We start from the raw sequence: 123,211 nt of genomic DNA on the forward strand, positions 1-123,211 counted from the left end.
GCCAATCAGAATGGTATAAATAAAGATATTGAATTTAAGATAGCACAAAGATTAAACTAAAATAGAAAAGTTTATTGCAGTCGCCAAGCTTGGGCTAAATATCTAAGAGTAAGCTGATACACCACAGCAGTAGAGGTCACAGAACCGTGACTACTGACAGTTGTTGAGGCGCTCTCTGACCCTGGAGGGGAGGGGTGGATAGGCGGGGGTATTTTCTTATACCACCAAGAATTAGAGATCAAATCTGAAGACTGTACTTTTCATGACCGACACACTATCCACAATTACTGTTTGGACCATAGCCACCATTGCCATGTCTATTGTTATGAGGGCTAGGTAGCTTGCGGAGTGCAGCTTTAGGAGCGTTCTGCAGTGAGGGGCTCTCTTTGTATTGGTAGCTGGACAGAAACAGCTCCAGGCTACAGGACCTGATGTGAGTGAGGGTGGGCCAATCTGACAGGCAACACTTTGAGCCTCTCTGTGAGGGAGGAAGGGGAGGAGGGGGACTGGGCCAGGGGGTTCCGTCAGGCGATCTTCAAGTGGCGAAGCTTTTCAAAGCTTTGTTATCCACTTTGGGATGCCCCTTGTGACCCCTGTGTGGACGTGCTTATATCTTTGCAAGGAAATGGAGAGGGGCCTCGGGTGGGCTGTATTGTGGAGGGAGGGAAGCAGAGTTCAAACGCACATGAGCGCCATTCCCCAAGGAGCTGTCGAGGGTGAGGGCGAGGTACAAAGGTGAACCAGGGAAGATGTTGTTGGACGCATGAGAGGGCTGGAGGAACCAGGAAGATTTGATGTCCACAGACGACCTCCTTGTTTTGCAAGTCTGTAATACACTGTTTCCATTCACCCCTTTGCCTCTTTGTGTGCTATGTATCCTTGAGGTAAAGAAACCGTTCTTGGAGCAGTAGTACTGTCGTAACAAAGATAATTTTATACCGATCAAGCTTTTTACTCCACAACAAACACTTCAAACCATTTCAATGAAAACTTCCTATTAAAAAACACTGTTTCTCACCAAAAGATCAGAAAATCCCTCTCTCTCTCTCTCTCTCTCTCTCATTGTTGAAATCCTATTGCATACTATAGAGGTTAATGAGATGGCCTGTGGATCATGTCTGTCTGTCTGTCTGCCTTCTGCTAACAATGTGATTGATGCAGCTCCAGTTGAGTGAGTCTCCCAGCCAGGGAGAAGCAGGTGCTACACATTATCCAATATGTGCCAATGCAAATAACTGTACAAATCCACAAATTCACCAAGCTCAATCCACTATGTTCAGTAAAGAGATCATGACAAATAAAGTTGGAAGAATTGGTCAGTTTACAACATCTTTGGCAGGTGTGAGGAGTATTACAGCCAAGACTGATGGCTATAGATTCCGAAATATCTTTGAAGATTATGACTCAATCAAAATGTCACCAAATGTGCACAGTGCTGACTGTATCATTTAATATAGAGACAGTGGAAGTGTGGGTCTCACCCCAACACCACTGTTGTCACTCGTCTCAGCCTGCAGCGCTGCACGGGACCCCTCACTCGTCTCAGCCTGCAGCGCTGCACGGGACCCCTCACTCGTCTCAGCCTGCAGCGCTGCACGGAACCCCTCACTCGTCTCAGCCTGCAGCGCTGCACGGGACCCCTCACTCGTCTCAGCCTGCAGCGCTGCACGGGATCCCTCACTCGTCTCAGCCTGCAGCGCTGCACGGGACCCCTCACTCGTCTCAGCCTGCAGCGCTGCACGGGACCCCTCACTCGTCTCAGCCTGCAGCGCTGCACGGGATCCCTCACTCGTCTCAGCCTGCAGCGCTGCACGGGACCCCTCACTCGTCTCGGCCTGCAACGCTGCACGGGATCCCTCACTCGTCTCGGCCTGCAACGCTGCACGGGACCCCTCACTCGTCTCGGACGAGTGACTGATCCGTTGTTGTCTCACGTGCCCGGTGGCGGTCTCAGCTATTGACACGAGATGTACTCAGATGGAGAATGGGGCTCCACGATGATTCAAGTTCATTAATTGCGCTGCCTCCAAGACCAACATGTGGGTCGATAGTTTGTTTGTTGTCAGTGGGGGGCGGTGTCATCACAATATCATTAAATAGTTCAACGGTTTGTTTTGCTTTGGTGGCTTCCTCGCTCAAAATCCCAAAATGAGTTAGTACTATCTATCAGCATCCGTTTACATGTATGATCAAAGATTAGCAATATGACAATATCTTTAGTAGCTGTATTTCAAGATTAAGCAACAACAAAAAAAGATATACCTTCACTGCTTCGTAACAGGTGTTTAAATGAATTACACCACAGTGAAATAGTTGAGCATTCCCCCTCCTCTAGCAGATCAAAATGAGGCTAAATAAATACTATTGTATTGACAATAGAATAGTATTCAATGACACATCTCCAAACGTGTTTTGTGTAAATTATTTTTCAGACACACACACACACACACACACATTCAGAAACGTATTCTCACATTTCTTTGAGTGTCAGATATTTCAACCAACCATTCACAGATCTAGTTTATACTTCTCCCTTTACATCATTTCTTTATTTTCTTAAAAGCACTTATTTTTTTGGAGTGTTGTTAACATGAATGGGCAACGACAACAGTATAGAAACAGTGAAAAAGCTATTAACAGAATATTTTTTTCTCTCTCTTTGTTATAATTTCTTTCTGTCTCTCTCCAAGTGCTCCTCAACATTCACCCGGGACACACAAACAAATGCAAATGACTGTGAAAAACTTTCCATAATGTAACTTGGAGCCGTGTTTGAGAGATGGTCTGAATAGACTCTAGAAGAAACCCTAATTAATCTAAGTACAGACCGAATGGGCCCACTTGGAAGTTTTTCACTCCTTTATCCGAAGGACAAGAAAGAAAAGGGATCAAGACTTCTTTTCTGCCCAGAGAGAGAGAGAGAGAAGAGGGCCGGATCCGCCTCCGTCTCATTCAGACCTCAGTGTTAACATTACCGACCACTATGTTAGCTCTGTCTACCCCATTGGTGAGGAGAAAGAAAATTGATCCATTTCTTTTTTTATATTCAGTTTTTTCATGCAAAAAATAAAAGATAAGAGAGAAGGTGAAAAAATATATATAGCAAAATTGTACAATTATTTTGGGCCTATACGTTTTAAGTAGCAGTTGAGAAGCCTGGTTCTAGAGTTGTCAGGTGCTGGGGTGGTGAGGGGAGAACAATGGGTCTGTGAGAAGCAGAAGGCCTGAGATGAATGCTCTGGGTAAATCAGTAATGGACCTAAAGGGCATACGCCTGTGGGGAATTTGCTGGCTTATAAAAGAGCTTTAAGAGGCCTTCATTCATATGGGTCCAAAGAGATTTGAATTGCCCCCTTCACAATCACTTGAAAGGCCGAGCTCAGGGTGTTCCGAAACAAAGTGGAAATCAGGCCGCCCTTCAATGGCTCTAATAAGCTTTTAACTATTTTACATTATGGCGTTAGCCTTCTTTTCCTCTTCTTCCAGCAGCATTGTTTGGCCCCACCGTGCAGTAGACCCAACTTACATGTCTGATTTATACTTGTCTTCATGGTGAATTTAAACTTTTTTTTAAAAACTAAAAGAAAGATCCAAATGAATGGAGGATTCAGCTGTATTGTATGAGCTGGAAAACGGGCCTCCTCATTCAACCAGCAACAGGGAGCCAGCGACTGTAGAAAGTGACAACTGTTACAAAAAATAGGAAACGTTTATTGTACTGCAATGCTGCTGAAATTATTTTTATGCAACATTGCACCTTTAAAAATTGTACTCTTCGAAGCGTACGAAAATATGATATACTTTTTTTTATTTCGTTTTTTTATTTAAATTTTCTCTCAAATAATTCCAGAAAGTCAACATGAGCTGTAGATGACCTCTCCTCTTCACTTAACTTGTTATTTTACGAACAGGATATTGACAAGCGCTACATCTAAAGACTAAATACATTTAAATATCCCACTGATTATGGATGGATAGTCAACGTCAACGCACAACACAGGAGACATAAAAGTAGCATTCTAGAAGGGTCGCTATTGCAGTAGCTGTTGCCATGGTACTGTTTATTGCCCTGGAAATTGCCTCTTCTCTTCAAACTACAGAGGTCAGGGGTTCAGCTGCAGCCCCACTGAACGCAGCACCCTAAATATCCCTACGCTGTAGTGGTGTCCAGGTTCATGCTGCAGCCCCACTGAACGCAGCACCCTAAATATCCCTACGCTGTAGTGGTGTCCTAGTTCAGCTCAGCCCCACTGAACGCAGCACCCTAAATATCCCTACGGCTGTAGTGGTGTCCTAGTTCAGCTCAGCCCCACTGAACGCAGCACCCTAAATATCCCTACGCTTTAGTGGTGTCCTAGTTCAGCTCAGCTCAGGAGGGTTGGTAGGAGAGAAATGTAAGGGGGAAGGAGGGGTGGGGGCACACACAGCCAGAGTCCTCGCCCTCTGCTTGACACTTGTGAAACGTGGGGTTTCTGTGGGCCGTGTGGACATTTAGAATTTCATGGTAATTGTTGAAGACAAGGAGGGGGGCCTGCCTTCCTCAGTCCTGATTAAGTTCTCATAAAAACCTCACAGCCTGACCTCAGTAATGGCCCCAGCCCAGACAGTAAAACACACAATAGAAATAGATGGATCTTCCTAGGGCTTCAGGAACTATATACCGCCACCTCAGGTCACAGTCCACCTCAGGTCACAGTTCACCTCAGGTCACAGTTCACCTCAGACCACAGTTCACCTCAGACCACAGGCCACCTCAGACCACAGGCCACCTCAGGTCACTGGTCACCCCAGGTCACTGCAAACCTTAGGTCACTCGCCACCTCAGACCACAGTCCACCTCAGGTCACTGGCCACCTCAGGTCACAGTCCACCTCAGGTCACTGGCCACCTCAGACCACAGTCCACCTCAGGTCACTGGCCACCTCAGACCACAGTCCACCTCAGACCACAGTCCACCTCAGACCACAGTCCACCTCAGGTCACTGGCCACCTCAGGTCACAGTCCACCTCAGGTCACTGGCCACCTCAGACCACAGTTCACCTCAGACCACAGGTCACCCCAGGTCACTGCAAACCTTAGGTCACTCGCCACCTCAGACCACAGTCCACCTCAGGTCACAGGCCGCCTCAGGTCACTGGCCACCTCGGATCTCAGGCCACCTCACGTCACTGGCCACCTCAGGTCACAGTCCACCTCAGGCCACTGGCCACCTCAGACCACAGTCCACCTCAGACCACAGTCCACCTCAGGTGACTCTCCACCTCAAGACCACAGTCCACCTCAGGTCACTGTCCACCTCGGGTCACAGGCCACCAGTGTTATTTTTCCCTCCTATTCTCACTTTGACTTGAAAGAAAGCCAATACATTTAGCATTTGTCAATACATTTCTACAAATGAATTGTATAGGTATGCATTATAAAATACAGTAAAGAATGAGGTTTGTACATTCAGAACACCTCTTTTCCCGGTGTATAATCAATTCTAGCATCCACAGTGGAATGAATAAATGATTAAACAAATATAGAGATTGGATCAGCGTAGTGCAACTATAATGACCTTCTACAATCTGGTGCTTGAGGCGTGGGTACAGGTGCAAGCGCCGGCAGTAAAAGATGGGAGGAGAGGGGAAGAGGTTATCTTCTCGTGATTTCAGAAGAAACATCCCATCTGTTTATCCTGAGTACTGGGATGGAGATCTGGTTTCTCTGATGTTTATCTCTCTGGTCTCTGAGGACCTCCTCTCTTCTCAGGGTGGGGAAGGGAAGGGCAGGGGGTTAGGTTAGACAGACCTCTATTTTGGAGAGGAATAAAACTGAATATGGGCAGCTAGCTGGATGGCTAACCTCTTGATTGACACTTTCCTGTGGCTCTGTTCTGCCTCTGTGGACACCTGGTCGCCCCCCCGTTTGCCTGCAGAGAAAAGCTGTGTTTAAGGGAGGTGGAGGCAGGGTGGGGTGGGGTTGCTCACTCGCTCTGCAGGCATAGGTGACAGTGCGTATCCATTCAGGTAGGTGTACCTCCACCCCTCTATCGTCTTGCCTCTCTCTCTCTCTCTCTCTCTCTCTCTCTCTCTCTCTCTCTCTCTCTCTCTCTCTCTCTCTCTCTCTCTCTCTCTCTCTCTCTCTCTCTCTCTCTCTCTCTCTCTCTCTCTCTCTCGACTAATTAGGCAGCACTTATCATGGTCAAGAGCACTTGTTACCTGGCCTGACACACACTTACCTTCAATGCTAACCACTTACCTTCAATGCTAACCACTTACCTTCAAGTGTGTGTGTGACATCCGTTCCCTAACAATTTGAATTCTGTATTATTCCTGAGCATAATAACAAATTAACAAGATCTTCATTGATTTCATTTCAATGACTTTGAAGCGTATTTTGTAACAATTATATGACAGTACTACATTATATGACAGTACTACATTACAGTTTTTCTCAGTCGCTTTGGTGCCTTTCTTAGATCAAAAGTGCAATTATTGATACTACTTGTACAAATTCCAAATCATCTAGTCACTTGTGCACATCATTAAAGCAATTTCTTATTCCTTTGAACAAATTGCAATTGATAATGTACAATTGTCAGCTTTTTTCCACATTATCAATTGCTCATGTCATGTTGATCAAAATATAGTAGATGGTTCTCTGTTGAATAGTCTTACCCCTCAAAACATCTAGGCATTAGTTCCTTGCATAAGCCATTACATGCAAAATTGTTGAACTATTTGTCATAAACTGTCAAGCATAGTTTTACACATTTCTATTAGACCTTTTGTACAAAAACGTGAATTGATGAATCGTGCAGGTGAAATTGACCCTCACTCATGAAGGAATGTAAAGTGTTAGTTCAACCAACAATCAACCAGTTGCTCAAAGGTGCATCTCATGAAGAATCAATTGGCAAGCATATATAGACAGACCACAACACAGAGTTGCAATTTTCCAATAATGGATGGACCAGGAAACGAACAGGGTCAACAGCCAAGAGGAGGAAGAAGAGGAGCAAGGATGCGTGGTGGAAGGCAAAACAGAGGAAGAGGCAGAAGAGGACATAGGCGCATATCTGATGACATAAGGGCCACTATTGTAGACCATGTTGTCAATCATGGCCTTACAATGGCTGAGACGGGTCGAAGGGTGCAGCCGAATATTGGGAGATCAACCGTGTCCTCAATAGTTCAAACGTTTCGAAGAGAGAACAGGTATGTCCACCAATGTACAGTGCACTGTTAATGTATATAAGCAGTATACTGTATACTTCCTACAATGCTTCATATTACAGTAGTCCACTTGTATTTGACAGCATACAGAAATATACTCTATACAGATACATACTGCACCTTACATGCACCCACCTGTATGTTTTACAGTAAAATGTGTGTTCGCATAGTTTTTGTCTATGTGAAAGTGTGCAATGCATCACTGCATTTTCCCCCACATAGGACTGCAAGATTACCTCAAACCGGTGGCAGAGGATGCCTTTTCACACCTCAACAGGAGGAGGCTATTTGCACCATGGTCCGAGCAAACAATGCCATGAGACTAAGGGAAATACAAAGGACCATTATAGAAGACAACGATGTCTTTGAAAACATCCATACGGTTAGCATCTCAACCATCGACAGGGTGCTGCATAGAAACCAGATGAGTATGAAACAGCTGTACCGTGTACCATTCCAAAGGAATGAGGACAGAGTTAAGGAGCTATGGTACCAGTATGTACAGGTAAAACATATATCTATGTAACTACTTTACAGCAACATTTTATAGTGATACATAGTACAGTAAGCATAAACTGCACACATTTCCATTGCTGTGGAAGGAACATGCAATATATGTACATTTTATGTCACTCTTCCTTACCAAAACAAATTCAACTGTGTGTTCTGGGATATAGCGTATAATGGAGTTGGAATCAAGTGAACCCTCTCACAACTTTGTATACGTGGATGAGGCTGGCTTCAACCTGACCAAATGCAGAAGGCGGGGTCGGAATATCATCGGTCACAGAGCTACTGTGGATTTGCCAGGCCAACGGGGAGGAAATATCACCATGTGTGCTGCTATTTCGAAGCATGGTGTCCTAACCCATATCCCCCTTATAGGGCCATACAACACCCAGCATCTACTCAACTTTTTAGAGACTCTCTACAGGGCTCTCATCCCTGATGATGAGAGGGGTCTGTTTAGAGAGGATTTGCCAAAGTATGTGGTCATTTGTGATAATGTGAGTTTCCATCGATCAAACATCATAAGGCAATGGTTTGTGACCCACCCGAGGATGCTCGTAGAATTCCTCCCACGTTATTCACCATTCCTTAACCCAATCGAGGAGTTCTTTTCAGCATGGAGGTGGAAGGTGTACGATCGTCAGCCACACACACAGAGGACCCTGCTGGCTGCAATGGATGCAGCATGTGAGGACATCACAGTAGACGCCTGCAGAGGATGGATAAGGCATTCCAAAAGATTCTTTCCACGTCGCATTGGAAGGGAAAATATCCGGTGTGATGTGGATGAGAATATGTGGGCCGACAGACATGAACGTCTGGATGTGTAGAGACAGCACAACAGTGCTGCGGGCAAAGTTGTGCCTTAGGGGTGGTTTCCTGTGTTTCTTTCTAATTTAGTTTTTTTCCCTTTGTGCCCCTTGGGTTGTCCAGTCTCTTTCAATCAATAACCCACAAATAGTACTGTTGAAATTGATATATGCCATAGAAGTGCAGCCTTGTGCATTTTCAATACAGTAACTGTCATCCAAACTGTAGCCTAAGTTTACATCAGGTAATACTGTCAAAGTACACAGTTACATTGACAACATGCCTAAACATTTTGACGACCTTGTTCGTAAACAATGACTCAATGACTTATCATTCTGATGACACTGACATGATCATTGGCATGAATATTTACTTTTGAGAGATGTACTAAGGATTTGTAGTGACTGACTAGCTTTAGAAACATATATATTGTATATTGCAGTTTGTACAAATAGTTCTGAGAAATGCACTTATTATTTTGCACATGTTAGGGATGATGTGAAAAATGCACCAAAGCGACTGAGAAAAACTGTATATTACAGTACTACATTACATGACAGTACTACATTATATGACAGTACTACATTTCTGTGACTGAAAAGGCAATTAATTTTCTCAGCTATTTTAAACGAAAAGTAAAAAGACTTATTAAAAACGCAGCTATGTGTGTATTCGTCTGTATGCATACACGTGTGTGAGTGCTGTGATTGTGTGTTTAGTGGGAGGGGCATATGGCTGTAGATGTGTGTTTAGTGGGCGGGGCATATTACTGTAGGTGTGTGTTTAGTGGGAGGGGCATATGGCTGTAGGTGTTTGTTTAGTGGGAGGGGCATACGGCTGTAGGTGTGTGTTTAGTGGGAGGGGCATATGGCTGTAGGTGTTTGTTTAGTGGGAGGGGCATATGGCTGTAGATGTATTTAGTGGGAGGGGCATATGGCTGTAGGTGTGTGTTTAGTGGGAGGGGCATATGGCTGTAGGTATGTGTTTAGTGGGAGGGGCATATGGCTGTAGGTGTGTGTTTAGTGGGAGGGGCATATGGCTGTAGGTGTGTGTTTAGTGGGAGGGGCATATGGCTGTAGGTGTGTGTTTAGTGGGAGGGGCACATGGCTGTAGGTGTGTGTTTAGTGGGAGGGGCACATTGTAGGTGTGTGTTTAGTGGGAGGGGCATATAGCTGTAGGTGTGTGTTTAGTGGGAGGGGCATATGGCTGTAGGTGTGTGTTTAGTGGGAGGGGCATATGGCTGTAGGTGTGTGTTTAGTGGGAGGGGCACATGGCTGTAGGTGTGTGTTTAGTGGGAGGGGCACATGGCTGTAGGTGTGTGTTTAGTGGGAGGGGCATATAGCTGTAGGTGTGTGTTTGGGAGCTTATGTTTCAAATGAAGACAAGACATGTTCCCATACTGAGAACAGTCAGTTGGAACAGCCAGTGCCTGGGGCTAGGACCCTCTTTGTCGTTGTTTCCTCCCCGTTCTAAAGTGAACATTCTCCCCCTAAATGAGGTTGGCCTGTCTCTACCTCAGGTTATGGGTGGCATATGCCTAATCTAGCCTGGTGAACATCTGCACTCACAGTGTGTCTTTCACTGCAGCTATATGTGTTCCATCTCAAATGACCAGGACATCAGGGACAAGCAATTAAGGTGTTTATGGCCTCCCACAAAAAGGCGAAATAGAGTAGCTGTCTTCTTAAAAAGGATTTTCTGAGGAATAGAGTTATTTTATTAGATCATACAGTTTCTGCATTATGAAGATACAACTGATCAATATTACACTTCACAAACCTGTCAAATAAAAGCCTATTGATATCTAGTCAGTGAGCTCAGTTATCCTGTCTGCTCATTTCACAAAGCAGCCTTATGAAGAGTTCATGTTATAACCGATGTTATGGCATTATAACGTCCTTATGAAGAGTTCATGTTATAACCGATGTTATGGCATTATAACCTCCTCATGAAGAGTTCATGTTATAACCGATGTTATGGCATTATAACGTCCTTATGAAGAGTTCATGTTATAACCAATGTTATGGCATTATAACGTCCTCATGAAGAGTTCATGTTATAACCAATGTTATGGCATTATAACCTCCTTATGAAGAGTTCATGTTATAACCAATGTTATGGCATTATAACTCCGTGTAACAGTGCCCTCCATCAACTTCACTCACTGCTAGTCTTTATCTCCACCTCAACTGGTATAAAACAGTCATTGACCTATATCCCCTGCCGTAAACAGTGAGAAGTCTAAGAACAGCTAGTCAGAGTGCTTGGAGGAACACAGTCAATAACAGTAGCTCAGAGCAGAGTCTGTGGCATAATGCTCATGTGATAGAAAGCTAGTTATCTTACCTTTTCACTCAGAGGCCAGAGGGAACTAACTTTAGGCTTCTGTTGACAAATTCCTCTCTCTCTCTCCCTCACACTGTGTGGTTGAAGAACTGATACAGGGAACTAACTTTAGGCTTCTGTTGATAAATGCCTCTCTCTCTCTCTCCCTCACACTGTGTGGTTGAAGAACTGATACAGGGAACTAACTTTAGGCTTCTGTTGATAAATGTCTCTCTCTCTCTCTCTCTCACACTGTGTGGTTGAAGAACTGATACAGGGAACTAACTTTAGGCTTCTGTTGATAAATGCCTCTCTCTCTCTCTCCCTCACACTGTGTGGTTGAAGAACTGATACAGGGAACTAACTTTAGGCTTCTGTTGATAAATGCCTCTCTCTCTCTCCCTCACACTGTGTGGTTGAAGAACTGATACAGGGAACTAACTTTAGGCTTCTGTTGATAAATGCCTCTCTCTCTCTCTCTCTCCCTCACACTGTGTGGTTGAAGAACTGATACAGGGAACTAACTTTAGGCTTCTGTTGATAAATGCCTCTCTCTCTCTCTCCCTCACACTGTGTGGTTGAAGAACTGATACAGGGAACTAACTTTAGGCTTCTGTTGATAAATGCCTCTCTCTCTCTCTCCCCCTCACACTGTGTGGTTGAAGAACTGATACAGGGAACTAACTTTAGGCTTCTGTTGATAAATGCCTCTCTCTCTCTCTCTCCCTCACACTGTGTGGTTGAAGAACTGATACAGGGAACTAACTTTAGGCTTCTGTTGATAAATGCCTCTCTCTCTCTCTCTCCCTCACACTGTGTGGTTGAAGAACTGATACAGGGAACTAACTTTAGGCTTCTGTTGATAAATGCCTCTCTCTCTCTCTCCCTCACACTGTGTGGTTGAAGAACTGATACAGGGAACTAACTTTAGGCTTCTGTTGATAAATGCCTCTCTCTCTCTCTCCCTCACACTGTGTGGTTGAAGAACTGATACAGGGAACTAACTTTAGGCTTCTGTTGATAAATGCCTCTCTCTCTCTCTCCCTCACACTGTGTGGTTGAAGAACTGATACAGGGAACTAACTTTAGGCTTCTGTTGATAAATGCCTCTCTCTCTCTCTCTCCCTCACACTGTGTGGTTGAAGAACTGATACAGGGAACTAACTTTAGGCTTCTGTTGATAAATGCCTCTCTCTCTCTCTCTCTCCCTCACACTGTGTGGTTGAAGAACTGATACAGGGAACTAACTTTAGGCTTCTGTTGATAAATGCCTCTCTCTCTCTCTCCCTCACACTGTGTGGTTGAAGAACTGATACAGTGAGAAGACAAAAAGATGCCCCCCCTTTGTAAAACTGGCAGTGAAATGTACACTGCAGAGCCTTTGGTTTCATCAGACAAAGCACATAAAATGGGCTTTAAGTTGAGAACAATGTTAAGGAATTTACAATTTAGATCAATACTATTCTGATGAAGACCGGCACTTTTTAAATCAGACTAATGTCTTGATAAGACTGTTCCTAGGCCGTCATTGTAGATAATAATTTGTTCTTAACTGACTTGCCTAGTTAAATAAAGGTTCAATTAAAAAAAAAAAAAAAAAAGTAAAATGCTACTCTGTTGAATACCGGCACTTTTTAATCAGACTAATGTCTTGATAGGAGCCGCTCTTCTGACTGTAGTCTTCATTAGAGTACTTCTCGACTCTGTAATAAGAGCATAGTATACTGTAAATCTGGAATACTTTAATGTGCGAGTACTAGTACTGTTATTTATCATTTGATTGGGACATACTGTATGTATTAGTTCTTATCTTAACGACTCCATAATGATTTATTTATACTGTCAACGTGTTGGCTAAGTATCGCATGCTGTCAAGACAACTAGGTGCTAAGAAGGAGTTTGTGATACTTAGACCTGGTGACAACACCAATTAGACAGAAAATAAGCCTCTATTTTACCAACAAGTCATTAACCCTCCTAATCATCCAGCCAAGCTGCCAGCTAACCTCAGGTCTTCAGGAACCATCCTGGTGATGACAGACTGACAAGGTGTGAGGGGTTAGAGTCTGTCTGATGGGTCCTGATGAGTCCTTAGGGGAGGCTTGCAACCTGGGGATCATTCCCCTCCCTGACCTTGAGGTGGTGTGGGTTGAGACAGACAGGGGTATCTGCATGAGTAGTAGAGGGCAGGTGGAGGGTGTTGTTGTTAGCTAGCTTTAGCTAATCCCTGTGTTTGGGATGAGACTACTGATAGACTTAAACTCACATGCTCTTCAAAGAGAGGTGACAACCCAAAACAACCAATCAGGGGAGGAGGGTTGGGCATATTATCTGGATAGGTGTATCCAAAGGTATATTTTAATTAAACCTGAGTGAATTTATGTATTTGATCAGACCTTTTCAACTGCTTCTGTGCTACCTGGATATATTGTATACAAAAAAGATGTGAGTACTCCATTGTAGTCCTGAGTACACAAGAATCACTGTTTATTCCTCTTATATTGGATTTAATTGCATAATTGTGAATGTAAATATCATGCTATCCTTCTCATCTGTTTATCAATACCTGGATGTTATTGTTCACAGCTACATTATGACTCACTAGGTGTCCAGTTGAAATGTTCCAGTTGACGCTCATTCATCTCTCCCTGTCTGCCCCAAGTCAGCCCATTTCTCCACTCCTCCCTGGCGTGACAGTCCTTAATGCTCTGAGCCAGAGGCCCTTTCCTGGGCAAATACGAGCCTTGGGGGTTGGCAACCTGCTGCTACTACCATCTTGACACAATCAATATGTAATGGCTGTTGTTTAATGATGTATGAAATAGAGGTACCACTAAGTAGACCTAAAACCATCCAGAAATGTCCCTCTGTTGTCTCCGAACATGTATTAAAGCTTCCTTTACAACATGGTCTGTTCAATAGTTCAAGACAAACCATCTATAACACAGTTTAAATATCAAATCATTTCAGAAAATAAGATTGCAGTTGTGTCTTAGAAGTTGAGTAAGCGAGACCAACGTAGCAGACAGAAAAAAGCATACATACTGTGAAAAGGTTTGGTGCTGAAGCACATATCTCTTATTTTCTATTCTACTAAGACAACCTGTATGGCTGAAGATCTAGAATGTTAAGATGTGCGATGGCTGAAGATCTATAATGTTAAGATGTGCGATGGCTGAAGAGCGAGAATGTTAAGATGTGTGATGGCTGAAGATCTAGAATGTTAAGATGTATGATGGCTGAAGAGCGAGAATGTTAAGATGTATGATGGCTGAAGAGATAGAATGTTAAGATGTATGATGGCTGAAGAGATAGAATGTTAAGATGTATGATGGCTGAAGAGATAGAATGTTAAGATGTATGATGGCTGAAGAGATAGAATGTTAAGATGTATGATGGCTGAAGAGATAGAATGTTAAGATGTGTGATGGCTGAAGAGATAGAATGTTAAGATGTATGATGGCTGAAGAGATAGAATGTTAAGATGTATGATGGCTGAAGAGATAGAATGTTAAGATGTGTGATGGCTGAAGAGCGAGAATGTTAAGATGTGTGATGGCTGAAGATCTAGAACGTTAAGATCTGTGATTCTGAAGATCTAGAATGTTAAGATGTATGATGGCTGAAGATCTAGAACGTTAAGATCTGTGATTCTGAAGATCTAGAATGTTAAGATGTGTGATGGAGCTTGTAGACTAGAGAGTTCTGTCTCGTTGGGAGGTTAGATTGTGGGTCTGGTTAGGGGTCTCCCTGCCTGACCCTGGTGAAATGTGGCCTTTTGTGCATCTGAAAGAAGAATCGTGGCGTTCATGAAGCCAGCCAAACAGGCAGGGAGGGAGGGAGGGAATAAGAAGAAGAAGAAGAATGTTCAAAGGTGGCCATTTTCTACTCAATCTATCTGGGATGAGCTGAAAACCAGAATGGAAATAATTCAGACATGAATCCCCCTTCTCTATCTTTCACATTATGTAACACCATATTCAGGTAAACAACTAATATTGTATAAGGAGAAATAGTAATACCAGTGCATACTAAGTTGTTGTTTGGTTTGATAATGATAATTACAATAGCCTACCAATCCAATTCAAATGTCTTTTGAACTGCATGGGGCTGACTGGTGGCAATTAGCTGGCAGGTGCACGAGCTCTGCATCGGTTAATCCCGCTCGTCCTATTGCTTATGGCCTCGTGCATATGAACAAAGCGCCATATTCATATAGAGTGTACACAATAACACGTCACCACTGATGCAACGCATTAACCCATTATTACAGAACACAACCGAGAAACAGGTGGCATTGCATTACATACAGTAGTCCAACTAACTAGACACGAATCTACAGAAAATAACTTGGTCACAAGATGTTTATTTAAAAACAATGTTTTTAAACGGTTGAATTAAATTCAAGTTAGACGTAGAAAGGTGACGCCTACAGTGTATTGGTGAAATAAGTAAATTGGATAACTACTCCATGAGAAGACCTGAAAAGCTAGATGATTGTATTTGGTCCTTGGCAGGTTTCTTTCTATTTTTCTTCATGTAAGTTGGCATGTGCTTGTCCCCCTGGGGATCGCAGCTCTCCTATTATCCTCGTCTATCCCCGACACGTGCAGATACAAGAGCCTTGGCAGGACCTCACGCCGCCGAACCCCCAACTGGAGAATTCAACCTGAATCCCTTTAGAAATAAAATCATCCCGGGCGGGATGGATGATCACAACAACAACAAAAAACTCGAAGGAAAATCTCTTTAAATGCATATCTGGGTTGAGAGAAGACAGTTCTATAGAAACTTTCAAAAGAAAATGTTATAAACTGGTCCCACTCATACAAAGGCTTCAATACATTTTCCTAACGGGATGAAATGTAATTTATCAGTGTAAATAGTGTAACAAGTTGAATATTTATTTGAATCTGCTTTCTACAATATATATACAGACAAAATAGGAAATTCTGAGATTGTTAATGTGGCCAAAAAAATCTGAAATATTTATCCGTTTTTTTTGGTCACATTAACAATCTCAGATTTTCCTATTTTGTCTGTTGAAAGTCCCCAAAGATGATGTATTCAACAGTGTTGATGGTCATGGGTGATGAGCTGCAATAAAACCTCAACTGATGGATGCACCTGCTGTGCTCTCTCTCTCTAAAACCGTTATCTTATTAATCACACCCTTTTGTTTGATGAACAGGCCACGCGAGGACACTAACTGCCCCTGTTATGATTTGTATTATTAACACAATGATTGTTGTGTTCATGGGGCTTGCAATGCGCTTTATCAGTGTGATAATCAGCACGCTTTGAGTGCTCAACTCTCAGCAACTAAAACATTCGAAGAGTCCAAAAACTGAGAAATATATATTTTTTTAAAGTTATATTTTTATTTGTAGAAAAATGATTCACACACTTTTCATGTAAATAGAATAGAAATCTATTTATATACAAAATACATTATGACAGGCGAAACTTGAATAAATAAAATAAAAAAACGTCGTAGAAGGGTCCTCTCTAGCCTCTTCTTGGGATTGAGTCATTCTATTGAACAGGATTGCCGTTTTCAGGGGGTCAATATCCATAATGTATGAAGCCAGCTCCTTGTCTTCTGACGGCCTTTCACTCTATTGTCAGAGCGGCGAAACTGAATTTCCACGCTCGTTTTTCTGCATTATCGCTCTACTAATTGTAAAATTGACTTTTCACCTTAGTCTACAAAAGCAAATCGGTCTTCTTTTTAATGATAATACTCTTGTAATAGAGGTTGAGGTTAAGATCTGTGAAGTGGACTTCTAGTAGGCGTCGTATGCGCTGGAAAAAGTGCAAATGTTTTGGAGGAATTACAAAACGTGTAGTAAAACAATCATACTCAACTTGGAAAAGTCGACCAAATTAAATTAATGTTCAATCCGAATGTAAAAATAGGAAAACAAACTAACTGTATAAAACACACCCACAGAGACATGGGTTAAGGCAAACAGTGAATAATATCATTCCTTTTTTTCCCTTTCAACAGACTAACTGAAGTAGGCATTCAGTCATTATTCTGCTATCGCTCTATTGTAACAATCTCGCAGTCTACAAAAGTTTGTGGTAAGGCTTGAGTTCAGTTAGTAGGACATGCCTGGTACAAAGTTGTGATAGCTGTACTGTAGAACATCAGTCTGGAAACATCCATAGTCATCATGGGTGGCTGGGCTGCTGGGGCTTGAAGTGCAATAAGACGGAGAGGAGGAAGAGGAGGACGCGCTGGAGCTCCAGGAGCACGCATCACTGCCCGGACTCGGGGCGTCAATCACGCACGGGCTGGGAAGCAAGAGAGACGCATCAGCCCGTGATTTGTTTTGGCGCTGTTCAATGTCCGCGATGCGTATGGTCTCGGAGAGCGCCCAGATGTAGTTGTGAGCGAAGCGCAGAGTCTCGATCTTGGTGAGTTTGCTGTCATCGGGGAACGCCGGTAGAACGGTCCGGAGGGTCTCCAAAGCGTCATTCAGGCTGTGCATTCTGTTTCTCTCGCGGTCGTTTGCCTTTACGCGCCGGTTCTTCTTGACCACGTGCACGGTGGCTTCATTCCTCGCTCTGCCTCTGCGTCTCTTCTTCTGTCCCATATCGGTAGCGCACGGGCCCTGACTGTCGCTGGCCGGGGAGGCGGGCTTGCCGATCGAGGATGACGGGGAGGAAGCGTGCATGCTGCTGCACGAGTCTTCGTCATCGTGCGTAAAGTAGTCGCAGCTCGAACTGTCCATGTCAGAGTAAACGGTCTCCATTGCGGTGCACATGATGTTTTTCCTGCAGAAATAAGAGGAGAGGGAATGGGTTAAACACTGAAAATGCAAGAGCGCATGGTCAAGTTTGGAAAGCAGGCCTAGTCAAGGCAATGGCGAAGGACTCTGGGAGCAGAACGAAACCCACCTTAGTAATCTGGTTGGAGAAGGTACAGTATCAGTTGTCTTTCAAGGAGCCAAAGTCCGAAAAGTAGTTTGTATGATGAGTACAAGGCACGCGTCTTTCTCTTGCGCTTGAATCAGCTCGTGTGAGCGAATGAGCCTGGCACACGACTGGCCTCAGATACCTTATATACCCTGGTCAGACAATGGTCGTACCCCTCTCGCGCTGGCATTTGTGTGAAGGATGGATGAATGGGGTGCATCAGGTCTGCCCCGTGCCGCACTGCCATCTCATTAGCATAATGTATGCCTGTTGTTTGTTCGAGCTCCGAAGCGTGCCTGTAATCACGACCGTCCAATGAGAGCAGGGGACCGCTGCCCAGCCACGCGAGCACTACTGTTGCTATCCATCCCTGGACCAAAGACCAAGCCCACTTTAAGTTAAACCTTTAAAGTTAAATGAAAGAAGAAAAGGAGCAAATGACAGAACGCTTAGCCCCGGAGGCAAGGTCACGCTCCAAAAATAAATTAGCCTATCTTCTGTCCAAGATTCGGTCTATATACCTATAAACCTGCATGAGTATCAGCTAAAATCGAACATATAAAAACAATAGGCATATCCACTACCATATTTGTCAAAAATTGACAATTTCTTATACATCGAAATTAAATGGAAAATTAGATTTAGTAAATGTTGGAAAATGGGACTGTTTTCCAAGTTATCGAACAAAACACAAAAGTTGCTGTAGAAAAATTAGATAGACATAACAAGGATACCAAACATTTAGACAGTGTATTCAAAAAGTTTATACACAGAAAAACTCTGATTAAAGATAAGGAAATCCACCACGCCAACATATTTGAACTAGTGTGCGTCATTACGCACAATGTGGCACGCATGCACAAGCATTCGCATTTTAGAGCTATAGGCTATCTAGCCTATCTAGCATCTAAAGCAGGACAGGTTACTTCATCTTCACAACTTTCTCCACAAATCCACAGTCAAACCCTGGCTAATTAACATTCAAAACATGAAGGGCACAGCAGTAAAAACGTCTAGCGCATGCAAAGGGCAATTTTTTAAAGGGTTTTTAAAGACATCTTTATGAGACAGGCATACCAATATCCATTAATTATTCTATTTATTCCATGTCCAGGATCTCGCCTCTCCTTTGAAAAAGTGGATGGGGGCACTATTTAGAAATAGTTTGGCCAGGGACCTGCAGTGCCTTTCTGCTGGCGGTATAATGAGGGTAGAGGGACAGTCATTTATAAATAATTACACAATGTTTAGAGTCTTCGGCCATGTATAATATATCAAAGCGATTATAAGGTGAATTGTTCCATTGTACGCGTCTCCCCTCACTTCTTTTCACTCCTTATACGCGTTGTCCCTCGTCCAAATTCGGGCTCCTCTGGGCTTTTGTCACACTTTTTTTCAGCCTGAGCCACTCTATTGGCGTTATTCTTATTCAAATAGTCTCAGCAGGAGCAAAAAAACAGCCCGTCTCTGAGGCATGTTCCTCGGTTCCATATCTCATCATTTCGTTGTATTTACCTGCCCATCTGCTTAATATCTGCAGGACTAAATTGGTGCACGTCAACGTCATATATTTGACTTATTTCGATAGGCCAGACTATATGATAATTATTTCGATTTAGTAGAAGGCTGAAGTTGTGACACACTGACTATTGATGATGTTGCCACACGCCGGAGGTTGGTTTATGAGGTAAATAAAATGTTAAACCCTTACAGACCAATCCTGTGCTCGGAAGTGCCAAACGACAGGGATTGGGATGGATTTTATTATTACAACACCAAACTGTCAGTAATAACATCAAAGAGGAGGAGCAGCTTGAAGGAGTATTCTGGTTTTAGTTAGGACATTAGTAGGTGGTCATACGTTATTGCTCTTATAACGTGATAAAAGATAACATTTTTACAATATGATTTAGTTGGTTTGCACTAGAAGCGTGAGCCTGCATGGAGACCAGGCTTGTATTGCGGTTAGGACAAATCGGCCGCGGGTGTAGAGAAAGCAGAGTTTTCTGCCCACACTTGAGAGAGGTTGCCTGGGTGATGCTGTGACAGGATTAGCCACAAGTGCACGAGATGTGATTACATTTCAATAGCAGAAACACGTGAGAAAATAAAACAACCGAATTAACCAAAGTAGGGTCTCAAGCCGAAACAAATGACAACGAAAAAGTTATTCAATTGAGAAAATAAAAACAATTCAATTGTATTATTAGACCACCGCTGTGATCAATTTGTTGTATTATTCGATTTAATTTGAAATATTATAGCATTAATTATGTTGAATCAGTGTTGATTTATTTAAAGAGTAGGCTGTAATATCACGTTTGCACGGTTGGTGCTAAACTCGTAGTTAGGAATAAATACATGCCTTGTGCAAGGTCTTATACTGGTGAGGTCATAATACCTCTATTGACACTAGAGCAAAGGAAGTGTGGGGGAATAGACTCTCTCTATTCTCTAGCGGAATATTCCTCCATTTATTTTATATCTATTTATACAACCTGAATTAAAATTAAATTTAGTATTTTTGCAAAAGCATTAATCCCCGGGTATTAACGCGATTACTGTCTGCAAAAGATCTTTGAGTCAGAAAGTCTGAACGGAGTTTTCAGATGTTAATCCGTTGTTTAAGCCCTTCCCTTGGCGTTCAGGCAGCAGTCCAGGCCAGCAGAGCTTTTTTTCTCCTTGTTAAAAACTCACGCAGGGCAGAATAGGGCCATTACTTTTTTCAATGGTAATTCATTCCTTACTCCAGTGCTTCAATTGTACCCAGACACTACTCTCCACATCTCAAAGATCCCCTTCATCTTTTTAAAGGCATTACCAGAAAGAGAGAAAAATAAAATAACGTTCCCTTTGCTTTTACAACCGTGATGGAAACAAATGTATTTGTTGTAAACTACGGATTCGCGGTTTCTTGGACAGTTCGGTTCCGTTTTATTCCCACTGTGTTCATTTCTAAAGAAACTAAATACGTTTAATATTCTCCTGGGAAAAACCACAGCTTCCATACCCTTCCTTCCAAAAAATCAGGCAGGATAATGCCCCTAACCTTAAAATGAATGACATCTTCCATGCAACATATCTGGAGAACAATTATGTTAAAATAAACTCTAGATCATGTTTTTTTTTTCAGGTCAAGTGTTGATTGGTGCACATCACAAATTAACACATCATTAGTTGTTTTTGATTGGCCAATTAGTCAGATTGCCTTATTTTATGATACAACAAGGTAGCGTGTCCTTCATCACTACTCTGTTATAAATAAATAGGTGTTTAATTCTGTTTTTGTTGATTCTCCTTCTCCCACATAATCTATTCTGTTGTAGGTTATGCTACTTCGCCAACACAATCATTCAAACGTTACATTTAATAGTTGTTTTTTTGTGTGTACATTTTCCATAATTAGAGTGAAAAACAATTTATGCAAATGAAATGTTTTTGTTTCAATAAATATTTATTTTGTATTAGTCTATATGAAAGCATATATAACTACTTCCAAAGCAAGTATGCTGAACACGTAAACTGGGCATGCTGTCTGTGGATGGATGTTATTGTTTGCCTACGGGTAGCCTATGTATATGCACCCACCGTCCTCTATTTAACCGTAAACCTGCTTGTTTGTGTTTTGCGAGAGAGTCAGCCATCCCTCAATTATGCTTCTATCTGTGATACCCGTCTGTTTTGATTTGGTAACATCTTAGCTCAATTAGATTTCCAAACAGGTGCTATTATTATAATGTAATGGAATCTCATTTAGGGTAGTCTGAATGCTAATGGCGTGTGGCCTCACTGTGAAGCGGTTTCTAGACTGCAGCAGTTCGTGAACCTGCTGCTATCAATCACATGTTCTGGTCTAAATACAAATCCTATTCACTTGTCTTCATGTATTTACACAAATGCATAATTTACCTCTAGTTTACCCTGAATTAGGGTCCACAGTGAGCATGGCGTCTCTAAACGCGTTCTAATTCTAAAGATCCATGGCAACGATTGAGCAGATTGAGGAAACGGTTTGCTGCAGGTTTAAACAGTGTTAAAAGAAGAACAAATATACAGCAATACTTTACTGTGATGTAGAACCTGACCTCATCAGCAGAGTAAACACCACCGTATGGCCATAGGCCCCTGGAAGGGATGTGGGTCCCTAGAGCTGTTGGCAACACCACGTCTATGTGCTGTACACCCAGGAGATGGCTTTCTGTTATTTAACACTAGTTTATTATGGTAGGATTCTAGTTGAATGGTGTGTTATCACCTTTTACATGACTTCATATGATTCATCTGAGTAATAATGCTGATCATGGTTATAATATAGTAATAACAGTATTAAAATACATTTTTGGAGTTTCAACCGTGATGTTACATTCAACCCTTCCCTGTATGTTGACAATGGTTGACTATATTCCTATATGTTTCTATACCACAACTCTTGGTGCTAGCCTGTCTAGTATCCTGAACTGGACTTCTCTGGTAGGGTTCTGATGCAGAGATGGCATCACTTGTGGCGCCTCGACTGAGCCATATGGTTTGGAGTGCAATAACTTGAAGCCGGTGCCAACAATGGAGTAATTGAGAAGGGGAAAGGGTCTGAGCTTGACTCGACAAAGCTGCAAAAACTCCCTCTTTCACTCTAATGAAGCTGTTGTCTGCTGAGTCTGTGTGGGGTTGGTGGGGGGGGGGGACGTGATTTGTCATACAATCTGAAACTTTAGGAGGGCCGGGAGAAAGCCCTCCTCTCCATATGTCTGCTTATTTTGCATCTGAAAGCTACTGGTTAAGAGAGAAGGGGGAGAGAAGAGGAAGGGAGAGGAGAGGAAAGGAAGGGAAGGGAGAGGAAAGGAAGGGAGAGAAGGGGAGAGGGAGAGAAGGGGAGAGGAAGGGAGAGAAGGGGAGAGGAAAGGAGAGAAGGGGAGAGGAAAGGAGAGGAAAGGAGAGAAGGGGAGAGAAGGGGAGAGGAAAGGAGAGGAAGGGAGAGAAGGGGAGAGGAGAGGAAAGGAGAGGAAGGGAGAGAAGGGGAGAGGAGAGGAAAGGAGAGGAAGGGAGAGAAGGGGAGAGGAAAGGAGAGAAGGGGGAGAGGAAAGGAGAGGAAGGGAGAGAAGGGGAGAGGAAAGGAGAGAAGGGAGAGGAGAGGAAGGGAGAGAAGGGGAGAGAAGGGGAGAGGAGAGGAGAGGAGGGGAGAGGAAAGGAGAGGAAGGGGAGAGAAAAGGAGAGGAAGGGAGAGAAGGGGAGAGGAGAGGAAGGGAGAGAAGGGGAGAGGAGAGGAAGGGAGAGAAGGGGAGAGGAGAGGAAGGGAGAGGAGAGGAAGGGAGAGAAGGGGAGAGGAGAGGAAGGGAGAAGAGAGGAGAGGAAGGGAGAGAAGGGGAGAAGAGAGGAGAGGAAGGGAGAGAAGGGGAGAGGAGAGGAAGGGAGAGAAGGGGAGAGGGAGAGAAGGGGAGAGGAAAGGAGAGGAAGGGAGAGAAGGGGAGAGGGAGAGAAGGGGAGAGGAAAGGAGAGGAAAGGAGAGAAGGGGAGAGGAAAGGAGAGAAGGGGAGAGGAAAGGAGAGGAAAGGAGAGAAGGGGAGAGAAGGGGAGAGGAAAGGAGAGGAAGGGAGAGAAGGGGAGAGGAGAGGAAAGGAGAGGAAGGGAGAGAAGGGGAGAGGAAAGGAGAGGAAGGGAGAGAAGGGGAGAGGAAAGGAGAGAAGGGGAGAGGAGAGGAAGGGAGAGAAGGGGAGAGAAGGGGAGAGGAGAGGAGGGGAGAGGAAAGGAGAGGAAGGGGAGAGAAAAGGAGAGGAAGGGAGAGAAGGGGAGAGGAGAGGAAGAAGGAGAAGGGGAGAGGAGAGGAAGGGAGAGAAGGGGAGAGGAGAGGAAGGAGAGAAGGGGAGAGGAGAGGAAGGGAGAGGAGAGGAAGGGAGAGAAGGGGAGAGGAGAGGAAGGGAGAGAAGGGGAGAAGAGAGGAGAGGAAGGGAGAGAAGGGGAGAGGAAGGGAGAGAAGGGGAGAGGAGAGGAAGGGAGAGAAGGGGAGAGGGAGAGAAGGGGAGAGGAAAGGAGAGGAAGGGAGAGAAGGGGAGAGGAAAGGAGAGGAAAGGAGAGAAGGGAGAGGAAAGGAGAGGAAGGGAGAGAAGGGGAGGGCGGACTTACTATTAGACAGGAGAGGCAACTGCCTCAGGCCTCACATCATCAAGGCCCCCCCCCATATGCTCCACTCGAGGCCCCCCCATGCTCCACTTGAGCCCCCCCCCACCCGCTCCACTCGAGGCCCCCATGCTCCACTCGAGGCCCCCATGCTCCACTCGAGGCCCCCATGCTCCACTCGAGCCCCCCACTCGAGGCTCCCCATGTTCCACCGAGGCCCCCATGCACCACTCGAGGCCCCCCATGTTCCACCGAGGCCCCCCATGCTCCACTTGAGCCCCCCACTGAGGCCCCCCATGCTCCACTCGAGGCCCCCCATGCTCCACTTCAGGCAGCAATGAGGTGCTTTTAGCGTGGGCAAAGAAAATAAAAAATAAAGCGGATTTAATTTGAACAGAAATATGACTTAAATTAAAGCATTTCTTTAGACAGGTGCTGCTGATAAAACTGCCATCGCCATGACGGCAGAGGACATGTCTGTCCTGATGCTTTCTGTCCAATAAGAGTATGGCGTGTCATCAGATACATAGGCTACAGATGATAGTAAGACACAAGGGCACTGTTTCACTCTCTCCAATGCTTTCTCTGGTGAGATACATTTGCAGGTGGCTGAAAGTAAGGCAAGTTGACGACGGGTTGCACAGTGCACTGTTCAGATGACAGAATTACTTTGGGTGAACGTGCAAAGATGACCTACTCTTTGAACTGTTATGTCTTGACAATCCGATGACAACATGACTGGTTGTGCGCATGGCACATTAAAAGGTAACACATTTTTACAGTTCAATTACGTGTCATTAATATAAAACGGATAACAAAATGTTGTGCACACACATAGGAAGGGTGAGGGGGGACTCAGACTGGCCTCTGCCCGGGGCCTCCAAATCACTGAGTCCGCCCCTGGAGAAGGGGAGAGTGGGGGAGAAGGGGAGAGTGGGGGAGAGTGGCAGATAGAAGGGGAGAGTGGGGGAGAGTGGCAGATAGAAGGGGAGAGTGGGGGAGAGTGGCATATAGAAGGGGAGAGTGGGGGAGTGGATAGATAGAAGGGGAGAGTGGCAGATAGAAGGGGAGAGTGGCAGATAGAAGGGGAGAGTGGGGGAGAGTGGCATATAGAAGGGGAGAGGGCAGATAGAAGGGGAGAGTGGGGGGAGAGTGGCAGATAGAAGGGGAGAGTGGGGGAGAGTGGCAGATAGAAGGGGAGAGTGGCATATAGAAGGGGAGAGGGGAGAGTGGCATATAGAAGGGGAGAGTGGGGGAGAGTGGCAGATAGAAGGGGAGAGTGGCATATAGAAGGGGAGAGGGGGAGAGTGGCATATAGAAGGGGAGAGTGGCAGATAGAAGGGGAGAGTGGCAGATAGAAGGGGAGAGTGGGGGAGTGGCATATAGAAGGGGAGAGTGGGGGAGAGTGGCAGATAGAAGGGGAGAGTGTGGGGGAGAGGGCAGATAGAAGGGGAGAGTGGGGGGAGTGGCATATAGAAGGGGAGAGTGGCATATAGAAGGGGAGAGTGGGGGAGAGTGGCAGATAGAAGGGGAGAGTGGGGGAGAGTGGCATATAGAAGGGGAGAGTGGGGGAGAGTGGCATATAGAAGGGGAGAGTGGCATATAGAAGGGGAGAGTGGCATATAGAAGGGGAGAGTGGCATATAGAAGGGGGGAGTGGGGGAGAGTGGCATATAGAAGGGGAGAGTGGCATATAGAAGGGGAGTGTGGCATATAGAAGGGGAGAGTGGCATATAGAAGGGGAGAGTGGCATATAGAAGGGGTGAGTGGCATATAGAATGGGAGAGTGGCAGATAGAAGGGGAGAGTGGGGGAGAATGGCAGATAGAAGGGGAGAGTGGCAGATAGAAGGGGAGAGTGGGGGAGAGTGGCATATAGAAGGGGAGAGTGGCAGATAGAAGGGGAGAGTGGCAGATAGAAGGGGAGAGTGGGGAGTGGCATATAGAAGGAGAGTGGGGAGAGTGGCATATAGAAGGGGAGAGTGGCAGATAGTGGCAGATAGAAGGGGAGAGTGGCATATAGAAGGAGAGTGGGGGAGAGTGGCATATAGAAGGGGAGAGTGGCAGATAGAACGGAGAGTGGCAGATAGAAGGGGAGAGTGGCATATAGGGAAGGGGAGAGTGGGGGAGTGGCATATAGAAGGGGAGAGTGGGGAGAGTGGCAGATAGAAGGAGAGGGCATATAGAAGGGGAGAGTGGGGAGAGTGGCATATAGAAGGGGAGAGTGGCAGATAGGGGAAGGGGGAGAGTGGGGGGAGTGGCATATAGAAGGGGAGAGTGGGGGAGGGCATATAGAAGGGGAGAGTGGGGAGAGTGGCAGATAGAAGGGGAGAGTGGGGGAGAGTGGCAGATAGAAGGGAGAGTGGCATATAGAAGGGGTGAGTGGCATATAGAAGGGGAGAGTGGGGGAGAGTGGGTATATAGAAGGGAGAGTGGCAGATAGAAGGGGAGAGTGGCAGATAGAAGGGGAGAGTGGGGGAGGGCATATAGAAGGGGAGAGTGGGGGGAGAGTGGCATATAGAAGGGGAGAGTGGGGAGAGTGGCATATAGAAGGGGGAGAGTGGCAGATAGAAGGGGAGAGTGGCAGATAGAAGGGGAGAGTGGGGGAGAGTGGCATATAGAAGGGGAGAGTGGCAGATAGAAGGGGAGAGTGGGGAGTGGCATATAGAAGGGGAGAGTGGGGAGAGGGCAGACAGAAGGGAGTGGCATATAGAAGGGGAGAGTGGGGGAGAGTGGCAGATAGAAGGGGAGAGTGGGGGAGAGTGGCAGATAGAAGGGGAGAGTGGCATATAGAAGGGGAGAGTGGGGGAGAGTGGCATATAGAAGGGGAGAGTGGGGGAGAGTGGCAGATAGAAGGGGAGAGTGGCAGATAGAAGGGGAGAGTGGGGGAGAGTGGCAGATAGAAGGGGAGAGTGGCAGATAGAAGGGAGAGTGGGGGGAGAGTGGCAGATAGAAGGGGAGAGTGGGGGAGAGGCATATAGAAGGGGAGAGTGGCATATAGAAGGGGAGAGTGGCATATAGAAGGGAGAGTGGCATATAGAAGGGGAGAGAGGCATATAGAAGGGGAGAGTGGCATATAGAAGGGGAGTGGGGGAGAGGGCATATAGAAGGAGAGAGTGGGGGAGAGTGGCATATAGAAGGAGAGAGTGGGGGGAGAGTGGCATATAGAAGGGGAGAGGGGGGAGAGTGGCATATAGAAGGGGAGAGTGGCATATAGAAGGGAGAGTGGCAGATAGTGGCAGATAGAAGGGAGAGTGGCATATAGAAGGGGAGAGTGGCAGATAGAAGGGAGAGTGGGGGAGAGTGGCATATAGAAGGGGAGAGTGGCAGATAGAACGGGAGAGTGGCAGATAGAAGGGGAGAGAGTGGCATATAGAAGGGAGAGTGGGGGAGGGCATATAGAAGGGGAGAGTGGGGGAGAGTGGCAGATAGAAGGGGAGAGTGGCATATAGAAGGGGAGAGTGGGGAGAGTGGCATATAGAAGGGGAGAGTGGCAGATAGAAGGGGAGAGTGGGGGAGTGGCATATAGAGAAGGGGAGAGTGGGGGAGAGTGGCAGATAGAAGGGGAGAGTGGGGGAGAGTGGCAGATAGAAGGGGAGAGTGGAAGGGGAGAGTGGCAGATAGAAGGGAGAGTGGCAGATAGAAGGGGAGAGTGGGGGAGAGTAGAAGGGGAGAGTGGCATATAGAAGGGGAGAGTGGTAGATAGAAGGGGAGAGTGGGGGAGAGGCATATAGAAGGGAGAGTGGCAGATAGAAGGGGAGAGTGGGGGAGAGTGGCAGATAGAAGGGGAGAGTGGGGGAGTGGCAGATAGAAGGGGAGAGTGGGGGAGAGTGGCATATAGAAGGGGAGAGTGGGGAGAGTGGCAGGATAGAAGGGGAGAGTGGCAGATAGGGGAGAGGGGAGAGTGGGATAGAAGGAGAGTGGCAGATAGAAGGGGAGAGTGGGGGAGAGTGGCATATAGAAGGGGGAGAGTGGCAGATAGAAGGAGAGTGGGGGAGAGTGGCATATAGAAGGGGGGAGTGGGGGAGAGTGGCAGATAGAAGGGGAGAGTGGCATATAGAAAGGGGAGAGTGGGGGAGAGGGCATATAGAAGGGGAGAGTGGCAGATAGAAGGGAGAGTGGCAGATAGAAGGGGAGAGTGGGGGGGAGAGTGGCATATAGAAGGGAGAGTGGGGGAGAGTGGAGATAGAAGGGGGGGCATATAGAAGGGGAGAGTGGCATATAGAAGGGGGAGTGGGGGAGAGGGCAGATAGAAGGGAGAGTGGGGGAGAGTGGCATTTAGAAGGAGAGAGTGGCATAGTAGAAGGGGAGAGGGGGAGAGTGGCAGATAGAAGGGAGAGTGGGGGAGAGTGGCATAGAAGGGAGAGTGGGGAGAGTGGCAGATAGAAGGGGAGAGTGGCATATAGAAGGGGAGAGTGGCATATAGAAGGGGGAGTGGGGGAGAGTGGCATATAGAAGGGGAGAGTGGCATATAGAAGGGAGTGGCAGATAGAAGGGGAGAGTGGCATATAGAAGGGGAGAGTGGGGGATATAGAAGGGGAGTGGCATATAGAATGGGAGAGTGGCAGATAGAAGGGGAGAGTGGGGGAGAGTGGCAGATAGAAGGGGAGAGTGGCAGATAGAAGGGGAGAGTGGGGAGAGTGGCATATAGAAGGGGAGAGTGGCAAGGAAGGAGAGTGGGGGAGGGTGGCAGATAGAAGGGGAGAGGGGGAGAGTGGCAGATAGAAGGGGAGAGTGGGGGAGAGTGGCAGATAGGGGGGAGTGGGGGGAGAGTGGCAGATAGAAGGGGAGAGAGTGGGGAGAGGGCAGATAGAAGGGAGAGAGGCAGATAGAAGGGGAGAGAGATAGAAGGGGGAGAGTGGGGGAGATAAGATAGAAGGGGAGAGGGGGAGAGTGGCATATAGAAGGGGAGAGTGGGGAGAGTGGCATATAGAAGGGGAGAGGGCAGATAGAAGGGAGAGGGCAGATAGAAGGGGAGAGGGTAGATAGAAGGGGAGAGTGGCATATAGAAGGGGAGAGTGGGGGAGAGTGGCATATAGAAGGGGAGAGTGGCATATAGAAGGGGAGAGTGGCATATAGAAGGGGAGAGTGGGGGAGAGTGGCAGATAGAAGGGGAGAGTGGCAGATAGAAGGGGAGAGATGGGGGGAGTGGGGATATAGAAGGGGAGAGTGGGGGAGAGTGGCAGAGTAGAAGGGGAGAAGGGGAGAGTGGCATATAGAAGGGAGAGTGGCATATAGAAGGGGAGCATATAGAAGGGGAGAGTGGCATATAGAAGGGGAGAGGGCATATAGAAGGGGAGAGGGCATATAGAAGGGGAGAGTGGCATATAGAAGGGAGTGGGGAGAGAGGCAGATAGAAGGGGAGAGGGGGAGAGTGGCATATAGAAGGGGAGAGTGGCATATAGAAGGGGAGAGTAGAAGGGGAGAGTGGCATATAGAAGGGGAGAGTGGCAGATAGAAGGGGAGTGGCATATAGAAGGGGAGAGGCATATAGAAGGGGAGAGTGGCAGATAGAAGGGGAGAGTGGCAGATAGAAGGGAGAGGGCAGATAGAAGGGGAGAGAGAATGGCAGATAGAAGGGGAGTATGGGAGAGTGGCAGATAGAAGGGGGAGGGGGAGAGTGGCAGATAGAAGGGAGAGAGTGGGGGAGAGTGGCAGATAGAAGGGGAGAGTGGGGGAGAGTGGCAGATAGAAGGGGAGAGTGGCAGATAGAAGGGGAGAGTGGGGGAGAGTGGCAGATAGAAGGGGAGAGTGGGGGAGAGTGGCAGATAGAAGGGAGAGAGGGGGAGAGTGGCAGATAGAAGGGAGAGTGGCAGATAGAAGGGGAGAGTGGCAGATAGAAGGGGAGAGTGGGGGAGAGTGGCATATAGAAGGGGAGAGTGGGGAGTGGCATATAGAAGGGGAGAGTGGCATATAGAAGGAGAGTGGCATATAGAAGGGGAGAGTGGCAGATAGAAGGAGAGTGGGGAGAGTGGCATATAGAAGGGGAGAGTGGCAGATAGAAGGGGGAGAGTGGGGGAGAGTGGCATATAGAAGTGGGGGGGAGAGTGGCAGATAGAAGGGGAGAGTGGGGAGAGTGGCAGATAGAAGGGGAGAGTGGCAGATAGAAGGGAGAGGGGGAGAGTGGCATATAGAAGGGGAGAGTGGCATAGAAGGGAGAGTGGCATAGAAGGGGAGAGTGGGCATATAGAAGGGGAGAGTGGCATATAGAAGGGGAGAGAGTGGCATATAGAAGGGGAGAGTGGGGGGAGAGTGGCATATAGAAGGGGGGGAGAGTGGCAGATAGAAGGAGAGTGGGGGAGAGTGGCATATAGAGAGAGGGAAGAGAGTGGCAGATAGAAGGGGAGAGGGCAGATAGAAGGGGGTGGGCATATAGGGAGAGTGGCATATAGAAGGGGGAGTGGGGGAGAGTGGCAGATAGAGAGTGGGGAAGGGAGAGGCAGATAGAAGGGGAGAGTGGCAGATAGAAGGGGAGTGGCAGATAGAAGGGGAGAGTGGGGGGAGATAGAAGGGGAGAGTGGCAGATAGAAGGGAGAGTGGCAGATAGAAGGGGGAGAGATGGGGAGAGGCAGATAGAAGAAGGGGAGAGTGGGGGAGAGTGGCAGATAGAAGGGAGAGTGGGGGAGAGTGGCAGATAGAAGGGGAGAGTGGCATATAGAAGGGGAGAGTGGCAGATAGAAGGGGAGAGTGGGGGAGTGGCAGATAGAAGGGGAGAGTGGGGGAGAGGGCATATAGAAGGGAGAGTGGCAGGGGGAGAGTGGCATATAGAAGGGGAGAGTGAGAGGGCATATGGGGGAGAGTGGCATATAGAAGGGGAGAGTGGCATATAGAAGGGGAGAGTGGGGGAGAGTGGCATATAGAAGGGAGAGTGGCAGATAGAAGGGGAGAGTGGGAGAGTGGCATATAGAAGGGGAGAGTGGGGGAGAGTGGCATATAGAAGGGGAGAGTGGGAAGGAGAGAGTGGCATATAGAAGGGGAGAGTGGCAGATAGAAGGGGAGAGTGGCAGATAGAAGGGGTGAGTGGCAGATAGAAGGAGAGAGTGGGGGAGATGGCAGATAGAAGGGAGAGTGGCAGATAGAAGGGAGAGGGCATAGAAGGGAGTGGGGAGTGGCATATAGAAGGGGAGAGTGGCAGATAGAAGGGGAGAGTGGGGGAGAGTGGCAGATAGAAGGGGAGAGTGGGGGAGAGTGGCAGATAGAAGGGGAGAGGGTATAGAAGGGGAGAGTGGCAGATAGAAGGGGAGAGTGGGGGAGAGTGGCAGAGAAGGGAGAGGGCAGATAGAAGGAGAGGCATATAGAAGGGGAGAGTGGCATATAGAAGGGAGAGTGGGGGAGAGTGGCATATAGAAGGAGAGAGTGGGGGAGAGTGGCATATAGAAGGGGAGAGTGGCAGATAGAAGGGGAGAGTGGCAGATAGAAGGGGAGAGTGGGGAGAGGGCAGAAGGGAGAGTGGAGAGGGCATATAGAAGGGGAGAGTGGCAGATAGAAGGGGAGAGTGGGGAGAGAGGCAGAAGAACAGAAGGAGAGTGGCAGATAGAAGGGAGAGTGGCATAGAAGGGGAGAGTGGGGGAGAGTGGCATATAGAAGGGGAGAGTGGGGGAGAGTGGCATATAGAAGGAGAGAGTGGGGGAGAGTGGCATATAGAAGGGGAGAGTGGCATAGAAGGGGAGAGTGGCAGATAGAAGGGGAGAGTGGCAGATAGAAGGGGAGAGTGGGGAGAGTGGCAGATAGAAGGGGAGAGTGGCAGATAGAAGGGGAGAGTGCATATAGAAGGGGAGGCATAAGGGAGTGGCATATAGAAGGGAGAGTGGCAGATAGAAGGGGAGAGTGGCATAGAAGGGAGAGTGGGAAGGAGAGTGGCATATATAGAAGGAGAGTGGCATATAGAAGGGGAGAGTGGGGGAGTGGCATATAGAAGGGGAGAGTGGGGGAGTGGCATATAGAAGGAGAGAGTGGGGATATAGAAGGAGAGTGGCATATAGAAGGGAGAGTGGGGGAGAGTGGCATATAGAAGGGGGAGTGGGGGAGAGTGGCATATAGAAGGGGAGAGTGGCATATAGAAGGGAGAGTGGCAGATAGAAGGGGAGAGTGGCATATAGAAGGGGAGAGGGGGGGAGAGTGGCATATAGAAGGGGAGAGTGGGGGAGAGTGGCAGATAGAACAGGAGAGTGGCAGATAGAAGGGGAGTGGCATATAGAAGGGGAGAGTGGGGGAGAGGGCATAGAAGGGGAGAGTGGGGGAGAGAGTGGCAGATAGAAGGGGGAGAGTGGCATATAGAAGGGAGAGTGGGGGAGAGTGGCATATAGAAGGGGAGAGTGGCAGATAGAAGGGGAGAGTGGGGAGAGTGGCAGATAGAAGGGAGAGTGGCATATAGAAGGGGAGAGTGGGGGAGAGTGGCAGATAGAAGGGGAGAGTGGGAAGGGGAGAGTGGCAGATAGAAGGGGAGAGTGGCATATAGAAGGAGAGAGTGGCATATAGAAGGGGAGAGTGGGGAGAGTGGCATATAGAAGGGGAGAGTGGCAGATAGAAGGGAGAGTGGCAGATAGAAGGGGGAGTGGGGGAGAGGCATATAGAAGGGGAGAGTGGGGGAGAGTGGCATATAGAAGGGGAGAGTGGGGGAGAGTGGCATATAGAAGGGGAGAGTGGCAGATAGAAGGGGAGAGTGGCATGGCATAGAAGGGAGAGGGCAGATAGAAGGGGAAGGGGAGAGTGGCATATAGAAGGGGAGAGTGGGAAGGGGAGAGTGGGGAAGGAGAGTGGCAGATAGAAGGGGAGAGGGGAGATATAGAAGGGGAGAGTGGCATATAGAAGGGGAGAGTGGGGGAGTAGGCAGAGTGGCAGAGAAGGGAGAGTGGGGGAGAGTGGCAGATAGAAGGGAGAGTGGCAGATAGAAGGGGAGAGTGGGGGAGAGTGGCATATAGAAGGGGAGAGTGGGATAGAAGGGGAGAGTGGGGGAGAGGCAGATAGAAGGGGAGAGTGGGGAGAGGGCAGATAGAAGGGGAGAGTGGGGGAGAGTGGCAGATAGAAGGGGAGAGTGGGGGAGAGTGGGGGAGGGCAGATAGAAGGGGAGAGTGGCAGATAGAAGGGGAGAGGGCATATAGGGGAGAGTGGGGGAGAGTGGCATATAGAAGGGGAGAGTGGCAGATAGAAGGGAGAGTGGGGAGAGTGGCAGATAGAAGGGGGAGAGTGGGGGAGAGTGGCATATAGAAGGGGAGGAGAGTGGCATATAGAAGGGGAGAGTGGGGGAGAGTGGCATATAGAAGGGGAGAGTGGCAGATAGAAGGAGAGTGGGGGAGAGTGGCATATAGAAGGGGGAGTGGCAGATAGAGGGAGAGTGGCATATAGAAGGGAGTGGGGGAGTGGCAGATAGAAGGGGAGAGTGGGGGAGAGAGTGGCATATAGAAGGTGGGGGAGAGTGGCATATAGAAGGGGGAGAGGCAGATAGAAGGGGAGAGTGGGCAGATAGAAGGGGAGAGGGGAGAGTGGCATATAGAAGGGGAGAGTGGGGGAGAGTGGCATATAGAAGGGGAGAGTGGCATATAGGGAGAGTGGCAGATAGAAGGGAGAGTGGCATATAGAAGGGGAGTGGGGAGAGTGGCAGATAGAAGGGGAGAGTGGGGAAGGGGAGAGTGGCATATAGAAGGGGAGAGTGGGGAGAGTGGCATATAGAAGGGGAGAGTGGCATATAGAAGGGGAGAGTGGGAGTGGCATATAGAAGGGAGAGTGGCAGATAGAAGAAGGGGAGTGGGGGAGAGTGGCATATAGAAGGGGGAGGAGGGCATAGATAGAAGGGGAGAGTGGGAAGGAGAGTGGCATATAGAAGGGGAGAGTGGGGGAGAGGGCAGATAGAAGGGGAGAGAGGGGGAGAGTGGCAGATAGAAGGGGAGTGGCGTATAGAAGGGGAGAGTGGCATATAGAAGGAGGGAGTGGCATATAGAAGGGAGAGTGGCATATAGAAGGGGGGAGCGGGGAGAGTGGCAGATAGAAGGAGAGAGTGGCATATAGAAGGAGAGTGGCAGGAGATTGGCAGAAGGGGTGAGTGGCATATAGAATGGAGAGTGGCAGATAGAAGGGAGAGTGGGGGAGAATGGCAGATAGAAGGGGAGAGGGCAGATAGAAGGGAGAGTGGCAGATAGAAGGGGAGAGTGGGGGAGAGGCAGATAGAAGGGGAGAGTGGCATATAGAAGGGGAGAGTGGGGAGAGTGGCAGATAGAAGGGGGAGAGAGCGGGGGAGAGTGGCAGATAGAAGGGGGAGTGGGGGAGAGTGGCAGATAGAAGGGGGAGTGGCATATAGAAGGAGAGTGGCATATAGAAGGGGAGAGTGGGGGAGAGTGGCAGATAGAAGGGAGAGTGGGGAGAGTGGCAGATAGAAGGGGAGTGGCAGATAGAAGGGGAGAGTGGCATATAGAAGGGGAGTGGGGAGGAGTGGCAGATAGAAGGGGAGAGGGGGAGAGTGGCATATAGAAGGGGGAGAGTGGGGGAGTGGCATATAGAAGGGAGAGTGGCATATAGAAGGAGAGTGGCATATAGAAGGGGAGGAGTGGGGGAGAGGGCATAGAAGGGGAGAGTGGGGGAGAGTGGCATATAGAAGGGGAGAGTGGCATATAGAAGGGAGAGTGGCATATAGAAGGGGGAGTGGGGAGAGTGGCAGATAGAAGGGGAGAGTGGGGGAGAGTGGATAGATAGAAGGAGAGTGGCAGAAAGGGGAGAGTGGGGAGAGGGCATATAGAAGGAGAGTGGCAGATAGAAGGAGAGTGGGGAGAGGGGAGATAGAAGGGCAGATAGAAGGGGAGAGTGGCAGATAGAAGGGGAGAGTGGGGGAGAGTGGCATATAGAAGGGGGAGGGGGAGAGTGGCAGATAGAAGGGGGAGTGGGGGAGAGTGGCATATAGAAGGGGAGAGTGGGGAGAGTGGCAGATAGAAGGGAGAGTGGGGAGTGGTATAGAAGGGGAGAGTGGCAGATAGAAGGGGAGAGTGGGGGAGAGTGGCAGATAGAAGGGAGAGTGGAGTGGGGGGAGTGGGGGAGAATATAGAAGGGGAGAGTGGGAGAGGGGAGAGTGGGGAGAGGGCATATAGAAGGGGAGAGGTGATAGAAGGGGAGAGGGCATATAGAAGGGGAGAGGGAGAGGGTATATAGAAGGGAGAGGGGGAGAGGTGGCATATAGAAGGGGAGAGTGGGAAGGGGAGATTGGCATATAGAAGGGGTGAGTGGCATATAGAATGGGAGAGTGGCAGATAGAAGGGGAGAGTGGGGAGAGTGGCAGATAGAAGGAGAGTGGGGAAGGGGGAGAGGGGGGAGATAGAAGGGGAGAGATGGGGGAGAGTGGCATATAGAAGGGGAGAGTGGCAGATAGAAGGGGAGAGCGGGGGAGAGGGCAGATAGAAGGGGGAGCGGGGGGAGTGGCAGATAGAAGGGGGAGAGAGTGGCAGATAGAAGGGAGGGAGAGTGGCATATAGAAGGGGAGAGTGGGGGAGAGTGGCATATAGAAGGGGAGAGTGGGGAGAGTGGCAGATAGAAGGGGAGTGGCAGATAGAAGGGAGAGTGGCAGATAGAAGGGGAGTGGGGGAGAGTGGCAGATAGAAGGGGGGAGAGTGGGGGAGTGGGCAGATAGAGTGGGAGAGTAGGGGGAGAGGGCATATAGAAGGAGAGTGGGGGAGAGTGGCATATAGAAGGGGAGAGTGGGAGAGTGGCATATAGAAGGAGAGGCAGATAGAAGGGGAGAGTGGCATAGAAGGGGAGAGGGAGAGGTGCAGAGGGGGGGAGAGTGGGGGAGAGGGTAGATAGAAGGGGAGAGTGGCATATAGAAGGAGAGGGGGGAGAGTGGCAGATAGAAGGGAGGGAGTGGCAGGCATATAGAAGGGGAGCAGATAGAAGGGGGGAGGCAGATAGAAGGGGAGAGTGGCATATAGAAGGGGAGACTGAAGGGGGAGTGGGGGAGAGTGGCAGATAGAAGGGGAGAGTGGGGGAGAGGGGTATGGCATATAGAAGAGGGAGGGGGAGAGTGGCAGATAGAAGGGGAGAGTGGCATATAGAAGGGGGAGAGAGGGCAGATAGAAGGGGAGAGTGGCAGATAGAAGGGGGGATAGAAGGGAGAGTGGCAGATAGAAGGGGGAGAGTGGCATATAGAAGGGGAGAGGGGAGAGTGGCAGATAGAAGTAGATAGAGGGAGAGTGGCAGATAGAAGGGGGAGAGATAGAAAGTAGGGGAGAGTGGCAGATAGAAGGGGAGAGTGGGAGAGTGGCAGATAGAAGGGGAGAGTGGGGGAGAGAAGGAGAGTGGGGAGAGGGCAGATAGAAGGGGAGAGTGGGGGAGAGTGGTATATAGAAGGGAGAGTGGGGGAGAGTGGGCATATAGAAGGGGAGAGAGTAGAAGGGGAGAGTGGCAGATAGAAGGGGAGAGGGCAGATAGAAGGGGAGAGTGGCATATAGAAGGGGAGAGTGGCATATAGAAGGGGAGAGTGGCATATAGAAGGGGAGAGTGGGGGAGAGTGGTATATAGAAGGAGAGAGTGGGGGGAGAGTGGCAGATAGAAGGGGAGAGTGAAGGGGAGAGTGGCAGATAGAAGGGGAGAGGGGGAGAGTGGCAGATAGAAGGGGAGAGGAGAGTGGCAGATAGAAGGAGAGTGGCAGATAGAAGGGGAGAGTATAGGGGAGAGTGGCATATAGAAGGAGAGTGGCAGATAGAAGGGGAGAGTGGCATATAGAAGGGAGAGTGGCAGATAGAAGGGAGAGTGGCATATAGAAGGGGAGAGTGGGAAGGAGGGTATAGAGAAGGAGAGAGTGGGGAGAGTGGCATATAGAAGGAGAGAGTGGGGGAGAGTGGCATAGAAGGAGAAGGGGAGAGGGCATATAGAAGGGGAGAGGGCAGATAGAAGGAGAGTGAAGGGGAGAGTGGCAGATAGAAGGGGAGAGTGGGGGAGAGTGGCAGATAGAAGGGGAGAGTGGGGGAGAGTGGCAGATAGAAGGGGAGAGTGGCATATAGAAGGGGAGAGTGGCAGATAGAAGGGGAGAGTGGGGAGAGTGGCAGATAGAAGGGAGAGTGGCAGATAGAAGGGGAGAGAGGGGGAGGGAAGATAGAAGGGAAGAGGGGGGAGAGTGGCATATAGAAGGGGAGAGGGCATATAGAAGGGAGAGTGGCATATAGAAGGGGAGAGTGGCAGATAGAAGGGGAGAGTGGGGGAGTGGCATATAGAAGGGGAGAGTGGGGGGAGTGGCATATAGAAGGGGGAGAGTGGGGAGAGTGGGTATATAGAAGGGGAGAGTGGCATATAAGGGGAGAGTGGCATATAGAAGGGGAGAGTGGCAGATAGAAGGGGAGAGGGCAGATAGAGAAGGGGAGAGTGGCAGATAGAAGGGGAGAGTGGCATATAGAAGGGGGGAGAGTGGCATATAGAAGGAGAGAGTGGGGGAGAGTGGCATATAGAAGGGGAGAGTGGCATATAGAAGGGAGAGTGGCAGATAGAAGGGGAGAGTGGGGGAGAATGGCAGATAGAAGGGAGAGAGGGGGAGAGGGCAGATAGAAGGGGAGAGGGCATATAGAAGGGGAGAGGGCAGATAGAAGGAGAGTGGCATAGAAGGGGAGAGTGGCAGATAGAAGGGGAGAGTGGGGGAGAGTGGCAGATAGAAGGGGAGAGTGGCATATAGAAGGGGAGAGTGGCAGATAGAAGGGGAGAGGGGGGAGAGTGGCAGATAGAACGGGAGAGTGGCAGATAGAAGGGGAGAGTGGCAGATAGAAGGGGGGAGTGGCATATAGAAGGGAAGAGTGGGGGAGAGTGGCATATAGAAGGGGAGAGTGGCAGATAGAAGGGGAGAGTGGCATATAGAAGGGGAGAGTGGGGGAGAGTGGCATATAGAAGGAGAGAGTGGGGGAGAGTGGCATATAGAAGGAGAGAGTGGGGGAGAGTGGCATATAGAAGGGGAGAGTGGCATATAGAAGGGGAGAGTGGCATATAGAAGGGGAGAGTGGCAGATAGAAGGGGAGAGTGGGGGAGAGGGCAGATAGAAGGGGAGAGTGGCATATAGAAGGGGAGAGTGGCAGATAGAAGGGGGAGAGTGGGGGAGAGTGGCAGATAGAACGGGAGAGTGGCAGATAGAAGGGGAGAGGCAGATAGAAGGGGAGAGGGTATATAGAAGGAGAGTGGGGGAGAGAGGCATATAGAAGGAGAGAGTGGGGGAGAGGGCATATAGAAGGAGAGAGTGGGGGAGAGGCATATAGAAGGGGAGAGTGGCATATAGAAGGGGAGAGTGGCATATAGAAGGGAGAGTGGCAGATAGAAGGGGGAGAGTGGGGGAGAGTGGCAGATAGAAGGGGAGAGTGGCAGATAGAAGGGGAGAGTGGGGGAGAGAGGCAGATAGAACGGAGAGTGCAGATAGAAGGGGGAGTGGCAGATAGAAGGGGAGAGTGGCAGATAGAAGGGAGAGGGCATATAGAAGGGGAGAGTGGGGAGAGTGGCATATAGAAGGAGAGAGTGGGGGAGAGGGTATATAGAAGGAGAGAGTGGGGGAGTGGCATATAGAAGGGGAGAGTGGCAGATAGAAGGGGAGAGTGGCAGATAGAAGGGGAGAGTGGGGGGAGGCATATAGAAGGAAGAGAGGGGAGAGTGGCAGATAGAAGGGGAGAGTGGCATATAGAAGGGGAGAGGGGGAGAGTGGCATATAGAAGGGGAGAGTGGGGGAGTGGCATATAGAAGGAGAGTGGGGAGAGTGGCATATAGAAGGGGAGAGTGGGGGAGAGGGCATATAGAAGGGGGAGTGGCAGATAGAAGGGGAGAGTGGGGAGTGGGGTATATAGAAGGGGAGAGTGGGGGAGAGTGGCATATAGAAGGGGAGAGTGGCATATAGAAGGGGAGTGGCAGATAGAACGGAGAGTGGCAGATAGAAGGGGAGAGTGGCAGATAGAAGGGGAGAGGGGGAGTGGCAGATAGAAGGGGAGAGTGGCTATAGAAGGGGAGAGTGGGGGAGTGGCATATAGAAGGAGAGTGGGGAAGAGTGGCAGATAGAAGGGGAGAGTGGGGAGAGTGGCATATAGAAGGGGAGAGTGGCATATAGAAGGGGAGAGTGGCATATAGAAGGGGAGAGTGGCATATAGAAGGGGAGAGTGGCATATAGAAGGGGAGAGTGGCATATAGAAGGAGAGTGGCATATAGAAGGAGAGAGGGTATATAGAAGGGGAGAGTGGCATATAGAAGGGGAGAGTAGCAGATAGAAGGGGAGAGTGGTGGAGAATGGCAGATAGAAGGGGAGAGTGGGGGAGAGGCATATATAGAAGGGGAGAGTGGCATATAGAAGGGGAGAGTGGCATATAGAAGGGGAGAGTGGCATATAGAAGGGGAGAGGCATATAGAAGGGAGAGTGGGCATATAGAAGGGGAGAGTGGCATATAGAAGGGGAGAGGGCATATAGAAGGGGAGAGGGGAGAGTGGCATATAGAAGGGGCGACTGGCATATAGAAGGGGAGAGTGGGGAGAGGGCATATAGAAGGGGAGAGTGGCATATAGAAGGGGAGAGGGCAGATAGAAGGGGAGTGTGGCATATAGAAGGGGAGAGGGCATATAGAAGGGGGAGTGGGGGAGAGTGGCAGATAGAAGGAGAGAGTGGCAGATAGAAGGGAGAGTGGCAGATAGAAGGGGAGAGTGGCAGATAGAAGGGGAGAGGCAGATAGAAGGGGAGAGTGGGGGAGAGGCAGATAGAAGGGGAGAGGGGGAGAGTGGCAGATAGAAGGGGAGAGGGGGAGAGTGGCAGATAGAAGGGGAGAGTGGGGAGAGGGCAGATAGAAGGGGAGAGTGGGGAGAGGGAGTGGCAGATAGAAGGGAGAGTGCAGATAGAAGGGGAGAGTGGGGAGAGTGGCATATAGAAGGGGAGAGTGGGGGAGAGTGGCATATAGAAGGGGAGAGTGGGGGAGAGTGGCAGATAGAAGGGGAGAGGGCAGATAGAAGGGAGAGTGGGGGAGAGTGGCATATAGAAGGGGAGAGTGGGGGAGAGTGGCATATAGAAGGGGAGAGGCATATAGAAGGGGAGAGTGGCATATAGAAGGGGAGAGTGGCATAGAAGGGGAGTGGCATATAGAAGGGGAGAGGGCATAGAAGGGGAGAGTGGGGGAGAGTGGCATAGAAGGAGAGAGTGGGGGAGAGTGGCAGATAGAAGGGGAGAGTGGGGGAGATGGCAGATAGAAGGGGAGAGTGGGGAGAGTGGCAGATAGAAGGGGAGAGTGGGGAGAGTGGCAGATAGAAGGGAGAGTGGCAGATAGAAGGGGAGAGGGGGGAGAGTGGCATATAGAAGGGGAGAGTGGGGAGAGGGCATATAGAAGGGGAGAGTGGCATAGAAGGGTAGAAGAGAGGGCAGATAGAAGGGGAGAGGGCATATAGAAGGGGAGAGGCATATAGAAGGGGAGAGTGGCATATAGAAGGGGAGAGGGGGAGAGTGGCATATAGAAGGAGAGAGTGGGGGAGAGGGCATATAGAAGGAGAGAGTGGGGGAGAGGGTATATAGAAGGGGAGAGTGGCATATAGAAGGGGAGAGTGGCATATAGAAGGGGAGAGTGGCAGATAGAAGGGGAGAGGGGGAGAGGGCAGATAGAAGGGGAGAGGGCATATAGAAGGGGGAGAGTGGCAGATAGAAGGGGAGAGGGGGAGAGTGGCAGATAGAACGGGAGAGTGGCAGATAGAAGGGGAGAGTGGCAGATAGAAGGGGAGAGTGGCAGATAGAAGGGGAGTGGGGGAGTGGCATATAGAAGGAGAGTGGGGAGTGGCATAGAAGGGAAGAGTGGGGGAGAGTGGCATAGAGAAGGGGAGAGTGGCATATAGAAGGGGAGAGTGGGGGAGTGGCATATAGAAGGGGAGAGGGGGAGTGGCATATAGAAGGGTAGAGTGGGGGAGAGTGGCATATAGAAGGAGAGTGGGGAGAGTGGCATATAGAAGGAGAGTGGGGGAGAGTGGCATATAGAAGGGGAGAGTGGCATATAGAAGGAGAGGGCATATAGAAAGGGAGAGTGGCATATAGAAGGGGAGAGTGGGGGAGAGTGGCATAGAAGGAGAGAGTGGGGAGAGTGGCATATAGAAGGAGAGTGGCATATAGAAGGGAGAGTGGCAGATAGAAGGGGAGAGTGGGGGAGAATGGCAGATAGAAGGGGAGAGGGGGAGAGTGGCAGATAGAAGGGGAGAGTAGCATATAGAAGGGGGAGAGTGGCATATAGAAGGGGAGAGTGGCAGATAGAAGGGGAGAGTGGGGGAGAGTGGCAGATAGAACGGGAGAGTGGCAGATAGAAGGGGAGAGTGGCAGATAGAAGGGGAGAGTGGGGGGAGTGGCATATAGAAGGGAAGAGTGGGGAGAGTGGCAGATAGAAGGGGAGAGGGCATATAGAAGGGGAGAGTGGGGGAGAGGCATATAGAAGGAGAGTGGCAGATAGAAGGGGAGAGTGGGGGAGTGGCATATAGAAGGGGAGAGGGGGGAGGGCATATAGAAGGGGAGAGGGCATATAGAAGGAGAGTGGCATATAGAAGGAGAGTGGGGAGAGTGGCATATAGAAGGAGAGAGTGGGGGAGAGTGGCATATAGAAGGAGAGAGGGGGAGAGTGGCATATAGAAGGGGAGAGTGGCATATAGAAGGGGAGAGTGGCATATAGAAGGGGAGAGTGGCAGATAGAAGGGGAGAGTGGCATATAGAAAGGGAGAGTGGCATATAGAAGGGGAGAGTGGCAGATAGAAGGGGAGAGTGGCATATAGAAGGGGAGAGGGCAGATAGAAGGGGAGAGTGGGGGAGAGTGCAGATAGAACGGAGAGTGGCAGATAGAAGGGGAGAGGGCAGATAGAAGGGAGAGTGGGGAGTGGCATATAGAAGGGAAGAGTGGGGGGAGAGTGGCAGATAGAAGGGGAGAGTGGCATATAGAAGGGGAGAGTGGGGGAGAGTGGCATATAGAAGGGAGAGTGGGGAGTGGCATAGAGAGGGGAGAGTGGGGAGAGTGGCATATAGAAGGGGAGAGTGGGGAGAGTGGCATATAGAAGGGAGAGTGGCATATAGAAGGGGAGAGTGGCAGATAGAAGGGGAGAGTGGCAGATAGAACGGGAGAGTGGCAGATAGAAGGGGAGAGTGGGGAAGAGTGGCAGATAGAAGGGAGAGGGCATATAGAAGGGAGAGTGGCATATAGAAGGGAGAGTGGCATATAGAAGGGAGAGTGGCATATAGAAGGGGAGAGTGGCATATAGAAGGAGAGAGGGTATATAGAAGGGGAGAGGGCATATAGAAGGGGAGAGGGCATATAGAAGGGGAGAGTGGCATATAGGGGAGAGTGGCAGATAGAAGGAGAGTGGCATATAGAAGGGGAGAGTGGCATATAGAAGGGAGAGTGGCATAGAAGGGGAGAGTGGCATATAGAAGGGAGAGTGGCATATAGAAGGGGAGAGGGAGCAGATAGAAGGGGGAGTGGGGGAGAATGGCAGATAGAAGGGGAGAGTGGGGGAGAGTGGCAGATAGAAGGGGTGAGGGCATATAGAAGGGAGAGTGGCATATAGAAGGGGAGAGTGGCATAGAAGGGGAGAGGGCAGATAGAAGGGGAGAGTGGGGGAGAGTGGCATATAGAAGGGGGAGAGTGGCAGATAGAAGGGGAGTAGGGGAGAGGGCAGATAGAAGGGGAGAGTGGGGGGAGAGGGCAGATAGAAGGGGAGAGTGGGGGAGAGTGGCAGATAGAAGGGGAGAGTGGGGGAGAGTGGCAGATAGAAGGGGAGAGGGGGAGAGTGGCAGATAGAAGGGGAGAGTGGGGGAGAGTGGCAGATAGAAGGGGAGAGTGGCAGATAGAAGGGGAGAGGGGGGAGAGGCAGATAGAAGGGGAGAGTGGCATATAGAAGGGGAGAATGGGGGAGAGTGGCATATAGAAGGGAGAGTGGGGAGAGGCAGATAGAAGGGAGAGTGGGGGAGAGTGGCAGATAGAAGGGGAGAGTGGGGGAGAGTGGCATATAGAAGGAGAGTGGGGAGAGTGGCATATAGAACGGAGAGTGGGGGAGGGTATATAGAAGGGAGAGTGGCATATAGAAGGGGAGAGGGCATATAGAAGGAGAATGGGGGAGAGTGGCATATAGAAGGGGAGAGTGGGGAGAGGGCATATAGAAGGGGAGAGTGGCATATAGAAGGGGAGAGGGGGAGAGTGGCATATAGAAGGGGAGAGGGGGAGAGTGGCATATAGAAGGGAGAGGCATATAGAAGGGAGAGTGGCAGATAGAAGGGAGAGTGGCAGATAGAAGGGGAGAGTGGATAGAAGGGGGAGGGGGGAGAGTGGCAGATAGAAGGGGAGAGTGGGGAGAGTGGCATATAGAAGGGAGAGTGGGGGAGAATGGCAGTTAGAAGGGGAGAGGGCATATAGAAGGGGAGAGTGGGGAGAGTGGCAGATAGAAAGGGAGAGTGGCAGATAGAGGGGGAGAGTGGCATATAGAAGGGGAGAGTGGCAGATAGTGGGGAGAGAGGGCAGATAGAAGGGGAGAGTGGGGAGAGTGGCAGATAGAAGGGTGGAGGGGGAGTGGCATATAGAACGGGAGAGTGGGGGAGTGGCATATAGAAGGGAGAGAGGGTATAGAAGGGGAGAGTGGCATATAGAAGGGGAGAGTGGCATATAGAAGGGAGAGTGGGGGAGAGTGGCATATAGAAGGGGAGAGGGCATAGAAGGGGAGAGGGCATATAGAAGGGGGAGAGTGGGGAGAGTGGCATATAGAAGGGGAGAGTGGGGGAGAGTGGCATAGAAGGGGAGAGGCATATAGAAGGGAGAGTGGCAGATAGAAGGAGAGGGCAGATAGAAGGGGAGAGTGGCAGATAGAAGGGGGGAGAGGGGGAGAGTGGCAGATAGAACGGGAGAGTGGCAGATAGAAGGGGAGAGTGGCAGATAGAAGGGGAGAGTGGGGGAGTGGCATATAGAAGGGAAGAGTGGGGGAGAGGGCAGATAGAAGGGGAGAGGGCATATAGAAGGGGAGAGTGGGGGAGAGTGGCATATAGAAGGGGAGAGTGGGGGGAGTGGCATATAGAAGGGGAGAGTGGGGGAGAGTGGCATATATAGAAGGGGAGAGTGGGGGAGAGTGGCACATGAAGGAGAGTGGCATATAGAAGGGAGAGTGGCAGATAGAAGGAGAGGGCAGATAGAACGGGAGAGTGGCAGATAGAAGGGGAGAGTGGGGGAAGAGGGCAGATAGAAGGGGAGAGTGGCATATAGAAGGGGAGAGTGGCATATAGAAGGGGAGAGGGCATATAGAAGGAGAGTGGCATATAGAAGGGGAGAGGGCATAGAAGGAGAGAGTGGCATATAGAAGGGGAGAGTGGCATATAGAAGTGAGAGAGTGGCATATAGAAGGGGAGAGTGGCATATAGAAGGAGAGTGGCATATAGAAGGGAGAGGGTATAGAAGGGGAGAGTGGCAGATAGAAGGGGAGAGTGGCATATAGAAGGGGAGAGTGGGTATATAGAAGGGAGAGTGGCATATAGAAGGGGAGAGTGGCATATAGAAGGGAGAGTAGCAGATAGAAGGGGAGAGTGGGGGAGAATGGCAGATAGAAGGGGAGAGTGGGAGAGTGGCAGATAGAAGGGGTGAGTGGCATATAGAAGGGGAGAGTGGCATAGAAGAAGAGTGGCAGATAGAAGGGAGAGTGGGGGAGAGTGGCAGATAGAAGGGGAGAGTGGGGGAGAGTGGCATATAGAAGGGGAGAGTGGCAGAAGGGGAGAGTAGGGGAGAGTGGCAGATAGAAGGGGAGAGTGGGGGAGAGTGGCAGATAGAAGGGGAGAGTGGGGAGAGTGGCAGATAGAAGGAGAGTGGGGGAGAGTGGCAGATAGAAGGGGAGAGTGGGGAGAGTGGCAGATAGAAGGGGAGAGTGGGGGGAGAGTGGCAGATAGAAGGGAGAGTGGCAGATAGAAGGGGAGAGTGGGGGAGAGTGGCAGATAGAAGGGGAGAGTGGCATATAGAAGGGGAGAATGGGGGAGAGTGGCATATAGAAGGGGAGAGTGGGGGGGAGAGTGGCAGATAGAAGGGGAGAGTGGGGGAGAGTGGCAGATAGAAGGGGAGAGTGGGGGAGAGGGCATATAGAAGGGGAGAGTGGGGGAGAGTGGCATATAGAACGGGGAGAGTGGGGAGTGGCATATAGAAGGAGAGTGGCATATAGAAGGGGAGAGTGGCATATAGAAGGGGAGAATGGGGAGAGTGGCATATAGAAGGGGGAGAGTGGGGGAGAGGGCATATAGAAGGGGAGAGTGGCATATAGAAGGGGAGAGTGGGGGAGAGTGGCATAGGAAGGGGAGAGTGGGGGAGAGTGGCATATAGAAGGGGAGAGGGCATATAGAAGGGAGAGTGGCAGATAGAAGGGGAGAGTGGCAGATAGAAGGGGAGAGTGGCAGATAGAAGGGGGAGTGGGGGAGAGTGGCAGATAGAAGGGGAGAGTGGGGGAGAGTGGCATATAGAAGGGGAGAGTGGGGGAGAATGGCAGTTAGAAGGGAGAGTGGCATATAGAAGGGGAGAGGGGGAGAGTGGCATATAGAAGGGGAGAGGGGGAGAGTGGCAGATAGAAGGGGAGAGTGGCAGATAGAGGGGGAGAGGGCATATAGAAGGGGAGAGTGGCAGATAGTGGGGGAGAGTGGCAGATAGAAGGGGAGAGTGGGGAGAGTGGCAGATAGAAGGGTGGAGTGGGGAGTGGCATATAGAACGGAGAGTGGGGGAGTGGCATATAGAAGGGGAGAGTGGCATATAGAAGGAGAGGGCATATAGAAGGAGAGTGGCATATAGAAGGGGAGAGTGGGGGAGAGTGGCATAGAAGGAGAGTGGCATATAGAAGGGGAGAGGGCATATAGAAGGGGAGAGTGGGGGAGAGTGGCATATAGAAGGGGAGAGTGGCATATAGAAGGGAGAGTGGCAGATAGAAGGGAGAGTGGCAGATAGAAGGGGAGAGTGGCAGATAGAAGGGGGGAGTGGGGGAGAGTGGCAGATAGAAGGGGAGAGTGGGGGAGAGTGGCATATAGAAGGAGAGTGGGGAGAGTGGCAGATAGAAGGGGAGAGTGGGGGAGAGTGGCAGATAGAAGGGGAGAGTGGGGGAGAGTGGCAGATAGAAGGGGAGAGTGGCAGATAGAGGGGGAGAGGGCATATAGAAGGAGAGGGCAGATAGAAGGGGAGAGTGGGGGAGAGTGGCAGATAGAAGGGGAGAGTGGGGGAGAGTGGCAGATAGAAGGGGAGAGTGGGGGAGAGTGGCATATAGAAGGGGAGTGGGGGAGAGGGTATATAGAAGGGGAGAGTGGCATATAGAAGGGTAGAGTGGCATAGAAGGGGAGTGTGGCATATAGAAGGAGAGTGGCATATAGAAGGGGGAGTGGGGGAGAGTGGCAGATAGAAGGGAGAGAGGGGGGAGAGTGGCAGATAGAAGGGAGGAGTGGCATATAGAAGGCGAGAGTGGCAGATAGAAGGCGAGAGTGGCAGATAGAAGGCGAGAGTGGCAGATAGAAGTAGAGTGGCAGATAGAAGGCGAGAGTGGCAGATAGAAGGGGAGAGGGGGGTGTGGCAGATAGAAGGGGAGAGTGGGGGAGAGGGCATATAGAAGGAGAGTGGCAGATAGAAGGGGGAGTGGCAGATAGAAGGGGAGAGTGGCAGATAGAAGGGGAGAGTGGCAGATAGAAGGGGAGAGTGGCAGATAGAAGGGGAGTGGGGGGAGAGTGGCAGATAGAAGGGGAGAGTGGGGGAGAGTGGCAGATAGAAGGGGAGAGTGGCAGATAGAAGGGGAGAGTGGGGAGAGTGGCGTGGCATATAGAAGGGTAGAGTGGCATATAGAAGGGGAGTGTGGCAGATAGAAGGGGGAGTGGGGAGAGTGGCATATAGAAGGGGAGAGTGGGGAGAGTGGCATATAGAAGGGGCGAGTGGGGGAGAGGGCATATAGAAGGGAGAGTGGGGGAGAATGGCAGTTAGAAGGGGAGAGTGGGGGAGAGTGGCAGATAGAAGGGAGAGTGGCAGATAGAAGGGGAGAGTGGGGGAGAGTGGCGCATATAGAAGGTAGAGTGGCATATAGAAGGGGAGTGTGGCATATAGAAGGGAGAGAGGCAGATAGAAGGGGGAGGGGGGAGAGGCATATAGAAGGGGAGAGTGGGGGAGAGTGGCATATAGAAGGGGCGAGTGGGGGAGAGTGGCATATAGAAGGGGAGTGGGGGGAGAGTGGCATATAGAAGGGGAGAGTGGCAGATAGAAGGGGAGAGTGGGGAGAGTGGCAGATAGAAGGGGGAGAGTGGCAGATAGAGGGGGAGAGTGGCATATAGAAGGGGAGAGTGGCAGATAGAAGGGAGAGTGGGGGAGAGGGCAGATAGAAGGGAGAGTGGCAGATAGAAGGGGAGAGTGGCAGATAGAAGGGGAGAGTGGGGGAGAGGGCATATAGAAGGAGAGTGGCATATAGAAGGGTAGAGTGGCATATAGAAGGGGAGTGGGCAGATAGAAGGGAGAGTGGGGGAGAGTGGCAGATAGAAAGGGAGAGTAGATAGAAGGGGAGAGTGGGGGAGTGTGGCAGATAGAAGGGGAGAGTGGGGGAGAGTGGCAGATAGAAGGGGAGAGTGGGGGAGAGCAGATAGAAGGGGAGAGTGGGGGAGAGTGGCAGATAGAAGGGGGAGTGGCATATAGAAGGGGGAGTGGCATATAGAAGGGGAGTGGGGGAGAGTGGCAGATAGAAGGGAGAGAGTGGCAGATAGAAGGGGAGAGTGGCAGATAGAAAGGGAGAGTGGGGGAGTGGGCAGATAGAAGGGGAGAGTGGGGGAGAGTGGCAGATAGAAGGGGAGAGTGGGGGAGAGTGGCAGATAGAAGGGGAGAGTGGGGGAGAGGGCAGATAGAAGGGGGAGTGGCATATAGAAGGGGGAGTCGGGGAGAGTGGCAGATAGAAGGGGAGAGTGGCAGATAGAAGGGGAGAGATTGGCAGATAGAAGGGAGAGTGGGGGAGTGTGGCAGATAGAAGGGGAGAGTGGGGGAGAGAGAAGGGGAGATTGGCAGATAGAAGGGGAGAGTGGGGGAGTGTGGCATATAGAAGGGTAGAGTGGCATATAGAAGGGGAGTGTGGCATATAGAAGGGGAGAGTGGCAGATAGAAGGGGGGAGTGGGGGAGAGTGGCATATAGAAGGGGAGAGTGGGGGAGAGTGGCATATAGAAGGGGCGAGTGGGGGAGAGTGGCATATAGAAGGGAGAGTGGGGGAGAGTGGCATATAGAAGGGGAGAGGGCAGATAGAAGGGGAGAGTGGGGAGAGAGGCAGATAGAAGGGAGAGTGGCAGATAGAGGGGGAGAGTGGCATATAGAAGGGAGAGTGGCAGATAGAAGGGGAGAGTGGGGAGAGTGGCAGATAGAAGGGGAGAGTGGCAGATAGAAGGAGAGTAGATAGAAGGGGAGAGGGGGGAGAGTGGCAGCATATAGAAGGAGAGTGGCATATAGAAGGGTAGAGTGGCATATAGAAGGGAGTGTGGCAGATAGAAGGGGAGAGTGGGGGAGAGTGGCAGATAGAAAGGGAGAGTGGCAGATAGAAGGGAGAGTGGGGGAGTGTGGCAGATAGAAGGGGAGAGTGGGGGAGAGTGGCAGATAGAAGGGGAGAGTGGGGGAGAGTGGCAGATAGAAGGGGAGAGTGGGGGAGAGTGGCAGATAGAAGGGGGAGTGGCATATAGAAGGGGAGGGTATATAGAAGGGGAGTGGGGAGAGTGGCAGATAGAAGGGGAGAGTGGCAGATAGAAGGGGAGAGTGGCAGATAGAAAGGGAGAGTGGGGGAGTGTGGCAGATAGAAGGGGAGAGTGGGGGAGGAGTGGCAGATAGAAGGGGAGAGTGGCAGATAGAAGGGGAGAGTGGGGGAGAGTGGCAGATAGAAGGGGGAGAGAAGGGGGAGTCGGGGGAGAGTGGCAGATAGAAGGGGGAGAGTGGCAGATAGAAGGGGAGATTGGCAGATAGAAGGGGAGAGTGGGGGAGTGTGGCAGATAGAAGGGGAGAGTGGGGAGAGTGGCAGATAGAAGGGGAGATTGGCAGATAGAAGGGGAGAGTGGGGGAGTGTGGCAGATAGAAGGGGAGAGGGGGAGAGTGGCAGATAGAAGGGGAGAGTGGGGAGAGTGGCAGATAGAAGGGGAGAGTGGGGGAGAGTGGCAGATAGAAGGGGGAGTGGGGGAGAGTGGCATATAGAAGGGGCGAGGGGGGTGAGTGGCATATAGAAGGGGAAAGTGGCATATAGAAGGGGAGAGTGGGGGAGAGTGGCAGATAGAAGGGGAGAGTGGGGAGAGTGGCAGATAGAAGGGGAGAGTGGGGAGAGTGGCATATAGAAGGGGAGAGTGGCATATAGAAGGGGAGAGTGGCATATAGAAGGGGAGAGTGGGGAGAGTGGCATATAGAAGGGGAGAGTGGCATATAGAAGGGGAGAGTTGCATATAGAAGGGGGAGTGGCATATAGAAGGGGGAGTGGCAGATAGAAGGGGAGTGGCAGATAGAAGGGGGGAGTGGGGGAGAGTGGCAGATAGAAGGGAGAGTGGGGGAGAGTGGCATATAGAAGGGGAGAGTGGGGAGAATGGCAGATAGAAGGGGAGAGTGGGGGAGAGTGGCAGTTAGAAGGGGAGAGTGGCAGATAGAAGGGGAGAGTGGCAGATAGAAGGGAGAGTGGGGGAGAGTGGCAGATAGAAGGGGAGAGTGGGGGAGAGTGGCATATAGAAGGGGAGAGTGGGGGAGAGTGGCATATAGAAGGAGAGTGGCAGATAGAAGGGGAGAGTGGGGGAGAGTGGCATATAGAAGGGGAGAGTGGGGAGAGTGGCAGATAGAAGGGGGAGTGGCATATAGAAGGGGGGAGTCGGGAGAGTGGCAGATAGAAGGGGAGAGTGGCAGATAGAAGGGGAGATTGGCAGATAGAAGGGGAGATTGGCAGATAGAAGGGGAGAGTGGGGGAGTGTGGCAGATAGAAGGGGAGAGTGGGGGAGAGTGGCAGATAGAAGGGGAGATTGGCAGATAGAAGGGGAGAGTGGGGGAGTGGGCAGATAGAAGGGGAGTGGGGGAGAGTGGCAGATAGAAGGGGAGAGTGGGGGAGAGTGGCAGATAGAAGGAGAGTGGGGGAGAGTGGCAGATAGAAGGGGGGAGTGGGGGAGAGTGGCATATAGAAGGGGCGAGTGGGGGTGAGTGGCATATAGAAGGGGAGAGTGGGGGAGAGTGGCATATAGAAGGGGAGAGTGGGGGAGAGTGGCAGATAGAAGGGGAGAGTGGCAGATAGAAGGGGAGAGTGGGGGAGAGTGGCATATAGAAGGGAGAGTGGCATATAGAAGGGGAGAGAGTGGCATATAGAAGGGGAGAGGGCATATAGAAGGGGAGAGTGGGGGAGAGTGGCATATAGAAGGGGAGAGTGGGGGAGAGTGGCATATAGAAGGAGAGTGGGGAGAGTGGCATATAGAAGGGGAGAGGTGGCATATAGAAGGGGAGAGTGGCATATAGAAGGGGGGAGGGCATATAGAAGGGGGAGTGGCAGATAGAAAGGGAGAGTGGCAGATAGAAGGAGAGTGGGGAGAGTGGCATATAGAAGGGGAGAGTGGGGAGAGTGGCATATAGAAGGGGAGAGTGGGGGAGGGCATATAGAAGGGGAGAGTGGCATAGAAGGGGAGAGTGGGGGGAGAGTGGCATATAGAAGGGGAGAGTGGGGAGGGCATATAGAAGGGGAGAGTGGCATATAGAAGGGGAGAGTGGGGGAGAGTGGCATATAGAAGGGGAGAGTGGGGGGAGAGTGGCATATAGAAGGGGAGAGGGCATATAGAAGGGGGAGTGGCATATAGAAGGGGGAGTGGCAGATAGAAAGGGAGAGTGGCAGATAGAAGGGGAGAGTGGGGGAGAGTGGCATATAGAAGGGGAGAGTGGGGGAGAGTGGCATATAGAAGGGGAGAGTGGGGGAGTGGCATATAGAAGGGGAGAGTGGCATATAGAAGGGAGAGTGGGGGAGTGGCATATAGAAGGGGAGAGTGGGGGAGTGGCATATAGAAGGGGAGAGTGGCATATAGAAGGGGAGAGTGGGGGGAGAGTGGCATATAGAAGGAGAGTGGGGGAGTGGCATAGAAGGGGAGAGTGGCATATAGAAGGGGGAGAGTGGGGGAGTGGCATATAGAAGGGGAGAGTGGGGGAGAGTGGCATATAGAAGGGGAGAGGGGGAGAGTGGCATATAGAAGGGGAGAGTGGCAGATAGAAGGGGAGAGTGGCAGATAGAAGGGGAGAGTGGGGGAGAGTGGCAGATAGAAAGGGAGAGTGGCATATAGAAGGGGAGAGTGGCAGATCGAAAGGGAGAGTGGCAGATAGAAGGGGAGAGTGGGGGAGAGAAGGGGAGAGTGGCAGATAGAAGGGGAGAGTGGGGAAGAGTGGCAGATAGAAGGGGAGAGTGGCAGATAGAAGGGGAGAGTGGCAGATAGAAGGGGAGAGTGGGGAGAGTGGCAGATAGAAGGGGAGAGTGGCAGATAGAAGGGGAGAGTGGCAGATAGAAGGGGAGAGTGGGGAGAGTGGCAGATAGAAGGGGAGAGTGGCATATAGAAGGGAAGAGTGGCATATAGAAGTGGAGAGTGGGGGAGAGTGGCAGATCGAAAGGGAGAGTGGCAGATAGAAGGGGAGAGTGGGGGAGAGAAGGGGAGTGGCAGATAGAAGGGGAGAGTGGGGAAGAGTGGCAGATAGAAGGGGAGAGTGGCAGATAGAAGGGGAGAGTGGCAGATAGAAGGGGAGAGTGGCAGATAGAAGGGGAGTGGGGGAGTGGCAGATAGAAGGGGAGAGTGGCAGATAGAAGGGGAGAGTGGCAGATAGAAGGGGAGAGTGGCAGATAGAAGGGGAGAGTGGCAGATAGAAGGGGAGAGTGGGGGAGAGTGGCATATAGAAGAGGAGAGTGGCATATAGAAGGGGAGAGTGGGGGAGAGTGGCAGATAGAAAGGGAGAGTGGCAGATAGAAAGGGAGAGTGGCAGATAGAAAGGAGAGTGGCAGATAGAAGGGGAGAGTGGGGGAGAGTGGCAGATAGAAAGGAGAGTGGCATATAGAAGGGGAGAGTGGGGGAGAGTGGCATATAGAAGGGGAGAGTGGGGGAGAGTGGCAGATAGAAGGGGAGAGTGGGGGAGAGTGGCAGATAGAAGGGGAGAGTGGCAGATAGAAGGGGAGAGTGGCAGATAGAAGGGGAGAGTGGCAGATAGAAGGGGAGAGTGGGGGAGAGTGGCATATAGAAGAGGAGAGTGGCATATAGAAGGGGAGAGTGGGGAGAGTGGCAGATAGAAAGGGAGAGTGGCGGGGAGAGTGGCAGATAGAAAGGGAGAGTGGCAGATAGAAAGGGAGAGTGGCAGATAGAAGGGGAGAGTGGGGGAGAGTGGCAGATAGAAAGGGAGAGTGGCATATAGAAGGGGAGAGTGGGGGAGAGTGTCATATAGAAGGGGAGAGTGGCAGATAGAAGGGGAGAGTGGGGGAGAGTGGCAGATAGAAGGGGAGAGTGGCAGATAGAAAGGGAGAGTGGCAGATAGAAAGGGAGAGTGACAGATAGAAAGGGAGAGTGGCAGATAGAAAGGGAAAGTGGTAAAGCTTCGACATCAGGGAGGGATAATCTTTTTGACTGCATCGATTCCAACTGGAACAAACTGGTGTCAGAGATGGAAGTTGGAATTAAAGATTTTAAAAACAGTAGAAAATTACCGTTTGGCAACAAGTAATAAAGTGTAATGTTCATTAGTTATTTTTTAAACCCACAATCATTGACCGTGAGGAGGAGAACTGATGAGGGAAGCCTTCTGCACTACCTGGTTATTTGTTGAACATTTTTCTAAATATAGATCTGTCTCAGGTTTAGAAAGGCTTCTCAGGTCTGAGTAGAAGAGTAGAAGTAGAAACAAACTGACAATGTACAGATGACAACAGGCACTTGTTAAACTCATCTCCTATTCCTGGCGTCCTTTGTCATTCATTTCTCTTTAATCTAGACCCCATGCTAGATTAAAGCAATCCACTAAAAACAAAGTCTGACTTTAAAAAAAAGGAATCTGATTGGACAAAGAGGATAAACAGAGAATGGTGATTATTTAGCGTGAGGTGTCACCAAGGCAGTAAGAAGACCACCAGGTAATGAAAGAACAATGACAAAACATTTAAACGTCACTTACTCAGACACTAGCTCTGTGCTACTTCACACTCTAATTGCATATATACAAATAATGTAACATTTTTAAAAAGGCACTCGTACTTCTGAGCTACAGTGGGGCAAAAAAGTATTTAGTCAGCCACCAATTGTGCAAGTTCTCCCACTTAAAAAGTTGAGAGAGGCCTGTAATTTTCATCATAGGTACACTTCAACTATGACAGACAAAATGAGAAAAAAAATCCAGAAAAACACATTGTAGGATTTTTAATGAAATTATTTGCAAATTATGGTGGAAAATAAGTGTAGAGGTGTAGAGGTCCTGGATGGCAGGAAGCTTGGCCCCAGTGATGTACTGGGTCGTACACACCACCACCTGATATAGAGGTCCTGGATGGCAGGAAGCTTGGCCCCAGGGTGGTACACACTACCTTCTGTAGCGCCTTACAGTCAGATGCCGAGCAGTTGCCATACCAGGCGGTGATGCAACCGCTCTCGATGGTGCAGCTGTAGAACCTTTTGAGGATCTGAGAACCCATGCCAAATCTTTTCAGCCTCCTGAGGGGGGAAAGGTTTTGTTGTGCCCTCTTCACGACTGTCTTGGTATGTTTGGACCATGATATATTAAAGAGCAGTGTGCGGGTTTCTTATTTTTTTCTCATCTATTACAAATAATGTAAAATGAGAGTCAAATTCTCAATCCTTAAAAACAGCTGAAAATTAAGAAATTGGATGCATCATAAAACAAAAATATCACATTTAATATAGTCCTTCATGTAGCAACGTAAAATACTGCATTATGAATATTGAAGTGGTATAAGCATACAGAAGAATGTACACTATTTACAGTAAGTTGTGAATAATGACTAATGGACGACAATGCAGGCAAATGCATTATAACACACTTGGCAAAGGCAGTCAAATTGGAATATATTATTGTCTATTTAGACTGATGAAAAAGGAGGATATCTTGAACATGGCATATTGATGAAAAAGCATTATAATTGGAAGTGTATACATGAATTCAGAATATTCAGATGTAGTGCCACTAACAATCGTTATATTTGGCTGTATTCACATCATACAGTGGTTGTGCAACGGTGAATAAAACGAAGGATCCGTTTGTACTATATAAAGGATAGTGAGTGCATACTGCCACCTACTGGCTAGATAGTGTAGCAACACACTGGGTTATCTGTGGCTGTCTAGGAGATAGTGCATAGTGCATACTGCCACCTACTGGCTAGATAGTGTAGCTTCTAGAAGCAAAGCTCTCCTTTTCTTACTTTCACAGCTTTTACAAAAAAAAGTTGATAAAATATTATTTCAAAAATAAATTATTACATACAGACACTGTAACACATTTATATTTAAAATCGAGTTGTTTAATACTAACAAAAATAATGGTTTAATGCCTAATGCATCACCACCAGACATGCCTGATGAGAGAAGCAGTCGTTTAGTAAACGATTAAAAAACAAGTACAAAAACGTAGTTCATAGCTAAAGCAATTAGCAAGGTCGTTATAATCCAAAAGGCATCTTTCAATATAAAACGGATCTGTACATACCAGTGATAGCAGAACAGTAAGTAGTTTGTAGGATAAAACATAAGTAAATGCTTATTCATATCTGATCATGTATTTTTGACACACCACCCAAACAAATGGGTTGTGTCCATACGCCCATGCTATTACAGTTGTCTGTCTGTCTGTCTGTCTGTCTGTCTGTCTGTCCTGAGTCTACAATACATGTGCACACATCTCTTCCTCTCCTCAGATGACGTTCTTCTCTCCTGGAAGTTTGTCCTCCTTGTCTGTCTTCTTGGTGAAGACGGAGGACAGTTCCTGGAGGAGCAGCTCCTGAGAGGGGGTACAGGGCCTGTGCTGCTGCCTCCTCCTCGGCGCTGGCTGGGGAGACTCCTGGAGGTCCCCTCCTCCACCCAGGACCAGGGTATCCAGAGAACCAGCAGGGGGCAGCAGACCCTCTCCTCCCGGCCCCAGAGAGTGCACCGGGTTGAGGCCGATCATGCGGTCCAGGGAGCAGGTCTTCCGTGGGCCCAGAGGGACCTGGGTCTCTGAGGTGTTATTGGAGAGGAAGCTGGTCTCCAGGGACTTGAGGACCTGCAGGCCGAAGTCTCCTACTTCCTCATACAGAGGCTCTGGGGGTTCTGGCTCTGTACTGTCTGGACGCTCCGCGAACGAGTCCTGCTGCACCTTCATGGGCTGGGTGGGGGTTGGGGGGGTGAATTAGAATTTGAACCCATCCCAGAGTTATTTGTATGTTTGATTATACACTATGTAAAGAACTGGGAGGCCTGAGGCAAAAGCAGAAGTAGAGCTAGAAATAGTAGTATAATAGTAAGAGGGTTGAGATGTAACTATCTGTTAGGAACTTTAGGTATTCAGGAGATGATCTGCCATTACAGTGACAAAGCAACACGTGTGGTTCATTTAAATGAGACAAACATGGGAAGGGAGTTGCCCTTCTTTGACAACTACTTTAGAAAACAATAGACTTCCTCTTATTAAGGTCTGGCCATTGTTCTAGCGCCTCAGCAACGACCTCAAGACAATTACTCAAAACGCAGAGGGACAAAAGAAAAATTCAAGCAAAACAATTCCCTTGTAAATGCATTTGGGGCTTGGGGCTGGGCTAGTTCCAGTAGGTACACCAGTAGACTAATAGCCACAGCAGACTGTGTTCTGTAAAACACAAGAAGGTACTTCACTAAGCCTCTCAGGCCTCCCCCTCAAGGCAAAGGGTCATAGAACCTGAACAATACTGGAGAACAATATCTCCTCCCAGTCCATCCTGTTGTCTACACTTCAAACATCTACATCAACACCCTGATGCTGTAAAATCAGGAAGTCAGGGCTTCTGTCAGGAAGTGGAGGTGTGGCTGAGTCAGATATAGTCCCTGTATAAACCAAGGGAATTTCTTTACACAGATAGAGAGACGCTTTAGAGAACTGTTAGTTAGGGAAGTTAGGAGAGCGTTAAATAAATCCAATAGCAACCTTCAAAATAAACATCCCATTCTCATCCTTAGCTTCTTGTTAGATGAGCGGAGAACTCAACATTTATACTGTATATATTTGACATTTTAGTCATTTAGCAGACGGTCTTATCTAGAGCGTCTTATAGTGGTCAGTGCATATATTTTCATACCGGTCCCCTGTGGGAAGCAAACACACAACCCCGATGTTTGAAGCGGCATGGTCTACCAACTGAGCCACACAGAATAAAAGGTAAGCATGAACATTCAAAACAGCATGTAACACAAACATGCAACATTGAAATGACAGAGCACCAGGGTGTGTATATATATATATACTTACAAAAAACATGGAGAGTGTCCTTCTGGCGTGTAGCTTTCGCTGCAGAGAACAGACAGAAGGACACCAGTACAACCCTGTGAGATACAGACACGCAGAGACAGTTTCCCTGACCCAGATTCAGCCCATTACTGGACTCCAAAATGACGCTTTGACTTGCTGTTCAGTCCAGAACTAGTCTTAATCTGTGTCAGGGACACTGGTCCATAGTGAATACTATACAGTAAAGGGATAGTATTTGGGGGATACTGAAGTATAAGGAATAATAAACATACTAGACACCAGGGTTACAGAAAGCAGTGATACAAAAATAAAAACAAGCTTTGTGTGTGAAGTACACAACTTGGGTTAATGGAATCTTCTCAAAGTTAAAAACATCAACTATAATTAGTGGTACTGATGTGTCAAAAGGCTCCCCAGACTAGGTTCGGTTAGCTAAAGTCTCCCCAGACTAGGTTCGGTTAGCTAAAGTCTCCCCAGACTAGGTTCGGTTAGCTAAAGTCTCCCCAGACTAGGTTCGGTTAGCTAAAGTCTCCCCAGACTAGGTTCGGTTAGCTAAAGTCTCCCCAGACTAGGTTCGGTTAGCTAAAGTCTCCCCAGACTAGGTTCGGTTAGCTAAAGTCTCCCCAGACTAGGTTCGGTTAGCTAAAGTCTCCCCAGACTAGGTTCGGTTAGCTAAAGTCTCCCCAGACTAGGTTCGGTTAGCTAAAGTCTCCCCAGACTAGGTTCGGTTAGCTAAAGTCTCCCCAGACTAGGTTCGGTTAGCTAAAGTCTCCCCAGACTAGGTTCGGTTAGCTAAAGTCTCCCCAGAATAGGTTCGGTTAGCTAAAGTCTCCCCAGACTAGGTTCGGTTTGCTAAAGTCTCCCCAGACTAGGTTCGGTTAGCTAAAGTCTCCCCAGACTAGGTTCGGTTAGCTAACGTCTCCCCAGACTAGGTTCGGTTAGCTAACGTCTCCCCAGACTAGGTTCGGTTAGCTAAAGTCTCCCCAGACTAGGTTCGGTTAGCTAAAGTCTCCCCAGACTAGGTTCGGTTAGCTAAAGTCTCCCCAGACTAGGTTCGGTTAGCTAAAGTCTCCCCAGACTAGGTTCGGTTAGCTAATGTCTCCCCAGACTAGGTTCGGTTAGCTAAAGTCTCCCCAGACTAGGTTCGGTTAGCTAAAGTCTCCCCAGACTAGGTTCGGTTAGCTAAAGTCTCCCCAGACTAGGTTCGGTTAGCTAAAGTCTCCCCAGACTAGGTTCGCGGTTTGCTAAAGTCTCCCCAGACTAGGTTCGGTTAGCTAATGTCTCCCCAGACTAGGTTCGGTTAGCTAAAGTCTCCCCAGACTAGGTTCGGTTAGCTAAAGTCTTCCCAGACTAGGTTCGGTTAGCTAAAGTCTCCCCAGACTAGGTTCGGTTTGCTAAAGTCTCCCCAGACTAGGTTCGGTTTGCTAAAGTCTTCCCAGACTAGGTTCGGTTAGCTAATGTCTCCCCAGAATAGGTTCGGTTAGCTAATGTCTCCCCAGACTAGGTTCGGTTAGCTAAAGTCTCCCCAGACTAGGTTCGGTTAGCTAAAGTCTCCCCAGACTAGGTTCGGTTAGCTAAAGTCTCCCCAGACTAGGTTCGCGGTTTGCTAAAGTCTCCCCAGACTAGGTTCGGTTAGCTAATGTCTCCCCAGACTAGGTTCGGTTAGCTAATGTCTCCCCAGACTAGGTTCGGTTAGCTAAAGTCTCCCCAGACTAGGTTCGGTTAGCTAAAGTCTCCCCAGACTAGGTTCTGTTAGCTAAAGTCTCCCCAGACTAGGTTCGGTTAGCTAAAGTCTCCCCAGACTAGGTTCGGTTTGCTCCTAGCAGAACTCGGCTAAGCGAAGTGAACGTCTGTACCTTGAAAACTCCCTTAAAAAAAAAACTTTGTTTGAAAAACAAGAAAAAAAGCGGCAATATTACTGTTTGTGCCTCTTGAGATGCCATAGCAAAAACATAGCCATTATACACTTACTCAACATAATTGACGTTTTACCAATTTTACATCTGACAAAGACGGTGCAGTATTTCTCATGTGAAGAAATATGCATGAAAACTAGTTGTCTTTCATTGGATGACGACAAACACGTCATTAAAGAATCCCATCCATAGTTCCCGCTCCTACTAGGAGTAGTACTGTTGACCAATCACAGACAAAGGGGCGTAGACTTTTCGGCTACCGAAGTTCAACTCACCTCAAGAAAAAAATGTAGTGCGCATGAACAGCCGAAAAAACTGCCACACCAAAACTAACAAAAATATCAAATATTTTTTACCCACAACCACCAAAAATGTCATCATAATATATGTGCAAACTATTTCAACTGGGAAGCGTGTGACAGGCTTAAAAGTATAGGGTAGGTAGAGGGTGTGGGTGGTTGTCTCCTGCAGAACCATAACCGAGTCTGATTGGCTGACAGCATGGTACAGTTGGAACGTACCAGAGTCTGATTGGCCGACAGCATGGTAGAGTTGCTCTCGTGTCCGTCCCCTCTGATTGGTATTAGAGGCATGGTCCCAAACTTCTGTTTGGAGATGTCTGAGGAGGAGTGACGCCTCAACACCGGAGGTCGGGGGTCATCATTCTGTTAGAAGCAATCAAGTGAATAGAAATGACTCAAAAACGGAAGCAAATGGATAAAATTAAAACAGACAAAAGTACAAATCTAAATCGTAGGTGTTATACCCCCCAAAAAAATGGGGGAAAGCAAACTCTAAATCATGTAAAAGTGATGCAACACAAGCCATACACTTGGGGGGGGGGGAACTAGGCTCCACAACATACCTGTGCTTTGAGGAAATTGGTGACCCAGTCCCATAGGTCGGACTCACAAAAGCAACAAAGGTACCTGGGAGACACAAAAACACAAAAGCAGTGATTGACTCTTAAAAAAGGGGAGGGGAAGGAGATGTCATTTAAAGGGGAGGGGAAGGAGATGTCATTTAAAGGGAGGGGAAGGAGATGTCATTTAAAGGGAGGGGAAGGAGATGTCATTTAAAGGGGAGGGGAAGGAGATGTCATTTAAAGGGGAGGGGAAGGAGATGTCATTTAAAGGGGAGGGGAAGGAGATGTCATTTAAAGGGGAGGGGAAGGAGATGTCATTTAAAGGGGAGGAGAAGGATATGTCATTTAAAGGGGAGGGGAAGGAGATGTCATTTAAAGGGGAGGGGAAGGAGATGTCATTTAAAGGGGAGGGGAGAGGCAGATCTTAAACAAGACATTCCAGCCTCCCTCCAAAAACAATGTAGTTCACTTACATCATATCATAACATCTGATATCATGCAAAACCAGTCACTACAGTAAACAATGAGGAACTCAACGACAAATTTCAAATACTCGAGAAAACATTGTATGTCCAATAAACATATAATGTTTCAATCTTATCCAACAAAAGTTGTATTGAAGATTTTCCAGACATCCTTTGAGTGAACACTAACAGTTGCTGTTTTTCCATCATGAGAGTAAAGCCCCATCTAGTTGGGGGTTTCAGCTTCTTTCGAATTCCCATGTATATCTTCATAGACTTCAGAGGCCATTCCTTTTCCGGCTTGATGCTCTGAAATGACAGACATATCGTACAGTAGGAAAAGATGTACAGGGCAGACAATAAACTGACAAATCACAGCTCCACCTGCGATAACTACATCGGGTCCAAATTAGTGCCGATGACCAAGATGTGACCGTGACGTGAGAGCAGAAATACCTTTTTGTCCCTCAGCAGTAGCAGCTTGTGGTCTTTGATCTGAAAGGTGTGTTCCTGAAAGACTTTTCCGTGGAGGAGTTTGGGAGGATCTTCACGACACTTCAGAACTCCCATCTTCATGATCTCACTCTTGTAGGCTGTGAATAGAAAATCACACTGTGTATAACAATGACAATCCACAAATAAAATATGTCACGTATGAACGTAAGAGCAACAAGAAATTGAGCAAAATCAAAATCGACAATCAAATTATTTATTTTTTGATTGTGATTGTTTCTATAGATAAAGCTCAATAGCTTGTTCTTTCTCTGTGCTGTGCAGTATTTACCAGTGAGGATGTTGATGCCCTCTCCTCTGGGAACTCTCTTCACCACCAGGTAAGCTGAACTAGGATCAGCCATTTTGCACCACTGTAGAGCCTGCTCCAGCACCTTCTCTTTGGGGTGTAGGGGGCGCTCTGCAGAAGAAACATTATATAAACAACCATTCTGGGATAGCTTCTCTTTGAAACATGAAGACTTTCTCACATTCCATTTGTATTTCACAGAAGGACATGATACTATATAGTTTCACTTTATTTTTTTACAGTGGTAGTTTAGTTATTAGAACTAAATGCTATTTCAAAATGTTTTTAGACTTTCTATAGTATTTCCCAGTCAGACATAGTAATATAATGCTCCTCACCCAGTCAGAGAGAGAGATTGTAATATAATGCTCCTCACCCAGTCAGAGAGAGAGATGGTAATATAATGCTCCTCACCCAGTCAGAGAGAGAGATGGTAATATAATGCTCCTCACCCAGTCAGAGAGAGAGGTATGGTCAATATAATGCTCCTCACCCAGTCAGAGAGAGAGATGGTAATATAATGCTCCTCACCCAGTCAGAGAGAGAGATGGTAATATAATGCTCCTCACCCAGTCAGAGAGAGAGATGGTAATATAATGCTCCTCACCCAGTCAGAGAGAGAGATGGTAATATAATGCTCCTCACCCAGTCAGAGAGAGAGATGGTAATATAATGCTCCTCACCCAGTCAGAGAGATGGTAATATAATGCAACTTACCCAGTTGTCCTTCATATATGGCCTCGAACGTCAGCCACACGTCCTTCTCCCCTGCTGGGACATTCCTCATGTACAGGACCTGGTTAGTCAACTCCTCAGCACCCATGGTTGGAGATACCTACAGAGAACCAGACGGCAAAGAGATAGCTCCAGAGAACCAGACACCAAAGAGATAGCTCCAGAGAACCAGACACCAAAGAGATAGCTCCAGAGAACCAGACACCGTAAAGAGATAGCTCCACAGAACCAGACACCGTAAAGAGATAGCTACACAGAACCAGACACCGTAAAGAGATAGCTACACAGAACCAGACACCGTAAAGAGATAGCTCCACAGAACCAGACACCGTAAAGAGATAGCTCCAGAGAACCAGACACCGTAAAGAGATAGCTCCAGAGAACCAGACACCAAAGAGATAGCTCCAGAGAACCAGACACCAAAGAGATAGCTCCAGAGAACCAGACACCAACGAGATAGCTCCAGAGAACCAGACACCAACGAGATAGCTCCAGAGAACCAGACACCAAAGAGATAGCTCCAGAGAACCAGACACTGTAAAGAGATAGCTACACAGAACCAGACACCGTAAAGAGATAGCTACACAGAACCAGACACCGTAAAGAGATAGCTACACAGAACCAGACACCGTAAAGAGATAGCTACACAGAACCAGACACCGTAAAGAGATAGCTACACAGAACCAGACGCCGTAAAGAGATAGCTACACAGAACCAGACAACGTAAAGGTCTGGAATAAAAAAACTAAACAAAGTGTTTAAGTGTAATTCCTCTTCAACTGCGCATCATCTAGCAAGAAAGGAATGTGTCAGACTCGTGATGTTTCTGCCGTTAGGTCTACTGCTGCAGCACGTGCCAAGGCAGAACAATCTCCACCCAATTGATACAAATAATCACGGTATAGTTGAAGGCATTCAGATGTACAATTGACTTGGTATCCCCCTTTCCCTTTAGTTATGTTGGGTAAAACTACTTTTCATTTAAATTATAAGTTTTTTTTTTGGGGGGGGGGGGTAAAGGTTTTTGTCTACCCACAAGAAGGTTATCATAAGCGCCGCTAACTGGCTACATACAGAGTGATAGACAAAGGTGCGCACCAAACAAACAGACGGCGCAATGTCGTTGGAAATGAATAGGAAGATATTGTGTTAAGTTTGGCTTTTTTAAGTCAACAGTGGCTAAGCAGGGGTGGGATAATGTCCATATGACTTTGGTTGGATTCCCCAGTAGCTTTATGTTAATGACATGTAGAATTGATTGGTGAGCTGGGGGGGGGACGGTGGGGGGGGGGTGGCATCACCATGTGGCTAAATAACAACAGCACCTTTCATTAAATAAAATGAGAAGATAACCTGTCTCCACTTACCTTGAGTGTGATGCAGCTGTCTGCCATCTTCTTCTCCAGGTACACTTCAATGATCAGATCACCTGCTTGGGACAGCTGCACAGACAGGATACTCATTACAGACAACCGTTTGTCAAACCAATCTGTTATAACCCTTTACAACCCTTCATAAATCTTTATAAACGGTTCAGAAATCCTTCGCACAGTGTACCTGTGTGTCCTTCCAGGTGGTGATGAGGCTGAGCTCCAGTTCTATCTGGGTCTGTTGCTCCTCATCAATCTGAACAAACACAATTAAACATTTACTAATGATTCATTAGATTACAGAACAGATTGACCTGGGCCATGTTCAGCAGGGCACACTGTAGCAAAACAGTTTGCAGTGGAATGTGAACATCTGTGCTCTGATTGGACAAATTCTGGTAGGTAGTACCCGTTTCAATCCATTCAAAATGCTTTCTACCTATGGAACACAACCCTGATTTCTATGTGAAGCATTTGAGCTTAGACCTTCTCTGGTTCGACTATACTCACATCAAAGACATATAGGTAGTTGTCTATGAGGTCTTCAACGATCTTCACCTCGTGTTCTCCTTTCCCGTCTGTCTGAAAGAGGCTGGGGGCGAACAGCAGGGACAGGTTCTTGGTACACATCTGGTTCAGGTCTGCACACTTCTGAACCCTGGACAGACAGACAGAGAGAGAGAGAGCGAGAGAGAGAGAGAGAGCGAGAGAGAGAGAGAGACAGAGGCAGAGACAGAGAGACAGAGAGACAGAGAGAGAGAGAGAGACAGAGAGACAGAGAGAGAGAGAGAGGCAGAGAGAGAGGCAGAGGCAGAGAGAGAGAGAGAGGCAGAGAGAGAGGCAGAGAGAGAGAGAGAGGCAGAGAGAGAGACAGAGAGAGAGACAGAGAGAGAACAAATAATGGCAAAAAGTTGACAACTTGGCAGTAAGGTTGTCGAAGTAGGATACATGGTACAGTTCAGGGTTTGGGTCAATTAATTTAATTCAGGAAGTAGACTGAAAAGTTATGAAAATGTCAATTTCAGTTGACTGAATTGAAATTGAATTGACCCCAACTCTGCTTAGTTTCCAGTGATATTGTCTAAACATTACAACAGGTCCCGTTTGAGGCTCTGTAGAAGTGGCTGTTGAGAGTCCTGTTAACACTGAGGGTATAAAGACCTGTAGAAGTGGCTGATGAGAGACCTGTTAACACTGAGGGTATACCGACCTGTAGAGGTGGCTGATGAGAGACCTGTTAACACTGAGGGTATACCGACCTGTAGAGGTGGCTGATGAGAGACCTGTTAACACTGAGGGTATACAGACCTGTAGAAGTGGCTGATGAGAGTCCTGTTAACACTGAGGGTATACAGACCTGTAGAAGTGGCTGATGAGAGTCCTGTTAACACTGAGGGTATACAGACCTGCAGAGGTGGCTGATGAGAGTCCTGTTAACACTGAGGGTATACAGACCTGCAGAGGTGGCTGAGGGGAGTCCTGTTAACACTGAGGGTATACAGACCTGTAGAGATGGCTGATGAGAGACCTGTTAACACTGAGGGTATAATGACCTGTAGAGGTGGCTGATGAGAGACCTGTTAACACTGAGGGTATACAGACCTGTAGAGGTGGCTGATGAGAGCAGCCAGGGTAGTCCTGTTGACTCTAGGTAAACTACGGATGATCTCCTTGTATCTGTCCAGACGCTGGTTCTTATCCTTGGCTGTTCCTATACAAAAAGGGACAAACGGGAACCAGTTAGATTTCAAAAGGATATGTTGTGGTACATCCTGATGAGCACCAGTGACACAGCCTCTCTACTGTATATAGCCTCTCTACTGTATATATAGCCTCTCTTATTTTTATTTTATTTAACCAGGCAAGTCAGTTAAGAACAAATTCTTACTTTCAATGACGGCCTAGGTTGTGGGTTAACTGCCTGTTCAGGGGCAGAACGACAGATTTGTACCTTGTCAGCTCAGGGGTTTGAACTTGCAACCTTCCAGCTAATAGTCCAACGCTCTAACCACTAGGCTACCCTGCCGCTACTGTATAGAGCCCCTCTACTGTATATAGCCTCGCTACTGTATATAGTATCTACTGTATATAGCCCCTCTCCTGTATATAGCCCCTCTACTGTCTGTAGCCCCTCTACTGTCTGTAGCCCCTCTACTGTCTGTAGCCCCTCTACTGTCTGTAGCCCCTCTACTGTCTGTAGCCCCTCTACTGTCTGTAGCCTCTCTACTGTCTGTAGCCTCTACTGTCTGTAGCCTCTCTACTGTCTGTAGCCTCTCTACTGTCTGTAGCCTCTCTACTGTCTGTAGCCTCTCTACTGTATATAGCCTCTCTACTGTATATAGCCTCTCTACTGTATATAGCCTCTCTACTGTATATAGCCTCTCTACTGTATATAGCCTCTCTACTGTATATAGCCTCTCTACTGTATATAGCCTCTCTGTGTGCGCCGTCTGAGGTTACAGCCTTTATTAATAGATGTTAGTGTCACCGAGATTAAATCTCTTTTGCCACCAGAGACACCTGTACTTACTGACAGCCTCCTTCCATAGCTGATGCAGGTCAGCCATGAAGATGGGGTCGTCTATCTCCCTGAAAAACCTCTTCAGCACGTCAGTCACATCCTCTATGAAGTTATCCCCGATCCGGAGCTTGACGTTGCGAGCATCGTTCCTGAACTCCTCCATCAGTAGTTTGATCCTGGACGCGGCTCCGTTCTTCCTGTAGATCCCCTCGTGACCCAGACCTGACGAGCAGATCACACATCAGATCCAGTACATCAATCATCGGGGCGGCAGGGTACCCTAGTGGTTAGAGCGTTGGACTAGTAACCGGAAGGTTGCAAGTTCAAACCCCCGAGCTGACAAGGTACAAATCTGTCGTTCTGCCCCTGAACAGGCAGTTAACCCACTGTTCCCAGGCCGTCATTGAAAAAAAGAATTTGTTCTTAACTGACTTGCCTGGTTAAATAAAGGTAAAATAAAATCAGCTAGTATCTCCTGTCTCTGGCTGGCGTAAAGTACCTTCAGTACACAGGCCACTGCAGAGTTATAATGAATGGATGAACTATTTATGAGAGTCCTGTATTGTATACTTTAACAGGGGGGGATTACCTCCACTGAAAATGTATTAAATGCTGTGGATCCTATCACTGGAAAATGCAGAATCCTCTATCCCTGTGTAATGGAGCAGAATACCCAGACTCTTCCCTGTGTAATGGAGTAGAATACCCAGAGGATAGAGGGATAGAGGATTCTGCATTTTCCAGTGATCTTGTGGATCCTTACTATACTGTGTAATGGAGTAGAATACCCAGACTCTTCCCTTACTGTGTAATGGAGTAGAATACCCAGACTCTTCCCTTACTATACTGTGTGATGGAGTAGAATACCCAGACTCTTCCCTTACTATACTGTGTAATGGAGTAGAATACCCAGACTCTTCCCTTACTATACTGTGTAATGGAGTAGAATACCCAGACTCTTCCCTTACTATACTGTGTAATGGAGTAGAATACCCAGACTCTTCCCTTACTATACTGTGTAATGGAGTAGAATACCCAGACTCTTCCCTTACTATACTGTGTAATGGAGTAGAATACCCAGACTCTTCCCTTACTATACTGTGTAATGGAGTAGAATACCCAGACTCTTCCCTTACTATACTGTGTAATGGAGTAGAATACCCAGACTCTTCCCTTACTATACGGTGTAATGGAGTAGAATACCCAGACTCTTCCCTTACTAGACTGTGTAATGGAGTAGAATACCCAGACCCTTTCCTTACGATACTGTGTAATGGAGTAGAATACCCAGACTCTTCCCTTACTATACTGTGTAATGGAGCAGAATACCCAGACTCTTCCCTTACTATACTGTGTAATGGAGCAGAATACCCAAACTCTTCCCTTACTATACTGTGCAATGGAGTAGAATACCCAGACTCTTCCCTTACTATACTGTGTAATGGAGCAGGATACCCAGACTCTTCCCTTACTATACTGTGTAATGGAGTAGAATACCCAGACTCTTCCCTTACTGTGTAATGGAGCAGAATACCCAAACTCTTCCCTTACTATACTGTGCAATGGAGTAGAATACCCAGACTCTTCCCTTACTATACTGTGTAATGGAGCAGGATACCCAGACTCTTCCCTTACTATACTGTGTAATGGAGTAGAATACCCAGACTCTTCCCTTACTGTGTAATGGAGTAGAATACCCAGACTCTTCCCTTACTATACGGTGTAATGGAGTAGAATACCCAGACTCTTCCCTTACTATACTGTGTAATGGAGTAGAATACCCAGACGCTTTCCTTACGATACTGTGTAATGGAGTAGAATACCCAGACTCTTCCCTTACTATACTGTGTAATGGAGCAGAATACCCAGACTCTTCCCTTACTATACTGTGTAATGGAGTAGAATACCCAGACTCTTCCCTTACTATACTGTGTAATGGAGTAGAATACCCAGACTCTTCCCTTACTATACTGTGTAATGGAGTAGAATACCCAGACTCTTCCCTTACTATACTGTGTAATGGAGTAGAATACCCAGACTCTTCCCTTACTATACTGTGTAATGGAGTAGAATACCCAGACTCTTCCCTTACCATACTGTGTGATGAAGGCGATGCAGCTGTCTACGATGATGGGGATATCATTCCTGCTGAGCTGCTGTTCTCTCAGGGTGTTGCCCTTCCCTCCAGCAGCTCTCTGGATGTCTGCGTACCACAGGGAGAAGTCTAACCGACCCATCCCCTGGAGGTGAAGCGTTCTGGGGTGGGACATGTCAATACTCAAGGAGGTGAAGTTTCAGAGAAAATCACTACTGTAAAATCACTCAATCCAGCTCCACCCCAAAAATGATTTTCATGGTCAAATTATTCTCATCCTGGAATTTCCATTCCCCCCTGGCTGGGTATACTTTAGGTGTCAAACTAGCCTTGATATGTTGACATACTTGTGTAATTACATATGTATTGAATGAAAACAGGAAGAGACTGAAAACCAACCTTCCTTTTTCAACCAAAACCAGAATTTCCTTCTTCTCATGGTTTTGGTTCTCAGTTACTATACCTAGGAAACAAACACAGAACAAATGGAAGACGGACCAAATCATTCATCAGCAAACAGTTGCTCAAAGAAAACAGTGCTTGGTGTAGTTAAGGCAGAGAAATGTCTCAAGCTGGCAGTAGGCTTTCTCTTTATAGTCAGCCGGGTTTTGAATGACTATAGTACTTCCTTTGTTGGCAGCTTTATTGCAATCCCTAGTTGGGGCATAACATGGTCAATGTTTCAGTAAGGAGTTGCCAAACAGTATTTGAGCAACTGCATTACCACACAGTGCCCGTAAAGCTTTGGTCAGGACAGGAGACTCACTGAGCTCTTGCAGACGTTTAAGGTTGATAATGTCCTCAGCTGCTCCGTCGTTCCCTGGGCAGATGAACAGGTTAGACTTCTGAAGGACAAAATATCCCACTTTCCACTGAGAAGGGTCCCGCATGGCCTTGTAACGCAGCACTCCCACCCGCTCAAACTCCCTCGCTAGCAGGCAGTGGCAGCTTAAAGGTGTGGCGGCCTGAGGAAGACAACACAGGAAGTGGTTCAAATACAGGAGGGAACATTAAAACAGACACATCCCAGGCTAGTACAGTACATAGACGGTGTTGGTTAGAAAGGAGGGAACACTGAACAGACACATCCCAGGCTAGTACAGTACATAGACAGTGTTGGTTAGAAAGGAGGGAACACTGAACAGACACATCCCAGGCTAGTACAGTACATAGAAAGGAGGGAACACTGAACAGACACATCCCAGGCTTGTACAGTACATAGACAGTGTTGGTTAGAAAGGAGGGAACACTGAACAGACACATCCCAGGCTAGTACAGTACATAGACAGTGTTGGTTAGAAAGGAGGGCACACTTCACTGTAAAGGGGGGGGGGGGGCTTTATGCAGAGGGACATTACAACGTTGTGAGCTGGAAGAGCTCTAACTACACCAGTAAAGCTGAGAATTGGCCGTATCAGTGTGCAGGCATTGCACTCTTTGGGGATAGAAAGTCATCTCATACCTTTCCGATTGCCTTGACCCAACATTGCAGCGCATCAGGAGTTTCCAATCCAAACTGATAGAGCTTCTCTGAGGACAGGTACAGTTGAAACGTATAGAGGAACCTACAACAACACCCAGGAACATACGCGAAGGGCATTAGATCAACACTAGTTGGTAGATGCCTGTACATTGAGTGGGTGGCAGTGGTATGACCATTTCAAGCTAAATATATCCTTTCCACGTCCGTGTTTGAGATAGACAGTGTGATTGGCCGCCTACGTTAGTTACTGTGCCGTGATTGGTCCTCTAACCTGTCAATGAAGCCGTTGTTGTTGCAGGAGTCCGGCCTGCTGACCCCCAGACAGACGATGTCTTTGACGTTGATCTTCATGCTAGGATCAGGACATCGGTCAGACTCATAGAACAGAAGAGACCTCTCCACCGTGCACCAGTACTTCTGGAAATCTGGAGGAGGGGGGGGCAAATAACAGCAAAAATATAGCCTGTTACTTTCTTGATAGTCATGCGTTGCCATACTTCAGAATCTCCATCTTTCGGCTATTAGAGCGAACAAATGCAATGAAGACGGTAAATCGAGGTACCTTTCTAAATAAATTCACTTTTTGAATTTTATGAAGGGTTGTGTTTTTAAAGAGAAATAAACTACAAGTAACTATGAGTAACTTTCTAAATCACAAAACTCTGTTTTACTGTAGAGACTCCAGCCACTAACAGTGAGTAGTGTATTTCCTAACAGAACAGTATTGGCCCAGTCAGTATTTTGTCCTATAAAGTACTTTGTTCTCTACAGGCCTTTATACTGATGTTACTGAGGAGGCACTATTCCTCTATTCAACCCGTGCCAAGTGGTGTGCTGTTATCACCCATCAACACACACACACACACACACACACACACACACCTACCTTCTCGGGTTTTCCTGGATAATGTCCCTTTGTTCATTGAGGCTGACTTGTAGAGGTAGCCGGAGTGCAGCACGGCCTGCATAATCTCATCATAGACACTGTGGTCTGAGGAAAACAGCAGAGAACAACATGAAGAAGATATGGACAAGTTTTGAGTCTAGCCGTCACGTTGTGGTCTAAGGCAAACAGGGCAAAACATTAAGTCAAACTTTATAACACCTTTCATGAATAAGTCATAATAAAAACACATTTACAAGACGATACATACTTTAGAAATGATAAGAAACACGATGCTTCATTTCATTTAATTTAATTGAAATGCGGATGAGTTGTTTAGAAAGGTTTTTGTTTTTAAAATGTGTTTTCCCCCTCCATTATTCTAGTTGTTTTTAAAATGTGTTTTTCCCCTCCATTATTCTAGTTGTTTTTAAAATGTGTTTTCCCCCTCCATTATTCTAGTTGTTTTTAAAATGTGTTTTCCCCCTCCATTATTCTAGTTGTTTTTAAAATGTGTTTTCCCCCTCCATTATTCTAGTTGTTTTTAAAATGTGTTTTTCCCCTCCATTATTCTAGTTGTTTTTAAAATGTGTTTTCCCCCTCCATTATTCTAGTTGTTTTTAAAATGTGTTTTTCCCCTCCATTATTCTAGTTGTGCTGTTTGAACAGAGAAAGCTTGAACTCGGTTAATCTTTTACTCCAGCAGCTCTACAGGCGAACATACAGAGGAAGACCCAACTGTTACATCACAAAGGCTCGGCTAGCAAAACGGTTCCAGGATACACAAACCTGCAACAAAACACTCAAAAACTTCCAGAAAAGCAGCTCTTGGTGAATTTTTAAATTTTACCTATATTTAATTAGGCAAGTCAGTTAAGAACAAATTCTTATTTTCAATGACGGCCTAGGAACAGTGAGTTAACTGCCTGTTCAGGGGCAGAATGACAGATGTGTACCTTGTCAACTCTGGGATTTGAACTTGCAACCTTCTGGTTACTAATCCAACGCTCTAACCACTACGCTGCCCTGCCGCCCCAAATACCTCTACGATGAAATAATTTCACAGAATTCTTTAAAAAAAAAGTTTTTTAAATCACAGAAATATAAAAATATATGTATAGATTTCACAAACTGGACAGATAAATGTTCTGATGATAACCTTTTGGATGGTTATCTGGGTTTCATTATCAAACCATTGCCGGTTGCTGAGTTACACGACCTTATACTGCACGGACACATAATAGTGACATAACGCAGTAAAAATAATGTCCAGGAGGCAGATAAAGCCTGTCCCCTGCCTTACCCGAGGTGTCCTGTGAGCGGGAGTATTCCTGAGACAGATGCTTGTCATATCCATTAGAGGCAGCGAGGCGGGATCGGACAGCCTCTGCCTCGGTGAAGATCTGGGTGACTGTCTTCAGCAGGTTCTGCTGGGTCACAGCAGTACACAGAACCTGCCGGGTAGAGAGAGAAGAGAGAAGAGAGAGAGAGAAAGAGATAAAAGAAAGAGAGAAAGAGAGAAAAGAAAGAGAGAGAGAGAGGAAAGCATTAGGCTGACGCACCACACACACCACTAAAAGCATCCACAGTCACGGGGACAGACATTCAGCCCAAATTCCAAAAAGTCCCCTCTCCATTCAACTGCCCCCCTAAATGTGTACCACCACCCCCCTTTTATCTACTCTAATTGTTTTAGTTTCAGAAGCACATTCCATGTCATTATTGTTGGGGTAAATGTCTAGCTGCATGATAGGTTACAGATACTAAAACGACCACCAATACCATCTAGTCTAAATGTGTATCCTTACAGAAAAAAAATACATGATTTCACATGATGAAAGTCACATGATTTCACATGATGAAAGTCACATGATTTCACATGATGAAAGTCACATGATTTCACATGATGAAAGTCACATGATGAAAGTCACATGATTTCACACGTGAAATTTCATGTGAAATCATATGATTTCACACATGTGAAATCATGTTTTTTTGTTGTTGTAAGGATACATATTTCGACTAGAAGTGTTTTTTGGAAGGCTTCACATGTGCTCACGTTTCGTGTAATCACATTAAATTCACACGTGAAATCCATGTGTTTTTTCTCATAAGGGTAGGGTCCCTCCATGTGTTTTTACCGTGAGGGTAGGGTCCCTCCATGTGTTTCTACTGTGAGGGTAGGGTCCCTCCATGTGTTTCTACTGTGAGGGTAGGGTCCCTCCATGTGTTTCTACTGTGAGGGTAGGGTCCCTCCATGTGTTTCTACTGTGAGGGTAGGGTCCCTCCATGTGTTCTTCCTCATAAGGGTAGGGTCCCTCCATGTGTTTTTACCGTAAGGGTAGGGTCCCTCCATGTGTTCTTCCTCATAAGGGTAGGGTCCCTCCATGTGTTCTTCCTCATAAGGGTAGGGTCCCTCCATGTGTTCTTCCTCATAAGGGTAGGGTCCCTCCATGTGTTTTTACTGTAAGGGTAGGGTCCCTCCATGTGTTTCTACTGTAAGGGTAGGGTCCCTCCATGTGTTTCTACTGTAAGGGTAGGGTCCCTCCATGTGTTTCTACTGTAAGGGTAGGGTCCCTCCATGTGTTTCTACTGTAAGGGTAGGGTCCCTCCATGTGTTTCTACTGTAAGGGTAGGGTCCCTCCATGTGTTTCTACTGTAAGGGTAGGGTCCATGTGTTTCTACTGTGAGGGTAGGGTCCCTCCATGTGTTTCTTCCTCATAAGGGTAGGGTCCCAACATGTGTTTCTACTGTAAGGGTAGGGTCCCTCCATGTGTTTCTACTGTAAGGGTAGGGTCCCTCCATGTGTTTCTACTGTAAGGGTAGGGTCCCTCCATGTGTTTCTACTGTAAGGGTAGGGTCCCAACATGTGTTTCTACTGTAAGGGTAGGGTCCCAACATGTGTTTTTACTGTAAGGGTAGGGTCCCAACATGTGTTCTTCCTCATAAGGGTAGGGTCCCTCCATGTGTTTCTACTGTAAGGGTAGGGTCCCTCCATGTGTTTCTACTGTAAGGGTAGGGTCCCTCCATGTGTTCTTCCTCATAAGGGTAGGGTCCCTCCATGTGTTCTTCCTGTAAGGGTAGGGTCCCTCCATGTGTTTTTACTGTAAGGGTAGGGTCCCTCCATGTGTTTTTACTGTAAGGGTAGGGTCCCTCCATGTGTTTTTACTGTAAGGGTAGGGTCCCTCCATGTGTTTTTACTGTAAGGGTAGGGTCCCTCCATGTGTTTTTACTGTAAGGGTAGGGTCCCTCCATGTGTTTCTTCCTCATAAGGGTAGGGTCCCTCCATGTGTTTTTACTGTAAGGGTAGGGTCCCTCCATGTGTTTCTACTGTAAGGGTAGGGTCCCTCCATGTGTTTCTACTGTAAGGGTAGGGTCCCTCCATGTGTTCTTCCTCATAAGGGTAGGGTCCCTCCATGAGTTTCTACTGTAAGGGTAGGGTCCCTCCATGTGTTTCTACTGTAAGGGTAGGGTCCCTCCATGTGTTTCTACTGTAAGGGTAGGGTCCCTCCATGTGTTTTTACTGTAAGGGTAGGGTCCCTCCATGTGTTTTTACTGTAAGGGTAGGGTCCCTCCATGTGTTTTTACTGTGAGGCACAGCAGTCAGCTAAGGCAGTCAAGACAGATAGTAATTTAATTGTTCCTTCATACCAAACTAGAAAATGTTCTCCATTCGTGCACCTTGTACACTAGTGTTAAGGGTTTAATGGTACGAATATAGCCTATACTTTTTATTATATTGAACCTTTATTTAACTCGGCAAGTCAGTTATTAAGAACAAATTCTTATTTACAATGACGGCCTACCCAGGGCCAAATCCGGACGACACTGGGCCAATTCTGCGCTACCCTACGGGACTCCCAATCACAGCCAGTTGCGATACAGCCTGGATTCAAACCAGGGACTGTAGTGACGCCTCTTGCATTGAGATGCAGTGCCTTAGACCGCCGTGCCACTCGGGAGCCCGCAACACACGTCCTTTGAATCCTCTTATAGCAGCTATACATCTGACAGCTAAACAATGGTGTTCCTGTACCTTGAGCAGCTCCTCCTGTGTGTTGAAGTTGGGGTGGGGGTGTCGGTAGCGCCCCTCACGGTACTTATGGATGATAAACTCCTTCCGCTGGTCCGGTGTGGCGTCACAGTCTAACCCGTCGGCTGGAGATAACCTGGCCGCCCAGAACTCATTGGCTCGGTCGTTCCCCAACATTATGAAGAGCTGACGAACACAAACACAGAATAAAAAGGGAAGTCATGAGGGTTTTAGTATATTCACAGTCTATCATCTGACTTTCAACTTAAAAACGTACAAAATATATTTAAACTGTTCCAATATAATGGATTCTTTTGGAGGTAAAAGTGGCGAGAAGTACCTGATACACAACAAAACAAACTCATTTCAGTATCCTGGAAAATATTTTGCCGCTTGACTAAAATAAACACGAGCATTTCCCCCTGATTCTTTCCCACCCCCTTCCCTGAAGAACCGTTCCCTTTCCTCTCACCTGGACGATCTCGTTGCTCCACACGCTGGTGTCCAGTTTCAGGCTCTGTACTTTAGACACCATAGTCCCCAGACCTCTGTGTTGACCTGCAGGGGAAAAGGGACAAAAGACCTCCATAATCACTCTCCTGGTACGAGACGGTGGTATTGTGTTGGTAACAGGACACTCAAGGCGCTGCCTCGCTAGAGAGAACCACGAGAGAGGGACATGATGTTTGTATTTGGAAACACTTCTAGAGCAACATAGCACGTCACCTGGCACAGGTGTGCTACAACACCACAGGTGTGCTACAACACCACAGGTGTGCTAAAACAACACAGGTGTGCTACAACACCACAGGTGTGCTAAAACAACACAGGTGTGCTAAAACACCACAGGTGTGCTACAACACCACAGGTGTGCTAAAACACCACAGGTGTGCTAAAACAACACAGGTGTGCTACAACAACACAGGTGTGCTACAACACCACAGGTGTGCTACAACAACACAGGTGTGCTAAAACAACACAGGTGTGCTAAAACACCACAGGTGTGCTAAAACACCACAGGTGTGCTACAACACCACAGGTGTGCTACAACACCACAGGTGTGCTAAAACAACACAGGTGTGCTACAACACCACAGGTGTGCTACAACAACACAGGTGTGCTAAAACAACACAGGTGTGCTAAAACAACACAGGTGTGCTAAAACACCACAGGTGTGCTAAAACAACACAGGTGTGCTACAACAACACAGGTGTGCTAAAACAACACAGGTGTGCTAAAACAACACAGGTGAGAATTAAACTGGTGTGGCTCATGACAATGGGCTGATAACTAAGACACCTGGCCAACAGCTGCCAATGCTATCTCATCAGTCACACTCACCAGGCGGGACGCTAAGTCCCCCAAAGCAACACCCAACTAGGCCCTCAGGCATCAAACTGCAACCCCACTCTTTTAGGCAGGGGGGGGGGGGCAACAGAGCTAGGGAGGGGGAGCCCGCCCCACCTATACAATAGTAGGGGAAACACTGTCTCACCTGCACAGTTCTTACAGATGACGACACAGAGGTTAATGGAGGCCCAGTCAGGGTTGACTGCTTGGCAGTCAGCACAGAGCTTATTGAACCTGTTGGACCAGATCTTCTCAGCCACCTCGTAGTCAGACAGGGTCTCTGCTATGGACTCCTGTACAGCCTCCATCCAGTCCCTCTTATCCCGCTCAGACTCAGCTGTGAAACTACAGGGACAATCAATCAATATTTTTTTTTCATTTTTTTTCAGAAACAGCAGTGTAGGAAGTCCATGATGAACAGACTTTATTGTTGCTAAAACTAGAGAAATGTGTGTTATTGCCACGTCGGTAAACACGAACCTGAATGTTTTGTAAGGTGTGATGAGGTCAAAGCTCTTTCCTTTGCCACCTCTGATCGTAGCTCCTCTGGCCTCGATCAGCGTGATTCCAATCCCAGTCCTAAAACACTGCTCATTCTTGTACAGCCAGACCTGCTCTGTGTTGATGGCCACGTAGACTTTTGACTTGGTCCCTTTGAGCTCCAGAGGACCACTCCTCTGACAGTGGCTGCCAGGACCGAAGTGAGGGCGCCCGAACACAAGCTGTTCCTTCACCCTCCCCTGTAGGGTACTGCACCACTGATGTCTCTGCACTGAGAGGGGACAGGTAGAAAGATAGTGGTAATACTAACTATTTTATAGTACAAAAAAATACCAGGTATTTACTATGAAAGTATATGGTAAACACACAAGAAAAATATGTGAATTTATTGTTTGCGTCGTGTAGATTCAAACCAACTACCCTTCTGTACCAGTCAGTTACCAATTGTATCAGAAACTATCTATTGATACCAACAGATTTCCAAATAGGTAAATACCAGAGGAATCAGTAGCCTAAAATAAAGTCCTAAACAAGATGTTTCTACTAGGAGTTTATGACAGTAACTGAAACAATCTTGTCTCACTGAGGTCAACCTTTGTCCAACATAGAGGTTGTCACATGGTTGGTTTCTGCTTGTATGCCCTGAGGACTCCTCTATAGCTGTGTCCCGATCCTACACCATTCTCCTAAAAATATGCACTTGCACACTTGGATTTAACAACACATATCCAATGCTTTGAAAATAATGACGGGGAATTTGCAAGAACACACTTTGGGAGAAGTGTAGAGAAGTGGGACAACTGACATCTGTAGTTGCTTGTGTGCGAGATTTGAATTGCTGTTGTTAAGGTACTTTTTGTTTACCTTCGTTATCAGCCCGGAAGACAAATGTCCTGTGACTTGTCACTATCTCAAATTTATTGTCTTTGGCCATGCGGGCCATCTGTATGGCAGCCAGAGGAATCACTCCTTTGGGGTACGGGTCCTTGGAGACAATAGTAAAGAGCCACATGATGAACAATTCTGGTTCTCTCAATCAATATGCTGTACATTCCGTCATTCAGGAAATAGGAGCCTACCTTTTCACTGCCGAAGTACAGCAGATTTTTGCCATCAAACTTCACATAGCGTTTCTGGAATACATAGTTCCTAGAATGCCAAATATAACAATGATTAGATTCTCATACCACTGATTTAATAAAAGGAGAAAAGAAATCTGACATTTCAAGAGCAAAGCAGAGCTGTTGACCTATAGGAACTGATTAGCATTTAACAAGAAACACCAACACAGACTGGAGAACCAGTGGGAAGAAGGAAGAGACAGGGTTGAGAGGACAGACATGAGGCAGAAAGTATTCATACCCCTTAACTTATTCCACATTTTGTTGTGTTACAGCCTGCATTTCAAATGGATTAAAAATAAAAACACGTATCACCCATCTACACACAATACCCCATAATGACAAAGTGAAAACATGTTTTAAGAAATACAGGTCATTTACATAAGTATTTACACCCCTGATTCAATACTTTGCAGAAGCACCTTTAGCAGTGACTACAGCCGTGAGTCTTTCTGAGTAAGTCTCTAAGAGCTTTGCACACCTGGATTGTACAGTTTTTTAAAAATCTTCAATCTCTGTCAAGTTGTTTGTTGATTATTGCTAGACAGCCATGTTCAAGTCTTGACATAGATTTAAGCCGATTTAATTCAAAACTGTATTTAGGCCACTCAGGAACATTCAGGATTTTGCCTGTGCTTAGCTCAGTTACGTTTATTTGTATCCTAAAAGAAAACTCCCTAGTCCTTGCCGATGACAATTATACCCATAACATGATGCAGCCACCACCATGCTTGAAAATGTGAAGTGTGGTACTCAGTGATATGTTGTGTTGGATTTTCCCCAAACATAACAACTTTGTATTCAGGACAAAAAGTTTATTTCTTTGCCACATTTTTTACTTTAGTGGCTTATTGCAAAACAGGATGCATGTTTTGGAATAGTTTTATTCTGTACAGCAATGGTTCTCAATCCTGGCCCTGGGCACCCAAAGGGGTGCACATTTTAATTTTGGCTCTAGAACTACAAACATGATTCAAATGAAAGCCTCATGATTGATATAATTGGGGCGGCAGGGTAGCCAAGTGGTTAGAGCGTTGGACTAGCAAGTTCAAATCCCCGAGCTGACATGATACAAATCTGTCGTTCTGCCCCTGAACAGGCAGTTAACCCACTGTTCCTAGACCGTCATTGAAAATAAGAATTTGTTCTTAACTGACTTGCCAAGTTAAATAAAGGTAAAATAAAAAATAAAAAATGACGAGTTGACCATTTGAATCAGCTGTGTAGTGCTAGGGCAAAAACAGGACCAGGATTGAGAACCAGTGCAGTACAGGATTCCTTCTTTTCACTCAGTCATTTAGGTTAGTATTGTGGAGTAACTACAATGTTGTTGATCCATCCTATCACAACCATTAAACTCTGTAACTGTTTTAAAGTCACCATTGGCCTCATGGTGAAATCCTTGAGCAGTTTCCTTCCTCTCCGGCAAATTAATTAAGAAGGAAACCTGTATCTTTGTAGGGTTCTGGGTGTATTGACACTCCATCCAAAGTGTAATTAATAACTTCACCATGCTCAAAGGGATATTCAAAATGTGCTTTTAAATGTTTACCCATCTACCAATAGGTGTCCTTCTTTGCGAGGCATTGGAAAACCTCCCTGGTTGTGGTTGAATCTGTGTTTGAAACTCACTGCTCGACTGAGGGACCTTACAGATACTTGTGTGAGGTACAGAGATGAGGTAGTCATTCAACAACCATGTTAAACACTGTTATGGTAAAGTCCATGCAATTTATTATGGGACTTGTTAAGCAAATTTTTACTCCTGAACTTATTTAGGCTTGCCATAACAAAGGGTTTGAATACTTATTGACTCATTTCAGGTTTTAATTTTTAATTAACTAGTAAAAATTTATAAAAACATAATCCCACTTTGACATTTAGGTATCAAATCCATTTTAAATTTAGGCTGTAACAACAAAATGTGGAAAAAGTCAAGAGGCGTGAATAATTTCTGAAGGCTCTGTATATCAACTGTTTAGCAAGAAACACAAACACAGACTGGAGAAACACAGACACAGACTGGAGAAACACAGACTGAAGAAACACAAACCCAGACTGGAGAAACACAGACTGGAGAAACACAGACTGGAGAAACACAGACTGGAGAAACACAGACTGGAGAAACACAAACACAGACTGGAGAAACACAGACTGGAGAAACACAAACCCAGACTGGAGAAACACAAACCCAGACTGGAGAAACACAGACTGGAGAAACACAAACACAGACTGGAGAAACACAGACTGGAGAAACACAAACACAGACTGGAGAAACACAGACTGGAGAAACACAGACACAGACTGGAGAAACACAGACACAGACTGGAGAAACACAGACACAGACTGGAGAAACACAGACTGGAGAAACACAGACTGGAGAAACACAGACTGGAGAAACACAGACTGGAGAAACACAGACTGGAGAAACACAGACTGGAGAAACACAGACTAGAGAAACACAGACTAGAGAAACACAGACTAGAGAAACACAGACTGGAGAAACACAGACTGGAGAAACACAATGAGAAGAAAGAAAGAAAGAACGAATGTACGAAAGAAGAGAGACACACCGGTTTGAGAGGACAGACACGAGGCAGAGACAGTTCTTCAGAAGGGAGGAGAAGACGGAGGGAGGAAAGGAGGATAGGACCATCAGCCCAGACCAGGACCCGGACCAGGACCCGGCATACCCTTGTGGTGATAGCTTATCCAGCCAGCCACAGATGATGGGTTCAGTCTGCTCGGAGAGAGATGTGTAGCTGGCGTAGGGGGATATCGTCTGGTCCTCATCTGGCTCCGACGGGTACAGGTTGGAGGGTAAGGAGAGGCAGCGAGGGGGTGGTGCTGCCTCTCCTACTGTGCTGTAGCCCTGGGACTCACTGTGGAGGGCGTGGGACAGACTTTGGGCCCAGGAGAGTTTGGGTGTCCTGCAGTGTAAAGACAGTCTGCATAATTGATTGATGCATTTGTAATAACCTTGACTCCAACCGCTTTAAGTTTCTCTAGTGTGAGAATACGGTGTCTGATAGCAGGTACCAACATTGGATTGAAAAGATGGGAGAACATGGAACATTTTAAATCTGCAGTAGACCATTTTCTCTCTATGGCTGTAGTCAGAGTTGTGTGAGAAGATGTTAAATTGGAAAGCCTGAAGTATTACCCACTCCTCTAGAAACAATAATCTTACCCATGATCCTCTCTGTGCTTCTCTTCCTCCTTTCTTGTCATTCCGGTCTTTCCTTCACTGTTGGTCCTTTCCGCCTTTGAGAATACAACATGGACAACACATTGATCAATGTCAGGAGAGCCAAAGTAAGTGACCAATCAATGTCAGGAGAGCCAAAGTGACCAATCAATGTCAGGAGAGCCAAAGTGACCACAAACACTAAACACAATATAGCTCTGATGGGTTCTTGCACCCTGATAACAGACTCAGGTCCTGATGGGTTATTCTTGTAACCTGATAACAGACTCAGGTCCTGATGGGTTATTCTTGTAACCTGATAACAGACTCAGGTCCTGATGGGTTATTCTTGTAACCTGATAACAGACTCAGGTCCTGATGGGTTATTCTTGTAACCTGATAACAGACTCAGGTCCTGATGGGTTATTCTTGTAACCTGATAACAGACTCAGGTCCTGATGGGTTATTCTTGTAACCTGATAACAGACTCAGGTCCTGATGGGTTATTCTTGTAACCTGATAACAGACTCAGGTCCTGATGGGTTATTCTTGTAACCTGATAACAGACTCAGGTCCTGGTGGGTTATTCTTGTAACCTGATAACAGACTCAGGTCCTGGTGGGTTATTCTTGTAACCTGATAACAGACTCAGGTCCTGGTGGGTTATTCTTGTAACCTGATAACAGACTCAGGTCCTGATGGGTTATTCTTGTAACCTGATAACAGACTCAGGTCCTGATGGGTTATTCTTGTAACCTGATAACAGACTCAGGTCCTGATGGGTTATTCTTGTAACCTGATAACAGACTCAGGTCCTGATGGGTTATTCTTGTAACCTGATAACAGACTCAGGTCCTGATGGGTTATTCTTGTAACCTGATAACAGACTCAGGTCCTGATGGGTTATTCTTGTAACCTGATAACAGACTCAGGTCCTTATGGGTTATTCTTGTAACCTGATAACAGACTCAGGTCCTGATGGGTTATTCTTGTAACCTGATAACAGACTCAGGTCCTGATGGGTTATTCTTGTAACCTGATAACAGACTCAGGTCCTGATGGGTTATTGTAACCTGATAACAGACTCAGGTCCTGATGGGTTATTGTAACCTGATAACAGACTCAGGTCCTGATGGGTTATTGTAACCAGATAACAGACTCAGGTCCTGATGGGTTATTGTAACCAGATAACAGACTCAGGTCCTGATGGGTTCTCGTAACCTGATAACAGACTCAGGTCCTTTTCCAAATGGCCCCCTATTCTCTATAAGGCCCCCTATTCTCTATATAGTGCACTACTTGGGCCCTTTTCAGACACCATTTGATGTTTTCCTGGAAAGCGTCAAAACGTAGAGCAGTGTATAGAGAATAGTGTGCCGTTTGTGACACATCCTCAGAGTCCCAGTCTCACCTCAGAGTGCTGCAGTGGTCGTCTGGTCTGGAAGACCGTTTCACAGTAAGGACTGATCTCCTCCTCTGGGTCCTCCATGGGGACTGTGGTGGAGGAAGATTATAAGCCTTGATATAATATATTATTATTAAAAAAAGGTTTATATATGATTATAACCAGTTATAAAAGCATTTAAAATGTGTGTTCAAGTGTAAGCGAAAAAGTAAACGTTTTAGCAATGCAAAACTCTAATGATCTTGATTTAAAAAAAAAAAAATTTTTTAAACAGGTCAAGAGTCATTTATAGGCCTGAATGACACATCGATATAAGGTCTTACTCAACCATCTGTACGGTTACTTTCAGAAAGTGATGTGTAAGACTTACCTCCGTGGGACGATTCACAAGAGTTGTTACTTAAAGTGCTGCAGACACACAACACAAAACATTAGATACACAAAACAATACTCTCTCTCTCTCTCTCTCTCTCTCTCTCGACGGTGGCCTATATTCCTACTTTATTAGGTATACGATGTTAAAGTCAGACGTTGACCTACCTATTTCTTTCAGGAGAGGTGTGGATCTCTGGCCGTGGTGGTGTTTGAGGAGCGTTGCAGGGAATACGTCCACTACTAGCTGCCGTGCCAGGTTTAGTGCCACAGTAGATCTCATTGGAGACCATCTCCATCGGGGAGCCGGGAGGGGAAGTGGTCGAAGAGGGGAATCCAGTGTCGTCATAGTTACAAGGGGATGAGGGAGGTGGGGTTGTCATGCACTGATCCTGGTTTTGTTCAGTCCTTCCACCAGATGACGGTGGTGTGGATGTAGGTCCACTAAACATGGCTGGAGGGGTACCTCGGTTCAGCCGAGGGGGAACAGGGGGCAGGGGACCTCCAGAGTCTGAGGAGTTACTCAGCCTCCTCTCTCTCAGGCTTAGGCTGTGTCTCAGGGCAGGGGTAGGTGTAGGGTTAGAGGCAGGGTTAGGGGCAGGCCCCACCACCACTGTGTCAGTGTTAAATTCTCCTGAAGCCAAACCTTCCAATATGGTGAAGCAGAGAGATTCCTGAGAAGGTTTCCTGGTTAGGGTTAGACCCAGGGGATCTGGTGGTGTCAGTGATGCGGGACAGGAGAGAAACCGGGCGGGTTCTGTTTTGTGTATGTAGAATACCGTTCTAGGTTTTGGAACCGGTTTTATGACAACATTCCCATTGTACTGCTGCTGTTCTGACCCGGACTTCATCAACATGGATGGAATGTTCGGAACAGAACTATTCCGGAACGCTTCAAACGGAACGGCCCCAGTTCCGCCCCCTTGGTCAGACCTCGGCCCTCCTGATTGGATGGGTGTGGAATTAATGTCAGACTCAGACTGACAACGGTCCAATAAGGGCTCTAATGGCTCCGGAATCGACTGATTCTGATTGGTAGCCCTCTGAATGTGCTGGACCAGTCTCAGTATTCTCTTCCTGTGTCCGGTGGCAGTTACACCCAGCTGGATGAGAGCTCCATTGTCTAGGTGGCTGAGGTCCCTGGCCAAGAGGAAGCCAGACTGGCGGAAGGTCTTCAGGTATCGCTCCAGGTGGATCGCAGCCAACAGGGTCTCAACGTCCGTGTTTCCATCCATCGTTGCCATAACAACGTACATACATGAGCTTGGAGGGGGCCTTCAGCTGCTGTGGTCAAGACGATGTCCATCATGGACCTACACAGGGAGACTCCTCTCCATCTGAAATGAACAACAATATAATTGGTTCATGTTGAGTTAGTGTTCCAACTGGTCAATTGTTCTGACAAAATAACTAATTCACTACATGCCCTTACTATAATTCAAATCAAATCAAAGTTTATTCGTCCTATGCACAGGACACAGTGTGTGTAAACGGGCACAGTGAAATTCTCACAGAGTAACACTGTAAACATGTACTAAACATGTTTATTACATCGCAAAACACCATGTCATTATTTCAACTGAACTACTATTGATAGCATGTTAACTTCCAGTGGCATCACCACTGAAATGGACTGAAATGGCATCACCACTGAAATGGACTGAAATGGCATCACCACTGAAATGGAATCACCACTGAAATGGAAGACCACTGAAATGGCATCACCACTGAAATGGACTGAAATGGCATCACCACTGAAATGGACTGAAATGGCATCACCACTGAAATGGACTGAAATGGCATCACCACTGAAATGGACTGAAATGGCATCACCACTGAAATGGAAGACCACTGACATGGCATCACCACTGAAATGGCATCACCACTGAAATGGACTGAAATGGCATCACCACTGAAATGGAAGACCACTGACATGGCATCACCACTGAAATGGACTGAAATGGCATCACCACTGAAATGGAAGACCACTGAAATGACATTACCATGACCTTTCCACAGCAGGTGACCAGCCATCTTTCAGCCAGCCACTTAAAATCACAGATGTGGAACAAAGTCTGATATCATTAAACACACAGACACGTGATTGTTCAGTTTTAGGACGGGCTTGTAAAGTTAGCATGGCTGAGGAGAGAAAGCAGGCAGGGAAGGAAGTAGGGGGTTATGGCACCAGATGACCAGGAAGAAGGAAGTAGGGGGTTATGGCACCAGCTGACCAGGGAGAAGGAAGTAGGGGGTTATGGCACCAGCTGACCAGGAAGAAGGAAGTAGGGGGTTATGGCACCAGCTGACCAGGAAGAAGGATGTAGGGGGTTATGGCACCAGCTGACCAGGAAGAAGGAAGTAGGGGGTTATGGCACCAGCTGACCAGGGAGAAGGAAGTAGGGGGTTATGGCACCAGATGACCTGGAAGAAGGAAGTAGGGGGTTATGGCACCAGCTGACCAGGAAGAAGGAAGTAGGGGGTTATGGCACCAGGTGACCAGGAAGAAGGAAGTAGAGGGTTATGGCACCAGGTGACCAGGGAGAAGGAAGTAGGGGGTTATGGCACCAGCAGACCAGGGAGAAGGATGTAGGGGGTTATGGCACCAGCAGACCAGGGAGAAGGATGTAGGGGGTTATGGCACCAGCTGACCAGGAAGAAGGAAGTAGGGGGTTATGGCACCAGCTGACCAGGAAGAAGGAAGTAGGGGGTTATGGCACCAGCTGACCAGGAAGAAGGAAGTAGGGGGTTATGGCACCAGCTGACCAGGAAGAAGGAAGTAGGGGGTTATGGCACCAGCTGACCAGGGAGAAGGAAGTAGGGGGTTATGGCACCAGCTGACCAGGAAGAAGGGGGTTATGGCATGAATAGAGATGAATAGACAGCATGAGAAAAATCTAATAAGGTAACATGTGAAAACTGCAATTATTTAATGAATTATGAAAATTCATTGAAGGTGTGTACCATTTAGTTGACCACAAGGCACCATTTTAAAGTGTATTCTTATTCAACATGTATGCAATAATGTAAATGATAAAAGTAATGGAGAAACAACAAACGGTGTCCAGGGATACCCCTCCCTAGCTGCAGGTGGTTGTACTGAGTTTCAGGTTTGGGTGCACAGCTCTTTGAAAGCCTTGGTAGAAACACTTCCTGAAAGAGCTTGGAATGCGTTTTTAATGGCTACTTTTCCCTGGCTGGTGTGTGTGTTAGACCTGGGTTCAAATACCATTTGAAATCGTTCAAATGCCTTGACCATTTGCTCTAGCCTGCCTGGAGTACCATAATGGGTAGGGTTTGCAGTTACGGGACTATTCTATTGGTTTATTAAGCTAAACAAGCTCAAACCGGGCACAGATAAAGTATTTCAAATTATTTAAAATAGTATTTTAACCCAGGTTTGGAGTGTGTGTCCCTGTGGGTGACTCAGCTTGGGAACCTAGTCAGAACTAAAGAGAATCTCAAGGCTGACTGGGGCAGTTTGCCAGCCTTGTGAGGGGGAGGTACACAGCACAGCACATAACACATTCAAACAGAGTTTAGGATAGAAAATAGTAATTTATGAGGCCTGGGACAGATTAAGACAGATTCTTATTAAGATTCTTATTAGTTATGGGCACCAGAACAGAATGTGAAGACTTCCAACAGAGCTACAGATGTCTGTAGGAACTATCTTTGAACTAAAGTGTGGGTTGTGTAGAGGGAGGAGGACGCCATTGGGCCTTGTGTAGAGGGAGGAGGACGCCATTGGGCCTTGTGTAGAGGGAGGAGGACGCCATTGGGCCTTGTGTAGAGGGAGGAGGACGCCATTGGGCCTTGTGTAGAGGGAGGAGGACGCCATTGGGCCTTGTGTAGAGGGAGGAGGACGCCATTGGGCCTTGTGTAGAGGGGAGGAGGACGCCATTGGGCCTTGTGTAGAGGGAGGAGGACGCCATTGGGCCTTGTGTAGAGGGAGGAGGACGCCATTGGGCCTTGTGTAGAGGGAGGAGGACGCCATTGGGCCTTGTGTAGAGGGAGGAGGACGCCATTGGGCCTTGTGTAGAAGGAGGAGGACGCCATTGAACATACTGTACGTACACAATCATTTCCCCACTTCATTGCTCATCTTGCCACATCTCTTCCTCTGTTATGACTTGCATTCAGCAACCTAAGCAGAAGTTGTGGCCTGGCTGTTACGTTGGTATGTCACACTTCCTGTTTCCTGGTAGTTTAATGTGGGGAAGGAGTTCATCTGAATCCTTGTAATCTGGTCAAATTGTTAGACACATCTAGGTTAATAATGCTGTGAGGTTGCGAATTCAGTTCCATAACAGCCGCCATGTTGCGGTTACATGGCAGCCAGGTAATTCATCACAATACCTTTTGCAGTGGGAAGTGGGATGGGAGGGACAATATCCTCTCTCCCATTTCCATCCCTCCGCTCTCTCCCTCCTGCTCTCAGCACCAGACCTGGGTTCAAATACTATTTACAATCTTTCAAATACTTAATTAATATGTGCTTGATTGAGATTGCCTAGCTAAATGGACAAATAGAACAGTCCCCAAAACTGTAAACTCTGTCCAGCTGATTCTCGAATCAAGCTAGAGAAAATGCTCAAAGTATTTATTTAATTGATTTCAAATAGTATTTGAAACCAGGTCTGTTCTCAGCACAGAACCAGAGCCCTGTGTGTTCTCTGTGTGTATCAGTGGGCTGGAAGCAAAGGTTAACCTACAGAGTGGAGACCGAGGAAGAGAAGGATGTGACTCATAGACCTCTTTCAGGATCTTGCCTCCCATTCCCCTGCTGCCTGCTCCCATTCCCCTGCTCCCATTCCCCTGCTCCCATTCCCCTGCTCCCATTCCCCTGCTCCCATTCCCCTGCTCCCATTCCCCTGCTCCCATTCCCCTGCTGCCTGCTCCCATTCCCCTGCTCCCATTCCCCTGCTCCCATTCCCCTGCTCCCATTCCCCTGCTCCCTGCTCCCATTCCCCTGCTGCCTGCTCCCATTCCCCTGCTCCCATTCCCCTGCTCCCTTACTACAGGCTGAGGACTAGTTCTCCTTCCTTATTGTTCAATGGTGAGAGATCACCCTTTTCACACTATTGTGCAGACCCGACTCAACCCAAACCTGACTGGATGGATAACAAGGCCAGCCCAGTACAGTTCGGCTCAGCACGGCATGCCTCAGTAATGTGTAAATGATACGAGTATGGCTGCCATCGGACTGTACTCTACATGGTACAACAGTAGTGTGTAGTTCCAGTAGTTAGCTACACTGCTACATGGTAAAACAGTAGTGTGTAGTTTCAGTAGTTAGCTACACCGCTACATGGTAAAACAGTAGTGTGTAGTTCCAGTAGTTAGCTACATGGTAAAACAGTAGTGTGTAGTTCCAGTAGTTAGCTACACCACTACATGCTAAAACAGTAGTGTGTAGTTCCAGTAGTTAGCTGCACGGTAAAACAGTAGTGTGTAGTTCCAGTAGTTAGCTGCACCGCTACATAGTAAAACAGTAGTGTGTAGTTCCAGTAGTTAGCTACATGGTAAAACAGTAGTGTGTAGTTCCAGTAGTTAGCTGCACCGCTACATGGTAAAACAGTAGTGTGTAGTTCCAGTAGTTAGCTGCACCGCTACATGGTAAAACAGTAGTGTGTAGTTCCAGTAGTTAGCTACATGGTAAAACAGTAGTGTGTAGTTCCAGTAGTTAGCTACATGGTAAAACAGTAGTGTGTAGTTCCAGTAGTTAGCTGCACCGCTACATGGTAAAACAGTAGTGTGTAGTTCCAGTAGTTAGCTGCACCGCTACATGGTAAAACAGTAGTGTGTAGTTCCAGTAGTTAGCTACATGGTAAAACAGTAGTGTGTAGTTCCAGTAGTTAGCTACATGGTAAAACAGTAGTGTGTAGTTCCAGTAGTTAGCTGCACCGCTACATGGTAAAACAGTAATGAACTACTGAAAACACTACCTATGTTCGAATTTAGTTCAACTACCACCAAGTGTAACAGTTGTTAAAGTACTATGTGAATTTCACCAGGTTCATATATTAATATGTGGTGGTGATTTGTTATTATGCATGCCTGCATCCTGGGAGTAGGGGAGTGTGTACTTACCTTTTGTCCTGCGGTGCTCGTGCTCACATCATTTTGATGCACTGAGAGAGGTAGGCACGCTTTTACTGTCTTCAGAAAAGTTTGATTATTTTAAGTACAAAGTCATACACAGCGTGTTCTGTTCATGAATAATGATGTATATTTAGAGGTTACTCATAAGTGGATGGTATTGTTAAGATACACTTGTAATTGTACTTTTTAGGATGATATCAACATTCTGAATTCCACATGTGGTTAATAGCTAGCTAAGGTATTAGCAGGCTATTGTATGTGTGAACGATGGCTAGCTCCTCGAATGATCCCAGTCCCTCCTATTGTGCATCTGTTGTAGAAAGAGGCGACGATTCTCAGAACATATGTCCTCTACAAATGTTTTATTTTCTTTTGGATGCAGATAGTGAATTCTGCTTAATTAAATCTACCTGATCTCCAAAGTCCCACGTCTATAGTCTCAATCAACCACACACAACGCAGAGTTACAGTGGTGCAGTATAGCACCGGTTACACAAGCTACTGCTAAATATAGTTAAACGTCCACCAAGCTACGGCTAAATATAGTTAAACGTCCACCAAGCTACTGCTAAATATAGATAACCTACTAGTTGAACTGCATGTGGTTCACGACTCCCCAACACTGCTTCCATGTCCCCTCCATGCAAGGCCAAAGGAGTGATGACTGGGGGAGGGTTGTGGATGAAGCAACTCAGCAGTAAATGGACATTCTCATACTGGCCGCCTTCAGCAGGAGAGAAGGTGAGAGCTGCTGATCACTGAGATTAACAGAGGAGGAGAGATTTGAAGGAAACACTGAGATTAACAGAGGAGGAGAGATCTGAAGGGGACACTGAGAAGAGCATAGCCTTGCTATTGAGAAAGGCCGCCGTAGGCAGACATGGCTCTCAAGAGAAGACAGGCTATGTGCTCACTGCCCACAAAATGAGGTGGAAACTGAGCTGCACTTCCTAACCTCCTGCCCAATGTATGACCATATTAGAGAGACATATTTCCCTCAGATTACACAGATCCACAAAGAATTCGAAAACAAATCCAATTTTGATAAACTCCCATATCTACTGGGTGAAATTCCACAGTGTGCCATCACAGCAGCAAGATTTGTGACCTGTTGCCACGAGAAAAGGGCAACCAGTGAAGAACACACACCATTGTAAATACAACCCATATTTATTTTATCTTGTGTCCTTTACCATTTGTACATTGTTAAAACACTGTATATATATATAATATGACATTTGTAATGTCTTTATTGTTTTGAAACTTCTGTATGTGTAATGTTTACTGTTAATTTTGTATTGTTTATTTCACTTTATATACTCACTTTATATATTATCTACCTCACTTGCTTTGGCAATGTTAACACGTTTCCCATGCCAATAAAGCCCTTGAATTGAATTGAATTGATTAACAGAGGAGGAGAGATCTGAAGGAAACATTGAGATTAACAGAGGAGGAGAGATCTGAAGGGGACACAGATTAACAGAGGAGGAGAGATCTGAAGGGAACACAGATTATGAAGAGGAGGAGAGATCTGAAGGGAACACAGATTATGAAGAGGAGGAGAGATCTGAAGGGGACACTGAGATTATGAAGAGGAACGGGGAGATCTGAAGGGAACACTGAGATTATGAAGAGGAGGAGAGATCTGAAGGGAACACTGAGATTATGAAGAGGAGGAGAGATCTGAAGGGAACACTGAGATTAACAGAGGAGGAGAGATCTGAAGGGAACACAGATTATGAAGAGGAGGAGAGATCTGAAGGGAACACAGATTATGAAGAGGAGGAGAGATCTGAAGGGAACACAGATTATGAAGAGGAGGAGAGATCTGAAGGGGACACTGAGATTATGAAGAGGAACGGGGAGATCTGAAGGGAACACTGATATTATGAAGAGGAGGAGAGATCTGAAGGGAACACTGAGATTATGAAGAGGAGGAGAGATCTGAAGGGAACACTGAGATTATGAAGAGGAGGAGAGATCTGAAGGGGACACTGAGATTAACAGAGGAGGAGAGATCTGAAGGGGACACTGAGATTAACAGAGGAGAGATCTGAAGGGGACACTGAGATTAACAGTTGAGAGATCTGAAGGGGACACTGAGATTAACAGAGGAGAGATCTGAAGGGGACACTGAGATTATGAAGAGGAGGAGAGATCTGAAGGGAACACTGAGATTAACAGAGGAGGAGAGATCTGAAGGGAACACTGAGATTAACAGAGGAGGAGAGATCTGAAGGGAACACAGATTATGAAGAGGAGGAGAGATCTGAAGGGAACACAGATTATGAAGAGGAGGAGAGATCTGAAGGGGACACAGATTATGAAGAGGAACGGGGAGATCTGAAGGGAACACTGAGATTATGAAGAGGAGGAGAGATCTGAAGGGAACACTGAGATTATGAAGAGGAGGAGAGATCTGAAGGGAACACTGAGATTAACAGAGGATGAGAGATCTGAAGGGGACACTGAGATTAACAGAGGAGGAGAGATCTGAAGGGGACACTGAGATTAACAGAGGAGAGATCTGAAGGGGACACTGAGATTAACAGTTGAGAGATCTGAAGGGGACACTGAGATTAACAGAGGAGAGATCTGAAGGGGACACTGAGATTATGAAGAGGAGGAGAGATCTGAAGGGAACACTGAGATTAACAGAGGAGGAGAGATCTGAAGGGAACACAGATTATGAAGAGGAGGAGAGATCTGAAGGGAACACAGATTATGAAGAGGAGGAGAGATCTGAAGGGGACACTGAGATTATGAAGAGGAACGGGGAGATCTGAAGGGAACACTGAGATTAACAGAGGAGAGATCTGAAGGGGACACTGAGATTAACAGTTGAGAGATCTGAAGGGGACACTGAGATTATGAAGAGGAGGAGAGATCTGAAGGGGACACTGAGATTATGAAGAGGAGGAGAGATCTGAAGGGGACACTGAGATTATGAAGAGGAGGAGAGATCTGAAGGGGACACTGAGATTATGAAGAGGAGGAGAGATCTGAAGGGAACACTGAGATTATGAAGAGGAGAGATCTGAAGGGAACACTGAGATTATGAAGAGGAGGAGAGATCTGAAGGGGACACTGAGATTATGAAGAGGAGGAGAGATCTGAAGGGAACACTGAGATTAACAGAGGAGGAGAGATCTGAAGGGAACACTGAGATTATGAAGAGGAGAGATCTGAAGGGAACACTGAGATTATGAAGAGGAGGAGAGATCTGAAGGGAACACTGAGATTATGAAGAGGAACAGGGAGTTTTGTTCAATCACTAGATACAGTATCTTTAATAGTCAACTCCTGACTAAACATGAGGAGTTTGTTTTTTTACAGTGACTAGTCTGTTTTAAATAACCTGAATGTAGTTCCTGTTTCACCTGCAACAAACGAACAAACATCTCTCTCCCATTCAATAGTCTTCATCTCTCTCCTCTTCTCCCCTGTCCATAGTACTTATCTGAGCTAGAGATCTGGGCTCTGTCAGAGCTACAGAAAACACAGGATACAGCTGTCACTCACACACTGGAGGAAAACAGAGACGCCCCACCCTCCTCTAGTGGTAGGATGACAGTAAACTGAAGTGTTGTAGGCTAGCAGAGGTGGTAGGTTGGTGGTCATCTGTGACAGTAGCTGAATTATTTTCAGTTCCCATAACATCAGTATGTCAGGCTACTGTACTGAAAGGAGGGTTGGGAAGGGAGGAACAAAATGGCCTCCCCCTGATTTCAACTGATCTTAATCAAAAAATGTCATTCAAAACTAACATGATCTTTGTTTTTGTTTTTTTGGGGGGGGGGTGTAACCATCTCACAGAGTGTGACTTTAAAATAACTCTCAGCGCATTATGCAATGAATCAGAGCTTTTCATTTTTACACTCAGAGAGACAGTTTGCGTCATTCACACAAATCTAAAATGTCCTTCCCCTTTTTCATTGTTGCAGACCTCATAACGTCTCACACAAGACGACATGCAGAACTTTTGTCTGCATGAAGAGGTCATGACAGTAACCCCTTCCCTGTTTACAGTAGTGGTCATGTGGTTACATTTAGCCAACTAAAATTCTATTTCAAGTTGTCCTATTCAGGACTCTGTTTACAGTACAGAGTCAATTGTTTCTCGGAGCTTGTCGGTGTCTCTCTGTCTGACATTAGCTCGTACAAATGTAAATTGCTTTACATAAAAGCATCTGAACAAATGAATATCTTGACAGACTTACTGGGTTCATTTGTTCTTAATTGCAACTAAGCCATGTTAACAGCTAGGCACCATGAGTTCTGACCACAAATCCAGTCCCTGGCAACACTTTACATTACAGAGAGATTGGCTGCTGTCTTTTTCTTATGGACTTTAATTCATTATGTTACCACTAAGTAATGCTTTGCAAAATCAAGCATGTCTCAGTGCAGTGTGGGTTGATAGGCAAAATACCAGTGACTGAGAAGGCTGTAAGTGATTCACTGGTACGTTCTAGTGGTCTGAATCTAAAGAAACAACAACAACCGTACACTCACCCTTAACGGTCTGACGTTAGTCTACATGATGACGTCACCCTAGGTAAACAGGAAGTTCCAACCTCATGGGGGGGGAGTCAAACCTCATGGGGGGGGGGGTCATACCTCATGGGGGGGTCAAACCTCATGGGGGTCAAACCTTTTTTGGCCCACAACCCTATTTTGATATTTGCAAATTCTCACGACCCCAACCATGCGAAAAATAGTATGTACTTTTATATTTGGGGCTATGACAATCAACTGAAAAACCTTCTAACAGTACTTCTGGTTGTCTTCTCAACTCACCATCACATACTTTTAATGTGGGTCTGTGACAGTCAATTGCATATTAGTCTGCATAAACTGCGTTAGCTACTAAGCGTTACAAAGCAATCACTAGCCTGCTATTCAGTGATGGTGGGTGTGTGGTCCAAGTCTGGGTTTAAGGGTCTCTTTTCCAAGCTTAAAAAGGATAAACATTCAACACCATGGGCCAGAAAAGTTTGAATACATTGGCCACGTCTGCTGCATAAAAATAAAAAAAACTGGGAAATCTCATACTTCAGTGGAGTTCAAGACAACTGGGAACTCGGACAAAATAAGCTCAGACCTGGAAGATACATTTTGAACAGTCAACCAACTCGGAATTCCAAGTCAGGAACTTCGACCTGAAGATCCCTGATGTCATGAATCAACCTTTTTTCCCCCACTATTGATGACATATTTTGTCCCCAAGGACTGCCTCACCAACTTCCTGTTCAAGTGAGCACAAGGTGAGTCTGTATCCCCTACAGTGGGTGTATCCCCTACAGTGGGTGTATCCCCTACAGTGGGTGTATCCATTACAGTGGGTGTATCCATTACAGTGGGTGTGGGTGTATCCATTACAGTGGGTGTATCCCCTACAGTGGGTGTATCCCCTACAGTGGGTGTATCCCCTACAGTGGGTGTATCCATTACAGTGAGTGTATCCCCTACAGTGGGTGTATCCCCTACAGTGGGTGTATACATTACAGTGAGTGTATCCATTACAGTGGGTGTATCCCCTACAGTGGGTGTATTCCCTACAGTGGGTGTATCCATTACAGTGGGTGAATCCACTAGTGGGTGTATCCCCTACAGTGGGTGTATCCCCTACAGTGGGTGTATCCCCTACAGTGGGTGTATCCCCTACAGTGGGTGTATCCATTACAGTGGGTGTATCCCCTACAGTGGGTGTATACATTACAGGGGGTGTATCCCCTACAGTGGGTGTATCCACTACAGTGGGTGTATACATTACAGTGGGTGTATCCACTACAGTGGGTGTATCCCCTACAGTGGGTGTATCCCCTACAGTGGGTGTATCCATTACAGTGGGTGTATCCACTAGTGGGTGTATCCCCTACAGTGGGTAAATCCACTACAGTGGGTGTATACACTACAGTGGGTGTATCCACTACAGAGGGTGTATCCACTACAGTGGGTGTATCCACTACAGTGGGTGTATCCACTACAGTGGGTGTATCCCCTACAGTGGGTGTATCCATTACAGTGGGTGTATCCCCTACAGTGGGTGTATTCCCTACAGTGGGTGTATCCACTACAGTGGGTGTATCCATTACAGTGGGTGTATCCATTACAGTGGGTGTATACATTACAGTGGGTGTATCCCCTACAGTGGGTGTATCCCCTACAGTGCGTGTATCCCCTACAGTGGGTGTATCCATTACAGTGGGTGTATCCCCTACAGTGGGTGTATCCCCTACAGTGGGTGTATACATTACAGTGGGTGTATCCCCTACAGTGGGTGTATCCATTACAGTGGGTGTATCCATTACAGTGGGTGTATCCATTACAGTGGGTGTATCCCCTACAGTGGGTGTATCCCCTACAGTGGGTGTATACATTACAGTGGGTGTATCCCCTACAGTGGGTGTATCCACTACAGTGGGTGTATACATTACAGTGGGTGTATCCCCTACAGTGGGTGTATTCCCTACAGTGGGTGTATCCCCTACAGTGGGTGTATCCCCTACAGTGGGTGTATTCCCTACAGTGGGTGTATCCCCTACAGTGGGTGTATACATTACAGTGGATGTATCCCCTACAGTGGGTGTATCCCCTACAGTGGGTTTATTCATTACAGTGGGTGTATCCCCTACAGTGGGTGTATCCCCTACAGTGGGTTTATTTATTACAGTGGGTGTATCCCCTACAGTGGGTGTATCCACTACAGTGGGTGTATACATTACAGTGGGTGTATCCCCTACAGTGGGTGTATTCCCTACAGTGGGTGTATCCCCTACAGTGGGTGTATCCCCTACAGTGGGTGTATTCCCTACAGTGGGTGTATCCCCTACAGTGGGTGTATACATTACAGTGGATGTATCCCCTACAGTGGGTGTATCCCCTACAGTGGGTTTATTCATTACAGTGGGTGTATCCCCTACAGTGGGTGTATCCCCTACAGTGGGTTTATTTATTACAGTGGGTGTATCCCCTACAGTGGGTGTATCCACTACAGTGGGTGTATATGGCATATGGAGACATATTCCTAACTAGAGTGCAGAGTCCTGCCCTCCAACCCGCCCAAGATGAAGCCCCATCTTTGCAAAAGCCCACCATTCGATCCCATATGGAATCTGTTTATCATCAATATGGCCACGCATCACACTAGACAGCCAATATGGAATCTGTTTTTCATCAATATGGCCACGCATCACACTGAATATCCAATATGGAATCTGTTTTTCATCAATATGGCCACTCATCACACTGAATATCCAATATGGAATCTGTTTTTCATCAATATGGCCACGCATCACACTGAATATCCAATATGGAATCTGTTTATCATCAATATGGCCACGCATCACACTGAATATCCAATATGGAATCTGTTTTTCATCAATATGGCCACGCATCACACTAGACAGCCAATATGGAATCTGTTTATCATCAATATGGCCACGCATCACACTGAATATCCAATATGGAATCTGTTTTTCATCAATATGGCCACGCATCACACTGAATATCCAATATGGAATCTGTTTTTCATCAATATGGCCACGCATCACACTGAATATCCAATATGGAATCTGTTTATCATCAATATGGCCACGCATCACACTAGACAGCCAATATGGAATCTGTTTATCATCAATATGGCCACGCATCACACTGAATATCCCATATGGAATCTGTTTATCATCAATATGGCCACTCATCACACTGAATATCCAATATGGAATCTGTTTATCATCAATATGGCCACGCATCACACTGGACAGCCAATATGGAATCTGTTTATCATCAATATGGCCACTCATCACACTGAATATCCAATATGGAATCTGTTTATCATCAATATGGCCACGCATCACACTGGACAGCCAATATGGAATCTGTTTATCATCAATATGGCCACTCAGCACACTGAATATCCAATATGGAATCTGTTTATCATCAATATGGCCACGCATCACACTGAATATCCCATATGGAATCTGTTTATCATCAATATGGCCACTCATCACACTGAATATCCAATATGGAATCTGTTTATCATCAATATGGCCACGCATCACACTGAATATCCAATATGGAATCTGTTTTTCATCAATATGGCCACGCATCACACTGAATATCCAATATGGAATCTGTTTATCATCAATATGGCCACGCATCACACTGAATATCCAATATGGAATCTGTTTATCATCATTATGGCCACGCATCACACTAGACAGCCAATATGGAATCTGTTTTTCATCAATATGGCCACGCATCACACTGAATATCCAATATGGAATCTGTTTTTCATCAATATGGCCACGCATCACACTAGACAGCCAATATGGAATCTGTTTTTCATCAATATGGCCACGCATCACACTGAATATCCAATATGGAATCTGTTTATCATCAATATGGCCACGCATCACACTAGACAGCCAATATGGAATCTGTTTTTCATCAATATGGCCACGCATCACACTGAATATCCAATATGGAATCTGTTTTTCATCAATATGGCCACGCATCACACTAGACAGCCAATATGGAATCTGTTTATCATCAATATGGCCACGCATCACACTAGACAGCCAATATGGAATCTGTTTATCATCAATATGGCCACGCATCACACTAGACAGCCAATATGGAATCTGTTTATCATCAATATGGCCACGCATCACACTGAATATCCAATATGGAATCTGTTTTTCATCAATATGGCCACGCATCACACTGAATATCCAATATGGAATCTGTTTTTCATCAATATGGCCACGCATCACACTGAATATCCAATATGGAATCTGTTTTTCATCAATATGGCCACGCATCACACTAGACAGCCAATATGGAATCTGTTTTTCATCAATATGGCCACGCATCACACTAGACAGCCAATATGGAATCTGTTTATCATCAATATGGCCACGCATCACACTGAATATCCAATATGGAATCTGTTTATCATCAATATGGCCACGCATCACACTAGACAGCCAATATGGAATCTGTTTATCATCAATATGGCCACGCATCACACTAGACAGCCAATATGGAATCTGTTTATCATCAATATGGCCACTCATCACACTAGACAGCCAATATGGAATCTGTTTATCATCAATATGGCCACGCATCACACTGAATATCCAATATGGAATCTGTTTTTCATCAATATGGCCACGCATCACACTGAATATCCAATATGGAATCTGTTTTTCATCAATATGGCCACGCATCACACTGAATATCCAATATGGAATCTGTTTTTCATCAATATGGCCACGCATCACACTAGACAGCCAATATGGAATCTGTTTTTCATCAATATGGCCACGCATCACACTAGACAGCCAATATGGAATCTGTTTATCATCAATATGGCCACGCATCACACTGAATATCCAATATGGAATCTGTTTTTCATCAATATGGCCACGCATCACACTGAATATCCAATATGGAATCTGTTTATCATCAATATGGCCACGCATCACACTAGACAGCCAATATGGAATCTGTTTATCATCAATATGGCCACGCATCACACTGAATATCCAATATGGAATCTGTTTTTCATCAATATGGCCACGCATCACACTGAATATCCAATATGGAATCTGTTTATCATCAATATGGCCACGCATCACACTGAATATCCAATATGGAATCTGTTTATCATCAATATGGCCACACATCACACTGAATATCCCATATGGAATCTGTTTATCATCAATATGGCCACGCATCACACTGGACAGCCAATATGGAATCTGTTTATCATCAATATGGCCACTCATCACACTGAATATCCAATATGGAATCTGTTTATCATCAATATGGCCACGCATCACACTGAATATCCAATATGGAATCTGTTTATCATCAATATGGCCACGCATCACACTAGACAGCCAATATGGAATCTGTTTTTCATCAATATGGCCACGCATCACACTGAATATCCAATATGGAATCTGTTTTTCATCAATATGGCCACGCATCACACTAGACAGCCAATATGGAATCTGTTTTTCATCAATATGGCCACGCATCACACTGAATATCCAATATGGAATCTGTTTTTCATCAATATGGCCACGCATCACACTGAATATCCAATATGGAATCTGTTTATCATCAATATGGCCACTCATCACACTGAATATCCAATATGGAATCTGTTTATCATCAATATGGCCACGCATCACACTAGACAGCCAATATGGAATCTGTTTTTCATCAATATGGCCACGCATCACACTGAATATCCAATATGGAATCTGTTTTTCATCAATATGGCCACGCATCACACTAGACAGCCAATATGGAATCTGTTTATCATCAATATGGCCACGCATCACACTAGACAGCCAATATGGAATCTGTTTATCATCAATATGGCCACGCATCACACTAGACAGCCAATATGGAATCTGTTTATCATCAATATGGCCACTCATCACTCTAGACAGCCAATATGGAATCTGTTTATCATCAATATGGCCACGCATCACACTGAATATCCAATATGGAATCTGTTTTTCATCAATATGGCCACGCATCACACTGAATATCCAATATGGAATCTGTTTTTCATCAATATGGCCACGCATCACACTGAATATCCAATATGGAATCTGTTTATCATCAATATGGCCACGCATCACACTGAATATCCAATATGGAATCTGTTTATCATCAATATGGCCACGCATCACACTGAATATCCCATATGGAATCTGTTTTTCATCAATATGGCCACGCATCACACTGGACAGCCAATATGGAATCTGTTTTTCATCAATATGGCCACGCATCACACTGAATATCCAATATGGAATCTGTTTATCATCAATATGGCCACGCATCACACTAGACAGCCAATATGGAATCTGTTTATCATCAATATGGCCACGCATCACACTAGACAGCCAATATGGAATCTGTTTTTCATCAATATGGCCACGCATCACACTGAATATCCCATATGGAATCTGTTTATCATCAATATGGCCACGCATCACACTGAATATCCAATATGGAATCTGTTTTTCATCAATATGGCCACGCATCACACTGAATATCCAATATGGAATCTGTTTTTCATCAATATGGCCACGCATCACACTGAATATCCAATATGGAATCTGTTTTTCATCAATATGGCCACGCATCACACTAGACAGCCAATATGGAATCTGTTTTTCATCAATATGGCCACGCATCACACTAGACAGCCAATATGGAATCTGTTTATCATCAATATGGCCACGCATCACACTGAATATCCAATATGGAATCTGTTTATCATCAATATGGCCACGCATCACACTAGACAGCCAATATGGAATCTGTTTATCATCAATATGGCCACGCATCACACTGAATATCCAATATGGAATCTGTTTATCATCAATATGGCCACGCATCACACTGAATATCCAATATGGAATCTGTTTTTCATCAATATGGCCACGCATCACACTGAATATCCAATATGGAATCTGTTTTTCATCAATATGGCCACGCATCACACTGAATATCCAATATGGAATCTGTTTTTCATCAATATGGCCACGCATCACACTGAATATCCAATATGGAATCTGTTTATCATCAATATGGCCACGCATCACACTAGACAGCCAATATGGAATCTGTTTATCATCAATATGGCCACTCATCACACTGAATATCCAATATGGAATCTGTTTATCATCAATATGGCCACGCATCACACTGAATATCCAATATGGAATCTGTTTATCATCAATATGGCCACGCATCACACTAGACAGCCAATATGGAATCTGTTTTTCATCAATATGGCCACGCATCACACTGAATATCCAATATGGAATCTGTTTTTCATCAATATGGCCACGCATCACACTAGACAGCCAATATGGAATCTGTTTTTCATCAATATGGCCACGCATCACACTGAATATCCAATATGGAATCTGTTTTTCATCAATATGGCCACGCATCACACTGAATATCCAATATGGAATCTGTTTATCATCAATATGGCCACTCATCACACTGAATATCCAATATGGAATCTGTTTATCATCAATATGGCCACGCATCACACTAGACAGCCAATATGGAATCTGTTTTTCATCAATATGGCCACGCATCACACTGAATATCCAATATGGAATCTGTTTTTCATCAATATGGCCACGCATCACACTAGACAGCCAATATGGAATCTGTTTATCATCAATATGGCCACGCATCACACTAGACAGCCAATATGGAATCTGTTTATCATCAATATGGCCACGCATCACACTAGACAGCCAATATGGAATCTGTTTATCATCAATATGGCCACTCATCACTCTAGACAGCCAATATGGAATCTGTTTATCATCAATATGGCCACGCATCACACTGAATATCCAATATGGAATCTGTTTTTCATCAATATGGCCACGCATCACACTGAATATCCAATATGGAATCTGTTTTTCATCAATATGGCCACGCATCACACTGAATATCCAATATGGAATCTGTTTATCATCAATATGGCCACGCATCACACTGAATATCCAATATGGAATCTGTTTATCATCAATATGGCCACGCATCACACTGAATATCCCATATGGAATCTGTTTTTCATCAATATGGCCACGCATCACACTGGACAGCCAATATGGAATCTGTTTTTCATCAATATGGCCACGCATCACACTGAATATCCAATATGGAATCTGTTTATCATCAATATGGCCACGCATCACACTAGACAGCCAATATGGAATCTGTTTATCATCAATATGGCCACGCATCACACTAGACAGCCAATATGGAATCTGTTTTTCATCAATATGGCCACGCATCACACTGAATATCCCATATGGAATCTGTTTATCATCAATATGGCCACGCATCACACTGAATATCCAATATGGAATCTGTTTTTCATCAATATGGCCACGCATCACACTGAATATCCAATATGGAATCTGTTTTTCATCAATATGGCCACGCATCACACTGAATATCCAATATGGAATCTGTTTTTCATCAATATGGCCACGCATCACACTAGACAGCCAATATGGAATCTGTTTTTCATCAATATGGCCACGCATCACACTAGACAGCCAATATGGAATCTGTTTATCATCAATATGGCCACGCATCACACTGAATATCCAATATGGAATCTGTTTATCATCAATATGGCCACGCATCACACTAGACAGCCAATATGGAATCTGTTTATCATCAATATGGCCACGCATCACACTGAATATCCAATATGGAATCTGTTTATCATCAATATGGCCACGCATCACACTGAATATCCAATATGGAATCTGTTTTTCATCAATATGGCCACGCATCACACTGAATATCCAATATGGAATCTGTTTTTCATCAATATGGCCACGCATCACACTGAATATCCAATATGGAATCTGTTTTTCATCAATATGGCCACGCATCACACTGAATATCCAATATGGAATCTGTTTATCATCAATATGGCCACGCATCACACTAGACAGCCAATATGGAATCTGTTTATCATCAATATGGCCACGCATCACACTGAATATCCAATATGGAATCTGTTTATCATCAATATGGCCACGCATCACACTGAATATCCAATATGGAATCTGTTTTTCATCAATATGGCCACGCATCACACTGAATATCCAATATGGAATCTGTTTATCATCAATATGGCCACTCAGCACACTGAATATCCAATATGGAATCTGTTTATCATCAATATGGCCACGCATCACACTGAATATCCAATATGGAATCTGTTTATCATCAATATGGCCACTCATCACACTGAATATCCAAAATGGAATCTGTTTTTCATCAATATGGCCACTCATCACACTAGACAGCCAATATGGAATCTGTTTTTCATCAATATGGCCACGCATCACACTGAATATCCAATATGGAATCTGTTTTTCATCAATATGGCCACTCATCACACTGAATATCCCCTGTGCCGTTTCATGCTCTTGAATCGTGAGACAGAACAATATATCCTCGTGAGTAGAACCCCCAGACATGTATAGCGAACAGAAGTCAATGCTTGGGCATCTTGGCCCTCACAGCTAACGTCCATTTGGAGAACATGAGCTGGGGAGTTGAGTCATTCAGTCAGTTTCCTCTTGATTACTAGCAATAGAATCAATTCTTTGTTCAACAGTGTCATCTTAAAAAAAGGTATTGATGTGAGTTTCTGTGGCTCTGCCTCCCCACACATTGTTTTTACCATATCAATTGCAGCCGCCCGGTAATGTCAAAGTCTCTGCAATATTGTGTGGTTTCGTAGCGAAGCGGACCTAGTCATTCACCGTGGGAATGATTCAAGTGTGGCCTTTTCCCATGATCTTAACAAGGGCACTCTCTGGTTTAATTTGATCTTTGAGATTTGAAAATGTTTTATTTAGATTTAAGGGTAACCACATTATAATGACTGAGATAGAGACAATATTATAATGCAGTATACAGAGCATTCGGAAAGTATTCAGACCCCTTCGCTTTATCCACATTTTGTTACGTTACAGCCTTTATTATAAAATGGATTAAATATATACAATTTTTCTCAATCTACACACACAAAACCCCATAATGACAAAGCAAAAACAGGTTAACCTTGTTTACATAAGTATTCAGACCCTTTGCTATGAGACTCGAAATTTAGCTCAGGTGCATCCTGTTTCCATTGATCATCCTTGAGATGTTTCTACAACTTGATTGGAGTCCACCTGTGGTAAATTCAATTGATTGGACATGATTTGGAAAGGCACCTGTCTATATAAAAGGTTCAACAGTAGATGGGTTTTTTTCTGACATGCACTAAGCCATGAGGTCGAAGGAATTGTCCGTAGAGCACCGAGAATCTCAGACCATGAGAAACAAGATTCTCTGATCTGATGAAACCAAGATTGAAATTTTTGGCCTGAATGCCAAGTGTCACGTCTGGAGGAAATCTGGCACCATCCCTACGGTGAAGCATGGTGGTGGTAGCATCATGCTGTGGGGATGTTTTTCAGCAGCAGGGACTGGGAGACTAGTCAGGATCGAGGGAAAGATGAACAGAGCGTAGTACAGAGAGATCCTTGATGAAAACCTGCTCCAGAGAGCTCAAGACCTCAGACTGGGGTGAAGGTTCACCTTCCAACCGGGCAATGACCCTGAGCACACAGCCAAGACAATGCAGGAATGGCTTCGGGACAAGTCTCTGAATGTCCTTGAGTGGCCCAGCCAGAGCCCGCACTTGAACCCGATCTAATATCTCTGGAGAGACCTGAAAATAGTTGTGCAGCAACACTCCCCATCAAACCTGTAAAAGCTTGACAGGATCTACAGAGAATAATGGGAGAAACTCCCTAAATACAGTGGTGTAAAGTACCCAAGTAAAAAATACTTTAAAGTACTTAAGTAATTTTGGGGGGTCTTTACTATTTATATTTTTTGACAACTTTTACTTTACTACATTCCAAAAGAAAATAATATACTTTTTACTCCATACATTTTCCCTGACACCCAAAAGTTACATGTTGAGTGTTTAGCAGGACAGGAAAATGGTCCTATTCACACACTTATCAACATAACACATGGTCATCCCTACTGCCTCTGATCTGGCAGACTCACTAAACACAAAATGTATAATTTGTAAATTATGTTTGAGTGCTGGCGTGTACCTCTGGCTATCTGTACATTTTAAAACGCAAGAAAACGGTGACTTCTGCTTTGCTTAATATAAGGAATTTGAAATTATTTATACTTTTATTTTTGGTATTTAATCTTGGAACTACCCATCCCGGATCCGGGAGAATTGTCATCAACTGACACTAATTAGCATAACGCAACGGACAAAAAATATTACTAGAAAATATTCATATTCATGAAATGACAAGTGAAATATAGTGAAACACAGCTTAGCCTTTTTTTTTTTTAAATCACCCTGTCATCTCAGATTTTGAAATTATGCTTTACAACCAAAGCAAGACAAGCATTTGTGTAAGTTTATCGATAGCCTAGCATAGCATTATGTCCAGCTAGCAGCAGGAAGCTTGGTCACGAAAATCAGAAAAGCAATCAAATTAACCGTTTACCTTTGATGATCTTCAGATGTTTTCACTGACGAGACTCGCAGTTAGACAGCAAATGTTAATTTTGTTCCATAAAGATTATTTTTATAGCCGAAATACCTCCGTTTGTTCTTCACGTTTGGTTGAGAAATCCACCGGAAACTGCGGTCACGACAACGCCGGAAAATATTCCAAATTAGATCCATAATATCGACAGAAACATGGCAAACGTTTTTTATAATCAATCCTCAATGTGTTTTTCAAATATCTATTCGATAATATATCAACCGGGTCAGTTGGCTTCTTAGTATGAGCGAGAGAAACAATGGCCGCCTTTGTCTATTATGCACAAATCACTCTGAGAGCCACCAGCTGACCACTGATGCAATGTTGACGCTCACGCTCATTTTTCAAAATAAAAGCCTGAAACTACAGTGGGGCAAAAAATACTTATTTTCCACCATAATTTGCAAATAAATTCATTTAAAATCCTACAATGTGATTTTCTGGAATTGTTTTCTCATTTTGTCTGTCATAGTTGAAGTGTACCTATGATGAAAATTACAGGCCTCTCTCATCTTTTTAAGTGGGAGAACTTGCACAATTGATGGCTGACTAAATACTATTTTGCCCCACTGTATGTCTTGTGACACTAGACACATTAGGGAAGCCATAGAAAAAGGAATCTGGTTGATACCGCTCAATAGGGATGCATAGGAACGCAGAGGTTTCTAAATATGAGTCACTTCCTGATTGGATTTTTTTCAGGCTTTCGCCTGCAATATCAGTTCTGTTATACTCAGACAATATTTTTACAGTTTAGAAACTTTAGAGTGTCTTCTATCCTAAGCTGTCAATTATATGCATATTCTATTATCTGGTCCTGAAAAATAGCCTGTTTACTTTGGAAACGTTATTTTTCCAAAAATGAAAATAGTGCCCCCTAGTTTCAAGAGGTTAACTATATTTGACCAATTCCATTTACTTTTGATACTTAAGTATATTTAGAACCAAATACTTTTTTTTACTTTTACTCGTGTAGTATTTGGGTGACTTTTACTTGAGTCATTTTCTGTTAAGGTATCTGTACTTTAACTCAAGTATGACAATTGGGTACTTTTTCCACCACTGCCAAAATACAGGTGTGCCAAGCTTGTAGCGTCATACCCAAGAAGACTCAAGGCTGTAATCGCTGCCGAAGGTGCTTCAACAAAGTACCGGGTAAAGGGTCTGAATACTGATGTAAATGTGATATTTCAGTTTATTTTTTTATATACATTTGCAAAAACGTCTAAAAACCTGTTTTCATAATTACGCATTTTCTAGTTCAACAACCCATATATATATTTTCAAACTCGAGGTGACGTGTCTACATAAAGAATGGGGTGTCGGCTATCTTTTGAATCTGAATTTGGAACAGATATTTAAACGTTTGTTGGGAGAATTAAAAAATATATATAATTATATGAAGAATCTGAGCCAAAGCATAATTCCCTTGGAATTGCCCTCCAGAGCCGCCATGCAAATATACATGATAAATTAAAGGGGGCACATTCTAATGATTACAGGAAACTTTGCAGTATTTTTTTTATTTTTATGTATTATCTCTTACATTGTTAGCCCAGAAAATCCTTTTCACAAGCATTTCGCTACACCCAACAATAACATCTGCTAACCATGTGTATGGGACCAATAATCTGTGATTTTGAGGGAGAGGAGAGGTGGATTTGACAGCATTGTACTGATTGTCATGTGACTGATACAATTTGATTTGACTACAGTTATTATTTGTCACATGCACCGAATTACAACAGGAAATGCTTCCTTACAAGCCCTTAACCAACAATGCAGTTTTAAGAAAATACCCCCCCCCAAAAAGTAAAGAGATAAAACTGACAAATAATGAAGAGTAGCAGTAAAATAATAAGGGTGTACAGTAAGTAATGTAGATCGCTGTATGCCTCAGAAAGGGATACTTAGGCCTGTCATCTAGGTGTACAGATCTATATCTCGTACTGCCATCTCTCCTCCTTCGTAGAGCGACAGGGACGACACAGATGAACTCCTGATTTATGACTTTCTGGGAGTTTTGTCAGTGTTTTGTTTTACTGCTCTAAGTGGTTGATCTAACCATGTGTGTTCAGAAGAAGTCTTAATGTTGTTGTTTTTTCCCCAAGAAAGAGGGACAGCGTGTGCTGGACTAAAACACTGTCTCAGTCAGATGTCTTCCCGAGAGAGCGAGAGAGAGACTAAAATGTGACTGAGCTTGTTAGCTAGTTAGTACACAGGCCTGTACTGTCATCCAGGCAGCGGAGGCCATAGCTAGCCTAGCGCTGAACAATGACATATTGTGTCTCACAATAGGGCTTCACTGTTATTGATCTACAGCCTACCCCCAACCAGCCAGCCAGCATCCTGTATGTAACCCAGAGGCCTGTTTGGATCCTCCCTCAGTCCTCCTCCGTTTGGAAAATACATTATGACTTTACCTCTTGTCCACTTCCGCTAATTGTTTGACTTGATTTACGAGTGGAGAGTTGGAGTTGGGAGACATTACGTATCTGGAAGGTCATGCTTGAATGGGTTATTTCCAGATTCATTTAGAGCAGCTGTTCCCAAACTAGGGCTATGATATGAGGATGCAAGAGAATTTCCAAAATGCTGGAAATATATATATATACAGTACCAGTCAAGGGTTCTTCATTCAAGGGTTTTTCTTAATTTTTTACTATTTTCCATAGAATAATTTCATGGTGATATATCCTGAATAAGTACACAAAACTAGAAATATGCAATTCTTTATTTAACTAGGCAAGTCAGTTAAGAACACATTCTTATTTTCAATAACGGTAGGTTAACTGCCTCGTTCAAGGGCAGAACAACAGATTTTCACCTTGTCAGCTCTGGGAATCTAATCTTGCTACCTTAAGGTTAACTAGTCCAACGCAATAACGACCTGCCTCTCTCGTTGCACTCCACAAGGAGACTGCCTGTTACGCGAACGCAGTAAGCCAAGGTCAGTTGCTAGCTAGCATTAAACGTATTTTATAAAAAACAATCAATCATAATCACTAGTTAACTACACATGGTTGATGAAATTACTAGAGATTATGTAGCGTGTCCTGCGTTGCATATAATCTGAGCATACAAGTATCTAAGTATCTGACTGAGCGCGTAAACATTAATTCAAACAGCACTTTCGTGCGTTTTGCCAGCAGCTCTTCGTTGTGCATCAAGCATTGCGCTGTTTATGACTTCAAGCCTATCAACTCCTGAGATGAGGCTGGTGTAACCGAAGTGAAAGGGCTAGCTAGTTTAGCGCGCGCTAATAGCGTGTCAAACGTCACTCGCTCTGAGCCTTCTAGTAGTTGTTCCCCTTGCTCTGCATGGTTAACGCTGCTTCGATGGTGGCTGTTGTTGTGTTGTTGGTTCGAGCACAGGGAGGAGCGAGGAGAGGGACGGAAGCTATACTGTTACACTTGCAATACTAAAGTGCCTATAAGAACATCTAATAGTCAAAGGTTAATGAAATACAAATGGTATAGAGGGAAATAGTCCTATAATAACTACAACCTAAAACTTCTAACCTGGGAATATTGAAGACTCATGTTAAAAGGAACCACCAGGTTTCATATGTTCTCATGTTCTGAGCAAGGAACTGAAACGTTTTTGCATTATTTAAACCAAATTGAACATGTTTCATTATTTACTTGAGGCTAAATAGATTTTATTGATGTATTATATTAAGTTAAAATAAGTGTTCATTCAGTATTGTAATTGTCATTATTACAAATGAATGAATTAAAATATATATTTTAAAAATAATTGAAAATTCATAATCGGTCGACCTCTAGTAGAAACACTAACTAATCGGTAGGTCTACTTTTACTTGTTACTTCTGTGAACTTTCATTATCCTCCCTCATAAAGAGAGACAACACAGCACTACATAAAGAGAGACAACACATCACCTCATAAAGAGAGACAACACAGCACCACATAAAGAGAGACAACACAGCACCTCATAAAGAGAGACAACACAGCACCTCATAAAGAGAGACAACACAGCACCACATAAAGAGAGACAACACAGCACTACATAAAGAGAGACAACACAGCACCACATAAAGAGAGACAGACAGCACTACATAAAGAGAGACAACACAGCACTACATAAGAGACAGACAACACAGCACTACATAAGAGACAGACAACACAGCACTACATAAAGAGAGACAACACAGCACTACATAAGAGACAACACAGCACTACATAAGAGACAGACAACACAGCACTACATAGAGAGACAACACAGCACTACATAAGAGACAGACAACACAGCACTACATAGAGAGACAACACAGCACTACATAAGAGACAGACAGCACTACATAAAGAGAGACAACACAGCACTACATAAGAGACAAACACAGCACTACATAAAGAGACAACACAGCACCACATAAAGAGAGACAACACAGCACCTCATAAAGAGAGACAGCACAGCACTACATAAGAGACAGACAACACAGCACTAGCACCACATAAAGAGACAGACAGCACTACAGAGACAGACAACACAGCACTAATAAAGAGAGACAACACAGCACTACATAAAGCACTACATAAGAGACAGACAGCACTACATAAAGAGAGACACTACATAAAGAGAGACAACACAGCACCACATAAAGAGAGACAGACAGCACTACATAAGAGACAGACAGCACTACACAACACAGCACTACATAAAGAGAGACAGACAACACAGACAGCACTACATAAAGAGACAACACAGCACCACATAAAGAGAGACAACACAGCACTACTAAAGAGAGACAACACAGCACCTCAAAGAGCACTACATAAGAGACAACAACACAGCACTACATAAAGAGAGACAACACAGCACTACATAAAGAGACAACACAGCACCACATAAAGAGAGACAACACAGCACCTCATAAAGAGAGACAGCACAGCACTACATAAGAGACAGACAGCACTACATAAAGAGAGACAACACAGCACTACATAAGAGACAGACACAGCACAGCACTACATAAAGACAGACAACACAGCACTACATAAGAGACAGACAGCACTACATAAGAGACAGACAACACAGCACTACATAAAGAGAGACAACACAGCACTACATAAGAGACAGACAACACAGCTCTACATAAAGAGAGACCCAAGACAACATAGCAAGGCAGCAACACATGACAACACAGCATGGTAGCAACACAACAACAACATGGTAGCAGCACAAAACATGGTACAAACATTATTGGGCACAGACAACAGCACAAAGGGCAAGAAGATAGAGACAACAATACATCACGCAAAGCAAAATGACATGTGAAACGCTGTTACAAACCTATGCTACACTACGCCACATATGAAACCTAAAACAGGGTCACAGATAATGATGGCTGTAGTGTCCATCTATTGACAGAGAGAGAGAGGCCTCTGGAGGTCAATGATTCTGATCAGTGTAACGTTGTCCGTCACACTGAACATCTAATGACCAAAGACTGACCCAAGCAGCTCTGAGACACTCATACAGGAGGAATATAGAGGAACTATCATCTGGGCCTTGCTACAAGTGGCACTGACACTGAACAACATAACATTCAGCCATTCATGACATTTTAATTTAAATTAACTCACCACACTCCCCAAAAAACATAGCCAAAATTGGGAAGTATTTTAAATGAGAAATTCCAGTGAGTATTTTAAAGTAGTTATGTCTCTCCGTCCTCTGCTGGTGCACTGTCTAACAAATAACTTACTGATTCAATCAGGTTTCAGCTGTGAAACTATACAACAGACAGATTCCAAGACCCCAAAACCCACTCAAGATGAAAAGGGTCTGATGTGCCCCTGGCAAATCTACAATGGGGTGGGTCTGTAAACCCATAGCCTACAGCAAAACAGACAGGTGATAGTATAATGGGTGACATTTTACAATAGGCTCACATGCCAAGCCAATGTGGTGTCATAAGATAGGCTACTCGGTAATAAAAATATATATTTTTAAATTGTCAAATAAATCATTACACAGAATCTATTTAATTATTATGCGGTAGGCCTACACAACTCCACAAGTAACATATGACGACAATATTGATAAATAATACTGATCATTTAAATCATTATTAGTCCTATAGCAACAAAAAAATTATGTATTGAAAAAGAGCACAATCTCATGCTGCCGCATGTCGCCCACACACAGTGCGAACTCTGAAACGCTACGAGTCTAATAATATGATAATCATGCATTACCTTTAGCTGTGTTTCGATGTGCGTGGTTGTTATCCCAATGGAACGTCTACATTCTTGAATCGCTCGGTTTTTGGTTGAGCAGCCGAGGAAGAACTATCCCTGTCGGCAACTTTGTTGCAATGGTCAGTTTACTCTGCAAAGTATCAAGGATATCGCACTTAAAGGGGAGGGCGGCGAAGGAGTTTTGCCGACATTTTTCCTGTTCAACAAACTCATTATCCCACAACTTTAAAGACATAATGGTAATTCATAAACAGAAATTCAATCTTTTGACTCCATTACTTTGCTGTTGCAAGATTAAAAAAAAAAAAATCATGTTTTTGTTTCACTTTTATAATAGGCATAATGCTAAAGAACTGACAGCTTGCAATCAGGTAATTTCAGTATAGTGTGTTGGGGCCCCATGCTCTTATTTTAAAAACATTCCCTATTGCCTGCAAAATAACAAAAAAGACTACACAGTATGTGCAATATGTAGCCTGAAGTTTAAGGTTAGTTTAGGTTAGCTGCATGGTGGGAAAAGTAATGTGATGTGGGCTTCAATTGGCCTACTGATACAATAGACAACCTGATGAGAGATCAGAATTTTGAATATTTACAAAAAAATGTGGATGTTAAGGTTTAACTAAAATGTGGTCCTGGATATTTCCTGAGCCCCATCAACCTTCCTGACACTCACACACACTCAAAATGGAAGACGTTTTATGCTAGACAAAGCAACGAATTGTGAGTTCTAAAAGCAACGAGAAGCTTTTGTGCCGTGTGAGAAATCTAGACACTAGTGGCGTTTCCTTTCCCTCAAAAAAAAACCTGACTGATGCGGACAGGAAGTGTGACAGGAAGTAGCCTTGGGGAAACAGGAAGAGCCTGAGACAATACAGTTTCTGAGGATTGGCCCCCAGCTACATTTTTAAGTCTGAAAAAGGATACAGTCACAGATAAACATTCCTTATCGACGGAGAAAAACAAACATTGCGGTCAAAATGGGAACTTGTACTTAGAATTTAAGAATCAAGAACATCAGCCGCGAAGGTCTTAAAATCAGGAGACAACTTCTCTTTATTTTACATCAGTCAGTATGAACATGATGCAGCTCCATTCTGGAAACACGTCAGAAAATCCTACAAAAAGACTGTTTGAATTAAATGAAAACACATGCCTAATGATAACTTTATTCATTCATAAAGACATAATCTTTGATATTCAGTCAGAACAGGCAACACCAAAGTATAAGTGATGTAATGACCTTTTAACAGCTAAACATGCTTCATGACCACCTAAGGTTATAAAGAACTATGACTGATTATGACTGATTATAATGATTCCAAACAGGTTATGCTGCCATCTCTCCTCCCCTGTGACTGTCATTAGGAGCCTCAGTGGGCCATTCACTGTACAAAAGAACACATGTCTTGGTGCATTATGCTAATTCACTTCCTAACAAACTTGACATTCCATTGTTCTAACAGCTCATGGCTTCCGGAACACTGGGGGATGAGGAAATGTTATGACATATTACTGCCACTGGGAGGCACTAGAGAACTGGACATATACTTAAGTAGACTGCCTGTATTGGTAAAGGCTACTTACTGTGTTTTTTGTTTTGTTTTTATTTAACCAGGCAAGTCAGTTAAAAATAAATAATTATTTACAATGGCAACCTACCCCGGGCGATGTTGGGTGCGGCCGTTGGGACTCTCAATCACAGCTGAATGTGATGAAGCCTGGATTTGTGCAGTGAAGACTCTTGCACTGAGATGCAGTGTCTTGGACCGCTACACCACCCCAAGAGCCAAATTAAAGCTTAGTCAAATCAAATGTGAATAGGGCCTTGAAATATTGTCTTCAAATTCGTTTTTTTGTGAAAGAGACACAAAGTTTTACTCAAAGGTTTAGTCTATTATTACTTTCAATGAGATATTATACTATTTAATTGAGCGATAGCACCGTAAATACGTTGTCCATTTTTTTGAAGAATATGTCAGATCTTTTCCCCTAATTTGTCATGCTATATGAAAATACCCTGTTAAACCCCTCGGATTGAATAAGTTATTGATCAATTACCAGCTAAACGCAACAAGACAAATTTGCAGATCAAAATTATAGTCAATCATACATGTACATTATAAGTACTGTACACACTCTCTCTCTCACACACACACCAAACTCAACAGAGTGCGTGTCCCAAATGGCACCCTATTTCCTATACTGTATAGTGCACTACTTTTGACCAGAGCCCTATAGGTAGTAGTGCACTACTTTTGACCAGGGCCTAATGGGCCCTGCACAAAAGTAATACACTATATAGGGAATAGGGTGCCATTTTAAACACAACCACACAATTACATACAAACAGTTTCTTCACTCAGACTAGGTCTCTTCGTCATCGCTGTGACGTTGTGCCTGTTTCTCCTCCGTCAGGCGGCTCTCATCAATGTTCTCCAGTGAGTCGGCTCTCTGTAGCACAAGGTCAGACACGTTAATACACGGTAAGGTGTTCTGCTCGGGATAAATCCAGGGCTTCAGGTTAGGGTTGTGCTTCCTCTTCCACTCTGGATACTTCTGACAGGCCTTGTAGATCTTCTTCATGGCCTAGGGGGAAGGAGCACAAATATTCCGATTCTAAATGAATGGGTTAATTAAGAGCCTCTTAGATAAGTCATGTAGACATGTTTTGAAAGGTTTTATAAGTAAGCAATACAATGTAAATGATGTGTTTATAAATAGTTGTTAAATGTGTAATAATGAGTTATAACTCCACGGTATTACTTTTAATGGTGTCCATGATTAGTGATTTTGGAATCAAAACATCTTTGGGAAATGCATGTACTTCCTGAAACCAATAGATGGAGGAAGAGGTATACAATCATTTCTTTCCCTAACCAGAGATGGAATAATATAGGCTACCTCTGTGATTTGTTAGGAACAGTCTCTCTAGTTCTCGCTTTCAAGATACTACATTTCTAAGACAGATTTGATTTGATTTTATTAGGATCTCTTTTCGTCCTCATTTGAACTCATTTTCCTTAAACATTTAAATAATACGATCACATGTTCACATATAACACACTGTTACAAACAGCCATAATACACTGACAGATGGATCAGATTGATTATCATATTCATGTGACAATATTACCTTCGGTGCAACGAACTGAGACGCTCTATTCACCACCCACTTGGGAAGGGAACCTGCAGTCCAAACCAAAAACATGAAGGTACAACACAAATACAATACTGCTCAAGTATTTCTAGTAGGCAGGCCCACGATAGCAAATACAATACTAGCAAAAATGTGTTTTTCACTCCTTAAAAAAACACACTGCTTCCTGTTGATATAGTTCCTGCGGGACCCCTGGTTTACGGTAAGGACAGTAGATATAGTTCCTGCGGGACCCCTGGTTTACAGTAAGGACAGTAGATATAGTTCCAATAAGACCTCTGGTTTACAGTAAGGACAATTGACAGTAGATATAGTTCCTATAGGACCCCTGGTTTACAGTAAGGAGAGTAGATATAGTTCCTATAGGACCCCTGGTTTACAGTAAGGACAGTATAAATAGTTCCTACAGGATCCCTGGTTTACAGTAAGGAGAGTAGATATAGTTCCTATAGGACCCCTGGTTTACAGTAAGGAGAGTAGATATAGTTCCTATAGGACCCCTGGTTTACAGTAAGGACAGTCTACAGTAGGTTTAGTTTCTGCAGGACCCATTGTTTACAGTAAAGACAGTAGACAGTAGATATAGTTCCTATAGGACCCCTGGTTTACAGTAAGGACAGTAGACAGTAGATATAGCTCTTATAGGGCCCCTGGTTTACAGTAAGGACAGTAGACAGTAGATATAGTTCCTACAAGACCTATGGTTTACAGTAAGGACATTAGACAGTAGATATAGTTCCTATAAGACCCCTGGTTTACAGTAAGGACAGTAGACAGTAGATATAGTTCCTATAGGACCCCTGGTTTACAGTAAGGACAGTAGAAATAGTTCCTATAGGACCCCTGGTTTACAGTAAGGACAGTAGAAATAGTTCCTACAGGACCCCTGGTTTACAGTAAGGACAGTATACAGTAGGTTTAGTTTCTGCAGGACCCATGGTTTACAGTAAAGACAGTAGACAGTAGATATAGTTCCTATAGGACCCCTGGTTTACAGTAAGGACAGTAGACAGTATATATAGTTCCTACAGGACCCATGGTTTACAGTAAGGACAGTAGACAGTAGATATAGCTCCTATAGGGCCCCTGGTTTACAGTAAGGACATTAGACAGTAGATATAGTTCCTACAGGACCCCTGGTTTACAGTAAGGACATTATACAGTAGATATAGTTCCTACAGGACCCCTGGTTTACAGTAAGGACATTAGACAGTAGATATAGTTCCTACAGGACCCATGGTTTACAGTAAGGACAGTAGATATAGTTTCTACAGGACCCCTGGTTTACAGTAAGGACAGTAGACAGTAGATATATTTCCTACAGGACCTATGGTTTACAGTAAGGACAGTAGACAGTAGATTTATTTCCTACAGGACCCCTTGTTTACAGTAAGGACAGTAGACAGTAGATATAGTTCCTACAGGACCCCTGTACAGCAAGGACAGTAGATATAGTTCCTACAGGACCCCTGGTTTACAGTAAGGACAGTAGACAGTAGATATAGTTCCTACAGGACCCCTGGTTTACAGTAAGGACAGTAGATATAGTTCCTACAGGACCCATGGTTTACAGTAAGGACAGTAGATATAGTTCCTACAGGACCCCTGGTTTACAGTAAGGACAGTATATATAGTTCCTATAGGACCCATGGTTTACAGTAAGGACAGTAGACAGTAGATATAGTTCCTACAGGACCCCTGTACAGTAAGGACAGTAGATATAGTTCCTACAGGACCCCTGGTTTACAGTAAGGACAGTAGACAGTAGATATAGTTCCTACAGGACCCCGGGTTTACAGTAAGGATAGTAGATATAGTTCCTACAGGACCCCTGGTTTACAGTAAGGACAGTAGATATAGTTCTTACAGGACCCCTGGTTTACAGTAAGGACAGTAGGCAGTACAGAAGTGTGACGATACTGTTCCAGCTGTTCATAGCTTCTGGGGATTCCATGCCATGAATATGAGCTTTAACAGCAACGCACACAGACACAGACACACACACACCAATGGAATAGAAGGCATTTATTATCAACGGGGTAGCTTGGAGCAGCACAGAAAACAGATGAAAACAGCAGATTCAGAAAACATGTCTTCAGTAGCAGTGGTGTTACACTGGTGCAGGGAGCATCAAAGGCTTCCTGATGCTTCACACTCAAGGACACACACACACGGAGTCTCTTCACACTCAAGGACACACACACACAGAGTCTCTTCACACTCAAGGACACACACACACACCGAGTCTCTTCACACTCAAGGAAACACACACACCGAGTCTCTTCAAACTCAAGGACACACACACACACCGAGTCTCTTCTCCCTCAAGGACAGACATTAGGCTGGAGTTAAGCTGTAATATAAACTAGGTCCGATGATGAAAGCTGTTGTTAAATTACAATGGAGCACACAGGGTCCTTTCAGACAGCGTAGTGATCTGCTGCACCCTGACATCGGGTTTACAAAAGGTGTAAGAGAAGACATTGTAAGGATGTTGGTCTGGAGAAGACATTGTAAGGATGTTGGTCTGAGGAAGAGGGAGTAGACCAAAGCGCAGCACGTGTTCATGATGTTTATTGTAACCTGAACAGTTCTGTCAGGTACTCACACAAAACAGAAAATAACTACCCACAAAACCCATGTGGGCAAGAGCTACCTAAGTATGGTTCTCAATCAGAGACAACGATAGACAGCTGTCCCTGATTGAGAACCATACCCGGCCAAAAACAAAGAAATACAAAAACATCGAAAAAAGGAACATAGAACGCCCACCCTAGTCACACCCTGGCCTAACCAACATAGAGAATAAAAAGCCTCTCTCTGGCCAGGGCGTGACAGTCATACTGTATACTATAGTGAAACGGTCTCTCCACACTTTAATCAGATGCAATGTCAGCATTTAATGGTTAAGCTATCTGTCAGTAATGACCTTCTTTAAAACACGGCCGTTAAAAGCACCTTAAATATCTTGAATAGGAAGGATAATGCCACAGGTCGTATCATCCACCTAATAGGTTTCAAAAAGTTACTGCTGAAACATAATCTTGCTGCGTTTGATCTTTGCCTGATTCCTCCCTAAGACCTGAGTCTGTGTACACAGAGGTGTTTCAACAGGACTCTCTCAGTGTGCAGTGAAGCTAGGGGTCTTTCAGCTAACTGGTGTTACGTACACAAACAGACAGAGCAGTCTTCTCATAGCGCCCTATGACAGCGATGCACTGTATCCAGAACTGCTGTGGACCAGCATAGAGCTGTACTGTCAACACCAAAAACATGATGTTATGTAAATCATTTAGATGTACAGTCCTGTAAATAACCAGAAGGTTTACCTTTGGGATCGACCTGCGTCAGGTAATAGAGAGTGGAGGAGGTTTCTCCGCTGGACTGAATCAGGTATCCTGTCAGTAGAGACACTGCTCTCACGCAGTCCTTTCTGGGTGGATATTGCTGGAATAAGACCAATCAAATGACCAATCAAATGAAAGTATTATTCATACATGGATTACCATGGTAATGAAACCAGTCAGCTGTTCACATTATGTTTAGACTTCTTCTGTTTACCAAACGGAGACATGTGGAGATGTTTGACCCGGCTTCTGCAGTAGACTGGGCCTCTGGCAGAGCTTTCTTACTGAGTCTGCCAAACAGCACTAATGGAATCTATCTACTGTACAAAATTCACTAGAGGACATGTACAACTTTAGATAAATCAAATTATCTTTGTAATCCTACTCGTATGAAAAAGAGATCCAGAGCCACTCGTTCATTGTGACGTTTTTGTTTATTTAACTAGGCAAGTCAGTTAAGAACACATTCTTAGTTACGATGACGGCCTACCCCTATTGGACTCCCAATCACGGCCGGATGTGATGCAGCCTGGATTCAAACCAGGGTCTGTAGTGACGCCTCTTGCACTGAGATGCAGTACCTTAGACCACTGCGCCGCTCGGGAGCCCCGCGGTTGACAATATTCAGAGCAAACCAACAATGTGTGTAGATAAAGGTACATACCGGGTGTTTGACAGAGTAGTTGATGATCAGGTAGTCGTTGCCCAGAGGAAGCCACGATCTCATAGTGATAAAGTCCCTGTTCTTCAGGGGGCTCGGGCACTTCCCTACAAAACACAATGACAACATGACTTCAGTGGAAGATGTCCCATTGAGTCCAAATGTCCACGTACTGTAGTATTCTATTGTCTAATTCTCTAAAGTTCTCAATGATTCTCAAACTGCCTCACAACCCAGTCTATTCAGTCTATTTCTATGCCTGATTAGATCGCTGTACGTTTCATCTGCAACATGTGGTTACAGTAGGCCTAGTCATAAAAACACCCTTTACTTTGAGAAATATGGTTTAGTCTACTACATCTGTTGCATATTGACTCATACTGACTGGTGTTCACGTACCGCAGTTTAGAATCCTCTTCCTCCTCCTTCTCCCCCTCATTCTCTTTCTACCCCTCCTCATCTTCCTCCTCCTACTCCCCCTCCTCCTCTTCTTTCCTCTCTTCCTCCTCCTCCTCTTCCTCCCCCTCCTCCTCTTCCCCTGTTCCTCCTACTCCCCCTCTTCCTCCTCCCCCGTCTTCCCCCCTCTTTCTCCTCCTATTCCCCCTCCTCATCTTCATCCTCCTCCTCCTTCTCCTCTTCCTCCTCCCCCTCTTCTTCTTCTTCCTCCTCCTAATATCCTATTTCTGACACTAACTCACAGGAGTAATATCCTATTTCTGACACTAACTCACAGGAGTAATATCCTATTTCTGACACTAACTCACAGGAGTAATATCCTACATCTGACACTAACTCACAGGAGTAATATCCTTTTTCTGACACTAACTCACAGGAGTAATATCCTACATCTGACACTAACTCACAGGAGTAATATCCTACATCTGACACTAACTCACAGGAGTAATATCCTACGTCTGACACTAACTCACAGGAGTAATATCCTACATCTGACACTAACTCACAGGAGTAATATCCTACGTCTGACACTAACTCACAGGAGTAATATCCTACGTCTGACACTAACTCACAGGAGTAATATCCTACGTCTGCGTTGACAGTGAGCCTGCCGATATCGTGGGTGTCGATCATGTTGCTGTCCCAGTTCTTCCGGTAGCTGGTGTCATGAAGGACATCGTAAAGGGTCTCGGCAGTCACGTCCTTACACACTATCCTCATCTGAAACAATAAGTAAAACAACACATTATATTTTAAAAAACGTATTGAGAAATATATCTGTGTAATTACCTTAAACCCTGTCACTGTGTTATTACCTAGAAATGACGATGTCACTACTTTTCTGCTACTGCTATTTACTGTGTAATTACATAGGACTAGGTTAGCTATGAATAACAGCAGTAGAGTGGGATGGGGGTGTGTGATAGCTGGGGGCCACAGCAGTAGAGTGGGATGGGGGCGTGGGATAGCTGGGGACCAAAGCAGTAGAGTGGGATGGGGACGTGGGATAGCTGGGGGCCACAGCAGTAGAGTGGGATAGCTGGGGGCCACAGCAGTACAGTGGGATAGCTGGGGGCTACAGCAGTAGAGTGGGATAGCTGGGGGCCACAGCAGTAGAGTGGGATGGGGGCGTGGGATAGCTGGGGGCCACAGCAGTAGAGTGGGATGGGGGCGTGGGATAGCTGGGGGCCACAGCGTTAGAGTGGGATTGGGGCGTGGGATAGCTGGGGGCCACAGCAGTAGAGTGGGATGGAGGCGTGGGATAGCTGGGGGCCACAGCAGTAGAGTGGGATGGGGGTGTGGGATAGCTGGGGGCCACAGCAGCAGAGTGGGATGGGGGCGTGGGATAGCTGGGGGCCACAGCAGTAGAGTGGGATGGGGGTGTGGGATAGCTGGGGGCCACAGCAGTAGAGTGGGATGGGGCGTGGGATAGCTGGGGGCCACAGCAGTAGAGGGGGATGGGGGTGTGGAATAGCTGGGGGCCACAGCAGTAGAGTGGGATGGGGGCGTGGGATAGCTGGGGGTCTTCAAGCCTTTCCTTGTGTTTGAGTGTTTTTATGTCCAAGACAAATGTATATACAGTATATATATATATATATATATATATATATATATATATATATATATATATATATATTTATATATATATATATACATACAGTGTAAAGTTTAAGTCACCCAGTTCGTCATAACGAGGAGACCAAGGTGCAGCGTGATATGAATACATACTTCTTTTAATGAAGAATAAACACAGAACAAACTGTACAAAACAACAAAACGAACCATAAAGCTAATATGGCTAGTGCAGACAGGCAACTAAACATAGAATAACAACCCACAAAATACCCAAGGAATATGGCTACCTAAATATGGTCCCCAATCAGAGACAATGATAAACAGCTGCCTCTGATTGAGAACCAATCTAGGCAACCATAGACATGTAAACCCCAAGACTAGAAAAACCCCTAGACATACAAAAACTAAACAAACCACCCTTGCCACACCCTGACCTAACCAACATAATGAAGAAAACAGAGATAACTAAGGTCAGGGCGTGACACCCAGCAAAATACTACTTGAGTAAAAGTCTAAAAGTATTAGTTTTCAAATATATTTAAGTATCAAAAGTAAAAGTAATTGCTAAAATATACTTAAATATCGAAAGTAAAAGTATAAATCATTTCAAAATCTATATATAAAGCTAACCAGACGGCATCATTTCTTGTTTAATTAATTTACGGATAGCCAGGGGCACACTCCAACAACACTCAGACATTATTTACAAACAGAGCATGTGTTTAATGAGTCCGCCAGATCAGAGACAGTAAGGATGACCAGGGATGTTCTCTTGATAATTGTGTGAATTAGACCATTTTTCTGTCCTGCTAAGCATTCCAAAAAAACGCTGGGCCAAACCTTCCTCTAACCCGGACGACGCTGGGCCAAACCCTCCCCTTACCCAGACGATGCTGGACCAATTGTGCACTGCCTCATGGTTCTCCCAGTCGTGGCCGACTGCAACACAGCCTGGGATCGAACCCGGGTCTGTAGTCCTCATGTTGGGGAGAGGAAGGAAGGACAGAGAGAGGAGCCAGTGATGGTGGCCCCAGGCCTTTCCTCATGTTGGGGAGAGAAAGGAAGGACAGAGAGAGAGCAGCCAGTGATGGTGGCCCCAGGCCTTTCCTCGTGTTGGGGAGAGGAAGGAAGGACAGAGAGAGAGGAGCCAGTGATGGTGGCCCCAGGCCTTTCCTCGTGTTGGGGAGAGGAAGGAAGGACAGAGAGAGGAGCCAGTGATGGTGGCCCCAGGCCTTTCCTCATGTTGGGGAGAGAAAGGAAGGACAGAGAGAGAGGAGCCAGTGATGGTGGCCCCAGGCCTTTCCTCGTGTTGGGGAGAGGAAGGAAGGACAGAGAGAGGAGCCAGTGATGGTGGCCCCAGGCCTTTCCTCGTGTTGGGGAGAGGAAGGAAGGACAGAGAGAGAGGAGCCAGTGATGGTGGCCCCAGGCCTTTCCTCGTGTTGGGGAGAGAAAGGAAGGACTGAGAGAGGAGCCAGTGATGGTGGCCCCAGGCCTTTCCTCGTGTTGGGGAGAGGAAGGAAGGACTGAGAGAGAGGAGCCAGTGATGGTGGCCCCAGGCCTTTCCTCATGTTGGGGAGAGGAAGGAAGGACTGAGAGAGAGGAGCCAGTGATGGTGGCCCCAGGCCTTTCCTCGTGTTGGGGAGAGGAAGGAAGGACAGAGAGAGAGGAGCCAGTGATGGTGGCCCATGCCTTTCCTCGTGTTGGGGAGAGGAAGGAAGGACTGAGAGAGAGGAGCCAGTGATGGTGGCCCCAGGCCTTTACTCATGTTGGGGAGAGGAAGGAAGGACTGAGAGAGAGGAGCCAGTGATGGTGGCCCCAGGCCTTTCCTCGTGTTGGGGAGAGGAAGGAAGGACAGAGAGAGAGGAGCCAGTGATGGTGGCCCAGGCCTTTCCTCGTGTTGGGGAGAGGAAGGAAGGACTGAGAGAGAGGAGCCAGTGATGGTGGCCCCAGGCCTTTCCTCGTGTTGGGGAAAGGAAGGAAGGACAGAGAGAGAGGAGCCAGTGATGGTGGCCCAGGCCTTTCCTCGTGTTGGGGAGAGGAAGGAAGGACTGAGAGAGAGGAGCCAGTGATGGTGGCCCCAGGCCTTTCCTCGTGTTGGGGAGAGGAAGGAAGGACTGAGAGAGAGGAGCCAGTGATGGTGGCCCAGGCCTTTCCTCGTGTTGGGGAAAGGAAGGAAGGACAGAGAGAGGAGCCAGTGATGGTGGCCCCAGGCCTTTCCTCATGTTGGGGAGAGGAAGGAAGGACAGAGAGAGAGAGGAGCCAGTGATGGTGGCCCCAGGCCTTTCCTCGTGTTGGGGAGAGAAAGGAAGGACTGAGAGAGAGGAGCCAGTGATGGTGGCCCCAGGCCTTTCCTCGTGTTGGGGAGAGGAAGGAAGGACAGAGAGAGAGGAGCCAGTGATGGTGGCCCCAGGCCTTTCCTCGTGTTGGGGAGAGGAAGGAAGGACTGAGAGAGGAGCCAGTGATGGTGGCCCCAGGCCTTTCCTCATGTTGGGGAGAGGAAGGAAGGACTGAGAGGAGCCAGTGATGGTGGCCCAGGCCTTTCCTCGTGTTGGGGAGAGGAAGGAAGGACAGAGAGAGGAGCCAGTGATGGTGGCCCCAGGCCTTTCCTCATGTTGGGGAGAGGAAGGAAGGACTGAGAGAGGAGCCAGTGATGGTGGCCCCAGGCCTTTCCTCATGTTGGGGAGAGGAAGGAAGGACTGAGAGAGAGGAGCCAGTGATGGTGGCCCCAGGCCTTTCCTCGTGTTGGGGAGAGGAAGGAAGGACAGAGAGAGAGGAGCCAGTGATGGTGGCCCAGGCCTTTCCTCGTGTTGGGGAGAGGAAGGAAGGACTGAGAGAGAGGAGCCAGTGATGGTGGCCCCAGGCCTTTCCTCGTGTTGGGGAAAGGAAGGAAGGACAGAGAGAGAGGAGCCAGTGATGGTGGCCCAGGCCTTTCCTCGTGTTGGGGAGAGGAAGGAAGGACTGAGAGAGAGGAGCCAGTGATGGTGGCCCCAGGCCTTTCCTCGTGTTGGGGAGAGGAAGGAAGGACTGAGAGAGAGGAGCCAGTGATGGTGGCCCAGGCCTTTCCTCGTGTTGGGGAAAGGAAGGAAGGACAGAGAGAGGAGCCAGTGATGGTGGCCCCAGGCCTTTCCTCGTGTTGGGGAGAGGAAGGAAGGACAGAGAGAGAGGAGCCAGTGATGGTGGCCCAGGCCTTTCCTCGTGTTGGGGAGAGGAAGGAAGGACTGAGAGAGAGGAGCCAGTGATGGTGGCCCCAGGCCTTTCCTCGTGTTGGGGAGAGAAAGGAAGGACTGAGAGAGAGGAGCCAGTGATGGTGGCCCCAGGCCTTTCCTCGTGTTGGGGAGAGGAAGGAAGGACAGAGAGAGAGGAGCCAGTGATGGTGGCCCCAGGCCTTTCCTCGTGTTGGGGAGAGGAAGGAAGGACTGAGAGAGGAGCCAGTGATGGTGGCCCCAGGCCTTTCCTCATGTTGGGGAGAGGAAGGAAGGACTGAGAGGAGCCAGTGATGGTGGCCCAGGCCTTTCCTCGTGTTGGGGAGAGGAAGGAAGGACAGAGAGAGGAGCCAGTGATGGTGGCCCCAGGCCTTTCCTCATGTTGGGGAGAGGAAGGAAGGACTGAGAGAGGAGCCAGTGATGGTGGCCCCAGGCCTTTCCTCATGTTGGGGAGAGGAAGGATGGACTGAGAGAGAGGAGCCAGTGATGGTGGCCCCAGGCCTTTCCTCGTGTTGGGGAGAGGAAGGAAGGACAGAGAGAGAGGAGCCAGTGATGGTGGCCCAGGCCTTTCCTCGTGTTGGGGAGAGGCCCAGTGATGGTTCCTCGTGTTGGGGAGAGGAAGGAAGGACTGAGAGAGAGGAGCCAGTGATGGTGGCCCCAGGCCTTTCCTCGTGTTGGGGAGAGGAAGGAAGGACTGAGAGAGGAAGGAGCCAGTGATGGTGGCCCCAGGCCTTTCCTCGTGTTGGGGAGAGGAAGGAAGGACTGAGAGAGAGGAGCCAGTGATGGTGGCCCAGGCCTTTCCCCAGGCCTCGTGTTGGGGAGAGGAAGGAAGGACTGAGAGAGAGGAGCCAGTGATGGTGGCCCCAGGCCTTTCCTCGTGTTGGGGAGAGGAAGGAAGGACAGAGAG

At 46.4% G+C, this 123,211-nt stretch overlaps 3 protein-coding genes across 3 annotated transcripts; all 3 read right to left on the minus strand.

Annotated features, from left to right (window-relative positions):
• Positions 1–16,235: 16,235 nt before the first annotated feature.
• neurog1 (neurogenin 1) lies at positions 16,236–17,951 on the minus strand. Its single transcript, XM_029651764.1, has 2 exons — positions 17,770–17,951; positions 16,236–17,646 (listed from the first exon to the last, which is right to left on the minus strand). The coding sequence occupies exon 2, from the start codon at positions 17,634–17,636 to the stop codon at positions 16,968–16,970; it is 669 nt and encodes a 222-aa protein (XP_029507624.1). The 5' UTR covers positions 17,637–17,646; positions 17,770–17,951; the 3' UTR covers positions 16,236–16,967.
• A 35,753-nt stretch (positions 17,952–53,704) lies between these two features.
• On the minus strand, positions 53,705–110,033 carry LOC115124096 (arf-GAP with Rho-GAP domain, ANK repeat and PH domain-containing protein 3-like). Its single transcript, XM_065019962.1, has 32 exons — positions 109,900–110,033; positions 81,576–82,744; positions 81,406–81,443; positions 81,042–81,124; positions 79,634–79,707; positions 79,137–79,373; positions 76,402–76,471; positions 76,187–76,307; positions 75,302–75,593; positions 74,967–75,166; positions 73,944–74,029; positions 73,475–73,657; positions 70,742–70,892; positions 69,442–69,546; positions 68,827–68,980; positions 68,535–68,637; positions 67,839–68,037; positions 67,472–67,535; positions 67,070–67,233; positions 64,987–65,199; positions 64,059–64,167; positions 62,967–63,114; positions 62,644–62,712; positions 62,454–62,528; positions 61,069–61,186; positions 60,334–60,462; positions 60,006–60,142; positions 59,740–59,858; positions 59,086–59,149; positions 58,742–58,885; positions 56,305–56,343; positions 53,705–55,188 (listed from the first exon to the last, which is right to left on the minus strand). Exons 2-32 carry the CDS (start codon positions 82,661–82,663, stop codon positions 54,739–54,741), a joined length of 5,226 nt encoding a protein of 1,741 aa, XP_064876034.1. The 5' UTR covers positions 82,664–82,744; positions 109,900–110,033; the 3' UTR covers positions 53,705–54,738.
• Positions 110,034–110,934: 901 nt separating this feature from the next.
• Positions 110,935–118,548, minus strand: LOC115124097 (START domain-containing protein 10-like). The gene is made up of 5 exons (XM_065019963.1): positions 118,099–118,548; positions 117,074–117,177; positions 116,392–116,509; positions 113,039–113,091; positions 110,935–112,491 (listed from the first exon to the last, which is right to left on the minus strand). The coding sequence occupies exons 1-5, from the start codon at positions 118,244–118,246 to the stop codon at positions 112,270–112,272; spliced, it is 645 nt and encodes a 214-aa protein (XP_064876035.1). The 5' UTR covers positions 118,247–118,548; the 3' UTR covers positions 110,935–112,269.
• Between the last annotated feature and the right edge of the window lie 4,663 nt (positions 118,549–123,211).

The sequence above is a fragment of the Oncorhynchus nerka genome, linkage group LG6, assembly GCF_034236695.1.
Source record: "Oncorhynchus nerka isolate Pitt River linkage group LG6, Oner_Uvic_2.0, whole genome shotgun sequence".
In the NCBI taxonomy this organism is placed as follows: domain Eukaryota; kingdom Metazoa; phylum Chordata; class Actinopteri; order Salmoniformes; family Salmonidae; genus Oncorhynchus; species Oncorhynchus nerka.

Excerpts from the sequence above, each read along its gene's own strand:
- LOC115124097 (XM_065019963.1), bottom strand. The coding sequence starts at position 118,246 with ATGAGGATAGTGTGTAAGGACGTGACTGCCGAGACCCTTTACGATGTC. Across the intron at positions 117,178-118,098 it reads AGACGTAGGATATTACTCCT|GGAAGTGCCCGAGCCCCCTG; the intron begins GTGAGTTAGTGT and ends TGTGTTTTGTAG. Across the intron at positions 116,510-117,073 it reads ACTACTCTGTCAAACACCCG|CAATATCCACCCAGAAAGGA; the intron begins GTATGTACCTTT and ends GTCTTATTCCAG.
- LOC115124096 (XM_065019962.1), bottom strand. The coding sequence starts at position 82,663 with ATGTACGTTGTTATGGCAACGATGGATGGAAACACGGACGTTGAGACC. Across the intron at positions 68,981-69,441 it reads ATCCAGGAAAACCCGAGAAG|ATTTCCAGAAGTACTGGTGC; the intron begins GTAGGTGTGTGT and ends CCCCTCCTCCAG. Across the intron at positions 60,143-60,333 it reads GGGCATCAACATCCTCACTG|CCTACAAGAGTGAGATCATG; the intron begins GTAAATACTGCA and ends TTCTATTCACAG.
- neurog1 (XM_029651764.1), bottom strand. The coding sequence starts at position 17,636 with ATGTGCACCGCAATGGAGACCGTTTACTCTGACATGGACAGTTCGAGC.